The sequence below is a fragment of the Vigna umbellata genome, chromosome 10 (assembly GCF_029865625.1).
Source record: "Vigna umbellata cultivar VRB3 chromosome 10, Vumbellata_1.0, whole genome shotgun sequence".
Classification (NCBI taxonomy): Eukaryota; Viridiplantae; Streptophyta; class Magnoliopsida; order Fabales; family Fabaceae; genus Vigna; species Vigna umbellata.
In genome coordinates this window covers 17,680,123-17,787,620 of record NC_142174.1, presented here as the reverse complement: position 1 = coordinate 17,787,620, position 107,498 = coordinate 17,680,123, and the positions used below count along the sequence as shown (strand labels likewise).

Here is a 107,498-nt window from a genome sequence, read left to right as displayed (position 1 = left end):
CATCTGGGTCACGAGTTGGATAGAATGTAAGGATCCGACCTTATGAAAGACCGCAACCTTAGAGGAATTCTCATCAGCAACAACCCCAACAGAAAATAATCCGATGTTACGTCTGCAGAGGACCTCATCTGAAGAGCGTTTGTCCACAAGTTACTATGCACAACAAATGTTTTCTTTGCGGAGCAGAAGAACATTTTGCTAGAGATTATCCCTCTAACATAAGAAAAACAACTCAACCTCAACAACCGCCTCAATAGGGAAGGACTAACAATAGGCCACAAGCGATTGGAAGAGTCTATGCTTTAACGGGAGCAGAAGCTGCCAAATCAGGTAACCTCATCATTGGATATTGTATTATAGTTGGTAGAGACTTGAATGTGTTGTTTGATTCTGGAGCGACACACTCCTTTTTGTCTGGAACTCTTATTCAAGAGTTGAACATACCCGTGAAAGAGTTGCAGTATGATCTTATAGTATCTACACCGGCCTCTAAATTTATAAAAACATTGAGGATGTGTCCTCAATGTCCAATAGTTGTAGAAGGACGTAGGTCCAAAGTACATCTTATATCTTTACCTCTACAATGTTTAGATGTAATCTTAGGAATAGATTGGTTATCTGTCAATCGTATCCTTATAGACTGTAATAAGAAGGAGTTGATTTTCCCTGATCCTGAAGAATCGGAGTTGTTTTCATTACAACAAGTGTTAAAAGAAGTAAAAGAAGGATCTTCATGTTTCATTATCTTGACTCATCTGGAAGTTGAGAAAAATGAACAAAATCTTAATATTCCCATAGTTAATGAGTTTAGTGATGTGTTCCCAGAAGAAGTACCAGGATTACCACCTCAACGAGAAGTAGAATTCTCCATCGATTTAATACCTGGAGATGGACCAGTATCGATAGCTCCATATCGAATGGCCCCAGCAAAGTTGGCAGAGCTAAAGAAGCAAATTGAAGAGTTGTTAGAAAAACAATTCATCTGACCAAGCGTATCACCATGGGGGGCACCGGTACTGCTGGTGAAGAAGAAAGATGGTGAAGAAGAAAGATGGTAGCTCTAGATTGTGTGTCGACTACAGGCAGTTGAACAAGCTAATCGTCAAGAACAATTACCCTCTGCCTAGAATTGACGATTTGATGGACAGTTGCATGGAGCTCAAGTATTTTCAAAGATAGATATAAGGTCTGGATATCATCAAATTTTGGTTAAAGCTGAAGATGTACAGAAGACTCCTTTTAGATCGAGATACGGGCATTACGAGTATGTAGTTATGCCGTTCGGGGTAACTAATGCTCCAGCTTTGTTCATGGATTACATGAACAGAATCTTTCGACCCTTCTTAGATAAGTTTGTCGTAGTCTTTATAGATGACATACTCATTTATTCCAAAAGTCGAGAAGAGCATGGTGGGCATTTAAGAATTGTGCTTGGGATCTTGAGAGAAAAGAAACTATATGCAAAGTTGTCAAACTGTGAGTTCTGGATACAAAAGGTGCAATTTGGGACATGTTATATCAGCTCAAGGCATAGCAGTGGATCCAACCAAAGTGGAAGCAGTGCTACGGTGGGAGAGACCAAAGACTATAATGGAAATACGGAGCTTTGTGGGCTTAGCTGGATGCTATAGAAGATTTATAGAAGGTTTTTCTAAAACAGTAGCGCCTTTAACACAACTAACTCGCAAAGATCAACCGTTTGTTTGGACGAATAAGTGTGAGAAAAGCTTTCTGGAATTGAAGCAAAGGTTGACAAGTGCACCAATATTGATTATCCCAAATCCAAGTAAGTCTTTTGAGATTTATTGTGATGCTTCACACTAGGGGTTAGGTTATGTGCTCATGCAAGAAAAGAAGGTAGTGGCTTATGCTTAAAGACAATTAAAGGTTCATGAGAAGAATTATCCTACTCATGATCTAGAATTGGCAGCAGTGGTGTTTTCTCTGAAGATTTGGCAACACTATCTTTATGGTGTCCAATTTCACGTATTCACCGATCACAAAAGTTTGAAGTACTTATTTGACCAAAAAGAGCTAAATATGAGGCAAAGGCGGTGGATGAAATTTTTAAAGGATTATGACTTTGAACTTTTGTATCATCCGGAAAAGGCGAATGTAGTAGCTGATGCTTTGAGTAGGAAGACGGTACATGTTTCCCATATGATGATCAAAGAATTAGAGTTGGTGGGGAAATTCAGAGATCTAAAGCTACAGATGGAGTATGAAGTAGATTTCATTAGATGTAGTAGTCTGACTATATCTAGTGACTTTCTAAGTTTAATCAAGGAAAAACAATTGGTGGACCCTAACCTGAAAAAGATAGCAGAATTGGTCGAAACAGAACCAACTAAAGAATTTAGGTTAGGACCTGATGATGTATTAAAATTTAGAAGTAGAGTATGTACCAGACAATGCAAAGATAAAAAGATTAATCCTTGAAGAAGGACACAAGAGTCATTTTAGCATGCATCCCGGCATGACTAAAATGTATCAAGATCTTAAGTAGTCCTTTTGGTGGCCTGGAATGAAGAAGGAAGTAGCGCAGTTTGTAGCGGCTTGTTTGACTTGTCAAAAGGAAAAAGTGGAACACCAAAGGCCTGGAGGAATGCTACAGAGTGGAAATGGGATAGCATTGCTATGGATTTTGTTACCCATTTACCACGAACAATGAAAGGTAATGATGCCATCTAGGTCATCATTGATCGATTGACAAAAAGTGCTCACTTCTTAGCAATAAATATGAGAATGTCAATGACTAAGCTGGCACAATTGTGCATAAAAGAAATAGTGAGATTGCACGGTGTACCTTCTAACATTGTGTCAGATAGAGACCCAAGATTTACGTCTAGATTATGGCAAACCCTACAGGAAGCTATGGGCAGCAAATTACGAATGAGTTCTGTGTATCATCCCCAAACTGATGGACAATCTGAAAGAACTATCCAGTCATTATAAGACCTATTGAGAACTTGTGTATTAGATCATCTTGGTAGTTGGGATGAAATACTTCCTCTTGTGGAATTTACCTATAACAACAGTTTCCAAGCAAGCATAGGTATGGCACCTTATGAGGCTCTGTATGGCAGACGATGTCAAACTCCGTTGTGCTGGTATCAAGATGGTGAATCTGTTTTAATAGGACCTGAGCTACTAAACCAAACCACCAATAAAGTAAAATTGATACGGGAAAGAATGAAGGCTTCTCAGAGTAGACAAAAATCATATGCAGATCAAAGGAGGAGACCGTTAGAGTTTGCGGTTGGGAATCATGTTTTCCTGCGAGTAACTTCAACTACGGGTGTTGGACGAACCCTTCGCTCGAGGAAACTTTCTCCTAAGTTCATTGGTCCATACCAAATTTTGAGACGAATTGGGTCAGTCGCTTACAAGATTGCGTTACCCCCTCAGTTGGCCAATCTCCATTCAGTTTTTCATGTTTCCCAACTAAGAAAGTATGTACCTGATCCTTCTCACATTTTAGAAATAGAGGAGATTCAAATCCGAGAGGATCTCTCAGTGGAAGTACAACCTGTTTGTATAGAAGACACTAAAACAAAGGAACTTAGGGGAAAAACTATCAATTTAGTCAGGGTGGTTTAGGATAAGAGAACAGGTGACTCTACATGAGAACTAGAAGAAGAAATGAAGCAATTATACCCTCAACTATTTTCTTGAAGTATAGAATTTTCGAGGTTGAAAATTTTTTGTTGTTGGGGAGAATGTAAGACCCATGAAAAATATTTACCTTAATAGTAACAATTTTATTACTAGTAGTAAATTTCTTTGTGAATGGAAAATATAATTAATAAGTTTATGTAAAAATAAAATGTGGAAAGCTAAATAAGAAATTTTGGTAGCTTAAATGGTAGAAAATTGTGGTGATTTCAAGAACATGGGTTCAAACTCTTTTCTACCTTTTTGTTTTAAAAAAAATAATTAAAATAGTGATAGTGAATAAGCACTCCACGTTTGAAGTCATTATTGAGGGATCAGATATGTCAAGTGGTAATTAAAATATTAATATAATAAAATAATATTAAAATAATATTCAAAAATTGTTAAATAGTAAAATTTTTGGACTATAAATAGCCATGAGAGCGGAGGTTATTCTGCACAAAGAGAGGAAGAATCAAGTGAGAAATCTTGAGAAATTGAGAAGAAAGAGTTAGGAAGAAATTTTTAGTTGCAAGAAGAGTCGAGGTTCTAGAGGGTTTTCGGGAAAACAAATTTTGAGCAAAAGATCAAGTCTGGAATAGAGGTAGGGGAGCTAAACTTTCTAAGCTCTTATATTATGATTTAGTATTGTTTTATTACTAACCTTGTGGGTGGTATGGAGTATTTTGGAAGTGTATTTGTAATTAAGAAGAAGTAGAAGTCATCACAAGTGCATAACCTCCCGTGGCTGCTCATCAACGTATCATCCGAATGAGTGTCTATTGGGTATTGTGGAATGAGTGTCTATTGAGTATCATGGGATAAGTGTCTATTGGGTATTGTGGGATGAGTGTCTATTGGGTATTGTGGGATGAATGTCTATTAGGGATTGTGGTATGATGGGATGAGTATCTATGATGCGATTGTTGTATGATGGTATGAGGGTGTCTGACATAATTAAAAAATAAATTTAATAATATAAATTAAATTAAAAAATATAATTTTATTTAATGATCCATAAAAAATTATAAGGAATTAAATTAAAAAATTTCAAATTTATCGTGAATTCAAATTTAATTAAACCTATATATTGTGGCATTCCAATTATATAGAAAGCATATATATAATAAGAACGTCATCATGCGAATACAGGAAAATAGTTGAGAGTAAATAGGATTACAGTCATCCTCAAAATAGCTTCAGAATTTAAACTTAAACTCCAAAGAGATCTAAATGTAAGCTGGAAGGAAAACGGTATCCCAAATTTCAGGAATAACTAATAACACCACTGGAGACTAAGCGACAGCATTGTCCTTAACATCCAAAGTCGTCTCCAATGGAACCTCCTCGCCATTTGCTCTCATCCAAATGGATGATCATCGCAAGAAGAAACATACACAAGCGATACAAAGAAGCAAGGGTGAGCTAGATATAAAAATCATGTTATTCAATCACACACGACATGTAAAAGTCACTCAAACATGATACATTGACATCACAAGACTCGTTGTTTTATAGACCGACTCGTCCGGACCAGAATGATTGCCGAGCTATGTCGGGTTATGCACTCGTGGTGGCCTCTACTGCTTTGCAAAGTCGTTGCCAATGGGTTCCACCTTACCACACTCACGAGGTTAATCCGTTTCGCGCCCTGGAGCATACTGGAAGCCTCCAAGACTAGGACCTCCTGCTACTCCCCACCACATGGATCAATCCTCTGTTCTTGAGAATGAAAGACCATTGGAGCTTCAGGAAAACCCCCAAGACTAAGCTACCATACAATCATTCTACAGTAAGGATCTCACCAAGAGATCCTACACAGATGGAACTTGATTTACAACTTGGATCATACTTTCATCACTTTGTAATCATATACTTTCTGCCACAATCAACATATATACAATCTCAACAATATACATTACTCACCACTCACAAATTATAAAAATAACATTTCCACAATTGAATCTAAGTTAATCAATACCAAGAACCAAACAGCTCCAACTAACCCAGCTCATAAAATGCATCAATTTATACATGCCTACAAGTAATATAATTATTGATTAACACTCACGTTTCAATATAAGAACAACTATCTTACTTTATTTTATATATATATATATGGATCCTTCCAAACACACAGTGACTAATTTTCTAAAATTATAATTGACTAGAAATTAACACATGATAACTTTATGCCTCTACAATTAACTTGTTTTATTTTATTTTCATCTTAGTAGAGATCTTTCTTTACTCCAATTGGTCACCAAAGAGGACCAGATGTTTGAACGCATCAAACTCACCTTTGACGCCAGCACATATGACTAGTCACAACTGACTAGACCAGGCCAGGGTTGCTCTATGATTAGGGATGTTCCAACTCAGGTTTTTAAGGTTCCTCTATCCTACCAACAAAGCAAAACCACACCCAATTCGCGCATCTAATTAAATGGCTCGACTCTCTAAGCATCCCCAGTGGAGTCGCCATCTGTCGCAACCGGAATTGCGACGGGACGACGATCCAAAAAAGAAACGGGTTTTAAAAAGAGATTTGGAGTCGCCACCATAGTTTATTATGGAAAACTATGGAAAAACCTCAAAACGATAAAGCACGGTCCACGAAAACCAAAGATTGGGTTCGGGAGTCGGTTACGCGTGGGGAAGGTGTTAGCACCCCACAACGCCTGCCCTAAGGCAGTACCTTTAACTAAATGCACGAATATGATGTGGTTTTTCAAAATGTTTAATTATCCCCTAAAATAAAATTCTAAATAAACAAAACATATTTTTTAGTTTTTTGGGCCCGACAAGGATTGACCTTGCTCCTACGTATTCTCATTCAAAATGAGAAATCAGGGTTACGTAGTTCTAGCTGAAAGACTGTTTGTTTGTTTGAAAAAGCAGATGTTTTTAATTTTTGGAGATTTTTATGTTTTTAATATTTTCGAGAAAAAGAAAGTACTGAGTACTAGGCCGACGCGAACGGTCGCACGAGTACTCATACCTTTAAAATGATATTTAAATATTTTTAATTATTTTTGAAAAGAGAGATAACGATATTAAGCACTAGGCCGATGCGAACGATCACACGAGCACTCATACCGTTATTTACTTATTTAGGAAGACTTGAGAGTATTGAGTGCTAGGCTGATGCGGACGATCGCACGAGCACACATACCATTATTTACTTATTTAGAAAAAACTTGAGAGTATTGAGTGCTAGGCTGATGCGGACGATCGCACGAGCACTCATACCCTCGTTTAATATTACGTAAATAAGAGAGAAAAGTATTGAACACTAGGACGATGCGAACGATCACACGAGTGTTCAACCTTTAAACGTATTTTTGAAATTCTTTTTATTTAAGAAAAGAAAAGGTTTTTAGCACAAGGACGACGCGAGCGGCCACACGTGTGCTTAACCTTCAAAACGTATTTCTTTTGTAAATTTATTTAAGGAAGAAGAAAAAGGTTTTTAGCACAAGGACGACGCGAGCGGTCACACGTGTGCTTAAACCTTTAAAACATATTTTTGTAAATTTATTTAAGAAAAGAAGAAGAGGTTTTTAGCACAAGGACGACGCGAGCGGTCACACGTGTGCTTAAACCTTTAAAACATATTTTTGTAAATTTATTTAAGAAAAGAAGAAGAGGTTTTTAGCACAAGGACGACGCGAGCGGTCACACGTGTGCTTAAACCTTTAAAACATATTTTTGTAAATTTATTTAAGAAAAGAAGAAGAGGTTTTTAGCACAAGGACGACGCGAGCGGTCACACGTGTGCTTAAACCTTTAAAACGTATTTTTGAAATTTTATTTAAGAAAAGAAGAAAAGGTTTTTAGCACAAGGACGACGCGAGCGGTCACACGTGCGCTTTAAACCTTTAAAACTTTTCTTATAAATTCTTTTTATTTAAACTATCAATATTGTATTATTAAATATATATTTTAGGATAAGTGAATGCCTAAAATAAATAAATAGAATAAAATAAGACAATAAAGAAAGATAAATAAACAAAAAAAAGAAATGGGAAAGGCTGGACGAACGTTGGGGACAGTATTCAGAATGACGAGCGTTCGTTGGGGAGAGGACGAACGTTGGGAAATTAAGGCTGAGTAACGAGCGTTCTTTGGTTCGGAAACGAACGCTCGTTCATTTGGAGAGAGGACGAACGTTGGGAAATTAAGGCTGAGTAACGAGCGTTCTTTGGTTCGGAAACGAACGCTCGTTCGTTTGTATAACGAGCGCTCTGAACGGTCAAGAATGCTTAAGGTAACGAGCGTTCGCTAGTTTGGATAACGAGCGCTCGTTGGTGAGAAGTTTGAGCGAACGGTCAAAAAGTCTTAAAGATAACGAGCGTTCGCTCGTTTGGATAACGAGCGCTCGTTGGTGAGAGTGCTGAGCGAACGGTCAAAAAGTCTTAAGGATAACGAGCGTTCGCTCGTTTGGATAACGAGCGTTCGCTCGTTTGGATAACGAGCGCTCTTTCGTTTGGAATGTTGAACGAACGGTCGAAAAGTCTTATGGATAACGAGCGTTCGCTCGTTTGGATAACGAGCGCTCGTTGGTGAGAGTGCCGAGCGAACGGACGTTTTGAACGAAAGCAAAATAACGAACGCTTGGATCGAAAGCAAAATAACGAGCGCTCATTGGTAAAGATAGTGAACGGACGTTCAAAAATGCAAGCTTAAGGACGAACGCTCGTTGTATGAAAAGAGGAACGGACGTTCAAAAATTGAAGCTTAAGAACGAACGTTCGTTCGTTTGTATAACGAACGCTCGTTAGGTAGAAGCTGACCGAACGGTCAGAGAAAAAAACTTAAGTTTTAACGAACGCTCGTTTGTTTGGATAACGAGCGTTCGTTGTGGGGGAATGGTGAACGGACGTTCAAAAATGGATGCTTAAGGACGAACGTTCGTTATTGTCATGACGAACGGACGTTCAAATGTGGAAGCTTAAGGACGAACGGTCGTTCGTTTGTATAACGAACGCTCGTTAGGTAGAAGCTGACCGAACGGTCAGAAAAAAGCTTAAGTTTTAACGAACGCTCGTTTGTTTGGATAACGAGCGTTCGTTGTGGGGGAATGGTGAACGGACGCCAACTAACGAGCGCCCCACAAAAGGCCCAATGCACCAGACGTACGCCCATTTCTGGGCTTGGCCCAGTCCAATGCTTTCTAACCTAGAATTTTCTAGGGGTTCAGGAGGTTCATCCTCATTCCCACTCCCCAGCTCACATCTTCTCTGACCCAAGGTCCCCAGCTCTGCACCACGAACTCACCACCGCCTCTACCATAACCGGCCACCGTCACTTCAAACAGAACGCGCCTTAGCCTCGCCGGCGACACCTCGCGCCACCAGAACCACCACCAGCCACGACGTCACCGTCTCCGCCCTTCTCTTTTCGACAACAGCGATTCTCAGGGAGGGTCCTCCTCCGCGTTCATCTCCACGGCCACCAGATTCCCTTTCAACAGCTCGGGCTGCCGGGACTCAACGCCGTCGCGCCCCTAACCTCACCGGTGCCATCAACGCCACTCTTCTTCTTCCCCATTCGAGGATTTTCTCGAATGCCAAATGCTCCCCGCAACACCACTTTTCCTCTCTGCCTCTCCTAATCTTTATTGTTTATTGATTGATTTTAATGTTGATTGAATCTGGTCCATTTGGTATCGGAAACGATGAGTGCGTAGTGTGCATATGAGCATGAGTGAGATGGATGATTCTGTGACAATGGTATATGGGCTGGCTAGACAGGGGTGCACGGAGTTTATGCAGTAAGCATACATGACCACACAGGGGAGCAAGATGCTTACCTCTCAGAGCTCTAGGGCTGCTGCTTGCTGCAAGAATCCGGTGACTTCCTCTCCTTCCTCCTCTGGCCTTTGTCTTTCTTTTCCGGTGCCAATGATGGATATCCTTCTATGATGATCGCTGCAGATGAACGTCCCTCCTGTGCCCCCTTTCCCCTTTTTTTTTCTCTGACTCCACAAAATCCTGCCCCCAAAGATCTCTGGAAAATCCTCTCCGCTAACCACCTTGTCCCCCCCCCCAAGATCTTGGGAAAAATCCTTTCCTAACCACCTGGTCCCCTCACCCCTAGACACGTATTCCATACCATTTCCCACGTTTTCCTCTTTTCTATTTTTTTACTTTTTATTTTATTTATTATTTATTTTCAGTTTTAATTTCATTTTTTAATTTTTTAATTATTAACTCTATTAAAACAAAATTGAAGATAAGAAAAGTAGAAATTGAATTAAAAAGCAAAAATCTAAATAAATAAAAATAGAATAAAATAAAAAGGTAAAATAAAATAAAAAAAAATCAATAAAAACACTTCTTTTTTCAACCCGGACAAAATTGAGTGTTGACAATTAGGGATGTTCCAACTCAGGTTTTTAAGGTTCCTCTATCCTACCAACAAAGAAAGACTCTCAACAATTAACAATTAATTTATTTAAATTATCTACCCTGTTCTCTTATGCTCTAAATCTGAAATGACTAATTTTAATATTTTCACTTCCTCTCACAGCAACCTCAAACAATACCTGTACATTTATTTAGTACCCATATACATGCTATTACAGAACCCTTACTCCAGACCTTCCAACAAGATTAATTTCAGCCAACAAACTCATTCAAAACAGATTAAATTCATCACATCACAACATGCACAATTTCAGTTATAACACCCAATACAATAAAAGTCATAAAACAATTTCACAAGAACACACCAGTTCAACATTCATATGTATATATTTTTATAAAATAAATTCATACAAAAATAATTAGCTCCCCTTACCTTGAAGTTGAGTAGTACAGCCAACTATAGTGCCCTAATAGTGCCTTCACAGCGAAAATCCAAACTGTGACCTACAACCACCTAATTGGTGATGGAAACAGCTCTTAGAGCTAGAATAGATAGAGAATCAAAAAGGAGCCCCACTAGTTGCATGCCCTAGGTTCAAGAAGAGTGGAGAAATTGACTTACCCGTCCAATCAAAATTTCAATCGGATGAGCGAAAGCACACCACCTATTCGAAATTTCAATGGTGGAAAGTGGTGGAAAGGTAGAGAGAAATCAGAGCAAGAAGAAGAAAATGGAGATGAGTCTAGAGAGAGAAGGGAAAACTGGAAACTGGTTCAGAATTGGGAAAATGAAGGAACCCCTTCTAAGGTCATGGTGCCTTTGGCCCTTAGGGTCTGACTGCCTCCAAAAATAACGCCCAATAACCCATATAGTTTCCAGGACCTTATATATATATATATATATATATATATATATATATATATATATATATATTTATTTATTTATTTATAACAATTTACGTAAACATTTTATAGTTTTATTTTATCTTCAATTATATTTTAAAATAAAAAATACAAATAAATCTATAAGTATTCTGATTTTATCTCTAACTATATTTTAAAATAAAAAATACAAATAAATCTATAAGTATTCTGATTTTATCTCTAACTATATTTTAAAATATAAAAAAAACATATAAACTACTAATATAATAAAAAAATAACCGCAAATATATCTACAGCATACTAATATAAATTTTCTTTTAACCATCACACACTACAAATTATACATTATCTTTTATATAACCACAAATATATAAAGTAAATCGAATTCAAATAAATTTAAAACAGAGATTATAAAATAAATTACTTAAAATAAAAAAAACAAATGTTCAATATATTTGATTTAGGAGAATTTTAATGTTTTAAATAACTTATAATAAAATATCTGTACTGAAAAAAACTTTAAAGTTAAAATTTTGATCAAACGATATAAAATCAAATAGCATTGTAATAAAGAAAGATAAAAGATATATAAATAAACAATCAATCTACATTTATTTTAAATTTTCAATCAACAACAAATAAATCAAATCCTAATAATATATTACATTATCCAAAAAAAGATAAGAGATATTAGAAAAGATATACAATAATTTTCCTTTATCTTTAATCTCAATTCAACAAATAAATAAATCTCTCTGTATAAAGACCATTAGATACTGAGGAAAACAGTAATATCATCCAATGAAGAGCCACATAGTTACATTAATTAAAAAAATAAATTTAATAATATAAATTAAATTAAAAAATATAATTTTATTTAATGATCCATAAAAATTTATAAGAAATTAAATTAAAAATTATCAAATTTATCGTGAATTCAAATTTAATTAAACCTTTTATATATATATATATATATATATATATATATATATATATATATATATATATATATATTTATAACAATTTACGTAAACATTTTATAGTTTTATTTTATCTTCAATTATATTTTAAAATAAAAAATACAAATAAATCTATAAGTATTCTGATTTTATCTCTAACTATATAAAATTTTATTTTAAAGTTAAAATTTTAATCAAACGATATAAAATCAAATAGAATTTATCTCTAACTATATTTGATTTAATAGAATTTTAGTATTTTAAATAACTTATAATAAAATATCTGTACTAAAAAAAACTTTAAACTTAAAATTTTAATCAAACGATATAAAATCAAATAGCATTCGAATAAAAAAAGATAAAAGATATAAAAATAAACAATCAATCTACAATTATTTTAAATTTTCAATCAACAACAAATAAATCAAATCCTAATAATATATTACATTATCCAAAAAAAGATAAGAGATATTAAAAAAGATATACAACAATTTTCCTATATCTTTAATCTCCATTCAACAAATAAATAAATCTCCCTCTATATAAAGACCATTAGAGACTGAGGAGAATACTGAGAAGAATACTGAGAAGTGTAAAAAAATCATATAATTCTGTAGGCAGAAAGTATCAAAGGATTTATCATGAGTGTAATCATGTCAGCACCAGCACAACCACGTAAGTTTTAGAAGTAGCGATTTATGTTAATGTACAGTGATTTTCAGTAATCTCATAACTTAAGATTTCATATTATTTTTATGCTATATTCAGGACCATTTCGTTACAGCACATCCCTCATGGGCAATGGGCTCACTACTCTTACGTCTGCAGCTATTTTCAGACTCAGCATCAGAGTTTTTTTTCAATCTTTTCCACTTCAACTACAAGGTCATCCTTTTATACTTATACCGAGCCAAACCTTTTGCCAAGAGGGTCGAGATTTATTGCAGACACTGTTATCGTCACTGTTATCACTGTCATCGCCACTGTCATCACGTAGACTCTTCGACACTTACCTTATTGACAGACTAGTAAACACGGTTGCTGATGAAATTCGAGGAATCTTTCATATTGATGATCATGCTACTACTTCTTCGGAATCTCAACCCTCAGAAATTCCTCTGTGGATTGTAATCAATGTTACAGATAGCAGCATGCATTTAAGAACGGTTCCAGCAGCCAAAGAACCCATTGACACGTTGTTGAAGAAATCTACGGTAGAGACTAAGTGTTGTTGTTGCATATGCTTGGATGAATTCGATCTCAATGCTGAGTGCTACACACTTCCATGTCAACACTTTTTTCATCAAAAATGTATTACGCGCTGGCTACACACCAGTCAGACCTGTCCCATGTGTCGTCAACCTCTGCAAACTCTAAAAGACTAGCACCAAAAGTTTTATGATTAGGGTTTTTTGTTTTTGTTTAATGTACTATTTCAAGAATTTAAAATACAGAAGATTTTATACGTTGAAGATCACGTTGAGAAATAAATTAGTATAATTTCTAATGAAAACTTTGTAATTTGAAGTGTAACATTCATGTATAGGTGTTTTGACTATCAATAAATACTATGATGGATTTTTCATTTTTTAACACTCCATTTTCCTCACACCTAATATTTTATTGTTAATATATTACATTATTAATACAATCGTTCACAAAAAGAAATATAAAGAACTTTACACAGAAGATACGTATATTTATTTCAGTCCATTTTTTATATTTATAATTTATAAATAATGTAAGTTGACTTTAATATATATATATATATATATATATATATATATATATTTATTTATTTTATAATTATATTTAGAATAACGGTAATGGTATTATATATTTTTTGAACGAATTTTTTTTATATGGGATATATTATGATTATTATAATAATTAAATATTAAAAAAATGAATTTTTTGAACGAATGAGTGTCTATTGGGTATTGTGGAATGAGTGTCTATTGAGTATTGTGGGATGAGTGTCTATTGGGTATTGTGGGATGAGTGTCTATTGGGTATTGTGGGATGAGTGTCTATTAGGGATTGTGGGATGATGGGATGAGTATCTATGATGCGATTGCTGTATGATGGTATGAGGGTGTCTGACTTAATTATTATATGAGGTTTGTTGAGTGTATCAAAGTAATTATGCATGTTTTATAAATGATTTGTTGCATGTTAGCTTACCCTACTTGTTTGTGTTCGTGTATGTGCGATGATCGTATAATTCGTATTTTTATATTTATAATTTATAAATAATGTATGTTGACTTTAATATATATATATATATATATATATATATATATATATATATATATATATATATATATATATATATATATAATTATATTTAGAATAACGGTAATGGTATTATATATTTTTTGAACGAATTTTTTTATATGGGATATATTATGATTATTATAATAATTAAATATTAAAAAAATGAATCTTACATTTTTTTTTACTTTTGTTAAGCTCTTTAATTCTTTAAAAATTTTAATTTACTTGTGTGTTAAGAGAAAATCAGTTTAGAGCTATCTAAGTTAATAACTCAAAAATAATATTTATTTTTGAATTCATTATAAAATAATGTTTTTTTTTAAATATTTTCAACATACAGTGAAGGTTTTTTAAATCGATCTCAATTAAATTACTTTGATATATAGGTTAAAGTTTCTTGACAAGTATTATTTTGTTTATTTTGTATGGCTAATTGGAACTACAGTCATTTTAAATTTAGTTTCATTATATATCTTATATACAATATAATCAAGAATTTGAAGTTTATAAGAAAAGATATATACAATATAATAAGAATTTGAAGTTTATAGGAAAAGAAGATAAATAGTGACATGAATTTTTACATTGTATGGAATTATGAATTTGAGCATGGTATGAGTTGATGAATATGAACATGACATGAGTCTCGTGGAGAGATTCTGTAATGATATGGTATTAGTGTATATGTTGATGTTGAGGGTCCTGTTGTTGGAGGTTATCCTGATACTCTAATAATCATCCAGTCTCAAGTAGAGAATGATTAATTATGTGGTGAAAGGGACAGGAGGTCCTGGTCTATGTGCCGATTTTGGACATAGTGTTGAGGACTAACCTTGTGGATGGTATGGAGTATTTTGAAAGTGTATTTGTAAGAAGAAGTAGAAGTCATCACAAGTGCATTACCTCCCGTGACCGCTCATCAATGTATCATCCGAATGAGTGTCTATTGGGTATTGTGGAATGAGTGTCTATTGAGTATTGTGGGATGAGTGTCTATTGGGTATTGTGGGATGAGTGTCTATTGGAACTAGAGTCATTTTAAATTTAGTTTCACTATATATCTTATATACAATATAATCAAGAATTTGAAGTTTATAGGAAAAGAAGATAAACAGTTACATGAATTTTTACATTGTATTTAGTGAAAGTTGTCTAATACATGCACTATAAAATTGCAATTTTTTCTGGGGTTATTTTTAATGTTATCGACAGTTTTAATCTCCGAAAAGCACATTTCCTAGCGTTGGAAAAACTATTGGGAAAATCTACGTTGCTAAGTGAGTAGTGATGGTTTTTTTCCTAAACCGCCGCAATTTTCTGGGGTTTTTGCAGAACCACTGGTATTAGTGGAGGTTTCCAAAAACCGCCAGTATATATTAGCTGGAGCTTCGAGAAATCGTCGGAATTTTCAAGAGTTTTGTGAAAAACTGCCGGTATTAGTGGGGTTACTCAAAAATCAACGGAAATGGGGTTCTCTCAAAATCGTCCCTATTTTGCATGGTTTAGTTAACCGGGATTTTAAAATCGTAGGAAATGTATACAATTCATTTTTTTTCATTTTTGATTGTAATAAAATTGGATTATGATAAAAATGGCTTTATTGACAAAACAAACAATAAATTAATATGAACTAAAATTGATTAATATTGTATAAAATAAACTACATTGTTCAACCTAATATCATTCATACAACTAATTGTTCATACATAAAAATTAGGTTTAATAGGTTCGGAGGTCCCTATATTTGGGGGTTCGTTTCAATTGGGTCCTTTAATTTTGAAAGTGATCAATTGGGTCCCTAATTTAACAAAATTGAGTCAATAATACCCTTTCCGTTAAATACAATGGACGGCGTTAACTTCTTAAACAGGTGGCATGCTGAACATCTTTTTTATTTCCATGTGGCACAGTTTGAACTAATACGTGTATTTTATATCATTTTAAACTGTAAGTAAGAAGCTGAGAAACCTTCAAAGGTAACTGGTATAAGTGAACCAGCCAAGGAAACAGTTAGACTAAAATCAGAATCTGAGAAACCTTTAGAGGTAACTAGTGTTAGTGAAGCAACCAAGGAAACAGTGAAACTGGAATCAGAAGCTGAGAAACCTTCAGGGGAAACTCTTCCCAATGAACCTGCTAAGGAAACAGTGCAACCAGAACCAAAAGCCGAGAAAGATTCGGAGGAAAAGAATCAAAGCAGCGAGCTAGTGAAGGGAGAACATATAGAGACTAAAGAGACATCTTCAGAGGAACCACGAAGCAATGAACCCATCAAACACAACGAGAAGCTTATCGTCGAACCATCGGAAACAGAAAAGCCAAGTGGGAAATCAAAGAAGAATGCTTCAGAAGCTGAAAAGCCCGAGACCCCTTTAAAAGAGAGCATAAACACGGAAGCAGCTCTTCCTGAGGAGAAAGTAATTGTCGTAGAGCCCTCTTAAGGGAGCGACTATGCCGATTTGGAAGGTAAACCGTTAGTTGATTCGGACGGGGCTTGAGGAGTTATAGGAACATAGATTGATTTGGAAAAGGGGTCATGTCATAAACTATGGAAAGCGAAGCAGCCCCTCAAACCCAACTCGGCGACAAGAAGGCAGACATTGATACGGAAAGTGAGTTTGCAACTCATACTACCGTGTCGCTTGGAGGATCCTCCGGTATCCTCCCTTGCGGTTTCACAAACCCATGTAAAGCACGCAGATGAAGATTGGTGGCTCCATACGGCTAGATTAGGGTATGGAATGAACCGAAGAGATGAATCCCCTCATTGGGTGAATGGAATTTTTCCAGTTTTTGGAAAATTTCCATTCTAGGTTAGTTACTAGGCTTAATTGTCATGCTGACACTGAAAACCCCTGAAACCTGAAATCTGTATTTTATATCTCCCTACTCTCCACTCGCGTCCTCCCCCACCGCCACCTCCACCCCGCCACCTACGTCCTCTACATCGACCTCCTCAACCGCCACGCCTTCTCCCTCTCATTCAGGAATGGATCTATGAAGGATGTACTGAAAGAACAAACCTTGTCCCAGGAAGCTTCAGGATCAAACAATTTGGTGAATTTTGAAGGCGAGAGGTGAAAAAAGAAAATTAGGGTTTAGGATTAGTAAGGAAAAGGGAATCTGAATGCAAATTAAAAATTGCAGAAATTGGTTGTGCCACGTATTAAGTTTAAACTATGCCACCTGGAAATAAAAAAATGTTCTGCATGTCACCTGTTTAAAAATTTAACGTCGTGCATTACATTTAACGGAAAAGATATTATTGACTCAATTTTGTTAAATTAGGGACCCAATTGATCACTTTCAAAATTGGAGGACCCAATTGATCACTTTCAAAATTGGAGGACCCAATTGAAACGAACCCGCAAATATAGGGACCTCCGAACCTATTAAACCTAAAAATTAAAAGGAAAGATGATTATTTCATATGTTCAATATAGATGTTTAATACATATATTCAATACAAATGTTCAATACTAAAAATATGGCTCATAAAGATATTCAATAACAATATCTAATTTTCTTCTTCTTCATTACATCCATTGTTTGGAACACTCCCTTAATTAAATACCTACAATATAACATAATAGTTAGTAGATAATATATTTTAAAAAACAAACATCCAAATAAATTTAACATTTATTACCGATGATCGTTGAAATACTGTAAACTGTGAAGGCAATGAGCCTTGATGATTTTGTAACAAAAGTGTCATCATTGCCTTCATTTCATTAACTTGTGATATCAATGAAGATACCTATAACAGAAAAAAATTATTTAGAAAGTGAGAAATATGATACCTAACATGTTAATCATAAAATGAAGAAACCAAGTAAATATTATTAAATATTCATTAACTTGAGATTGTAATTCAACATTAGAAGAAGTCAATGAAGATACATATAACAGAAAAAATTATTTTAAAAAGTGAGAAATATGATACCATGTTAATCTTAAAAGGAAGAAACCAAGTAAATATTTATTAAATGTTCATTAACTTGAGATTGTAATTCAATATTAGAAGAAGTAGATGAAAATGATCCACTATGAGAACGAGCATGGACTCCAAAGACGGTAGACAGACAAGGACCTAAACCTAAACCACGAACACGTCCACAATGCTCTTGGTTTCCTAAAACATGAGCCAATGAATCCGAACTTGATATTTCTTTTGATTGAGACGATGTTGTCACTAGTACAGTAAAGGGAAACGATATCGGTTATTTTTACCTATTTGCACCAGTTCTGCAACTAAGGCATATACAAGCGAGGTAAAAAGTCTATCACTTTTTGCCTCGGGTCTAAAATGAGGCAAAAAAGTGTATGCTTTTGCCTCAGTTCAAATGCAACCGAGGCAATAGAGGGTTCTTTACCAGGCAGCAAAGGGGGTCTTATGCCCCAGTTTAAAGTTGAATCGAGGCATTTTTTTTAATTTTTTAAAGTTGAACCGAGGTCTCGTCCTTTCACTCCTTTCTTCGCTTATGTTATTGATTCAGATCATTGTCCTTAATTTTCTCGAGGACCTTATCATCAGAATCAGAAGTGTACTATATAAAATATACCGATCGGAGTTAAAGGTCATTCATGGGCAATTATCATGTATTCGTAGGTCAGATTACTTTATGCTCTACAAATATATAGTATTAATTATTGATTATTAAGTTTGATTCCCTAAAATTATATTGCACTGATTACTAATCAATAGACTTGTAGCATAGTTTGGTTCATAATCTAATACCATTAGAAATGCCATAATTTCTTCATGATCAACCATTGCGGCAATTAGCCGACCAAACTGTCTCAGAGGGTTTTAGTTATACAAGTTCTCTTTTCTTATTTATCAGTTAATTCTGAAGATAATAATATATAATATTTTGAAGAAATAGAATTTTTGGAAAAATATGGAAATTTGTTACTTACTTCCATGTAAGCATGTATCATCATTTTACTGACTCGCCATTTGGAAAGTCCCTTCAGTGAATTAATTGCACTGGCCAAGCATTTATGGTTTTTATAGGACCGCCGTATCCAACAAACGTCTCTCGAGGAAGCGTAAGGTAATGAGAAAATTCACCAGGAGTGCGACATTGTAAGCATCAATAGCGACCTCGCCATCGGCCACGTCCGCTACTCTATCGTCGGACAGTCCATACTCAAGCACCTAACCTTTCATCACCGATGGCAGATTTCGCTCCGTTGGGGTTGCGCATAACGGTAACCTTGTCAAACGATCGCACCGTTCGGATACAAACTACAAAACACAACTCTTCTGGGTGAGACTTACCATCACTATGGCAGCCATTGATGCCACCGCTAACACCCCTCTCAACAGCAGGTTGTGAGCCGGTACTCCACGCGTCTCGCGCCTCTTGCCGACGAAGTCGTTCGCCCTGTCGTTGATGCAGCCAACCAGACATGACATATCTCTTAGTCACGAAGGATGCTCTCAAGGGTAGAGAGAAAATCCCCAAGTTCAAGAAACCCTCCGCCATGAATCAACAGGAAACCCCAAATAGGATCAAGAACACAATACCAATTCTTCACCGAGAAATTCCCCAAATCGGAAACCACCTGTTACATCCCCTAGTTACAAAACTGAATCACAAAAATAGGAAAATTCCAGATGCAACAATCATCAAAGTCGTCCTCTTCATGGTTCGACCCATGTGAAACGTGAGAAGCAGGGAAACCCAGGGGTTCATTCTTCATAATATGCGGCAGCCTTCGACGAGACCAGCCCGCCGTCGGCGACGGCTGTCGCGCCGTTCGGTCCAGCCACCAACACTCGCGATAGCAGTTGCACCATTCGGACCAACCTCCGCATCATCCGCAACACTCGTGGCATTCCCCAAGCCAAAGGTCATCGGGCAGCGCCTCACCATTATGCAACTGCTAAAGTCAGTTCAAGTAAGCAGCTAAGACGAGTGACGCCACGACGCCAATAACGGGTCTCCATCATCGCCAACGAGGGTTTCCGCCACCAACGCCCAAGGAAACCAAGTCTGAAAGATCATTGTATACAGAGGATTTGGTGCGAGGGGATCTGTTTCGTCTCATGGCCCTTGTTCATCACAGATCCGATGGTGGCGGTGTCTTCAGCCTCTCTTTCTTGCGTTGAAGAAAACGAGAGAAAAAGCAAGGACGTCAAAAAAAGAGTGAAAAATTAAATAAAAAGCCTCACCTCGGGGAAAGATATATCTTTAACCCACCCGCATCAATATTTGCACTGATTTCCATCATTATTATATGGTTTATCTTTCTTAGGAATTTATTTTTTTCTTGGATACCAGTCATTAAGCAATTCAAGTCAAAGAAGTGTCTTCGGTTTGCACTTTTCTTAATGAAAAATGATACTTGAACAACCATTTTTGACAACATTTAGACACGTGCATACGTGTCTAAATTTGAGTGGTCCAGTTGGAAAAATTAAATGAAAATAGACCACTCAAATTTAGACACGTGTGCGCGTGTCTAAATGTTGTCAAAAATGGTTGTTCAAGTGTCATTTTCCTTTCTTAATAAGGAGAAAAGTAAATGTCCAGCAAAAAATCAAGCTATTTCCCAATTCATCTTTTAACAGCGGCGATCACGGGGATATTAAAGCCAATCACTACTTATCAACGGTGGTTAAATGGATAATTTTATATAAATTATATTTTTATATTGTGAATCTTGCAGACATTAAAGCACTTGCATTCCACTCATGACACATTCTAATATGATTCTCCAAACGTTCAACTGATCTCGCTTGCCCGACCATCCAGCTTCCTATCAACTGTTTTAATATGAATTTCATTGGCTCAATTTTTTCTGATCATTCGAATTCGAAGTGTAATTTTCTCTTCAGTGCAGATGACAGGACCCAGCGCACAAACCGCCATTCGGAGGAAGTTAGAAAAATGGCTTCAGAAATTCCTACTCAACGCAGGAAGTCAAGAAAATGACTCCTGCCTCAAGCCGCTCGGGGGAAGTCAGAAAAATGGCTTTAGAAATCCCCGCTCAACGCAGGAAGTCAAGAAAATGACTTCTGCCTCAAGCCGCTCGGGGAAAGTCAGAAAAATGGCTTCAGAAATCCCCACTCAACGCAGGAAGTCAGAAAAACGACTCATGCCTTAAGCCACTCGGGGGAAAGTCATAAAAATGGCTTCAGAAATACCCGCTCAACGTAGGAAGTTAGAAAAATGGCTTCAGAAATCCCCATTCAACGTAGGAAGTTCGAAAAAGAACTCTTATCAGTCAACTACTCAACAATTTCAGCTTTGTCAGGTTCCAATGCCTTTTCATTATAAAAATAAATATTGAAGCGTTTACTTTATTTAAAAGCATATGTTTTGGAGTGAAAATCTCTTGCAGAGGAAAAAGTGTCAAAGAGAACTCTTAGCATTTTTTGTTCAGTCTAAGGAACAGATCCAAAGAGAACTCCTAGAGTTCGCCGCTCGGTACATAGAGCAATGAAGACTTAAAGCATCAAAGATAGACTTCTTAAAGACCTCTTTTAAACCTCTTTTAATAAAGAGCTTGCTCGGACTTGGGGGGCTTATGTACTACATGAAATATACCGATCGGAGTTAATGGTCATTCATGGGCAATTATCAGGTATTCATAGGTCAGTTTACCTTACGCTCTACAAATATACAGTATTAATTATTGATTATTGGGTTTGATTCCCTAAAATTATATTGCACTGATTACTAATCAATGGACTTGATTGCCACAAACTCTATAAATAATACAATTGATGTCAGGTACAATCTCTATCCTAATAAAATATAGACCTCTTTATGAAACATATCTGACTTGAGCGTCGGAGTGTCTTCTGCAGGTCAACCACCAATCGGGAAGGATTACTTGAAGAGTTGGCCGATCGGAGCACAACAAGGAAGGACGACCGAACCTCGGACAAATGTTACCGAAACAAGAAGGTTTTGAAACCTCGGCTGCATCATCCATACTTGCATCATTATCATCATTTTCGTAATTTTTATTTGACTCCTCAGAGTTTTCATCTTCAGGCTTCTTTCCCCGTGATTCTATCAAAGTCATCATTTTCCTATTAATCTATAATAAAATAACAGAAATGACAAAATGAAACTAAGATCAAACAAAAATAAAAATTTGGATCGGGTGAGTTAACAATTGTAGAATACTCCAACCTAAGAAGCATAATCACACAAATTCAAAAATAAAGTGAACTGAAGTAATCTAGGGCATAAGCATTTCAAAGTAAATCAGAACACAAATAGAAATACAAATAAGGGTGGACCTTATTTGTGACCACCTTCAAATGACCTTTCCCTCATCAAACTTTTTCCGGCAAAGGCACCTTCCAAATAGGCTTTGCAAAAGTTGTGACCACAAGGTGTAGTAATGGGGTATTGCATCACCTTGCGGCATATTCTGACGTGCCTATGCTCACAACAACCTCTGCCACCAAAGTCGGCGCGCCTCCGTGCAACACCTTGAAGGACTTCGCAGAATTAAACCATAAAGTTTCCATCTTTGCTAAAGACAAACAAAAAGCCAGAACAAAGAGCAGCCAAAATTAAACCAGAACAAAGAGAAAGCTTCTGGAATGTCAGGGAAGGAATGCGGATTTGGGTCGCTTGGTGGAGTAGTTACGGCAGGCAGAGCAAAAAGACTAGCACCGGAAACCACCGATCCCGCGGCTATGCTGGCTGTGTGGGTGCCGTGACCGTCATCGTCACGAGGGGATCTAGACTCGAGGATGATTGGGGTCGTTGTCGCCCATCGGAGGTCTCGTCCATGGAGTGAGACTCGAGGATGAGGCCGCACTCGGAGCAGAGGATGTCGCTGGTGGAGTGGTCTCGGACGAGGCCGCACTCGGAGTAGACGATGTCGCCGGTGGAGTGGTCGGGGACGAGGCCGCACTCAGAGCAGAGGATGTCGTCGGTGGAGTGGTCGGGGACGAGGCCGCACTCGGAGCAGATAATGTCGTCAGTGGAGTGGTCGGGGATGAGGCTGGACGATGCGAGAAAGAAGGCACTCAGTCTCACTAGGTTTTCCTTGGTTGAACATTTGGGTGAAAATTTCATCCTTCGCATATAAGAAAGGCTTTTATGCCTCGGTCCTTCTTGCCCCGAGGCAGTAAAGGCTTGTATGCCTCGGTCCTTCCTACCAACCGAGACAGTATCTCTGCTACCACTATCGTACCAGATGAAAGGTTTAATTAATATAATATCTGTGGGGTTTATGCCTCGGTTAACCCTGCTAACCGAGGAAGTATTCTCTTTAGACATCGGTTGTTTGACAACCGAGGCATATAGTGTTCTAAATATTACGAAACTGCCACCGTGTTTCGATACGCTTCGGTTTTGCTGGAACCGAAGCATAATATGCGAGTTAAAAATACGATTTTTTACTAGTGTGTAGATTCATATGTTTGAATCTTTTTTCCTATATACAACGTAATCAATGATGCCAACATTAAAAACATTGCATTTGTATAAAGAGACAAACTATCATAATTTGAAGAAAATACAAAATGAAAAGAAGTTTGATGTGTGCAAGAAGAAAAGAAATGACAGAGAAAAGTCATTGGAGAAGGGAAAGATTGTTGGATGAGCATTGGTTGTTATAACAGCAGAGTATCCTGAGACAAAATTGACTAGTGAGCAACAGTATGTGTCTTTGGGAGAATCCTATATTGAGTTGGTTCATATATTGAGTTGGCAGCATAATACTTATATTTAAACTTAAGGTGTGCAAAAATAGTAGCAATAACTGAAGCTACAACGTATAGTAAAATCCGGCCTAAAGTCCATCTATGCATGCTTTGGAGGGAAGGAAATTTACTTTAAGATCAAGGTATTCTGGAATGTCACATTATTTTACTTTAAGTTATGAAAAATTGGGTCTGAAAAGCCTAGCATAAGATCACTAAAGAGATACACCATGAATTGCCAACTAAGTCTACAGTTAAGCTCACGGTTAACCACCTTAATCACACATACCATGTATGAACCACTTCTATGAACTTATTTTGATTTATCATGTTAATTTAGATCAGTGCTAGGTTAAGTCTTTCTCAAGTTTCAATTAAAAACTAATGTGGATTCCAATTAAACACAAAAGAACTCTGAAAGGAAAAAATCTGTAGTTTCTAATATGGTGTTATATATTGACTAAAGTGAAATTACACTTCACAGTTAAGTTTGGAAATTTTATAAAATAAAAGCAAGCAACAGTAAAAGAAAACAGTGTCACATTTATAGTGAGAAAAATGATTTCAGAATGTGATAGTTTTTAAGGTAAGTTGCGTTTGAGTTTGGGTCCAATTTCAGAAGGAAGAGGTTGGGCTATAAAAACGAACACAGAAGAGTGACACTTTGAAAGCAGTCGTAATGTTTCCTATTTTGAGAATATTTCTGTAACTGCTACACAATATTTCTTCCAAAGCAAAGTAGGGGAACAAGTAATCCTAAATTGTGAGGAGTGGAATATATTCTGGAAAGCAAGGGTCCAAATTTGGCATTCTGAAACGAAAAGCTAAGGTCCAAAATTCTCACTTCCAAACAAAACCTATGATTCATCCTCACCATTAACACACACTCTCATAGGAGAGTGAGATTATCTCGGTAGCAAATACATGGTTACTCATTTTCATGCTATGATTCATGCTCCGTTGACCAAAAATTTAAATGCAACTCAGCTATTAAAAATAAAAAATAAAAACCTCTACAAATTTAGGACCCATTGATCCAGGATTAAAGGCACTTCTATACAAATATTAACTAAAATATCCTAGATGAAACAAACAATTTGTTAGAGAGAAAAACATGCAAAGCTATAACCGCGAAGCCAGCACACATTTTGGAACCAGAGAGATAGGGAGAGAAATCTAAATTGAATAATTCATCAATCTATTCTAAAGCATTTCGCACAGCTACAATTTTGGCTAAAAGAGATCCAATAACATAACTATGAAGGCTATCTTCATAGTACCCCAAGTAGTAATAATTAAACAAAAATCAAAAAGTTCGGAAACAAAAATAAAAAATCAAACAGAAATAGAAAACCAATCCTAGAACTGAGAAATGACTCACAGTTAGTCAAAAATGACCTAGAACCATGTCACAAAAATGCCAGATCTCCAAATTAAAACATCACACAACGCTTTGCTTCCTAACTATTTTTTTAGAAGAAAAGTTATATATGTAACTCAAGCACACTTTTCAATCAGTCAAGACTCCCTCCAACTGAACTAAAACACTACTTTCACCAAATGGAATAACAGAATGCAACATTCTCCCCCATTTTGAGAATAGTAGGGAAAAAAAGGGAAAAAAAGGGAAAAAAAGGGAAACAGAGGGTGGGAGTAGAAATCGATTGGAAAATAAATTAAAAAGAAGATAAACTTTTTTCTATGCATACCTTGTTCAGAGACGAAAGGTTTAACTGGGAAAATCCATGGATCGAGCAGAAAGGTTGAAATTGAAGATGAAGATTTACCTACTTGGACTTGTTTTTCCTATATAACATCACCCAACGTTAACACAGGTGCATAACACACTAACCAGGGTTTGAACCTCGTTCTCTTTGAGTATCAAACAACCATACCAATTGTTTCAGTTAAAAGGGTTCGAGAGTCTATTGTCCTTTTTGGCTTAGCTATGATCTGATCTTTCAATTCTCTCTAATCCACATCAATCGATTGTTATCTCATAAACATTCTGACACTCAAGTCATATGTATTTTTCAAAATAATCTCAATTTAATTAGAATGAAAAAATGTCTTTGCCTAATAACATGTTATAACCTACTTGCGAGGTGATTCACTGTAACCTCGAACAGTGGGATCCGACCGGTACATCCCGTATAGCACATCAACCATCAAAATTCAATTGATTATATTATGTACCACTAACATATAAACATATAAGTACTTTTCTCATGATGAATAATAGTATAATTAAAACAACCAAAACATCTTATACATTAGGTAAGACTTAATCACATGACCACTAGTCCAAAAATAATGTTCTTATCAATCAATTGAGTTACACAACCTTTCTGAAAACAAAGACTTCATGTCATATCATCATCCTATTATTCCATCGAATTTTGTCTTTTAATTCTAAAATTTGATTTATTTCTGTCAAATACATTTTCATTTAATATTGAAAATATATTATTTTTATTTTTATCATATATATATATATATATATATATATATATATATATATATATATATATATATATATATTTGTAACAATTTGCGTAAACATTTTATATTTTTATTTTATATTCAATTATATTTTAAAATAAAAAATACAAATAAATATATAAGTATCTTAATTTATTTTTAAGTATATTTTAAAATATATAAAAAAACATATAAACTACTAATATAATAAAAAAAAATAACCGCAAATATATTTACAGCATACGCTAATATAAGTTTTCTTTTAACCGTTACACCCTACAAATTATACATTATCTTTTATATAACGACAAATATATAAAGTAAATCGAATTCAAATAAATTTAAAAAGATTATAAAATAAATTACTCAAAATCATAAAAAAAAATCTTCAGTATATTTTATTTAAGAGAATTTTAATATTTTAAATAACTTATAATAAAATATATGTACCAAAAAAACTTTAAAGTTAAAATTTTAATCAAACGATATAAAATCAAACTATAAAAATAGCATTTTAATAAAAAAAGATAAAAAAAATATATAAATAAACCATCAATCTTCCTTTATTTTGAATTTCCAAACAACAACAAATAAATCAAATCCTAATGATATATTACATTATCCAATAAAAGATAAAAGATATAAAAAAAAGATAAACAATAACTTTCCTTTATCTTTAATCTCCAATCAACAAACAAATAAATTTCCCTCTATATAAAGACCATTAGATACTGAGGAGAATAGTGAGAAGAATACTTAGAAGAGTAAAGATCATATAATTCTGCAGCCAGAAAGTATAAGGACTTATTATGAGCGTAATCATGTCAGCACCATCACAAACAGGTAAGTTTCAGAAGTAGTGATTCATGTTCATGTATATTGATTTCAATAATCTTATAATTTAAGATTTCATATGTTTTTAATGCTATTATTCAGGACCATTCTACGGCATAAGAATGTTTGGGATGAATCAAAGTTTGTACAGCATAACCATCATGGGCACTGGGCTCACTACTCTCATGCCTGCAGCTACTTTCAGACTCAGCATGAGAGTTTTTTCTCAATTAGTTCCAGTTCAACTACAAGGTCCTCCTTTTACTCTTATACCAAGCCAAACCTTGTTCCAAGAGGCTCCAGATTTCTTGCGGACACTGTTTTCGCCACTGCTATCACTGTCATCACCGTTATCGCCACCCTCATCGCTTAGGCTCTTCGACACTGACATTATTGAAACACTGGTAAACATGGGTGCTGATGAAATTCGAAGAATCATTCACATTGATGATCATGCCGCTACTTCTTCAGAATCTCAACCCCCAGAAATTCCTCTCTGGATTGTAATCAATGTTACTGAAAACAGCATTCATGCAACAACACAATATCTTTTAAGAATGGTTCCAGCAGCCGAAAAACTCGTTGACACGTTGTTGAAGAAATCTATGATGTTACAGAGTGAGTGTTGTTGCATATGCTTGGATGAATTTGATCTCAATGTTGAACGCTACACACTTCCATGTCGACACTTCTTTCATCAAAAATGTATTACGCGCTGGCTACAAACCCATCAGACCTGTCCCATGTGTCGCCAACCTCTGCGAATCCTAAAAGACTAGCAACAAACGTTTCACGATTAGGGTTTTCTTTATTTAGTATACTATTTCAATAATTTAAAGTAGAGAAGATTTTATTTAAATTTTATACGTTTGTGAGAAATAAATTAGTGTAACGAAAACTTTATTTGTTGAAGTGTAACATTCTGGTGGGATTATTTGTTTGGTGGATGTCTTTGTTAACAAACTACTAGTATCACGGGTTTGAGTCCGGTTTAATTGGAAAAAAATGCAAAATTTTTTATGCGAGTCAATTTTGACCCGGTTCACTAAGAACCCGGCTCACACGGGTTGAACCCGTGGTGGGTTGGGTTGGCTCACCAATCCACATTTTTTTTAATTAAATTAATTATTCAAATCCTATTTTTTTATTGAAATCAAATTAATTAAATTAATTATTCAAAATGCACAACCTTTACTTAGCAATAGAGCCTTTCGCGTTATTGTTATAGATTGAATAATATTATAGATGGAGATAAAGAAAAATATGCTTCAAGAGAGCATAATAATGTGAATTTATCCATTCAAGACTCCAATTTAATAGATGGATAATATTATAGATTGCATAATTCAGAAATATATCATTTGTTTGATTTTGTTTTTAGACCTATTTACAAGCATGACAGTTTTATCTTGTGCTATATATTTTTGTTAATGGCTATATGTAGTTTCTTGGTCAAACGGTTGTGTATATCTCATTAAACTAAATTGGCAAAATTTTATGCTTGATAACTTATAATATATATAACAGTATATTTCTTTTGTTTCATTTTCTTTTATATCAATTGGTCCAATTATTGCGGTTTCAATTTGATCGATCAAAGTAACATGTCCAGAATCTGAGAAGAAGAGGGTGAAAAAAAAGTTAATTGAGTCAATGAGCCAATCCGTTGAACCCACCAACCTGTAGTGGGTCGGGTTCAAATTTTTTCGGCTTGCTAATAAATGAGTCGGATTGGATTGACTCACTAAGTCACCAACCCGTGGTGGGTCGGGTCGGATTGGACCAGGTTACCCGTTTTGACAGCTCTACAAACTACAATGTTCTTAGTTGTTTTATTGAATGTGTATATGCAGTAGTGTTACTTACTGGTTATATTTAAGCAGAAAAAAGAAAGATCTAATCAAGATGGTGTTTTTTTAGTCAAGGATCATTTATGGTTATTCATATAAGCCTAATTATAGTTTCAGTGATTTATCTTTTCACTTATGTTTATCGGTTAATAATTCAAACATAATTACTGTTTGAATTAGTTACAAAATAAAGTTTTTTTATAAAATATTTTCATTATATATAGTGATGGCTTTTTAAATGGATCTCAACTAAATTACTTTGATATATAGGTTAAAGTTCCTTACCAATGTGCTGATGTTAGTATTGTTTTGTTTACCTTTTATGGCTAACTTAAACTAGAGTCATGTTAAATTTAGTTTCATTATGTACCTTATATGATATCAAGAATTTTAAGTGATATAACGTATAAACTTAAATATTGTAAGATTCAATCAATGACTTATATATAGAATTCACCATCATATACGTGATGGACAAAATCAGTCACCAGTGTACTCTTATATGCTTTTGCATAAAGATCTCATTTAGCTCTTAATACGTCTTCTGTTTATTTTTCATTCTTTTTGAACAGTGCTCTTCAAGCTTTTGTTTTATGAATAAAAATAAATTGGAGGAGGAAAAAGGGGTTGGGGAATTTCAAAACCAAGGAATCTGAATCCTGAACATGAATGATATGTTCTCTAAGTTCTCACGACTGAACTATACAAATAAACCTTATATTTGATTGAGCATTTTCGTTATCATTGTCATGTAGCATCCATCTTGTGTGAGAGTTTGACTGCTTACTTACGGAAAAACTTAGCATGAACACAGAAAGATACTTCTCATTCCTTTGGCATTGCAAATTGAAAAATCATACAAAGACATCATACAGTTATCTAATGATACTTTTTATAACATTCAACGGTAAAAAAAGAACTACATGGTTGCCCCTTGAGCCAAATAATAGGCAGAACATACAAGAGTTCTCCCTCCCTGTTGTGATATCCGTTGTATACTACCCTTAATGATTCTTTACAGCTTGTCAGCCTCCAAACGCCTGAATGGAACAGTTGCTGCTGTAACCATGTTCCCCCCTCTTCTTTAATTTACAGATACAAAAACTGCTTGGTCAGTAAGAATGAGTAAATAAACATTTTCCTTGAACTGGATGGCAGACGCAGACATTCTAACGGCAGCAAAAACAATTCTCCAGCACTCCATTTACACCTTAAGAAAATGTGAATCTTGAGAAAAGTGATAGGCCAGATCCTGAAGTATCACTTGCAGGAGTAGGTGGAACTTCCGTTGAGGTGTGATATGCCTGTTGACACTTCTGCATCTGCACTCAGGATGCAGAAAATTGTTTCATTTTCAGCCACCAAAAAGACAGAACTTTTGATTTTAAAAAAAAAAAGTTACTTATATTCTGTTGGCCATTAAAAGAAATTGCTGTAACATAAAAAAATTAATAAAAATAACTTTTGACTTCTCTAAGAGAGTTATATCAGAAAATTTATAAGGTTAATTTATGGATCAGCCTTTGTTTCAGTGGAACATATTCAGTCTTGTCGTAAAAGAACTTGGAAGTTATTTCAGAGCGATTTCCAATGAAAAAACCCTTAATTTTAATTTTTTATATGTGATAACATTGTACAGAGTGCACCCATTTACTTGGCGCAAGTTCATTCCTAGTAACCATGAAGTCTTATCCTAAGATGCAAAGTAGAAGATGACAAAATTACCTCTTCTGGACTAAACTGAAGCAGCATTCCAATAACCGGAAGCAATACCTCAACTTCACCTGGTAAAATAGAATAGTCACGTTAATAGCTTCTCAATCTAGTTAATGAGTATAAAGGAGATAAAAGAAGGATTACTTTATTTTTTTTTTTTAAAATAATACCAGTCTCAAGCAGCTTTAATATAACATTCTTCAAATATGTCATATCTACACCTTCCCTTTTCTTAGATCTTTCCATGTTGCGAAGCTCAGTCTTTAACATTGCCTCCTACAGTTAGAATATTTGGAAATTCATAAGCCTAGATTCTCATAAACAAAAACAACAAAAGTGTTATCCTACTTGGGGGGTCGATTGCATGGATCATTCAACACCATTCGACTAGGTTTCTATAAAGGTGTAATTAAAATAAAATAGTTCTAACGAATGCTCCTTTATCTGTTTATTTTTCAAGTCACAAATTTAAAAAATGTAGCAACAGAAAATTGCCCTACCAAAAAATTGCAAGCAATACATACAAGTACTATCTGGGAGACTTTTCCCTCAAAAAAGAAGCTACTAAAATTATGGGATATCAGAGACAGAGTGAGGAAAAGAAAAACAGAGACTAAATGCTCTGAATTTGATATTAACTTGATATATTACAATGCATATAATGTGATACCAAAATAAAAGTAATAATTTTTGTTTATTCTAATATTAGAACATAATCCTTAAGAAATCTGAAAACTAATCCTATGAGTTGGTCTAAGATACTCTAAATTATTCTTATGACATAAGCAAGATACTAAATTATATTTTTTTTCATATATCTTAACACTCCCCCCACCAAGCTATAGCCTACTAAGACTTAAGGTTGCTACAAATAAGGCCTTTAAACACAACCTCAGCTCCGCCAAACATGCTGTTGGTTTAGACCAAGACTATCTGATGACAATCATTCCAGTGACTTCTTTTCACCAGTGATTCATACAACGATGAATTTGTTGTGCTGCATATTGGACTCGATAGGAATGGTACTAATGATGAATGCTCCTATCACATTGATATAGTAACGATTCATGAGGTGATGAATTTCTGCCTTTGTCATGTAACATTCCAACCAGCTCTCTAGGATGATATCAGATCCACCAAAACAATGAGAATAGGTGGGTTTTTGGGACTGAAGACTGGATGGGCAATAGTGTCTAGGACCAGAGAACACGGCTGAAGCCATGTCTACGGCAAACACTGGTCAGGTTGCATTTAGGACAAGAATCAATGAGATTAGATTGTGTTAGAGATTAGTTATCAAAAAAATTGGTAAATATCTAGTTCCAATAACATGGTTATCAAAAAACAATATTGTACGTGAGATCAAGACCAAGGACAATAAAGATAAGGCCAGAATGCAACTGGATATGACAACAGAGAGAAGATGACACCAAACAGCACTGAAAATGTAAAGAGGATATATTGGGGACAACAATGGCACTATTGCAGGTTGACTCAATTATCCCATGACAGAGATCAAGTGGACTAAGTTACCCTCTTTTGTAGAAAGACATACCTTCTTACTTTAACTACAGTTTTTTGCTTAGTGATAAGCATTTGATCCAACAATTAGTATAAAAGCTAAGGTCACGAATTAAATTTCAAGTGGGGAAATTATTAAGGGGGAGATTATTATAGGTTGCATCAATTGTCCTGGGATGAAGACAAAGTGGACCAAGCCACAATTAAACAGTTAGCTTCCTAACAAAACAATTGTTGAGGGAAAGATTTTTTACAGGGTACATCAATTGTCCTGCAACAGAGACTAAGTAAGCTAGGTCACAATTGAATCGTAGTATTTGGATTGTTACACTCTTCAATATAAAAGTTGCACCTTGACTATTAGATATAATTTTTAGCCTAGTAGTATGCGCCCAATTTAACAGAGACAAGGTCAGCACTGCAAAAAGTAAGGAAAACAGTGACTGGATGCACTGTTACATGGAAAATAGTGACAATGCAGATGGAAATTGTGTTGGAGTAATTGCATGAGCATATGGTATCCAAGTTCAGATGAGATGAAACCAGGGGGGTTTGGCCAGAGTTTGGGGAGTGAATCTGATCTTGTGGTCAGCAACCTGAACTGGTGATGGCCAGTGGAAGAGCTGGAAAAGCAGCAAAAGGTGACCAGAAATGTGACAGAATAAAAAAAGTCAGCATGATATAAGCAAAAAGGGGCCATAAATGATGGCAGTCTTGGCGATACAATACTGGCAATGACCAAATGGGAGGTTCCGAAATGAGGCATGATAGGAAAGATGACTAATTTGAAGAAAGAATCATGAAATAGAGGCCTCAGAATTTTAGGAAACTCAACAGTGTAGTTGTTAGGATATAGGGTATTTGGGATATAAGGGTATAATGGGAAATGGGATTAGGATAGAAGGTAGAGGAATTGTATAAATAGATTATTTGGATAGTTAGAAGGCAGTTTTTGGGTAGTTGATTTGTTAACAGGCTTAGTCCTGTGAAAGGGGTTATGCCCTTGTTTCTGTAAGTGTCCAGAGTATTCTTTTGTGAATAATACATAGTTTTGTTCCCATTCTTGTTATCTTTCTGTTCTGAGAGGTGGTTTAGAGGGTTCTTGACTAGGTTTCTTAATCGGAAACCTATCAATTGGTCCGACCTGCCGGATCCCAATTGGAGGAGTGAAGCACGCGCGTGATGGAGAGCAGAGTGTTGGCGGTAGAAGGTCAGCTGGAGGCGGTAGAGATTACGCTGGCCGAAACAAAGGCGGATATGGTCTTCTTGCGGCAGAACCAGGAGGCAATGTGCCGAGACATCCAAGCGATTCTAAAATTGTTGGGAGATCGCAAACAAGACCCACACGGGCCGCGTCGTGAGGGTAGTGAATCCTCCGTAAATGATAACGACGGCGAACCGGAAGGGGAAAGAGGAAGACGAGGAGTAGAGCGACAAGACGGACAAATTAATTGGAGAAAACAGTTGGAAAACGGGTGGAGTTACCCGTGTTCGAAGGTGGAAAACAGTGGAACTGGATCAGTAGGGCGGAAAAGTTCTTTGAGGTGCAGAGAGTGGACGAAGACGAGAAATTACAACTGGCTTTCATTAGTATTGGGGTATGCGGGGAGTTGGTTTCGATTTTGGAGAGAGAAAACCAAGAACCATTCTTGGGAAGGGTTGAAGAGAGCTTTGGGGATTAGGTTCGGGGGAGGAACGAGGGGAACTGTTTACGAGAAATTGTCGACCATCAAGCAGGTCGGAACGGTGGAGGATTATGTCAGGGAGTTCGAGACGCTGGTGGGACAGACATCCAAGATTCCAGAGGAGCAAATTCTAGGTTACTTCATGGCGGGACTCCAGGAAGAGGTGGGAGACCATGTCAGGCCGCACGACCCACCAGACCTGATGACGGCGATGCAGGTGGCGCGAGATGTGGAGAGATTTACAGTCTCGAGAAAGGAAGGAGGATCGGCGCCCAAGAATCAAGGTCCGTGGGGACGATCGGCTATTTTTAAGTTTCACGGGTTATAAACAAATTATGTTGACACAGTATTCGATCTGACCTTGCTGAGAATTAGCTCAGAGACTCCATCGATAATGAGAAAACAGAGGAAGAGGAAGAAGGTGAGAAAACATATCCCGGATGTTCTGTTTTTTTAGTTTTTAAAACACCTGTTTTGAAAACTTAATAGACTTAATGTGAAAAATGTGTTGAGACAAGTACAATTGTTCTAGAAATAATATAAAACTACAAAGTGATAGGAGAATAGAAAAGACTATACATATTCTGAGATTGGTCTTAACTTGATAAGATGCTGTAACGTATTACGATATGGTACAAAAACAAAATGTACCAACCCTTACATATATCATAATCCTAACTAAGCAAGGAAATAAATCATGAGATAACAAGGAAATACAAAAACCAAGCTTAGGCAATAATAAGTAAATATGGAAACTAATACAGACATAACCAAAGATGCTCTAAATCATCCCTAACAAATAATCAAAATATTATTAGAATTTTTCTTATGTCATATCAAACAATTGCAAACAGCAAAACTTTCTATGAAAGGCTACAAGTTTTTCAGCTAAAGTGCCTAGGATTGTTGGATCAGTTGGGAAAACTGAATTCAGTCAATGAACAATTCAGTCTTTTCCACTTATCAACCTTATGTTTTTAATTATAAAACAGTGACCCTTTAACTTGCTTAACGTATCTATATTCAATACCAGCAATAGTGAATACTTCAATACATATATGTGAAGTATCAAGTGTCCATGCCTTTAAAAGAAGTTACGTAAAGCAAAAACAACTACATAGGAGATATATAAGCATGTATAATATAGAAGTATATCTCTCGATGAACCAAAAAGGGTAATTGTTTTTGAGAATGATTACAAGACAGGAATGAGATTGATATCATTCCCATTTTAAGACATAAAAAACTTATATATGATGACAGTGATTTATAAATGCAATTTTTATTTTAGTAATGTCCAAGTATATTCTTAATTTGAATTTGTAGAACTGCAATTATATATTTATCTCTTTACGGATTCACACACCTGCATATGTGTAGACGTGTACGGTACATGTATTGTATCATACATAATTTTAGAATAATTGTATAGGCATATGCGATACGCATAACACACTCATGCATAGTAAAGCATGCCATTAGCAGCATCACTTGTCTGCCCTTCAGCACTCTAAAAGGTAAAGTTTTCGTTTTTCAAGTCTTAAGGGAATCTATGATGTAAAATCAAAATAGAACTTCAGTTTTAAATAAACATAGAAAACTACTAGTCCAGCAATAAAAGAAACCTTTTAAGAGACATTTATGAAATATTTTCATATGGAAATACAATTACAAAACTTTGGCACATATAAATACCTGTTGGTTGTGGAGACGATTCTCATGTTCAAGCTCTTCAATTTCTTCCTAAAACACCAACAGTATATCATATAGTATTGCAAATGAAAGAGAGAAGACCAGATGGGTGATGAAATAGATGTTCCAAAAATGTCAACACATACTTGAAGAGCTAAAATATGACGCTGTGACTGTGCTAACTCCTCCTCTCTTTGCGCTTGTTGTCTAGCCAAAAGCTGAAATTATGACAGAATGTTTATTGAAAAAAAGATGAAATGATAGAATCTAAAAAAAAATACGGAATACATGCAATAGAATCTGAAAGAAATAGTTTTGTATATTTTGAATTAAAAACCTCTCCTCAAGTTCCAGAACATTCCCCCCTCAAAAAACTAACAGAGAGATGGTGAGATCACTAAAACAGTTGTTTTTTTCTCTCAAATCTGACCAAAGTGCTACGCACTACTTCCAAAATAGAGGAAAAAAACAACATAACATTACAGATAAATGATTTAAACTGAAAAGTGAGAATGAAAAGAGCTATACCAGAATTTGCTGTTCTGCAGCAGAGGGGCTTAAATTTGTTGAATCCAATTTATGTGAGGCTGTAAATAACAGTTGAAGAAAGAAATGTCACTACGACCCCTAAATGTTTGATTTGTGAAAGAATTTAACAACAGTATGATAAAATATCCGTAACATTGAAGAGATGCTTAAAATAAACTTTGCAAATGGAACAACTTCTGTCGTAATAAAAATAATTTAATACCTGTTGTGTAAGAATCATTTTGATCGACCTGACATCATTTGACAGCATTGTGAAAGCAGCAAAATGAAAATACCAGACCATGAAATGAATACAGGATCAATCTCTTAAATCTCATGATATTGAAAAGGCTGATAAAGAAACATACTAGTGGTCTTGATTGAAGAGACTGGCGAAGGTTTTTATTTTCATCTAAAAGTCTGGATATTTCATAATCTTTCTCCTCAATCGTCCTATCAGCAAGATCATGAAATGAAGTGTGCTCTTCCTAAAAGTTAAAGATTCAATTAGCTCAACAGACAGGAATGGGGAGGCCATGCACAGGTTTAATGATATGCAGATTACCTTCAGTTTTTTAAATCGTTGTTTGAGCTCTTCCAATTCCTTTTGCTTATCTTTTGTGGCAGTTGCTTCATTTTCAGCCTTAATTGCCTCACATTTGACTGCAAAGTTTGATCTCAGTTAACATCCTATACAAAACTCAGACAGGAAAATCAAAGAAGGTATAGGTAACTATTTAACAATGTAGCAGAGTGCACTACTTCTCCATGTTTCTTCTACATTTTGAAGACTTAGTCCCCATTCCTCTTTCTCTTTTAGGTGCTGAGCATTAACTGAGTCAAGCTTTATTTCCAAGCTCCTTATCTGTTGCTTGACATTTTCAAGGGTTGTGTCTCTGAAAATCATAAAATGAGAGGTTGTGATTGCTCCACACTCAACAGTAAGAAGGGAATTACTATAGTGTATCCAACTTTTTACCCAAACCATAAGCACAAATCAATGACATGCAATTTTTTCACAAAATCAGTTACTTCCGAGTCATCTTTTCCTTCCAACTATATGCTCGTAATTATCTAGTATTTAAAATCAGGTGAACAAACCATAAAGATTTGTCAATATATATGACACCTTTCTGCAAGTTCCTTCTCATGATTAGCCATAGCGGATTGAAGATCTTGAAGAACTTTATCCCTTTCTTCTGTTATTGATAAGACTTCATTTTCAACCTCCTGGAGAAAATTAAGAATGTAATTGGTGATTAATTTACATACGCTACTTGAACAATGTCTTCTACAAAAGACTGATAAAATGTACTTTCAGAGTTTCCTCTAGAGCTCTGAGTTGTTCAGAATCTTTAGCAGCCACCAGTTCAGCATCTTTCTTTTGAAGAAGTGCATGTGCACGAACTTTGTATGAAGAAAATTCCTTTTCTAGAGAGCGGATCTGCAGAGACACAATAACCCACGTCAAACATCAGACATGTAGTTTTGTAAATGATTTGTCTTGTCTTTGTATGTCTGCTGACAAGGGACTAATCAGCAACCATTCAAGGGATAGCACTATCTTGTCAATTATAGGCTGCATTGTTAAGAAATATAAAGAGATGAAAATATCAGATTCTTTAAAGTAATAACTATCTTGCCATCCTAGTAGTGTCAATTCTATGACAAATCATTCCAACAAAAAACTCAAATTGCACCAATTTACTATTACTCAACAATACCAGATACAACTTAGAAACAGGATTGTCTCCTAGAACAAGGATTCTATATGACAACTGTTAGTAGTGGACTTTAAGCCTAACTCAACCCCACAAAACCAGCTTGTAAGGTGAGGTTTGCATCTCACTTATATATTATAATTTGGCCTTATCTCTAGTCGATGTGGGACTTCCAACACGCCTCCTTCACGCCGAGGTATAGACATCTCGTGCGTGATAGTAGAAATTGGGTGGTCCGATAACGGCCCGATAGCGAGTGGAATAGAAGAATAAAATGCCCACTTAGAACTCGCTAGGATAGACTCCAACTATGGCTCTGATACCATGTTAGTAGTGGACTTTAAGCCTAACTCAACCCCACAAAACCGGCTTGTAAGGTGAGGTTTGCACCTCACTTATATATTATAATTTGACCTTATCTCTAGTCGATGTGGGACTTCCAACAACAACAAATTATTACATAACATACTTTCTAATTTACATAAGAAAATATGCTGAAGCTCAATAAAACTCTTTAAGCTACAAGAACAAGCTATAGATCAACATTGATTTAGTTTGTTTAATTTACTCCAAGTTTATTACTAATGGAAGTATAAGTAGAACCTCTTCTTTAGCAGCCAACAATTCCACATCTCTCATATTGAGGATCCTTGTTTGGGCAGATACCTCTGATTCTAGCTGACCTGACAATTGTCAAAAGCATAAATAAGCATATTAAAATGAATGAGAAATCTTATAGAAATAGAAGGATCAAAATGTACTTCTTATTTTGGCTACTTCAACTTCTGCATGTATGCAGTTGCTCTCTGCAATGTCGAGTTTTGCTTTGAGTGCTTGTGAAGCAGTCTCCCAGCTTTCCCTTTCTTTTTCCTGAACACACCACAAATAAAGATTAAAGCACCCAAATTACAAAAACAGTTAAGTATTAAATTTAGAAACAAAAAGACCTCCAAATTTCCAAACATTCCCATTTCTCTTCAAACACTCCTCCTTTATGCCTATGCAAAAGTGAGTTCCAGTAAAAGGCACCCCATAGGATTAAAACCACAAGTTTCTTCCACTTGCGAAGGGATAGAACATTTGTGACAAGTAAATTAACATATGTAAAAATTAAAGACCATTCTCTGAAAGATAAACCATAGAGGAATTTAATTAAGTGATTAAACATCTAAAATAAGTGTTTCAGTTAACTAACTTCTGAGAAGTCAATGCCCCATGGACAACTTCATTCCTGATCGTACAAGCATAATTTTAGGGGAAAGCACAACCCAAATTATTAGTTAAGGAAATCATTTATCCGTTTCAACAAATGCACCTAGAAATAAATGCATCGTTTAAATTTGCATAAAAATTAAGTGATCAATAAATTACAATTCTAGATGCTTCCATGTCTACGAGACACCAAAATTGATGAATAGAATAAGTGACAAAATGTCCCTATATAGTTATTCAGTCAGTTACTGAGTGGATTCAAGTTCAAGTTATATATAGTGACATACACAATAGTTAATGAGACATTACACACAATGATGTAATTTTGCATGCTTTATTTTCTATTAATTTTAAAATTGAATTTATGCATTATTGAACTGATTTTGTACGTTGCTTAAATGTAAAGGTAAAAAAAAATGCCAGATATATGCAAATATCATAACAAACACTCTTGTTTAAGGAAAAGGGAGAAAAGGAAGAGAAATCAACACAAAGTGGAACACTAATTTACTCATTCAGAAGTCAGGAGGACCATACATGCTCCTCTTTTAGGTGAGAAAGCTCCCCTTTCACACTTTCCACCACCGCTCTGAGTCGTGCTGCTTCCCCGGTTGATGCTGCTTCCATCTCTGCAATTCTGGATTCTTTTTCTGCAACTAGAACCTGGAGGCATTAGTGAATGGAGCAAGGTTAGGTCATCAGCTAGAAACTTCTGGCATGTTCAGGAGCACATTTACTTATAGATGAAATGAGTGGCACCACTTAATCAATGCAGAAAATAAATTTTATTGTCTATTACGACTCTTAATTATCTATAAAACTAGCCCATAACTTAATATTCCTGAGAGAATTTAACTTGTTAAATATGTAAGACACTATCTGCTACAAATACACACAATTTTATATGAATTGTTGAATTTAAATTCAAGTTAAATATTCAAGAAAGAATACATGCTAGACAATAACAAATTTGTATGAAATGCCCAAGAATAAGAAACACATCAGCTGCTGCAGCTCATCCTCAAATGTGTCCAATTCAGATTAATTCAAGGCCTAGTAACAGCTCAAAGGAAAAAGCTTGAACCTTAACAAAATTAGATTGGTTGGTGGTTTCTGATCCCAAACTCACCTACAACCTTGAGCCCTAGCAGGCATTTATTCAAAAGAAGCTGCTCACTAAAATAGCCAACCATAAACAGCTCTATATGAATAAATCATAAAAATTTGCAAATCAGCACTCCTTCAACCAGCTCATGGAACAAAATTTTCAACTCAGAAAAGCATCCTTTTTTCCCCATCTTGAAACACAACAAGTATGGAAAGAGCTCATGACCAACGAACTAACCTGCAGTGAAGAAATAGACTCAGCTGCCTTACTTCTGTCAGACAATGCATCATTAAGTTGAGCCTCCAAACTCTCTATATTCTGCACAAATAAATATCAAGTTGAAGTCAAAGCACAACTAGATTCTAAATACAAAGAACAGATTATATAATTTAACCTTTTATTCAGAAAAAGAAGAAATTTGGCGTGGGCTAAAAGAATGTATAAGGATATGGTGTCCTCTTAAAAGATAAAGTATGAAAACAGTCAGCCAAAAATGCTAGAGCACATGTACCTTTTGGTGCTTAGCAGAGAGCTCAACTAGTGCAGCTTGCCTTTTTTCTTCAGCAGCCTGAAGCAACCCTCTCATATCCTCCAACATCTGAGTTACCAATTTTATTCAAGGAACATAGTTATATATAACTACTTTTAAATTATGTGGTACCAAATGAACATACCCAAAAGTTTCATGACAGTTATTGCTGCAGACAAAAGTGGAAAAAATAGGACTCAGTCCAGAACACCGCTCAAAGTAACGGGGTAGACACATGATCCAATGAAAAGGCAAATATGAATATATTTTGGCCTACACGTAATTTTGTACTTGAGAAACAATTTGGGTATACAATTCAGTTTGCTTTTGAACAAGTCAAACGCAAATCGTTTTGTTTATTTAGTTTACAACCATAAATAGATAATGCAGTTAAGTTACATACACAAACATCCACATGAGACAGTTGCCATAATCAGACATCATCAAGAAAGAGCACGAATAAATGTACAGGAGATCTTATATAGAATTGTGTTTATATATACATATCGAGACCTAAAAGAAATAAACCACTTCAATAATGAAAATGAAAAAAGTGTGTACCTGTTCCTTTTCTGCAAGTGATTGTTGCAATGCTTCAAGAGCACTCTCTTTAGGTTGCAATGAACGCTTTAAATCTTCAATGGTATCTCGAAGACTATGCAACATACATTTTTACATCAATAATTACAAATGGGTGTTAGAGTGAGTATATACATAGGGTCTGATTGGAAAAGTTTCTCTATAAGGATTTCTGAGAGAAAAATACAAAGAAAAAAATGAAATTGTTTTCTCTGTAAGTTAAAATCAGTTATGCACAAACTAATTTGTAGAAGCTCTTATATAACTTCTCCATATTTTTATTTAAACTTGTGCATAAACTAATTTTAACTAATGGAAAAGTCAATTTCATTTTTTCTTTATATTTTTCTCTCTAAGAAAGTCAATTTGTAGAAACCCAACCAAAAAGGTCCATAGTCTATAGTGGAGTCTAGTCACATACATTAGTTATGACATATTATAGCATATTTATAACAAACATTCTTAGGAAATCACTAATCAATATGGAACAATGATCCCAATAAATATGACAAAAAACACTACCTCCCATGCATGTGTGCCTTTCTTTGCAAGTCATAATTAAAATTTAAAATGAAAAGAAGTAAAACCAGCAATGCATGAATAAAAATCGGTTGAAATGAAAGCTGGTAGAAGTTGTTGCAATTAGACCATTGCAGCACAAATAACCTTTAAATGAGGTGTGGATGAACTATTACTTGCACCATTTATTATTTCTCATATCAGTCTTACAGAGAAAGATAATTGAGAAAATAACTTCACATGAAACAAAACTAAAGAGGCACAAGTTTCCAACTAATGGGTGTATTCATTAATCATCATGGTGAAAAGTAAATTGGTGTCCTTACTTGTTGTTTGCACTTCTTAGTTGTTGTCTATCACCATCCATGGCTTTCAATGCCTCATTTGCTTGCTTCCTGGTACGCTCTAATTCTTGTTGCATTGCTAACTGTTGGGATGATGCTCGCTCTGCAATTTCATTCACCTCAGAGAAACGGGCCTCGATATCATCTTTTTCCTGTGAATGAAATTTCCCAAGTAAGACTAAACACATAAATTAATTCAATGAAGTTCCGTTAGAGTGTAAGTTGTTTCAATGGATTTTGCTGAAGTACTAAACAAGAACTTCCTGACTTATTGTGCTTTTACATAAGAATTCCAGGGTCCAGAGTTCATCATTAAAAGACAGCCAATGTACTCTCTTTACAAAATTTCTATCATAAGACAGTAATACGATTTACAAAGACCATTAATTAGGCTGCATTGCACAAATTTTAGAGGGAGGAATGGAAGAGCTTAAGTATGGCAACTAGATCAGCAGTTTGTGAAAAAAGATTGTTATAAGTAGTACCGCTTCTAGAAAATATACACAATATCAGCACATAAAAATTAAAAGGAAATAATGTAGAATCACCTTTTGAATTTCTTGAATACGCTGTTTTTATCAGCACATAAAAATTAAAAGGAAATAATGTAGAATCACCTTTTGAATTTCTTGAATACGCTGTTTTGCTCGCTTGTGAAGCCTATTAAACTTGGAGTCAAGTTCAGAATACTTCTCATCACGCTCTTTTATTTCTTGGTCCAACTTCGTTTGAGCTACACAAGAAAAGACAATGCAATGCATTCATTCCTTCTACGAAAGATAAAGCCGTTTGGAGCAATGTTAATTTTCTTTAGCATGTATGATATCAGGAGCCACTACACATTTTGTTTATATTTATACATTCTTAAACTGCAAGAAGAAAAATAATTCAATCTGTAGGTGAAGGAATCGGTCTTAGAGGCAAAACTGGCTTCCGAGCAACTAATAATACAGATAGTAATATTTAATGTAAGTCAAGTTGGTTTATTTATAATTGATGAATCACTCTCACTGTTTAACACAATCATAACCATACCTTCTGCAAGCTTTTCAGAGAGCTCCTGGCCCTTTGCTTCTGCCTCTGAGTATGCCACTTGAAGATGCTTCAAAGCCTCCTCTGATGCAATTCTTGTTTGCTTTTCTTCCAGAAATTCTTTATTCAACAATAGTATTTTTTCCTTTAGTTCTTTCACAATGTCAGAATCCCCATCTTCTAAGCCACCAACTCCTTTCTGTATACTAGAATCACTATGTACACTGTTTACAATTTTCAATCCCTCAAACTGGGACTTTAAGTAGTCATTCTGAAACCTGAGGTCCATAACCATTTCTAGAAGCTGATCGTCAGTATCAGCAGGACCTTGATTACCATCAGACAATCCATTTTCCAATACAATATTTCCATTGCTTCCATCTTCGTAATGATGATCCTCATCAGGAAAATGCTCCTCAGGTCTAACAGAATCTTCCGCGTGAGTGTCCATCATTCCACCAGTATCCCCTTCACCCGATGCAATCGACCTCTTGCAGCACAGGTCTTACCAGCATAAGCTGCAATTGGACAGTCATTAACCATGATGAACACACTGTGTTACGAAATACAGACACAAACTTACAACCGCGCATTGATTCATAATCACTTAAAGATTTGCAAATTAAAGAGCATAACATCCACACGCACGTATTATTTAAAAATTCAATCACAAATCCCAAAGGCAAATGGAGCATTAAAATATTTCAATTACTTCCACTTGACCATTGAAATGCTCCACGCATGAAAACCCATACAGTCGAATCAATCACGATTTTTCACCATAAGAAATAACCAGGTTACCAAATCAGCTAGAGAGAACGTAAAACAGAGCTAATTCTGGTGGCATTTGATTCTCCTCCTAAAATACTTTGTGATGCGTGCAACAGAATTGGAATTCAATGCGAAACAAGTAACGTCGTTGAATTAGAATAGATATCCAAGAATGAAGGTTCCACAATTGAATGTACCTGAGTGTAGCGAACCTGTGTTACAGAATGAATGATAGGCAGAATTTGGCAAATAAAAGACGCAGAATCGATTTGAGGGCGAGAAGCGCCGGTGGAGGTGAGATCGCCGGTGGCAGAACGGATCTCACGCCGGCGTGCAAGCGAAGGAGAGCAGAAAACGTTGCCGTTTCAGAATGTCCCTGACACTGACTAATACAAACTTGGGAAGAGGATTTGGATCCAGAATAAGGATGTAATATTTTCATTCGACAAGGGTATTTGAGTAATCTGCTCGTACTGATTTTCGGCTTTTAGAAATTTAAAATTTAGATTAAAATGTACTTATCACGCTTCCATATTTGTAAGAAATAAATATTTAATAAAAATTTATTACACTTAACTACTCAAAGTACATTTACAAGGAAAAACTAGGCCAAAATAAAAGGTTAATAATGGGAGGAGTATAATTCAAATACTATGAGTTTATTTTGAAAAATGTATTGACTTAAACAAAATATAAAGACAAACACACAAAAATAAAATAATTATAATACTTTATTTAAATTTCTAAATAAGTTCATGTCAAAAATATTTATATTACGGGTAGATTTTATTTAAAAACTACAAAATAAAAATATAAGAACCGTAGTATATTAGGTTTTCTTGTAGTATTTGTAATATTTTATTTAAAAAGAACTGTATTTTATCTTTGTATTACATTGAATAAATATTCTTAATGACTATAAATTATAATAAAATATGTAAATTACATTATAATTAAAACATATAAGACATAGAAAATATCGTTTTAATTATAATAAATAATTTATATTGTTATTTTTAATAAGTGATGTTTTCTTAAAAAATATTAAAACTGATAAAATAGAAAAAAAAAATTACATTAAACTATTCAGATAACGTTAAACAAAGCATATGCATGTTAATAAGAAAACAAATCATATGCATATTCAGGGTATAGTTACATCTAGTTATATCACTTATTAAATTATTTATTTGGTGTTAAGAAACAAGAGGACATATTATACGTGAAATTCTCCTCTCCATTAAGCATAATATTTTGTTGGAGTTGAATGTGTTAGAGTGAAGAAATGCCAGATGTGAGAAATAAACAGTGTTATAACTTTCATACAGGTTTAACAGTTTTTTTTTTTCTGTTTCATCTTTGTTTTTCTTTTCTCACTAATTTTAATTTTTTAGGTTTAGTGTTATAAGAGGTTAAATATGTTTTAATTTTAAACTAAAATTAAAATTTATTTTTATATCAAATTTGAATAGTATTGAATAATTTTCTTATAAGCTTATTTAAATAGTATTTTCTTAAAATTAATTTTAGTTAAAATTAAATAAATAACGCATAATCATTGCCAAATTATATAATACATGAAAAATGATTTTTTTTCTTAGGTGAGGGAAGAAAATACAAATAAAACGTCCTCTACATTAACAAGGAGTTTTGATTTTTAACTGCATGGGGAAAATCTAATTAACTAAATATATTTGAAGAGCTAAATAGGAGATGGAACAGGACAAAAAAAGTAAAGTTAAAAGGCAGAAACTTGATTAAATAGCATCTGCTTTGTCTATAGATATTTGTTATACTGGTGCAACAACTACGGCACTCAGCATCACAATCTGACATTATGAAAAGTATAAAGTACTATTGATACACAGATTCCACGTTATCATTTTCAACTGATCCTGATTCTAATATTATTTATAATATAATATCATCCCTCCTTTGAAGGTAATCAATGTCAAATGAGATCTACGCTGCCGAACCTCTCAATTGTTCACTTCATTTCTATCTGGATTTTGAGCTCCTGGAACATTTTATGATATTCAGCTTTTAGATAGACAAGAAGGGGGAACTGAAAAAGCTTCGTAAACAACATAAACGACGTAACAAGTACACCAACAAGTGGAATTTGAATCAGTGAAATTTTTTAGTCTAGTGGAAATTTGTTCTCATATTCAAACAGTATTATAAGACAAGAAAGCTAACCATTGGGCTTTTCATCTCTGAAGTTAGTAGCTACTTGTGTGAAAAAATCTTTAGTAGCATCTGCAGAATCACAAATTATGCCAAATAAGGATCACTTGACATGCACACTGAAATATTGTGATGGCAATAACAGTTTTTATACAAAAATTGGCTAGCTCATAAGAAACAAGTTAAAATGGCTGTAGAAACCAAAGCAGGATATTCAACAAGTACTAAACATGAAACCAAACATGCACTAAATAAGGATAAGGGGGTTCTTTATTGGTAAATTTCTTATCAAACAAATGAATTTTTTTTTTCAAATATATTTTCAATTTTTCATAGTAACAAAGGCACGTTACACTATAATCATAATATAACAGCAACTTTAGGCCAACTAATTATAATAGAAATGGTCCTAGCAGAGTGATAGATTGAATCACAGGACAAAAGAGATGGGACACTTTGAGCCGAAGACCTTTATCTTTAACAAGAGAGAGAGAGAGAGAAGTAATTCTCAAGGATAAGTCATGCTCCAAGTGTTGCTTACCATGCTTCATGGTTAAAGATGGATCATGGTCCTCTAGACCACTAATAACTTTGGCTGGTATTCCTGCCGCAATGCTACAAAATAAAGCAAACGAAACTGTTAGATATTCCCCATTCAGTTTATCATATTTCTGTTATTAAAGCTATTAGATGTAACTGACTTAGTAGCATCTCATGGTATTTTCCTATTTATAAATACATAACTCCATGTGCGCCATACACATTAAGGGTTCAACCTATGCCTCTTTCTTTTCTATTTCAACAAAAACAATAAAAGAGACATCTTTCATTACATAAAAGAATCCAGGTAGAAGATGCAAGTACTAAACATTGTGTGAAAGATATATTCACTGGTACCTGTGGGGAGGAACATCTTTTAACACGAGGGAACCTGCGGCTATCATCGCACCTTCACCAATCTTTATATTCCCAAGTATGGTTGCACTAGCTCCAATTAGTGCCCCTTCACCTACTTTGGGATGGCGATCACCAATTTCCTTTCCTGTGCCTCCTAAGGTTACACCCTGTCAAAATGAGATATATCATGCAAAGAGCATAATGAATAGACGGGTAAAAAAACCATTGTTTAAAAAAAAGGATTAATTCAAAATAATAATAAATATTATAAATCAAATTTTTAAAATTTTCTCTTCTTAGAGGTTAAGAAAACAGAAGAGTCGAAAAGTAGAATAAGATTAGCTTTTCAGAAACTGTCCTGAGGATAGTTGTATTGGATCAGTGGAGGGTTGAACAGGGAACATAAAAAAAGCTGTTAACTATTTTTACTGCCAGTCTCTTTTTGTAGAAAATATGAAGCTGTTAAGAACATGTATATTAAAATAACTCATAACCTTTTCCTCTTATGCAAGAATCAATATGTTAAAATGACATCATTTAGGAAATAATAGAAAAACAAATTAATTTGGGATTATTAAAATTTGTATAAGAGCTACCAAAACATAATCATAAAAGAAATTAATGAAGAATCACAACTCACGTGCATCAATGAAACTCTGTTTCCAATAATAGCAGTTTCACCAATAACCACACCTGTCCCATGATCTAATAAAATTCCCTCCCCAATTTTCGCAGCTATGTAGAAAAACCATAGAAACACAAAGTTCAATAATAATATTCAAAACCAAAGGGCTTCCAATATCTTCAATAGAGAGGCAAACATCCTTCAAGACAAGAATCAGATTATTATCTTGTAAAAAATGAAAAGTAAAGAAATCAACTATGTAAGTGCCACAAGATTTAAAGATTGAACCCTCATGGATACATTCTGCTTTCATAATCTCTTTTTCCTTATTCAGAAAATAAGTTGGCCAGCATAACACTAATCTGTCTGCTACATTACATTGTTTTCTTCTAATTGAAATTTATAACTGTTAGTTAATTGCTTTCCTGACATTTCCTAAAGCAAAATTATCGCATACAAACATAAAGAAAGCAAACTTCTTTGGTAATTTGTCATACATTATTTACATGGAAAAACTAAACCAATATACCTGGATGAATGTCCACTCCAAAAACCTGGGGTAAAAGACAAGGGCATGGATGATCAGAACTTCCTTGTATTTATGAGATTCATTAATGTTAAACAACTAGAAATTACCTCACTAACACGGCTTTGCAAAGCCAGGGCCAAGACTTTGCGTCCCTGGTGCCACAATGCATGGGCTACTCGATGTACTTGCAGAGCATGATAACCCTGTGGGCATAGCACAGCATTAAACGTCAAAAGGAGTTCTATAAATTTCAAAGTAGTATTTTTGAAATTAAAAAGCGATTATGAAGTTAGTCAAACTTTACTATCACGCTTAATTATATAAACAGTGCATTAGGACAGCTGCAATGTATCAGGACTGGAAACTGGAAGAGAACAGAGACTTGCCTTCATGTATAAAAGTGCGGAGCAATAGGACAAACATGCAGGGTCCCGATCTTTAAATGCCTGTTCAGAAAACGGCCAACAGAAAATTGAAATAACTCCAGCACGCACTATCCAAAACACTTTAAACAACAAGCGTTACATCAAAGACTTAATTTCATTTTTATTTCGGATTTAATTAACCAATGTCTAAAAGAAATTTAAAAAATATAAATTATGGGAGAACTAACCTAGTAAAAACTCATTACGAAGTTGGTTTTTATGCTTCCCAATTAAAAAAAAAAAATCACTTTTAATTTCTTGATCAGTATCTGGCATAGAGTGGCGTTTATCTTTAATTTTTAGTCTGTCTGATATTAATGATGTGTGATTTTGGTTTCTCATTTTAATAGTTGTAATTTGAATCTTTGAAGTTGGTCAAGTCCCTCCATCTAAATTCTGTCCATTATTTAATTGAGCATACCATGACGGTGAGGAGGTACGAAAGTACAGTGCACTAGATGAGAAACATAGAACATTTGATAAGGAAAACTAAAAATGTAAGTAATAAGGTGTGTGTGTGTGTGTGTGTGAGAGAGAGAGAGAGAGACCTGAACATCAAGGCGAATGGATCGTTGGATAGGTTTGTCATACAGAATGACATTGCAGAAAATATCCATGAGCTGAGTGGCCAAGAGAGTAGCGTTTTGGAGACGGTTGGCGACGACAAAGGCCAATGATTGTTCGAAGCAATCGTGCGCCAAAATACTAGCGTACAGGAAGCTACTCAAAATCGGCTCCTTCTCGGCCTGCACGTCCATCCACGGTGCTTACACAATTTCACAAACACAATAAATGCAGTTGAAACAAAAATGAAAGAGTGAGTTTATTGAATTCACCTCGAGCTTTGCCTCCTCTCTGACAGCGTTCCAAATAGGGTCCGGTCCGTCCAATTCGGGTTCGGGTGTGGGGTCGAGGGCGCCCATGGCGTAGACGGGGAAGAGACGGTAGGCAGAGGAGAGAGAGGGGACGTTAATGGGGTTTGAGTCGGCGTCATCGTGGAGACGACGGTGGTGAGCGGAGAGAGGGCAGCGTTGGAGCATGTCTTGGGTAGTGAGCCAGGCGCGGTGGTGGTGGCGGCTGAGACAAGCCATGGCTAGGGTTGAAATAGGAGAAAAAAAAAGGGAGAGAAAGATAAACCGTCGTGAGATTGAGGTGATCCTCTCCTCGTGCTCTGCTTTAGATTGTGCAGATTGTGCCGTTTGCACCTCCCCTAACTGTTCTTACATAGTGATGCTACAGAAATTAAATTTAATTCTTGTGATGGTTAACTATTTAGTAACATACTAAGATTTTCATGGTCCTCAAAATAATAATAATAAAATAATCAAAAAAAAAGATGATATTGAAAGGATTACTATGTGATGATGATAAAGGAGAGGTGGTGATGAAAAAAAAAATGAAAGCAACTAGCTTAAAAAAATGTGGCATTCTGAATGGCTGAGGATGTTCAACATGCCCAGACAAACAACTTTCAAAATCATAAATGAAAAAAAAAGTAAGGTTGCCTCATGCGCATGTCCTGTCCCTACATGTTAACTCTCATTTTTTTTTGCATATAGAATATACAGTGTTATTCTTTTTATGAATAGTTTTAAACTATATTGTAATATTGTTTTACTGTTAATCTTGTTTACTTAATTAAACATAGAATCATCATTAGCAAAATACTAATCTCTAAATCATTTGACAAATACATTGAATTAGTTAAAATAATTTACTTTAGAAAGTCATACATCACTTGGTAATAGTAATTATATAATAAAACTAAATTCCACAATATTTAAACATTTTAATAAAAATACTTTAGGCTGTTATTTAATTTTTTTATATATATTTTTATAATAGAATATTATGAGATTTGATTTAAATTATTGAAAATGGCGTCAATCGTTTTATAAGTTGATATTTTATAAATCGGATTCATGTTTCATCAGTTTTTAAGTGAATATCTAAATATTATTAAAATTATTTGGTTTTAATAACTAATTTAACCGATTGTCAGATAATATTAAATATAAATAAGAAAGATTGAGTAAAAAAATCCGTAAATTATTTATTTTAAGATTTTTTCATTAAAGATAGTATAATTCTCTTATATGTTATGATGTATCTTTAATGAATTCTTAAAAAAATCTACTAATTGATATTCTAGTTTTGATACTCATAAATATATAAATAATGTGAATTCTTTATATTTGAATTATATTCATTTCTCATTAACATTATACTTTTAATTTTTTTAATGTGAGGAGACTTATCACTTATTACCTCTAATTTTAGCTGAGATGATTGAAAAATACAAGAAATGAAAATTTACGTGGCATTAATAAAATTGATAGCGAAAGTGAGTGTGAATAGTACGGAAAGAAAGTAAAATATACAGCACATGATTGAGTTGATAGTGGAGAAACCCATGGTGCAAAAACACGACAAAGAGAACCGACGTGAGTGGAAGTTGAGTTTGGCAAAAGCAGAGAATGATTGAGCACAATAAAATATTATATGACAAAGTAATTATTAAGAAATGAAGTTGTCTTGTCCTCTAGCTGGGTCAAGTAGTGGAAGAGGCACCGTCAATTTTCCACAACTCACTTTTCTTTCATAATTTGTTGTGTTCGATGCAAATCTTCACGAAGTGCTTCCTTTTTATTCTTTATGTCTCTCTATGTTATGATATACACAGTAAAAGCTGAACATCATTTGCTTCTGTTGTATGTGGTCTTATAAACGTCCAAAGACACTACCAAACTCATTGTCATTTTTATAGATAAGTAGTTAGTGTAAACATTATTCTTTTATGTACATATTTATTTTTAGAATGAATATTAATAACCCTCAAATTGTTGAATTATATTATAAGAAATAAAAGCATTTTTTTGTGCTATATAGCCTTTGGGTCATTGTTATAATTGTTAAAACGAATTTGACTCAATTAACTTGTTTAAAAATTTGTACAGTAGATATAAGGTTAAGTGAAAATAATTATGATGTAAATGTATAAGTTTATGGATAAACTTCTTTTAGAAAGTAATAATTATATTTAAAATAGTAAAAAAAATACTGTTTTACTAAAAACATACACATGAATTATACTTTATAAATAAAATAATAGTAATTTAATTTTAGTAAAATGATATTCATTTAAAAAATATATACTTTTAAAAATAGAAAAAAATAACAATTGATTCAATATACGATTCAACTAAATAAAAAAATTAATATATTAAGGTTTAATATATTTTTTTCGTACATTCAAATTATCAAACACTTAAAGTCATTTGTTTCTATTTAACGGAAGGGGTTAATTTAACTCAAAATATTAAAAATGATGATCAATTTCAAACACTTTTAAAACAAGGGACTAAATTAAGATTTGTGAACGAAACTGGAAAAAAATTGACTATTAAACCTTAAAAAAATCTACAAGTTCATAAAATAAGAAAAAAATTATAAAACTAAAATGCCAACAAAAACTATATAGATTAAGGTAAGTACATAGATCATTTTTAAAGTAGAAAAGTTAATTAAAAATAAAATATATTTACTTAAAAAATTCTTTATACACATGAAATATATATTTACTTAGTTAAAAACTAAAACACTAGTGCAAAAATAACATTACGGGTTTAACGTCTAATGAAAAGAATGTAAAAAATGACCGGTGACAATTTTATAAAAAAACGTTATTATAGAAGTCGGTTACATGGGTTTCCGACGTCAAATAAGATATAAACGTCAGCTCCCCCAGGTCAGACGTCAAATGGTATGCATACAAAACTAAAATATCAATATTTGATTGCCATTAGACGTCCGTTACAGGCCCCCGAATGTCTAATTCGAATTAGACGTCGGCTCCCCTCTCCACGGACGTCACAAATGTCCGAGAACATCTTAATTTAAACGTCAATATTAATTTTTTTACCATTTAAACGTAAGCTCCCTCTCCACAAACCTAAAAGAGGTGCGAAATTACCTTATTTGGGCACCAATATTAATTTTTTTATGACTTAGACGTCAACTCTCTCCCCACAGATGTCAAAAAGGTGTGAAATTACCTCATTTGGGCACCAATATTAATTTTTTTGTCACTTAGATGTCGGGCCCCTCCCACTGAAGTAAAAAAAACGTACAAAAGTACCTCATTTTGGGCGTCAATATTAATTTTTTTTACCACTTAGGCGTCCGCTTGGAAGGGGAACCGGAGTCTTAGACCACTTAAACGTCATTTGGGAACGGGGGTTGACGTCAAATACCCTACATTTTCACCCACTCTAGAACGCCAGCACCAATTACATGTTTTCTCGTTGCGTTCAACTTCTTCCTCTGCTTTCTCTTGTTCGTCATTAACATACAAATAAGTTTTCTTTCACTTTGCACCGTTTAAAATCATTTTGCACCGATTATATTACGTTTTGAATCATTATCTTTCATTTACACCGATTAAAATTCGTTTTCATTGGCTTTTGGTGTAGTTATTGGGTGCGTTCTAGGTCAATATGGTGGCGATTTTCAGACCGTTATTGTGTGTTTTTCTCCTCACCCTCACAGCGGCACCTGTCTACTCATTCACCTTCACGGTTAGTTTCATTTATGGTTTTTTATATTAGTTGTTGCATTTTCATTGGCTGTTACACATTTTATTGGTTATTACTACTTCTAAAATTCTAGAAATTTTTGTGGTGTATTGTTGTGTTGTATATTGATTTTTCAAGGTTTCAGTGGAAGAAAATATTGACGAATTTTTTTAAAAGAAAAATCCCATAAATTGACGTATGTTGTTCATACAACAGACGTCAATTAACGTTTGTTATATGACAACATACGTCAATTAATGTCTACTCAAGGACAATATATGTCAATTTAACGTCTTCCGCTATGACGTCAAGCATTTAATAGACGTCAAAAACCTAAAATAACAAACGTTAAAAGCTATTTTTGTGTTAGTGATATAATCAACATCGAATTGAACATAGGGTAACTTGGGACAAGCTAATATCATTTTAAGTTTATCAACACAGGCCTATGTTAAGTCAGAACTAATCAAATTCAAGTCAAACTAATATAAGTCTAATTCAAGTCAGGTTCAACACAAGTTAGGACAAATTAAGTTAGACTAAGTCTTGGTTAAAGAAAGTATAGATTTGAACAAGTTAAATAAAGCTAAGATGACTCATATCGGTTGGACCCATGTTGGCTGAGTTAAATCATACTTAAGTCAAGTTGATTAAGTTAGAGAACATGTCTATTTAAGTCAGTCTCAAGTGAAGATAAATAGGGTTAAGTTAGGCTCAAAATAAGTCATTCGAATTAAGCTTATGCAAGGTTGAGTTTAAGTCATGTCAATGTTGTTAGGGTTCTCATCATGTTGATTTGAATTAAGTCCACATAGTCGAGTTGGGCCCATTCAAACCAAGTTAAACCTTGCCCATGATGGCCTAGTTAAATCTTGTCCACAAAGGGTTGAGTTAAGTCAAACCCACACAGGGTTGAGTCGCGTTAGACACAGTTAAAGACAAGTTGAGCAAGACCCATGTGGTCCATGACAAACCAATTAGAGTCGGATCCACATTTAATCCATTTAAGTTCGGCCCACATTAGGCCCACGAAAAACCTAGTTAAGACAAATTCCCTTGGATAAACTCATTTTGTCTAACCTCATATTGAGTTGAGTTAGATGTACTTTAAGTTGAGCTAATATAGGTGTCCTCCTTAGTCTCAATTGAATTGGACCCCCTCAATCAACTCATTTTAGGCCCACCTTTGGTTGAGTTGAGTTAGGTTTACCTCAAACTAAGTTGATTTGGGATCACCTTAGACTTAATTGAATCAGATTACCTCAAGACGAGTCGATTTAGGCCCATATCAAGCTATGGTAAGTATGGTTTGTGTCAAGCTCAGATAAAATTGACTCAAACCCACTTCGGGCCGAGCTTATACAAATTCACATCAGGTTAAGTCTGGTTGGGCCACCTTGAGTTTAGAGTCCATACCATTTTAGGTAGATTTAAGTCTGTTTCACCTCATATTGAATCGATTCAAACCCATTTAAGTCGAGTTAAGTTGAGCTCACATTAGATTGATTAAAGTTATGTACATGTTAGGTCGAGTAAAGTTGGGTCATGTTGAATTGAGTAAAGTTAGACTGATGTTGGATTGAGTCCATTTAGGCTAAATTAAGCCTTGTAAAAATCGGTCCACCGTAGACCAAGAGTAGTTTTTGTCTAATTGAGTCAAGTCGAAACTACTTTTGGTAGAGTTGAGTTGAACCCATCTTTTGATGAGTGGAGTTGGACCTAATCAAGTCCAATTGGGTCTTAAATGAGTTGAGTTAAGTCATATCAATGTCAGATCGAATCTTGTGAACCTACATCGAGTTGATGTTGGGTCAAGTTCAAATCATGCCATTTTAATTCAAGTTAAGACAAAATTGACTAAAGTTAGACTCATTTTGAACAATATTTGGTCGAATAAAACCCAACTTAGGTTGGGTTGGTATAGTCGGACAAGTTGAGTTGGATAAAAATTAATTTATAATTAGTGTAGAATATTTGAGATAAATTGCAATATAACATTTTAAAAACTTGTGCAATTATGAAAAATATATAAAATTAATTAAAGTTTTTGTAGTAGAATCTTCTCATCCTAATCCACTTTATGTGGAGTTCTTTAGGCTCAAACTTGTTCAAATAAGTTATTTGGTTGGACAATGAAATAAGACTTATTCGGCTTTTACTTCATGCACAATCGCAATTTTTTCGTGCAGCCCTTCAAAAATTCAAAATGATGATTTTACCTTATGTGACCATGACTTTCAAAATACATATTATGAAAACTTTTTGAGAGAAGCTTTATGAAAATTTTGAAATAACATTTTCAAAACAAAATTTTCAAAATAGAATTTTCAAAATTTATTAAATGCATTTTGGAATATGCTTTTCATAATAGAATTTCCAAAATGTATATAATTTATTTCACAACAAGTTTTTCGTAACACTCTTCATGAAACGCACATGGAATATATGCTAAACCAGTTTTTTTTTCACATTTTTCTGTTTTTATTTTTTTTCTAGTTTTCTTCCTTTTTTTTTTCTTTTTCTATATCAATGGACAATAATAATAACGTTGATGATAAAAGTGATAGTAACAATAACAACGGATACAAAAGTGGAGGGTGTTTGAGTCTATTCCATAATTGTGGGATTGCAAGAAGCAATAACCAACTTATGTTAGAAATAGTTTAAGATTGAGCCCTGGACCATGTCATTCTCAAAGGCCCAAGTAAAAAATTTATGAGATAACAGTTTCTAAATGTCAATAAATTGAAATTATTACGCATTTATTATTATATTAATGTTTTGTGGTATGTTGACTTGACTGTGGATTCACGCAACCCTCTTGCTTAACTCTGGACCGATTACTTTAGACCAATTGCTTTAAATATAATAAAAGACTATCAAACTCCTGGAAACTATAGAATTATAAGAAGAAGGATACAACTTGATTTTAGAGAAATTATCCAAACTTTGCAAAGTATATTAATATCTCTAACATCAAATGAATAGAAAAAGATAAATTAAAACTCATCTTAATTAATTTTATAATTTTTATGACTTTTTCATTATAATATTTAGTGGTAACAATTTCTTTTCTTCTAATTTTACAAAATACAAATCACCTTTTAAGAGTTGCATGCTTTCCCCAGTAACATACAAAGAAAGTGAAAAAAAAAATTAGTGAGACAATAAGCTTTGCAGTGATTAAGGAAATAAAGTGGTGATCGAACACAGTTTCCGTGCAACTAAATTTTTTAAAAATTAATTATATTTTTAGTCCTGAATTTTAATTAAAACTAAAGTTTATTTTTATATAAAATTTTGATATATTTTAATTTTTAAATTTAAAAATTAAATATATTAAAATTTCAATCACGAACTAATTCTAATATTTTACTAAAAAAACTAAAAGTATATTTAATCTACATTTTAACTAAAAATACTATGATTCGGCTTTTTTATATTGTAAAATTACAAATGTTTTATACCTTCTTATTTTTTTTCTTATGTAGTTTTTACAAATTATTAGAAGATTCTTCAATTACTTTCTTCTATGTATTTATTTTTTAAAATGTCTTTTTTTAGTTAGTAGTAATAAAAGTAAAGTGAAATAATATATCATCCATGTTTTATAGATTTATTTATGTTTAAAATCATAAAATTTAGTTATAAATATATTATTTTAATTCATTTTCATTAAAGAAATGAAACAAATAAATTAAACCTAAAAAAAAATCGAGTAAAATTTCCCTCCTTTATTCCTTCGTTTTCGCGCAGTGCTTTTTTACCTTTCCATGGCTTTTCGAATCACATAGTCTAGTCATACCACCCAAAAACACACCAAATACTCAACAACCCTAGCACGCCACCGTATATGGCGACGACACGATCCGCGCCACTCCTCAAACACCTCCTGGCCCGCCTGAATCCGGCCCGATCCGTCACATACATGCCTCGGCCCGGCGACGGCACCCCGCGGGCGGTGACGCTGATCCCGGGCGACGGGATCGGTCCGCTGGTGACCGGCGCAGTGGAGCAGGTTATGGATGCGATGCATGCGCCAGTGTACTTCGAGAAGTATGAGGTGTACGGCGACATGAAGGCGGCGCCGGCGGAGGTGCTGGATTCGATTAGAAAGAATAAGGTGTGTTTGAAGGGAGGGCTGGCAACGCCTATGGGCGGCGGTGTGAGCTCTCTGAACGTGCAGCTGAGGAAGGAGCTTGATCTCTACGCTTCGCTTGTTAACTGCTTCAACCTCCCTGGCCTTCCCACGCGCCACGAGAACGTTGACATCGTTGTCATCAGAGAAAACACAGAGGGCGAGTACTCCGGCCTCGAACACGAGGTTGTTCCCGGCGTCGTCGAAAGCCTCAAGGTACTCTAGTTTGAGCACCTTCGTTTCGTTTTGTTTCTCTGTGCTCTAAGAAAACAGTAGGCTGAATAATTAGCTTTTATCTCAATTCATTGAATTTGAGATAATGGAAAAAATGGAAGTGAGCTTTTGCCTATCGATTAATTAAATTATAAGCTGTTGTCTGTTGTTTGCCGCGTTGAATTGCGATAATTAGCAGAGTTTCAATTCGTGAATGGCTTAACCAAGCCGCGAGTGATTTGTTATTCGTGAATGTTGATAAGTGAAAACGTTAGTGCATTGCTTGCCATTGTAATTGGAGATTTATTTTGGCATACTCTATACTTTTTTTTGGTTGAATGGTTTCTATTTGGTTCATAATGTAGAGAAGGTGGAATGAAATTGAAAGAACTGATAAAGGAGATCGCAGTTTGTTACAGATTCTTGATGCTTTGGTTGTGGTTTGTGGATGGCAGGGTACTCAATATTCGCGTAGACGCGAGGAATTTATATAACTTGATCTGGGACTTGTTTTGACTTGCTGTAGACCTGGGGTTTGAAATTTTTGTATCAAGAAATTAATTAGGAATTCCTGGGGTTGTTTGAAAAGATTTCAGGTGCCAAGTTTAGTTCTAATCACCTCAGAAACAGCAAAGAGAATGCTGCTTGGGAATTAACATAGTATAGTTAACTTATTTGTTTTAAGAGATACGTCACCTTAGCTAAGCACCTTAAATAATAAATCTGTACTGCATCCAAGGGCATACATACATACATACACACACACACACACACACACACACACACACATATATATATATATATATATATATATATATATATATATATATATATCTTGGATTAATATCCACGGCAATTGTTAGTCATTTGTTGATGCCTCGAAAAGTCCTAACAAAGAGGAGATCATTAGTGCTGTAGTTGAGTTAGTGGAGAATGGTACTAATTTTATGTCTTTGTTTCATTTCAGTCCTTTGTATGAGTTGTGTACATGTTGTCCCACTGTTAACATTTTCTTCACGTTCTTAGCCTGAAGATTTTTATAATTTGTGAATGTGATCCAGATATTTCTTGATTTCTTATGGGATTATTGTTGTTATAGACAAGTCATTTCTCTTCTATTCTCTCAGGATTTTTTTTTTCATGTTAATATTTCAGTGTATATTTCATGAAGTTAGCACATTGGCATCATGAACTATGAGTTTTATGTTTGAGCCTCATACTATTATTTTGCTAGGTAATAACAAAGTTCTGTTCAGAGCGCATTGCCAAATATGCTTTCGAGTATGCTTACCTAAATAATAGAAAGAAGGTGACTGCTGTGCACAAAGCAAACATTATGAAACTTGCAGATGGTTTATTCTTGGAATCTTGTCGAGAGGTTGCCACAAGGTATCCCGGTATCAAGTATAATGAAATCATTGTAGACAACTGCTGCATGCAGCTTGTTTCAAAGCCTGAGCAGTTTGATGTCATGGTAAGCAAATTTACTATTTAATCCCGATTCTCAATTATTTATCAGCTTTTGATTAATTCATGGTGTAATTACGAGGGATCAACGCTTGTTTTTTTCTAATAATGCACTCATAATACTGAAGAAGGGTTTTGAAGTTCACGAGTTCTGTTTTTCCACATGCTAGGTAACCCCCAATCTTTATGGGAATCTTGTCGCAAATACAGCGGCAGGTATTGCTGGAGGTACCGGAGTCATGCCGGGAGGTATGGTTCTTAGTTACTAGTATATTATTTGTTGTAGCTCTAGAGTTCTAATTTTATGATGCTATTTTTCTATTTTTCTTATTAAATAACTCATTGTCATTGTTGTTGTGAGATGTGCCTATGACTAATGTTTAGAGTTGTCGAGTCTAGGTTCAGAGTTCACGAACTGTGTCACTGGAAAGAAAAAAATTAGAGGTCAAAGTTCAAACTGGCAGTTTATTTGCTTATCACAACATTCGGTTGCAGCACTAGGGGCAACTGCTGCCATTGTGATTTGAGTAATGGAGTTGTCAAATGGTAGTCACAACTAATAGTAGAGAGTCACTGAATGGAGATGATCAGGGATGTGATAGATAGGGCTAGTGCGGCTGTTAGGAAGGGGACTTAAATTAGAGATCTGTGCTCAATGAAAAGAAAATTAACCCGAACCAAATTAAGAAATGGCTGTGGATGGCCACACGAGACAACTTGGAGTAATGTAGTTACCAAATGATAGTAACACCGAAAGTAACAGTAGTGAAGTCAGTAGATGGAGACTGTCATTTGTGAGGGCAGTGGTGGTGGCAATGATGCTGAAAGATGGGGAAGTTTTAACGAAAATAGCAGATAGAGTTCCCTCTCCCTCGCCCTCCCTATTGAGTAAAATTCATACTCAACCTACTTATATTAAGATCGAAATCGAATATTTCAAGAAATGAATGGCACGGCTTTTGCAGGTAATGTGGGGGCTGATCACGCTGTGTTTGAACAAGGTGCTTCAGCAGGAAATGTTGGTAATGAGAAAGTAGTAGAACAACAGAAAGCCAACCCAGTGGCACTCCTTCTTTCGTCGGCCATGATGCTTCGACATCTTCAGTTTCCTGCATTTGCTGACCGATTGGAAACTGCCGTTAAAAAGGTGATTTTGGAGGGGAAATATCGGACGAAGGACCTTGGAGGCACAAGCACCACACAAGAGGTAGTTGATGCAGTGATAAATGCTTTAGATTGATTCATTTATTCGCTCATCTTCCAAATCAAGCCAGCCTCGTATATTTTTGGCTAACTAATTTTAGCAGCATTTATTTGGCACCCTTTAAACTCGAAGTTGCCAAATTTTTGGTCTTGAATAATGATAATTACTCAACACAGAAAACGATACGATAAGAATTTAATTATAGAATGTGATAACTGATGTCTTTTCACATTCCATTTTAAACATTAATTTTATGTATGCTCTTATTTGAAAGATGTCTAAAATGAGTCATTACTCAAGTTGAAAGATATTTTTGTTACTTTTTGTTGATAAAAAAATTCTTTATTTGTTCTTAAAAAGCTATTTATTATTTACAGTGAATTACTTGCAAACCTATATTTTAGGTCCCCGGTAGTTTGCCAATGTTTTAAAATTTAACACAGTTATAATATTTTACATGTGCGATACACTAAAAATACTGTTATTTTTTATCCTACAATATGCAGTTTTCTGATAGCAATATGAACTCCAGATTATTGTTATTATTATTAGGCTTAAATGCTTATTTCGTTCTCATGTGAAATTTTATTTAGTACCTAGTTTTAAAAATGAAGACATTGGGTTCCTATATTATGAAAAGTGTATGAATAAGGTTATGTCCGTTAAGTTGACAATAACGGCTTTAAGTTCATGCTGATGTAGTTGTATTTTTTTTCTTCTCTCTTTTGTTGTTCAACTTTTTTTTTCTCTTGTTTAACTTTTTCTTTGATGATTTGTTGAACTTGTTCTTTCTTTGTGGATCTTATTCATATATTTTTCATAACATAGAAATTTAATATTTTCATTTTTAAAACTAGATACTAAATAGAGATTTATCTCTTAACATAGGGATGAAGTAAGCATTTAAGCCTTATTATTATTAGGCTTAATTACCTACTTAGTCCCCATGTTCAGAGGTAATTTGCTGTTTAGTACCCGGTTTTAAAAATGTAGGCATTTGATACCTATGTTTTGAAATTTGTATCAATTGAATCCTACCCACTTAACGCCGTTATAAATCTAACGTTTTTCTGACTGTGTATGTGATTTGTGGACGAGCGATTATGGACGAGTGTTCGCTTCGTTGGACGAGCGTCCTTTTCTGCCTGACTGGACGTTCGCTTCGCTGGACGAGCGTCCTCTTCTGCCTGACTGGGCGTTCGCTTCGCTGGACGAGCGTCCACTGAACGTATTTGCGTCCACAGGGCGAGCGTTTGTTATCAAACGCTCGTCCACAAATCACATACACAGTCAGAAAAACGTTAGATTTATAACGGCGTTAAGTGGGTAGGATTCAATTGATACAAATTTCAAAACATAGGTATCAAATGCCTACATTTTTAAAACCGGGTACTAAACAGCAAATTACCTCCGAACATGGAGACTAAGTAGGTAATTAAGCCTTATTATTATTATTAATGTTATTATGTGGTTTAGTAAGTAAATTCTCATAACTTTTAGGAACATAAATATTAAAGAATGAATTTATACAGTACTTCTAAAAGTTCGTTTAAAGTATTACAAATAAAAATGATCGTAAATGTTTAGAAGGTTAAATTGATTTTAAGTACATTTTTTAAAATATTTGAATTAATTTACGTGAGATTAACTCTACCTGCATATCTTTAGGTCATGATAACTTTATTAACCATATATGCGTAGCTAATTTTGAATTATTTCTAATGCAATTATTATTTTAATTAACTTTTACTACTTAATTTCATGAGTATTAGTTTTTTTTTTCATTTTAGGATTTATAATTTAAATTAACGAGTATTAATTTAAATTTTAGTTGATTTATTAATATTAATATTCCTTCATTGAATTTCCACTCAATGAAATAATTGAAAAAAACAAACAAAATTTTATGGGTTCAATACTTATTTTGGTTCATAGGTTTGATATGTTTGTTTAAAGTGGTCATATCTTCTTTTATTGTCTTATATTTTGTAAAAGCGTGACATAAATATGTGGCAACCAATTGACATAACAGTGTTAAAAATCTTTGGCCTTAATTAAACTTTCTCTATTACAATTAAATTTATTTTTACTTAATTAAACTCGAATTCATTATCATGAAACTCTAATTGAAAACTTTTTTCCCTCTTTGTTTTCACATGTTCTCCCTCTCTATTTTCATGTTCTTGAACACACCTAACATTGGGGTGTCCTTGCGGGTTTTGTAGGATTTTCTTCTTTTCTTTTGTCTTGGTTAGGAGTTGTCTTCTCCTTTTCTAGTTAGAGAGTAATTGGCTGGGTTGAATTTGGGTTATGTTATTTGGGATTTCTTTTCTATAGGTTTTGATTTTACGATTTGGGACTATGATTTTTTATTTGGCTTATGTTATTTGAGGTTTTTGTTCTTGATTCTTGTTTACAAGTTTTGATCTTGCGACTTGAGGCTAGGATTTTGATTTGGGTTTAGTTATTTGAGGTTTATGTTCTTGATTCTTGTTTACATGTTTGATCTCGCGATTTGAAGCTAGTGATTTGATTTTGCTTATATTATTTGAAATTTTTGTTCTTGATTCTTCTTTTCATGTTTTGGACTCCTAATTTGAAACTAGGGCTTTTATTTGAAATTTTGTAATTTTTTTCGTTTGGAGGGTGATAGTTGTAGTTTGGGGTTTCTAGTGGTGGTTGGGTCTTCTGGGTTTAGCAAGAAGAAAAAGATGGGAATCTATTAAGAATAACTTTTACACGAGATTAACTTTTATTTTTTAAATTTACACCTCAATTGACATCAATCACACAATCAATAATGCTCATTCAATTTTGGTTAGGGACAATTATATCGTTAGTGTTTTTAACACCATAAACAAAAAAGACTAACGTGAATCGTTTTTACAAAATATAAAACAATTGTGAATATCTAGAAAAAAGATAGGACCACACTTTCAACAAATCTACCAAACTAGGAACCAAAATAAGTATTAAACCAGATTTTATATTTTCTCATTAGGAATGATATATTTTTAAAATATTATGTATTTATAAAAAAAAATGTATGTTTCATAGTAAAACTGAAATATATTAACAAGAACAAACACTGAATAAATAAATCAAACGAAATGAATATTTAAATTTTTTCTTAAAACTTATGAGTTCGAAATTACTTTATGCCAATATCTTACTTATATAAAAAAGTAAATAGCTTTAAATATATATACAAGAATTGAATTAAATATAAAATATTCTAAATATTCTTTTTATCCAGATTTGTAAGCATAATTTTTTTATTAACAAACGACTTATTAAATGACTATTTGGTGAATGTATATTTGTACTTTTTTCATATAAGATCTGTAAATAATAAAATTTTCGATTCTACTATTCTACTCTAACTATTATTTGTTTGATTTATTGTTTTCAAAAATAGCCAAACAATTTTTTTGAAGCATAATATATAACAATTTTAGATGTGGTATGCTATTTGTAGATTGGTATAGGGTATTTCCCTGAGTTTGGATTGGATTCGAGAGAAAATAAAATATCACCGAATTAATTTTCATTCAATTTATTTTTGGGTGGTGCTTCCTTCACCGTCACCCCTTCTCCTCCATCTTCTCTTTACTGTTTTGCCATTCACTAAAATTTTATTTTAGGGTTATTATTTTTAAATTTTTACCCACTTTCAATCCATTCCACTAATGATCTATTACCAATCCCAATAAAAAGCTTTTCTTTCATTTTAACGTTATTGAGAAGTTGCAAAGGTTGGTGGTGGTGGAAAGAACGTGTCGGGTCTCAGTGGTGGAGTGGTGCATTCAGTGGTGGTGCTTCCTCCAGGTGCGTAATCGAATAAACCCTAAAATAATGAACATCCTTCAGCGGATGTCAACATCCGTTTATGGTGAAGATATCCACCGACGGAAGTCGGATATTCGTTGAAGGCCAAACGGATATTCCACCATCCGTTTTGGCCTTCGCGGGGACTGTTCAGGCGGCACACAATCGAACCAGCGGTGACAACAAACCATTAACAATGACAAAACAACACATATTCAAACCACACAAACAATAATAAACCATAAGCTAAACTACCTAACATAAAAAATGAGGTTTAATGTCTCAATAGTCCCTATTTTTGTTCAGAATTTGAAATAGGTCCCTTTATTTTTTGGCGTCTCAATTAGGTCCTTATTTTTGTTAATTTGATGCAAATAAATCCTTTCCGTCAATTTCATCAAACGGCGTTAATGAATGTGTGACGTGGCCTTACACGTGTCAATACTGTCCTCAGGCTACGTCACACATTCATTAACGCCGTTTGATGAAATTGACGGAAAGGATTTATTTGCATCAAATTAACAAAAATAAGGACCCAATTGAGACGCCAAAAAATAAAGGGACCTATTGCAAATTCTGAACAAAAATAGGGACCTATTGAGACATTAAACCTAAAAAATGAAGAGAATGGTGAAGAAAACCAACCTGAAAAAACGAAAACAAGCTGCAAAGAACTCGATCCAGGCTCCTCCTTCACGCTCGTGGACACTCTGGACGCTCCTCCACACCACGGCGGCGACGCTCCTCCACACCACGACGACAATGGAAGCTTTCAAACCAAAAGAAAAACTGGGAAGAAACAAAGAAAGGAATGAAAGCGGGGAGGTGGGGAGGTGAAACAGAAATGGGGAAAGGGGAAAAGAGTTTCGTGGGTGGGTGCTGGGAAAGTAAATTAGGGTTTCAAATGATTTAAAATAGGATAAAAGTAAAAAGACTTTTAACTTAAGGATATAATTGGAATTAAAATAATGTGGGGAGGTGGAGGAAGTATACGGTGGTGGTGGAGGGAGCAACAACCTTTATTTTTTCAAGATTAGAATCAACCCAACTCAATGATAAAATTGTGGGTGTTACTCCCTCCACCACCACCACACAATGCTCCCTACACCTCTTCATCTCTCTTTTGCCCTTCAGTAATATTTAAACGGATGTAAACATGCGTTGGATTCTTAAACGAATGTCAACATTTGTAGACGGATATCGACCTCCGTTGAAGGACAAACGAATGTCGATATTCGTCCAGGGATGTGATGAGAGGGTCGCACCTCCCACAAAAGTTGTGCATAAAAGAATGCAGTATAGTACTAGGAGGTGACTCCTAGGTCGTCTCTCAAGGACCAATTTGGGTTCAGTCTCAGGTCAACACGTAGTGGGGGGGTTGGTGATTTTTGGTTGCGGTAAAATTTAAACACGACTGAATTAAAATTCAAAACAGTAAAACAAAATTAAAAACGGTAAAAACGAAATTGGTACAATTAAAACGAAAATACAGCAACGTGAAACAGCAAAAACAGATCTGGAACAGTAAAAACGAAAATACAGAAATACAGAAAATACAGAAAACAAAAATACAGTAAACAGTAAAAACAGAAAACAGTAAATTTCAAATATGAAAACATAATCAACATTACAACAGCAAAATACAGAGAACAAAATTACAGTGAATGATTTAAAGTGAAATAATCAACAACACAGTGAAAACAATAGTAGAAATTATATTGCACACAAACGACAACAGAAATTAAATTACAGCAGAAATTAAATTACAGCAACAAAATAAAAACAGTAAGCAGTTCTGGAATTTCAATAACAGAAAATTAAACCAAACTTGGAATTTAAATTGTTCATGAATTTAGTACAGCAATTAAGAAAATAAAATTGAAACATGCACACCACTTTGCCTCAACCGTAGCCTTCCATCCTCTGAACTTCACGTTCCAGTCCTCTGTCCACAGCCTCTACTCATACTCTCTCTACAGTACACTACTATGCTGGAGCTACACAACTAGAGATAACTACTCTGCTCCTACTGGGAAAAAGACTAAAACTGCTGGCCTTTGGAGCTGCTGGAAGAGAGACTCCTAGGCCGTAACTCCCTACTCCTATTCTACACTACTGCTACTACATTCTCTGGTCTACACTACTACTGGAACCTCCTCAAACTCCACGGCTCTCTCCCCTTTTATCTCCTCTTGGTTGCAGCCCATACTTAATTTTTTTCTTTTTTTTTTTTAAAGTATTTCTTCCATACTGGACCGTGCCAATAATGAATGAGGGGGTTCTCCACTTTTATCCAATTAAGGGAAGGTTGCAGTCCACTTTCTATGTGCTTCATTTTAAAAAGGAAGAAGACAAAAAAAATCATTCCCATTGCCAAATAAACAATTAATTTTCTTCTTTGAGTGTGCGGGCTTCCTCTCTCCTGTTTGCTTCTGGACCACTGCACCTTCATTCTCCTCTCCACCGTACTGCATGAAGCTGCTGGAACGTACTCCAATGAATCACCGTGCACCACTTCCAGCCAAATCAAAAATGTGTGCTGCTTCAACTCTTTGCTGGACCGTGAAGCTGTTGGACGTTGCTGCTGGAATGTGCTGGACGTGCGTTGCTTTCCACTCTGCTGGACGAGCGCTTTGCTCCTGGACGTTTGTTGGATGGACGCTCGTTGCTGGATGTGTGCGGACGAGCGCTGTGGAGTGTGCTGGACGTGCGCTGTCTCCCAAGCTGCTGGACGTGCGCTGAGTGCTGGACGTGCGCTGAAGTGTTGGACGCTCGCTGAAGTGTTGGACGCTCGTGCTATCAGGGAGAAGCCAAATCAGGACGTGCGTGCCATCTGCTGGACGCTCGTCCTGAAGTGTGTGCGGAAGCTGCTGGACGCTCGTCCTGAAGTGTTGGACGCTCGTCCTGGAAGTGTGCGGACGCGCTGGACGTGCGCTGAAGTGTTGGACGCTCGCTGAAGTGTTGGACGCTCGTCCTGGGCGTGTGCTGAAGCTGCTGGACGCTCGTCCTGGAGTGTTGGACGCTCGTGCTTCTGTTGGGTGCAGGCCGTGAGCCTCTTTTTCTTCCAGCACCATTTCTTAGCTTCTCCAACCAAGCCCATCTCCATGTGCACTCCCATTCTTCATCTCATTTTACCTCCAAGTGTCCCAAATTATTATCCAATAATTTCCCTATAATTAATAATGCAAATAATTAGCTCAAATAATTCAAATTAATTAAAATTTGAATTTCCAATCAAATTAAGCACAATTGGTGAAAACGGGAAAATATCGGACATTTAAGCACAATTCCCTGATTAATTCTAGCACAATAAACCAAGTGAAGTTAATAAAATATCGACTCATCAAAATAGACCACACTTAGTCTTTTGCACTCCTGGGCAAAACCAAGACGAAAACCAGGGAACTACTCAAACATCAGGAAGCTGACACAGCTCGACAGATAGACAACAAAGGCTCCAAAACAAAAACACAGTTGCACAATTCTCACAAAATCTGGACGGTAAAAGGTATAGGCAGAATCCCACACAGAGTCAATGAAAGCAGATACTCAAAGAATCATCCAAACAGTTCAGTACAAGGAAAACAGTCAATCAGTTCAAGAGATGAATCAAAAGCAACAGAGCCTCACAGATGCACACAATCAGTGTTTCTCTCAAGTGTTTAAGGTAAATCAATGTCACTCAATGCACTCAAGAAAGCAAACAACAACAGACTTGGCAAGCCTCTAATATCTACACTCGAGCACATACGCATGTTCAAATCAAAAGGTCTTTTCATGGTTGTAATAGGGCCAAGGACAAGGGAGGATATATCTGGATAAGAAGCTACAAACCATAAGGAAAAGAGGAGCAATGGGGAACAAGTGTAAACACATTCAAACACACCCACAACCTCTAATTCCATCCTCTTCTTGACTCCATTATTCACAATTATTCACATTTTTTTTTTATATTTTTCTGCTCTTCTTTTTTTTCATCCTGTCTCTTCTTTTTTTCTCTTTTCAAAACAAAACTGTAAAAGACAAGATACACATATATTTACCAAAACAAAACAAGAAGAGGAACCAACTAGCCAACTCATCAGAAACCCCCAATAGACCACACTTGTTCCCAAAACACTTCCAAAGCTCCAAAATTCCCTAAGGTTAAGGTAATCATGGTTTTTCACTTAGGGTTAGTGTATGAGCATTCGAAATAAAGAAATGGGGGAAAGTATAGGCTCAAAAAGGGTTTTCAAAGGATTAGAACAAGGTGAGCTTATTTGGCTAGAGAGGCTCAAGAACAAAACTGCCTTTATCACTTCCAAACATGCATATCAACCAAGAACTATCAACAAGAGTCAAGCCAAGGCATATGTGCAAGCAATCAAGAGACATATCACACACAAGAAAGAACATAAAGTGGCTCAAATTCTCACACAGGGCATTTGTGTCACAATCAATTCAACTCTCAAACATCATGATCATCTTCCAAGCAAAGAAAAGCAAGGAATCCAACATCTCAGAGTATCAATGAAGTGAAGTGAAAGACTAGTCTACAACTTCAACACAGTCCAGAATTGAAGAGAAAAATGCAAAACTGTACACAAGACACGACAAAAATAACCTAGAAAAGAAAGAAAAAAAAAAATTTAACCAAGAAAACAAAAACTAACAAAGAAAAAAAAAAAAAAATCTCCCCCAATAGACCACACTTAAACTACACAGTGTCCTCAATGTGTCATAAGCATAAGATCAGAAATCATAACAGTCAACAGATCATGGACAAGTGCACTAAAAGTAGGGAAAGGGGGAGAAGAGAAAAAGGAAAACTCCCCTGGTCATGGTGGCAGTTGCCAATTTTGGACTATCAGGGAGATGTTTTCCGCCATAGTATCCAGCAAGGATGTTTTGAGGACGAACTGCTTCATCCTCCAAATCTGATCTAGCAGTGAAATGTTTTCCACAACTGGATCTATGCAGTGATTGTTGATGATCAGGTTCAGCAGGTGCCTACTGATGTTGAAGCTTTTGTGAGTGTTAGCACCTTTGTTTTCCACTGTGGGTGCATGTTGGTCAAATTCTTGTGTACCTCCTGCAATAGGGTTAGTGCAATGTGGCTCTACAGAAATTACATGCAGGGGTATAACACCCAATCCAAGTGTAACAGACTGAACCTCAGATACATCCTCAGAACATGAATCAATTTCAAAATCACAAGCAATATCAACGACAGACTCAGATTCATGTCCAATGCATGGAGAATAAACATTCGGATGCGACATCAAAAATTGGTTCTCATCATGCATAGAGGGAAAATTAAAATCAGACTCAACAACAATACAATCATCAGCATACCTCTCAACAACATAATCATCAACATAATCAAATTGAGGTATGCTTACCTCCTCTCCCTTGAAGATTGCTAAAGTGTGGGAAGATGAAGGTGGTCTACCTGGTTCAGAATTACTGCTTATTTCTGCCTGCTCCTCAAAATAATCATCAGTCTCCTCAGGTGCAAGGGTAGGACCATCTGAAGGTGGGAAAGTATGTGGCGCAGTAGTAAGCTCATGGCCCTTCTCCCCATCTTCTATGTTGATGCCACTATCATCATCATCTGGAATCTGAACAGTCTGAAATGGTAACTCTGAATCTTGAGACTGTTCCTCAGTGAGTTGAGTGGCCATCTGCCCTATCTGATCAGTCATACTCTGAATGGCAGCTCCTATTTCTTGCTGGAACTGCATGTTCTCTTGTCGAAACTGAAGGTTCTGCATGGTCATCTGCTCCAACAACTCCTTCAATGTAGGCTCAGAAGTAGAAGGCTGAGGAGCTATTTGAGCAGGAGCATCATAAAATTGCATCTGCTGTTGTTGTTGCTGCTTTTGTTGCCTGTTGTTGTAGATGTTCGTAGCATAAGCCTGAGGTGCATCAAAGGCAGCAGGGTGCTGCAAAGAAGGACATGCATCTGTGTAGTGGTCATTGGAAGGACAAATATCACATAGTCGTGCAACAGATGCAGATGGAGATGCAGATCTCTGGTTGGTAGTGAACTGTGTCACCAACTTCGCAAGAGAGTCAATCTTGCCTTCCAACTTGCTTTCAAAATCTGATAAAGATTGGGCAACATCATCATGTACACCCCTCACCAGAGGATGCGCAATATTGTTCTCTTTATAGAAATCAGCAGAATAGTTAGAGTACCATGCAGAAGGAGAATCATAAGTATCGGCAGAATAAGCACTATTCACATAACCAGAATAGGTAGACATGGGAAAAGAAAAATACTAAAAATTACGAAACAAATAAAACACAATACATTTATACATGCAACACGCACACACAAAACAGAACATCACATCACAACACAAAACAAAACACAACACACACTAACACAACAAAAAGACCTAAGACTGAACCGTTTGGTCCCCGGCAGCGGCGCCATTTTGATGAGAGGGTCGCACCTCCCACAAAAGTTGTGCATAAAAGAATGCAGTATAGTACTAGGAGGTGACTCCTAGGTCGTCTCTCAAGGACCAATTTGGGTTCAGTCTCAGGTCAACACGTAGTGGGGGGGTTGGTGATTTTTGGTTGCGGTAAAATTTAAACACGACTGAATTAAAATTCAAAACAGTAAAACAAAATTAAAAACGGTAAAAACGAAATTGGTACAATTAAAACGAAAATACAGCAACGTGAAACAGCAAAAACAGATCTGGAACAGTAAAAACGAAAATACAGAAATACAGAAAATACAGAAAACAAAAATACAGTAAACAGTAAAAACAGAAAACAGTAAATTTCAAATATGAAAACATAATCAACATTACAACAGCAAAATACAGAGAACAAAATTACAGTGAATGATTTAAAGTGAAATAATCAACAACACAGTGAAAACAATAGTAGAAATTATATTGCACACAAACGACAACAGAAATTAAATTACAGCAGAAATTAAATTACAGCAACAAAATAAAAACAGTAAGCAGTTCTGGAATTTCAATAACAGAAAATTAAACCAAACTTGGAATTTAAATTGTTCATGAATTTAGTACAGCAATTAAGAAAATAAAATTGAAACATGCACACCACTTTGCCTCAACCGTAGCCTTCCATCCTCTGAACTTCACGTTCCAGTCCTCTGTCCACAGCCTCTACTCATACTCTCTCTACAGTACACTACTATGCTGGAGCTACACAACTAGAGATAACTACTCTGCTCCTACTGGGAAAAAGACTAAAACTGCTGGCCTTTGGAGCTGCTGGAAGAGAGACTCCTAGGCCGTAACTCCCTACTCCTATTCTACACTACTGCTACTACATTCTCTGGTCTACACTACTACTGGAACCTCCTCAAACTCCACGGCTCTCTCCCCTTTTATCTCCTCTTGGTTGCAGCCCATACTTAATTTTTTTCTTTTTTTTTTTTTAAAGTATTTCTTCCATACTGGACCGTGCCAATAATGAATGAGGGGGTTCTCCACTTTTATCCAATTAAGGGAAGGTTGCAGTCCACTTTCTATGTGCTTCATTTTAAAAAGGAAGAAGACAAAAAAAATCATTCCCATTGCCAAATAAACAATTAATTTTCTTCTTTGAGTGTGCGGGCTTCCTCTCTCCTGTTTGCTTCTGGACCACTGCACCTTCATTCTCCTCTCCACCGTACTGCATGAAGCTGCTGGAACGTACTCCAATGAATCACCGTGCACCACTTCCAGCCAAATCAAAAATGTGTGCTGCTTCAACTCTTTGCTGGACCGTGAAGCTGTTGGACGTTGCTGCTGGAATGTGCTGGACGTGCGTTGCTTTCCACTCTGCTGGACGAGCGCTTTGCTCCTGGACGTTTGTTGGATGGACGCTCGTTGCTGGATGTGTGCGGACGAGCGCTGTGGAGTGTGCTGGACGTGCGCTGTCTCCCAAGCTGCTGGACGTGCGCTGAGTGCTGGACGTGCGCTGAAGTGTTGGACGCTCGCTGAAGTGTTGGACGCTCGTGCTATCAGGGAGAAGCCAAATCAGGACGTGCGTGCCATCTGCTGGACGCTCGTCCTGAAGTGTGTGCGGAAGCTGCTGGACGCTCGTCCTGAAGTGTTGGACGCTCGTCCTGGAAGTGTGCGGACGCGCTGGACGTGCGCTGAAGTGTTGGACGCTCGCTGAAGTGTTGGACGCTCGTCCTGGGCGTGTGCTGAAGCTGCTGGACGCTCGTCCTGGAGTGTTGGACGCTCGTGCTTCTGTTGGGTGCAGGCCGTGAGCCTCTTTTTCTTCCAGCACCATTTCTTAGCTTCTCCAACCAAGCCCATCTCCATGTGCACTCCCATTCTTCATCTCATTTTACCTCCAAGTGTCCCAAATTATTATCCAATAATTTCCCTATAATTAATAATGCAAATAATTAGCTCAAATAATTCAAATTAATTAAAATTTGAATTTCCAATCAAATTAAGCACAATTGGTGAAAACGGGAAAATATCGGACATTTAAGCACAATTCCCTGATTAATTCTAGCACAATAAACCAAGTGAAGTTAATAAAATATCGACTCATCAGGATGCTAACATCCATTTAAGAATTGAGGGTCCACGGATCTTGACATCCGTCCAACCATATTCAAGAAATATGCAAACAAGAAGGAGTGTTAAGAGTAATAGTAGCAGTAAAAGTAGCAGTTTTTTTTACATTCTACATGAGCATGGGTTCTGCACCAACTTGAGTGCTACACATGAATCCATCAAACAAGGACTGACCCTAAACATGAGAATGCAGAACTCCATTTGACTAAGAGCACCATCTCCGTCCAAATCACCCTCCATTAGCATGCCCACGACCTTATCGTCTCTGATGTCCAAACCTAGCAAGTAATTGTTGATCTGCAAGCTCTCGAAGGTGACGAGACCCTTGTTCACGTCCATGAGCAAGCGAAAGTCGTTGCAGAGTTCTCCAATGAACCCTTCTACCCCCATGTGCGCAATCACAGAGGGGAAGCAGTCGTCGAAGTCCATAAGGTAGTCCAGTTCCATCTCCCGAGGAATCTCCACCAACCCATATATCATCAATCATTTTACCACAATTTAACATATTTTACTTATTTTATTCCTTGGCTTGGCTGGAAAGAGGATCACGAGCATCCAAACTGAAGAACCACGAGCTACACAGACTCATTTTGGGAACTTGATTAAAATAAAAAACTAAGAGAACAAATGGGAAGGGGAATCAGAAACCGGAGGAGAAAAGGAAAAAGGAAGCATTGGCACAATGAGGGCAACAATAAGAAAAGGGAAGAGAAGAAGCTATAGAAAAATTAAACCAAAAGAAAGAGCAAAGCAGAGAAAGAATTTGGAATGAGGGAGGAGGAAAACACGAGTCTGGAAGAAAGAAACCTTCCTGAAACGGAGAATTTGGAATGCATGATGTCTACGCTTTTTTTAATCTGTCATTTCAATTAAATCCTACACTAATTCTCACAAACTTTACTTCCAAATTCACTCTCAGTTACCTTCAAATTCACTCAAATAAACAACAAAAAAGTTTACTTTCAAATCCTCTCAAATCCCCTCAATCACTCTCTCCCAAATCCATTCAAGTGAATAAGGCCTTAAAGACGCAGGAGGTGCAAAGACACATCCGTATCTATGACCCTTTTTCAATTCACTTTTCTTGGAATGATTTAGGGTGGAGGTGTAGGGGTGCAGGAAAATTTAGGATTTTAAAAAGGGTAAATAAAATTAAATAATAAAAGTTAAATTAATTTAGAATATTTTTGGAATAAAAAATAATAATGAGAAAGTGTAAAGAGTAATGGGGTGGTGGAGGGAGCAATTCCCTAAAAATGTTAGTTCGTTTTATATCAATTGGATTTAGTTATATATAAATATAAAAAATTATATTTTAAAAAAAATTATCCAAAAATCCGCACATAAATAATTCTATCAACAAAAATGCTTTCTTAGCGTAATTGATTAATATACATCAAATAAAAAAAATTCTATAAAAAATCTCCATAGTTTTAAATATTCATATACAATAATAAATAATAAGGGAAATATGTTATTATTATTATGGTTGGTGTGATTCTTCAAATTTTAGATTAAATTTGATTGATTTAGATCTAATTACATTAAAGATGTCACTCAATTTATTTAATTTAATTTAGATTATCGAATTGTTTTTAAGGAATAAACATATATACAGTCTTCTTATCTTAATTTCTTTAAATTTTTTTGTGCATTTTATTAAAACATTCCACTATTTCATGAATAATTGAGTTCAACTGATCAGATTAATATTGGCATTTGAGGTTGGGTATCGTTGCTCAAATTGTAATATTATACGAAGAAATTTATTGTTATATAACTACTATTTTTGTTTGAACTCTTTATATGTTTTTTTATTTAATTAACTTTTAATTTAATGAATTTTTTGTTTTCACTTTTTTTGTATTTAATATTTAAAAACTTTATATTTTTAATTGAATTTTTACTGTTTAACTTTACATTAATTATGGTGGCATGATTCTTACTTTATATAATCCTGTGTTTATAAATAAAGACATAAAAAATGATTTTACGAATGATATTCGAATATTTAATATTGTGTATAAATAATTTTTTATTAAAACGAGTTTTATTTTATAAAAACTTTTAATTTTTTAAAATTGTTCTTTTTAAACTTTTTCTGATATTTTTTTAAGATTTTGATTCTATCATTCACCGTTTTAAAGATCCAAGTACACTTTAGCAATTTTTGGTGTAAAAGGCAACTCAATCAATCAATTATGTGAAGTTCATTTTTTGCTCTTTTAATTAAGTTTTTTTTTTTTGCATGTAATGTTTAAGGGGTTTGTGTGTCGCCTTAAGTACTTCTATGTGAATCTATATTCTTTTATGGTAATGAGAGTATGTTTAGATAATTAATATGATTTTTTTTTTTGTTTAGCTAAAGCTACCTATATGAGTTGAGGTGTGTGTGGAGCCACCGTGGAACTGTAATTTGCTTTTGAGGCAAGGGAAACTAATAAGTTTTAATTGTTAAATTTGTATTTGTTGTTTACAATGAGATATAACTGCTGAACTATTAATTAGATATGCTAAAATTTGAAATATTTATTTAAAGATAGATTTGTTATAGTTTTTAAAAAAATTGGAATATTATAGTTTTTGAGTCACATTATACTTATTATAATGTTCGAGAAAAGTAAAAATAGCTCACATGTACCATTAGACAAATTTGATATGCATTATTAAACTCTGAAATCTAATATGGTGATGGGCGAGATCTCAAAACCACCTTGTCCTAAGAGAAAAATTGAATTTTAGATATTTCCATTTTTTTTAAGTGCAAGTTGATTTCTGCGTGTGTGGTTGGACTGACTTGGTTGAGGTGGTGTTAATGATGAATTTCTCTTGAGTATCAATAAGTTGTTAGTGACAATGACGTATAAGTTATTGTCAATGAGTCTAATGTACAAAGTGACAATGGTTGATGATGAAGAAAGATTGTTATTGTCATATGTTTGTTTTAGAGTATGTGACACTTTTGGTGAAGGGAGGACATGTTGATTTTCAAGTGAGTATTCATCAAAGTCCCACGTCGAGTAATATGAAAAAGATAACAATAAGAATAACTAAAGATTAGAAGAAATTTTTTATTAAAACAAGAACAAAGATTTTGCTAACAATAAGAATAACTAAAGACTACAAATAACTCAAATTAAATTAAATGTATTTGTGTTAAATAAAAAAACAAATAAAGATAAAAGTAAAATAAAAATAAGAATCAAAATATTCAAAATACTAACCGTATTCCCTGGCAGTGGTGCCAAATTTGATACGCTGTCATTGAAGCTATCAAATTAATACTACTTTTCAAATCAACTTCAGTATTGTCAAGTTAGTAGTCAAGAAAGTAGATAGAGTTTAAAATAACTCTGAGTCGTCTCCCAACGAATACAGAATTGTTTTTCAATATTTAACTCTTATGAATGCTATGCAATGTTCAAGAATAAAAGTGAGAAACTATGCTAATGAAATTAATGTTTAAAGAATGTTGATTATCAAATACGAAACTTAGAAACAATTATGATAAAATAGGTTAATTCCACTGCTTTCCAAGATAAATTCATTATTGGTTATCCACAAATCATTGTTCAATTGATTATTGTTTGAGTTTCAAATTAATTAAGGTACATTCTTAATTAACTTGAGGGCGATTATACAATCAACCAAAGTAGATTCTCAATCAAATGCAAGATCTTTCTAGATTATTCACAATGAATTAAATCAAAGTACATTCTCAATTAAATCCTATTGTGTTTAATCATATCTATTCTTAAATCATGTTTTATTTTTGCAACTTTGGACCAATAAAGCTTTAATGTCAGCTGCACAAATAAACATTAGAACATCCAAAAATAATTTATGCACTAAAACTCACGTTTTACCTCTCTTTAATTTCGAAACTCAACAATTCCAATCGTCACAGATTCACTTTAAATCATCTATTTAAGCACATGAATCTTACTAAAATTTTGAATTTCGAAGCATAAATTTGGGAATAAATATGTACTATAGTCAAATTTCTATCATATCTTTAAGTTTCACGTGAGGATGAATCAACAACAAAGAAATGTCTTGCTTTTGTGAACTTGAAAGAGTTAATAGAAATCCAAAGATAAAAAGTTAACAAAATGATTGTTGGTTATGAAAGTTATGTAGGGAAGCAAAACTTTGGTGAATGGAGGTATAGGGGTTTCAAAGGATTCAAAATTCTTTTGAAAGTGAAATTATGAAGAATATAAGGAGCTTTTCGTATTCATTTATTTTAGTATGAACGTCTTTTGTTTCCTAAGCAGACATTACATGTTTACTCAAGATACATTTTAACGACGCTTATGTGTGGTCAAATGTCTTTTAATTATTAACATTGCATAAAGGTGTAATAGACATCTAAATTATTGCATTTATTTACAACAATGTCACCGATCATTTTTTATGTTGACTATTCAGTGGTTGGACGTTTAACATTACAAAATTTTTAATAATGCGTCTAAGAAATTCATAAACACAGTATTATCATCTTTCCTTTCACACAATTTGAAACAACCTAATAATAGACTTGCACGCAGAGAATAAAGTTTGCATATTTATAGAGAGATATAGTGACAAATTCCAATCATTTCCATTTTTTCAAACATTCAAACTAAACAATGTTCTATGTAGTCCAAAGTGAACTAGACTCTGGTACAAGAACTACTCCAGAAAATTTGAAGTTTGAAGTTGGTAAGAGCAAGCTCTTAGTCACTTGAGATGAACGTGTGTATGATGTTAATCACCTCCTAAGGACATGTCTGTGCGACTTTTTCTTCTACGTTCATTATGCTCAGCCAATGTTTTCCTGCAACTTCTTTTCGTCTCATCAAATTCTGCAAGTTCATGGAACCTGCGTGCCATTCGATCCAAAACAATAACATATTATCAAAGGAGATCTCATTTTCATTAAATAAAAAGCCAATTATAACATGAATCAATCTTCGCTTCAAATGTTTAAACTCATTTTCTAATATAATATTAAAACCCATTCCAACAAGATTCCATACTAATCTATCCCGAATAAACTGGTGTACACCAAAGATAGACCGATGCACACCAGAAATAAACCGATTGACTTAGCTCAAAGTCTAACTACAAACTTTTTAATCACAACAACTTAAGTTATTGGAGTTAAAATTACTGGATGAGACTTACCTCTAATGAGTAATAGTTAAGAGATTTAGATTGATTTATTAAATTTATCATACCATTTATTATAGGAACATTGTGAAATCCCTTAAGAATATGTAATCTCGTACATAAGATTTTTATGCCTCAACATTGAAATATTTTTATCATTTAAATAGAAGACAAATTAGTTTATTTATATTATTTAAGAGAAATGTGTTATAATACTTATCTTATAAACTGAATTTACAAGAATGAATTAGGATTATCTGGTAATTATTTCATCCCTCCTTAACCTAATGTCTCCAAAACCCTCCCCAAATCTCACATTATACCCTTAAGGACACATAATATTGAAAGCATACATTAACATGGAAAAAAGGAAAAATCTGTGCTGAGAAGTGAGAAAAGTAAAGACATGAAAATAAAGAGTAGACAATGTTGATGTTATATGAGATGATACATACTTGCTACATTGTTGGCAGAACCTCTGACGAATGCTAGAAAGTAAAACAACAGGAGCCTTAGAATGTCTGTCACAAACCTTGTGACGGCGGTTGTAACTCTTGGCCATGTTCAAGTTCATACCACATTCATCTGCCTGACAAAAAATAGAAGATGATGATGACCCTCTTCTTGAACCCTCCCCATTACCACACACTAACTTTATTGTTATCTTCTTCACCATTTCACCCTCTTTCACTGCTTCCCCTTCATCCTTCTCATTTCCATTTTCCATGCTTCTCTTCTGATCTTCTTTTCTCCCACTACACTGGACTTTTCAGTTTTATCCTGTCTACCCTACTGAAAAAAAAACTGTTTTATATTGTAATGAGATCTCAAAACATTATAACAATTTTCTTGCCTTCTTAATTTTCATCCTCATAATTATAGCAATCACTACTTTTTATAATTGTGACCATACACCATCATTAAATACTTACTACTGTATATTTATCTTTCAAATTTTGCCACTTTTTTTTTCACTCGTTACAAATTCGGTGGACATATAAGAAAGGATAACAAAATTATCTTATTTCTCTTTTTAAAATATTTCACGACACACCGTTATACATGTAATGAATGGTTAAACTACAGACAAATTAAAAAAATATTTTGATAAATTTATGAAAAAACTTGAATAATAAAGTTATTACATAATTATAATTGCATAGTAAAACACACGTTAAATATATTATATAATCCGTTTAATCTATATTAATTATAAAACATGTACAACAAGGTTACTTGTATGAATACAAATAACCGAGTTACTCTTAATGATATTCGGATTGTACTTCTATTAATCATCGTTAAAATGTAGTAGATGATATAAAGATATTAAAATCCGAAAATATAATGCATCACAATCAATAAAACAAATAAAAATAACCATCTATGTATTTTAGTAGATACTTTATATATATTAATTAAGAATAAACAGAATTTTTTACTTTCTCTTGTATTTTATGTTAACTCACTTTCCCTTTTTTTCTAAGGTTTTATGACATCATTTATTATATCTATTTATTCTTTCATGTTTTGTGGTACATTGAAAAAGTAGGCTAATATGAAATTTTGCACGTGAAACATGAAATAAGTTAGGAGAATAGGATTGTTATTTTCTTAGAAAAATATGTTTTTATACCACTGTTTATTAAAACAATTTACTTTACATCTACTTTTCAATAAAATATTATATTACAATAAAATATTATATTACAATAAAATAATAATGTATATCAAGAGGATCTAGAAGGGTCTATCCAATCAAAGACAGAAACAGAAAAGTAGTACTTGTACGGATCATAATTGGGGGCACATGTAATGAAATTTTGGGTGCCGTACCATCTGTTTCCCTATTGAATCTTCACCCTTCATTCTTCTATGCGTTGTGTAATTCCTTACCATTCGATCTCCACTGCTCCCCAATGTACTCGCAGTCGCTGTTATTCGATCAGAGCTTACGTAGTTAAGATTCAATATGTGAAAAATTCATACCAAACACTGACGGTCGGATACGGTTTGCTGTCTGCTACTGAAATGTGATCTACCGTTGGATGTAGTCTTCTGGGCAAAGAATAGTCATCAATAGGCAACCCCGTCCTCGCCAACATCTGCATTCCATGCATGTTATTGCACCCAATAAATTTCACGGGTGTAGAAAAAATACTCTCATCTCATTTATTAAAAATCTATTTTTTTCTTAATTATATAAAAATAACTTTGTATTTTTTACTTTATTTGATGATATTTTCTTAACCAATTTTACACAATGATCTAATTTTATAATTATTTTTGTTTTAATATGTAAATAAGAGACTCGTTTTTCTTTTAAATGAAGCTTACATTTAAAGCTTTTCTTACATGATTCTCCGTATCACATGGACAGATGACAACTTGATTTTTAAAGTTGGTATATCTTTTTTTGTCTTCATAAATCTATCTTTTGAATGCGAGATAGATTTAAACAAATACTTAAATAAAGTAAAGTTTCCGTAAAAGAGGAAAAACTCAAGTAAAGATATTTTAAATAATGTAATACACTTGCAAAAAATATATCATGTGAATTACCGTTCTATGTATATCGTTTTGCTTTCGTTACAGATGCTAATACACCAAATAAATAAATAAATAAAAGAATTAAAATGTAAAGCTTTGTACGTTTATTTGATGATAAATAATGAAGTATACTTATCCTATTGTATAGTTAAAATGAATAGAGATATTAAATTTTGAATTTAATATTAATAACACATTAATTATTTATAGAAAATACTAAATATTTAGGTGTTGCTCCCTTCACCACCACCTATTGCTCCCTCCACCTTCCCAATTTATTTTATTTTCAAAACTATGCTTATGTTTTAACTTTTTTACTTTTATCTTTTGAGATTTTTAACATATTTCAAAATCCTAGTTTTACCACTCACTTCTTCACTCGCGCGGTTGCACCCCACCACCACATCTTTCACGGATTCTCTCGCACTTGCCATTTTCGTTTAAGCTTTTCTTCTTTCTTCTCTTTCTTTTTCTTTCGACCTTCTCTTCCCCACTTTCCTTTCCCTTTTCTGTTTGCTTCCTTCCATTGTTTGTGTTGATTCCTGGTGCGGAGGAGCGTAGATTTAGCGGGATCTGGTTTTCAATCTCCATCCCAGGTTAGTTTAAATCTGTAAATCAGTTTGGTTTTAACATATGCTGTTGCTGTTTGTTCGTCGCCCGCCGCGAAGGCCAAAACAGATGTGAGACATCCGTTTTACCTTCAACGGATGTGGGACATTCAACGAATGTGGGACATCCGTTTTACCTTCAACGGATGTTGATATCCGTTGACGTATGCTCACATCCGTTTAAGGTTAAAATGTTTATTTTATGGTTTATCACGCACCTGGGAGGGGAGGAACACCTCACCTTCACCTTCAAGCACGACCACCACCAACACCGAACTCTCGCAACGCTGGATTCTCATACCACCAAATGAAAGTCTGCCAAACTCTCACAGCACACACGGTAAAACAATGAAAGAGAGGAAGAAGTCAACATTAAAGAGATGAAGAAGAGCTTGTCTGCGAATAAGAGCTTTTGATATTGTCGTGCTGCATGCATTCATCCGGGGACCAGAAATAGGTTATTGTTGGAGTGGGTAGAAGGTAACAAATATTAACCCTAAAAATAAAATTTTACTGAAAAATTAGGAACGGAGAGGTGCTGGGAGCAAGGGGTGGTGGTGTAGGGAGCGACACCCTAAATATTTTAGTGTTGGTGATTGGACTTGACAGTCCATTAATATTGGGCAATGAGTGGATTCAGACTTGGTTTGTGTCTGTTTTTTTTTCTATAGCAGCAATCATAGTGTAACTTTTAATTTTTTTTATGCATTCTTTTGTTTGAAAATTTTCTAAACATGTAATTAACTGATTAACTTGTTGCATAACATACTCTAAATCGGTTTTGATATAATAGAACATTGCTTCTGTGTAGGATATTCTATAGTTGATAAGTTTGATACAATTATTGTTCAAAAGAGAAAGAATGGAAGTTCATAAATAACAAACAATTATTCATCAATCCTACAAATAGACAAAAAAAACGACGAGACAGTAAACAAGGACGAAGATAGAAAATGATTTTGAAAGCATCGTCACACAAGTTTGCTTCTTTGTTAATCTTTTTGAAAGTTTGAAATTGATGAATTTTTTTTAGGAATGATCAATGAAAAAATATAATACAAATGAAACATGAATATATAGTAAAACAAATTTTATTTTTATTTAATATGAAAATTAGACTCGCATTTGAATTTCCAATAATCTCTTTTTCGAGTATGAATCCTTTCATATTAACATTTCCTTATCGAGCTAATCACGAGTATCCACCTTTATATTGATGTTCATCTCAATGAGACATGTTTGTATGACCTCCTATCAAGAAGACTTTCAATATAAGGACTCGTTTGAACTGGCCAACAAGATTAATCATCGGCTCTTATATCATTGATGGTTTTTTGAGGGAGGATCACTAAAGAGATACAACACAAATGAGACATGAATCTAACCCACACATCAGAGATTGACACACTATTTCCAACCCAATATGGGTGTTCATCTCTCCTTAAGTGTGAGCCCCTTTTCATTGTCAGTTCCCCTCGAAGTAACCATGAGTCGACTACTAAGACTAATTATCGACTCTGATACTACTAATTGTTGGGAGGATCACTAGAGATATATAACACAATTGAGGCATGAGTCTAACCCACACATAAAGAATAGAGAGCTAAACCTAATGTTGATATTAGATGTATAAATTGAATCTTGTGTATTTTGTGATGTTAATACATATGTTTTTCCATTTCTATGTTAGTATTTGATTTTTATGTTTAATGCTTGTTGTGTTTGGTCATCCATGGCTTGATTTCTGGTTCTTGAGGTTTTGGGATATGACTTTTGAACCTATAATTGCAATTGACATAATAGAACTTGTATCTAGATATATAACTTGGTTCATTAGTATTTAAGACGGTTGACCTTAATGCATGGTTGTTCGTTGATGATCTAAGGGATTGGACTTTAATTAGTTATCATAAACTCAAAGTCACTAAGAATAGGATTTGAGTAAATTTGTTTGTTGATTTTTACTTAAATATAAAATTGAGATGATTTTGAATGCATGAGAATCAAATTAATAAAATATAGTCTTAATAATGGTAAATACTCTATATTAATTTCCTATTGTACACCAACTGTTTGATAAAAATACAAAAAAAATTTCTTTCTATTTTGCATATTTGTTGTATAATTTGTTGTGAATTATGAGAATTATCATGTGTTGCATAAATAATTGTGGAGAGAACAATATTTGTTACGAGAATTATCGGATCCTTATCCACCACTTATTAATATTTAGTTTTATATTTGAAATGTATATGTCTTGATAAAAAAAATGTATGTTAGTGATCTCTGTTCAATTAAAATTAAGATAAGTTTACACTTTGGCTTAAAGAATATTAGAAATTATTCATCAACTAAAAAATAAGAGAATTTAAACTATATAAATAAGTGGACCTTCTCTGTTTGAATTAAACTTAAATTTCACATATAAAGAAAAATAAATAAAACCTTCATAACATGTGTCCCTTTTTGTTATGTAAGAATTGAACATAAAACTTACAACAGTTCACAGGCTACTCAACCTTCTTAGTAATAATGTACCTGGAATAAAGCAAGAAATGTGATCAAATTAATAGATTTATAACATTTGTCAATCTTCACTCAACTCTTTATTTATAATCATACAAAGTGCATCCTCTTTCATTGAGTAACACCACTCTCAGTTTTGATCTTCTCTCTGATGCGAAATTTCTGAACCTTCCCAGTTGAATTAACAGGTAAATCTCCAAATACCACACTCCTAGGAACCATATGACTCGCCAAATGATCTTCACAGAACTTGATGATTTCTTCAACAGTGGCTCTGCATCCTTCTCTCAATTCAACAATTGCAAATGGTGATTCCACCAAATATTCATCACATCTCCCCACAACAGCAGCTTTCAAAACCTTTGGATGATTCAACAGCACTGCTTCCACCTCTAGTGAGCTCACAGCTCCTCCCTCACAATACATCATATCCTTTGCTCTATCCTTCATTGTTATAGAACCATTTGGTTGTCTGACACCAAGGTCCCCAGTCATATACCATCCACCCCTAATAGCCTCTTCAGTTGCTTGTGGATTTTTAAGGTACCCCATCATCAAAGCTTCCCCTTTGAACACAATTTCACCTATGGTTTTACCATCAGGAGGAGTACTTTCATTAGTCTTTGGATCCTTCACATCAACATTCTGCATAACCTCTGACATACCATAATTCAGCTTTGTATGTTCACCATCTGAAGTGGGGTTCCATGGTCTTATAGTGAAAGGACCATAAGTCTCTGTCATACCATATCCTATGTTCACATCAAATCCAAGCTGTGATACCTTGTTGAGAACATGGGTAGGTGGTAGCACACCAGCAACTGTGACATTCACCCTATGAGGCAGAGGCCTCTGGTCAGTTGGTGATGCATTTGCAATCATGTCCAAAAGGGTAGGTGCACCACAAAAATGAGTTACCTTGTAACGGTGAATTGCATCAAATATACCTTTTGCTGAGACATTCCTTAGGCAAATATTGGTGCCACCAATAAGAGGCATGACCCATGGAAAGCACCATCCGTTGCAACGAAACATGTCAACTGTCCATAGAAACACTGCCATTTGTTTCATCTCAAAACGAGCAATTACTGCAAGTGAATTAAGACAAGTACCTTTATGACTATAAACAACCCCTTTTGGAAGAATCCCTGTGGTGCCTGAGGTGTAGTTCACTGATATGGGATTGCATTCATTGCTTGGTTTTAAAGGCTCAAAATCATTTTGTCCAGTTGCAAGAAGCTCATTGTAGTTTAAGGTACCTGGGGGGATTTCCTTAACTGAGAAAGATGGTTCTTGGTCATAACATGGCATTAGAACAATATGGGGTGGCTTGCATTTTCTCTGGGAGAGAATTTCAAACGCCTTGAGGGCAGAATCAATTAACTGGTAGTCCACAAACATGATTTTGCATGGCTCTAATTGTTCCAATATCAGAGCCAATACTGTCACATCCAATTGAGTATTCAGTGCAGAAAGAACACCCCCTGCCATGGGAACACCAAAATGAAGCTCGTACAGTGCTGGAATATTTGGTGCCAAAGCTGCAACCTGCTTATATTTATGGAAGAAAATCAAGGTCTAAAGAGCATAACATCTTTTGCTATAAATATAAGAGAAAATATTTATATATAAAAAAATGTTGATCTATGTAAAATATGAAGTTTGCACAGAATAAAAAGGAGTTTCATGAACAGTGTGAAAATATTAAACTAACACAACTGCAAGTTGACATAGAAAATGAAACTATAATCATATGCATTTAATAAGATCACTGAGTTAGAGCAAAGAGCGATTATAATTGAGTGAATGCAATCTGCTAGAAAAGGTGTACATTATTTTATGTTTTTTCTTAATCAATAATATGTTTCAGTTATTATTTTTTAAAGGTGTGGAAACCATGATAGCACTTTCTATGGATTGAAAATGTAAAAATTTACATAAAGGTTTAATTTTAACATATCAGCGTAAATTTACACTAAACTTTTAGGATATAATAAGCTCTGCAACAGTAAACAGAACATAGTTAGCTTGATATGATAGTTTATCTGTCTTATATTTATTAGTATATAAAATTGTAGTGTATGATTTTCCGGTTAACTCTAGACTAAACAGTCCAAACTATTATTTATGTAACGAGCATGATCGCAAATTACTTTTGAGATCATAGACCATGACTAACCGACCGAATAATTAATTTACGAAAAAAATTATCTTTAATTTTGATCCATTTAAGATAAAGTAGGATTATTATAATTAGACTGTAATTAGATTATTACTAATCAAAAATTTATTTCAAATTTTATAAATATAAATTTAAGTTAAAAAATAATGATATTTAATACGCATTAATTACTTTAACTATTAATTTTTTATTAATTTTACCATGAAAGTATTTTTTTGCAGCTAACTTCCAAATTCCAAATTTAATGAATGAACGTTAGAATCATGAGGACAAATATTCATACCAATAATAACTCAGAACATACTAGACAGTTGATATCAACCCCACATCCAAAACACAAATGTTTTACTAATAAAATCTCATTTTTTATTACTTTAAGCATACTTCTCACAATACTAACAATCCATTAAAAATGATCTCAAATACAAGTTTCAGAACAAATATTTTTAATTATATAATAATTTGTTAATAAATGAAAGTGTGTTTTTTAATAATATTTTAGTATATTTCAATTAAATAGCAACTATAATTAACAATAATTTATCATTTATATGATTGTGTGGAAACATAATTTTATTTTCAACATACAATTTTAAAGCTATATAAGAACGTGATTAAATTAAGGTTTAATAGGTTCGGAAGTCCCTATATTTGTGGGTCAACTGGATCCTCCAATTTTGGAAGTGATTAATTGAGTCCCTGTTTTGGTAAAATTGAATCAATAATGTCCTTGCCGTTAATCTTAGTAAACGGTGTTAACTTTCTAGCGAGGTGGCATGCTGAGGTGGCTTTTAATTAGCACGTGGCACGTTGTGTGGAAACCTTCTCCCCTTCCCCTTCCCCTTCCCCTTCCTCTCCAACTCCAACCTCACCTTCTCCCATCTTTGGGAAACTTTCTTCTCGCCCTCCCACACCCACCTCTTCAACATCTACATTCACGCCCATCCCCCAATCCAACTGTCAAGCGCACCTCCCTTGCCTCCACATCTCTCATCGTCGCTCGCCGTCTCATTACTGCCGCACTCCTCCACAACCCCCTCAACCTCTACTTCGCCCTCCACCGTTGTTTCGGAGTTGCGGTGGCGCACCAATGTCTACGGTTCAGGTTCGTGACAGACATTTGCAGCAATATTCCTGACCAGTCCAAACATTTGCAGCAACTCCTTTCTTTTTTCAATTTCTTTTTATGTTGGAATCGCATATATGCAATGTTGGTGTTATTTGTTGTAATGTCTGACAGTGATTTGAGAAAAATAAAAATAATATGGAGGTGTTGCCAAGTGCCATATTCAGGAGGAATCTGGCCGGAGAAAAAGTTGTCGCCAAGGTAGAGGTGGCGGAGGAGGGGCGTGGCGGGGACAGGGAGATGGCGTGGGTGTGGGAGGGCGAGAAGAAAGTTTCCCAAAGATGGGAGAAGGTGAAGTTGGAGGGGAAGGGGAAGGGGAAGGGGAAGGGGAAGGGGAAGGGGAAGGGGAAGGGGAAGGGGAGAAGGTTTCAAGAAGGGGAAGGGGAGAAGGTTCCGGGAAGGGGAAGGGGAGAAGGTTTCGGGAAGGGGAAGGGGAGAAGGTTTTGGGAAACGGGAAGAGGAAGGGGAGAAGGTTTCCACACAACATGTCACGTGCTAACTAAAAGCCACCTCAGCATGCCACCTCGTTAGAAATTTAACACCGTTTACTAAGATTAACGGCAAGGACATTATTGATTTAATTTTACTAAAACAGGACTCAATTGATCACTTCCAAAATTGAAGGATCCAATTGAAACTAACCCGCAAATATAGGGACTTCCGAACCTATTAAACCTTAAATTAAAAATGTTTGAGTTGGAGATTGGGTAATTTTTAAAAGAATAAAATTATTGGAAAGTAAACTATAAATAAAAATAAAGTGAAAACAACAATAACAATGTGAAGATATAACAATTAATTATTGTTGTTACAATTTGAAATACTAACATAAAGACAACGATAAGTAAAATTTGAGCGAACAAAATCTAAATTGTTAACTTCCTATTTATATAAATTATCTGCTAGATGTGAAATGAATAATAATCAGCAATTAGTGATAATATAACTCCAAAAACATAACTATATCAATAGTATTTTTGTATCATTTGTAAAAATGTTAAATAAATATTTTCTGGTCTTTTAAATTTGGATTTAGTTATGTTGTTTTGTCAAATTTAAAGATTATTATTTTGGCCTTTTTAATTTAAAATCAATCAAATTTAATTTTTAAGAGTTTTTGTTTGGAATTGTATTTTTTGTGTAAGATGTTTATAAAAATAGTTTTGTGTTATATGTGATATGGATTTGGTTGTCCTTTTACTTTGAATGAGAATTTAAGATTTTAGTTGAGAACAAATGTAGACAGAATAAATGTTTAAACATTTGAATTAGAAATTTATTTTCAACCTTGTAGATGAATGAGAAACCAAGAGTTTTAAAATATACTTTTCATTTATTTTCTGTACTTTTAAAATATAATGTTTATTTTGGAGAAAAAAAGAGTTTGGATGACTTTAAGCTCCAATTTATGATTTGAATTTTTTTCATACAGTTAAAGTTTCAACATTCTTAATTGAATCATTACTTCTTGACACTCTCATATATAGAATCAATTTTTGGAATTAGAATAATATACATTTTTTTTTATTTTTATATTCATTTTTCTTTGTATATATAAGTTAAAATAGCAATCAGTATTTCATAACTTTCTCGTATTCGTTGAAGACATTTGCAAGAAAAGTATGATAATTTTATTTTTAAATAAAATTAATTTTTAATATAAATAATCATTTTTCATTTTCACTAATTAAAATATTTTTTTAACTTACTAAATTCATCATATCACTCACCAAATTTCCTAAATTTTTATCTATATTTTCTTTATTTCTTATCATATTTCTCTTAATAAAAAAAACTCACTTTGAACTCTTTTTCCCTTTTACATCTATTCAAATTCACTTCTCACATCTATCTTAAAAAAACAAACACACAGTATTTCAAGTGAAAAACATAAGATAACCTGACAAACAGAAGCATGGTCTCCTAGTTAATTATAGAGATAATATAAAATACAAAATAGTAAATGTGTTAATAATGTCAACACTTACACTACATATTTTTTAAGAATATAGGTTAGACATTCAAAATAAACTTCCACTATTTAACTATAAATTATTATGTATGATATCAAAAGCAATAGTATGTATAATATTTAAAAACTATACTAATGATTTTTTTTCTTATTCATTACTAGAGTAAAATTTTTATATTAACAACAGATAAAAAATAAACTCTAATATATTTTTTATAATAATTCTGATAAATTTAAAGAATAGTATGAAGATAAATTAAAGAAATACGAGATACAATAAATATCGTAGTAAAAGTAAAATATAAAACAAATTGTGTATCTAATAGTAAAGTTTGAAGTTAGAAACATGTACTAATTATTTTAAACTTATTATTATTTGGTCAGCCTTTATATATATATATATATATGGTAGTTATATTTCACAAAGGTCTTGATAAACATCTATTCACAAGATAAAGAATTATATAAATTAATTAATTTGATAAAATATGAAGAAAGACAGAATAATTGAAAAAGTGAAAGATAAGATAATTTAATCCTCTCTCCTTTTAATTATTTCTTCTTTTTTTATCTTTCCACTAGACACATGTTTTTTCTCTCAATATCTCCTTCTCTCTTTCTAATTTAAAGTTGGAATAGTATGAAAATGATATTAATGATTAATTTAACAGAAGAATATCTGAAATGTGGAAGCTGATTTAGTGAATTAAAAGAAAAAATGATTGTGACTTTTTCTCAAGAAAAAAGGTATACCTGAGAGGAGACTTTATATAGACAGAATTTTCATATGTATTCTTTTTTGTCGTATTTACTCTAACAACCATCGAATGTAATAAACGTGGTCAAGTCAACATACTAACTAAGGTCACTCTTTTCATATTATATTAAAAGACAAATTATACTTTAACTTATACAAATTTTCTATATTCATTTAATATTATTTTTTATTTTTTTTATAATTATTTTGCTTTTATAATGTATATTAAGTAAATGTGGATATATGTCACCTTACCGTTATTTTATATTAAATAATCTAACAATATTTTTCTAATGTAATATTCTAAATATATCAAGATATGATGAGTTTATCGTCAAATAATTAAGCAGAGTAGATATAGGCATACTTAAATAAAATATTTAACGTGAAGGTTTTTAAAGTGTAATACAATTCTCTAACAACTAGCTTATTTTTGTTTGTTGGATTAATTAATTGCACACTTAATTATATAGGAAATATTTCATATATTTATTTTCTAACTAGAAACACTTAAAAAATTTATACAAAAATAGAATATTTGGAGCAGTATATAAGACTAGACCATTGACTCTCGACATTGATGATGATTGGCGTAATATTCGGGGTATGGAAAAATAATGTCAATGGAAATGTGAAGACATGAATAGCATATATAGCGTGTTTATATGGTCAATTTTTCCATCAACACGCGTTTAATAAATAAAGTGACATCAAAATTATATAAGAACGAATCCTTCTTCAAAATCTTTTCCTTTTTTGAGAATGTCCTCATACCATTTGCTAAAAAAACACTGCAAATGTTTCATTCGAAAATATTTTAATAAACATTAGAATTCTAAGTTTAATTTGTAAATTTTAAAAAAAGTAAGTTTCATAATCTTATTATTCTAAATGATTAGTATTTCAAAAACTGTTTCATTGAAATCCTTTCTCCAAAAGATTTGTTTAAAAATAATATAAGTATAACCCAAGCTTTCAAAACTTCTTTTTAAAAATAGGTTTAAATCCTATATATATATATTATACAAACTAATTTTATTGATGTGAAATTTTTAACACACTTCATTTATACTAAAATTTATATATATCTTAAATGTGAAACTAGACATTCTTAAAATGATGAAGCAATAAATTTAATAAATAGTAAATGTTAAGATAAACTTTAATAAATAGTAAATGTTGTTAAGATAAATATTAATAAATAGTTATGATATTATATTAAGAAAATTAAACTTTTAAGATTAACTTAATCTTACAAAATGAATTTTTAAAATGAGATTCTTACTTTATATATATATATATATATATATATATATATAAAACTAGCTTTATTTTCCATTACTTCCAATACCTTACATCTAAATTTTTTATTTAATTTGTATTCATATGAACGGATCATCAAAACAATCAAAACAATAAACGTGATAGCATTCATGAATTTTTTTCCTTATATGCTATTGAATTTTTTTCATTTTAAACACTTATAAATTTCCAATATTATAATAAAGATAAATATGAAAACTTTAAGAATTTATTAAAATATTCTCAAATTATAAAATTAAAAATAAAAATTCCTCATGTATATCTTTTACTTCCATTCGATCTAGAGATACATGCATCTACAATTACTACAAGAGGCTATTCTAGAAAACTAAGAAAATAGATATAATTATAAAGATGATATCATTGTTTATATATATATATATATATATATATATATATATATATATATATATATATATATATATATATATATATATGTTTTACCGTGGTTCCTGAATTAAAATTGCAGAAAACATTTAGTCAAGATGGAGCTTGATTCTATATTAGTGATCACTATGTATTTCCAAAGCCCTAATACTGTATACACTACATGTGTGTATGTGTGTGTGTGTATATATATATATATAAAAGGCTAGCAAGGGATCATATTTTGAAATCAATATTCCATACATGCAATTTGTTATGTATATATGTGATATAGAGATATAAGAAATATTGATTAAAGCATGAGGGAGAATTGAATCTGAAGAAATGCAGAGAAAAAGAAGAAGCAAAGAATGGAAATGAAATGAACTTACATTATCGTTGTGAGAAAGTCCTAAGTTAACCAAAGCAGAAGCAAGTTTGAGGCATCTGTGATGGGTTTGTCTCCAAGAAAAGCTGACACTACGATCGAAGATGATGGAGAGCTTGTCTCCATAGACAGTGGAAGCTTGTTCCAAAAAAGTGATAGGTGACAATGGCATCGTCTTTCTCAAAGAGCACTCAACCAAGTCTTCTTCACTCAACGTGTAAAATGGATCTAAAACTATTTTAATTTCTTAGTGCATCATATTTTTATACTATCTATCAGTATGTATATATATATATATATATGAATTTTGGCTTCCTAGTCAGACTCGGCACAATTTTATTTATTATTTGTTATTTATTATTATTATTACCACTTTAAATATGGTTGTTAAAAAAAGAATTTTTAAAAAATGAAATTAATTGGATGAGCGTGTGAAAGGGCTTGAGAGAGCTCCAGATAAAGACGGATGTTTGATAATGGAGATTCATGCATCAGCAGTGATGATCACACTAATATTCTTCCTTCTCTGCAAATTCATCTGCACCAGTATCTGACTTCAATTCCTTTCGTGTTCTCAATTTTAATTTTTACCTAATTGCTATCTGACGTATGGGCACGGATATATTTATATATAAGGGAATAATCACAGTTCAGCAAAAAAGTTGTTTGAATTAAATATACACCAAATATCTGACAGTTTCCTTAGTTTTAAATGTCCTATAAATTTAAAGTCAACAGAATTTGATCTGATTCTTATTTGGTCTACTTGATTCTTGAATTTCTTCCATATCTTTACATTGGACTCTTAAACTCTACTTTTACTATTTAGATTAATTATTTAGATTCATGAATGAATTGCTTAAATTTCTTAAATATCTTAGACTTTTAAAATAATTTTTAATTTAATGATTGATAAATTAAACCTTGCATTTAAATTCTAATATAAAATTATGTGTACTGCCAGTTAATTAGTGTAGTTTTACATTTTAAAATTGTTTGATTTTGAAAAGAATAAAATAATGCGGTGACCATTAGTACAGTAAACAGAAATGGCACTGGTTATTTTTGCTTATAGGCAGCGGTTATAAAACCGAGACATATACAAGCGAGGTAAAAATAAATAAGTTTTTTGACTCGATTATGGACCGAAACAAAAGTGGGTAGGATTATGTCTCGATTTTTAGGTAACCGAGACAGTAACGTGTGTTTTTTTTTTCATATTTTAGGTTTCGGTTCGCATTCGTCCTGTTGAATTTTGGAAGCTCGATTGCGGTGTTACCATGCTGTAATCAATTTGTGAATGGGGCTTCATTGATTGTTGAAGCTTGGAATTGATATTTTTATCTTCAAAACTTTTTCCTGAAGACTCTTCTAGCCTGCATTCTTCTTCCAACTTTCCAAGCTCATCTATTATATCTTCATCCTCTTCGGTGAAATCATCAGGCTCATATCCAACATCAAAATTCTCATATTTTTTCTCATCCCCTAAGTCCATATCCTCTTACTGCATTTTCCTCTGCATTGTTGTCCAGTGTCTCAAACTCCAAAGTGTTTCCAAAATCTGTGTCCGACAAAAACCCCAACCCAAAATCAAAACAATAGCATAAAATCCCAACCCAAGATCAAAACAGACACCCAAGATTTCCCAATTTCAGAAACCTAATTTCATGGAACCCAGAATGCTTTCCCTTACCGCTCCGCAATCGGACCACCATAAAAGAACCCAGAACGACGCCGCTGCGATTCGCCAGTTCGTCTTCCTCGCAAGCTCAACCATGAGCTTCAATCGCGAACTCCTTAAGCTGCCATCCATGGTCGCACCTCCATCCTCTCCACAACAGCACAGGAGTAAGAAGGCACAATGTTTTTCCCCTTTCCCCCATCTGTAGAACCCTAATTTTAGGACCAGGACGCCGTTGCGACGGAGATGGAACACTTGTGGAGGCAGCGCCGCTACAACCCTCACGGTTCGCGTCCTCCCAGTTTGTCTGCAAGAAAGGAAGAAGAAAAAAGTAATTTTATGCCTCAGGTCATCTCTCACGCGAGAAAGAAAGAAGAGAGCACTGAGAAATGGGGAAGAAGACAAGTGCCCCGGGTCACAGTGAGAAAGCAGTGAGAAAGGGGGAAGAAGTGAGAAAGCAGTGAGAAAGAAAGATCCCTCTCGCGCGAGACAGCAGCGGCGGCGGGGCACCAGAGGTTGAGCCAGCAGGGACGACGACAGTAGTGGGGCACCTATCAGTGGGAACTGAAATGACGGCGACGGTGGGAACTAAGACGACGACGACGGTGATGCAGTGGCGTGGCGGCGAGGCAAAGAGCAGTGGTGAACGGCGAGGCACAGAGCAGTGGTGAACGGCGAGGCACAGAGGTTTCGCGCAGCTTGGGAAGAAGAATAATGATTACTTGCAGGGATTTCAATTTTAATCCTAGAAAACACTATAGGCATCGGGTAAAATAAAACCGAAACATAAACACACTACTATACACATCGGGTAAAATAAAACTGAAGCATAAACATGATACGTCAGTGTTACCAGTGCCCACAGGGGGATTTGTCAGGGGTATATGCCTCGGTTCCCCTGGCAACTGAGGCACTAACTCAGTTTCCAAAAAGGTGTGATCTGAAAGGTCATAATTAAGTCAAATCTAGAGGACTATACGTCTCGAGTGATTATTTAACCGAGGTAATAGAGTTGTTATGTCTCGGTTTCCCATGAACCGAGACCTATAAGTTCGCTAAAATTACAAAAGTGCCACCGCGTTTTCATGTTTCGGCTTTTTACAAACTGAGATATATTAGTCGTGTTAGTATTCCAATTCTGTACTAGTAGATAATTTATGGTGTTATTCATTATCGAAGCTAAAAACTTATTACTTTTTATTTTATGGAAATAAATTGAAACTTAATATCTTATTTTTATTTTTCTTCGCTGCACTATTGAGTGTATCTATACCTGAATATTTTGTTTGCGTATATAATTTTTATTCTCATTTTATATCATTATTTTTAGAAGTAACAGTTATTTCAAAATATTTTGTATAAATCTGTCACAAGTTTTTTTTTTCTTTTTTTTTATATTTGTAATTTATATTATTAATATGTACTTCTTTCTACTTTTATTATTTTTCACTAATATATTAACTTAATTAATTTATATATATTATTAATTTATAATATAATATAAATATTTAAAAAAATATAGACAGATAGGCACTACTGGTGCACATGTGTTTATGCTAATAGATATACAAAAATAATAACTTTTAGTAGATTAAAGAAAGTATGAACTTTTTTTTATAAATCAGGCAATAATAGCTAATTATAATTCATACAATTTTCTTTCTTTTGCATAAATTGGTAGGAAAAAAAATCTTAAAATCCCTAATGAGAGAAAAAGACTTTTTGTTAATAAAATATGTGATTAACAATACGTTCTTGAGTCTAACTTCATTCAATATAGAATTTCGAATTTATGCATATTAGAGACCTGATTTTAATATAAATTATCAATAAAAGCATTTTTTATAAAAAAAAACATTATAAACAGATTAAAAATAATCTATTTTTTATTTCAAGTAACTTTTTCTTAAATAGTTAAACCTTTTCTATGATATTATTGTGTGACTATCAAAACAAACAATTATAATAATCTTGATTAAGTAAGTTGTGATCCCACCACAATTTATTTTATCCTTTTCTTCTTTTCTTTGAGATTGAGAAATTGTACTTGTGTGTTTTAAGTAATTGATAATCGAGAGTGTAATACTAATATAATTTATGGGAGTTGGACTTTTCGAAGTCTTAAAAGCTTATTTGGCAGGTTTTACTGTAAATGTTGTGGATTAAAGTTTAAATTATTTTTACTTTGAATTGGACAGAGTTATAGTTTATTAGAATATATCTATGTTGAATTGGTTGGGAGTTTTGGAAGTCAAAGTCCTGGTCATGTTTGGATTTATGTTAATTGCATTTTGATGGTTTAACCATGTCCTACAAAAAAAATTATTAAATAAAAAACAACTTTAAAGATAAAAAATAATTATTTATTATAATAATTAATGTAAATACTAATTTATAAACTAAAAATTTTTGTTATTTAAAATAATAGTATAAATTAAATTAGAGTTTAACCTAATCTCTATCATTGACAATAAAGGTTTAAGTCATCAAATAGTGTCTAAATTAATTTCTATAGTGATTACTTATTTACAATTAAAGACTAATTTAGACATTAATTTTTTTTATGGCTAAAATATTTATAGCTAAAATATTAATAGCTAATGTTATAGACTAATTTAAACTCTAATTCACAGATAAATTTTAATTTTGTATGTATAATAAAAAATGTTCATACCAATTATTTTTTGTTTATAAATTGATATATAAATTAATCATTATAATAATTAATTATTTGTTGTCTCTAAAATTTGTTGCTATTTTTTACCAGTTATGTAACAAAAATGTAATATTTGAATGAAAGATAATTAATATTAATTATATCTTTTTGTTCATGAAAGTTTATATAACTAAAGTAACTTTAATTTTTTAAGAGATATAATTGGTTAGTAAAGTGTTGGTTTCATAAATTAAACCATTAGTATTTTCTTCATTATTGAAGTCAAGCCGGTTAAGCGAAATCATCTTACTGAAATTCCTACTTATTAAAATACATTGTATTTAAAATTATGATTTTTATAATTTATGTATATATAAATGTGTAGATGGTATGCATATGAAATTTATGTATGTCGCTGTATAAAATATGATGAAATAGTGATATTTTGTAGGTGCTATAGTATTGTAACGGTACTAGTACTAAGTAAAAAAAGTTATTAAGAAAATAAGATATTTTAAAAGGACAAATCTAAACGATAAAGTTAAAATATTAGATGATAAAAAAAATTAAGAAGATTCTTACATTAAGTTTTATAGAATAAATGCAATAATTTTACAAATGAGAAGTGAAACTGGATTATCAATATTATTTAGAGTGAAATATATATACTTCATATAAAAGAGATGTTGAGTGTTAGAAATATTGTTACCCTATTTTTTTTTTTTCCTTCAATTAAGCATTTTATTTAATCTTTTGTGTATTTTTTTATCATACTTAATTGTTCTATATTTTTTATCTAAGTATTTTTAATTTTTCATATAATTTTTTTAGATTCATATTTATTGATTATTATAAGTTTTAGATAAGTTAAAAAATTTATATTAAATAAAATGAATAGTACATAATTAAAAGTTTTCTTATAGAAACTTTTCCGTAATGTTTACTCAATATTGTTATTTTAAATTATTAATAATTATTCAATGTTAATTAAGTTTTTAATTTAGGTATATATACGTACGTGTACGTGTGACCAGACAAGACTGTGTATGCATGTTTTATATATACGTGTGTGTCGGAATGGACACAAACATAAGTGATGTATGTACGTGTGTCTATGTGATAGTTGAATTTATCTTTTCTAAACTGTATCAATTTGCTATTAATTAGATTAATTTTATTTAACTCAACTAAAAATTGAAAAAAATTAAATAAAGTATAGTTAATAAAAAATTGTCATCTTATAAATTCGATCTAAACTCACCGTTGAATTCAGACATTCCAAAACATAAAGAGCTGAATGTATTTTGCTTCTTATTACGTGACGTGAAAAATCACGCTTCGGCCAATATACCAAATAGAGTCTAGACTCTTTTGTTGTATTTTTATCTATTTAATGTATTAATTTTTTTAATATATTTTAAAATATTAAAATTATTATATATTGATTTATTTTAAGTGTGTAGCAGATAATGAATAAAAAAATCGAAAATAAAATCCAAATTAATTCCCAAAAACACATTTTAAGGATACCAAACACCAATTAAGGGGTAGATGAGAATTCAAAACGTTAATTAGTTCTTAGTTTTGGTCCATGATAATGTGAACACTTGGAAGTGGCGTGATTAGCGTGTTGTGTAGGATAAGTTAATAAAAATGCTTCCAGGTTCAACCTTTCAGACACAGAGGTCAATGCATAACTACAATCACAAAAATAATGTTAAGAAAAACTGTTGAGAAAATATTTTATAGAATTTAATTTTCGTATATTCATTAGTATATTTTTTACTATTAATTAAATAAACCACTAAGAAAATAATCATTATAAAAAAATAATTTGAATCTTAATTATGTATTCCTATATTATTATCCTAGTAAAAAAACACATCATTTTAGCCTTAAAAATAAATAATTCAATTAACTTTAGTAATACAAAAAATAAATAGTTAATTTTAATTTATATATTAATTAAAATAAATATTGAAAATAAATAAAGTTAATAATTAGAGATTACAAAATTTATATTAAAATAAAATTATAAATCTCAAATATAAAAATTGATATCGTTTTTTATTATTTTATTTCTCTTATAAAAATAAAAAATAAAATATTTATTTTATAATTTAATTGTTGATTAAATAAATATAATCATAATATAAGATAAAAAAATTATATTTTATAACAATATTTATTAAAATAAGACAAATATTCTTAACACTAGTAAAAGTATATATTCAATCAAAAGATAACGTTAGTGTTTTTTTTCATCTTTTTATAATAATATCAAATTAACTTTATTATATCTGTTTTTTCTTTTAACAAGTTTGTCTTAAAAATTGAAAAATAAAATAAAAATCTAAATGCTTAATAATAAGTTTAGAGTTTTATCTTAAATTTTGATGTATAGTTTATAATACAAATTCATTACAAATTAATAAATAAATTATAGTAAATATTACATTATATATTATATATTTTATTTAATAATATAATGATATAAAAATATTAAAAATTATAATATATTAAATTATGTATTAAAATATATAATTTTATATATGTATATAGATGATGTTGTTTTTAAAAATTAATTAAATTTTAATAGTAGAGTTAAACTCACTTTAATTTTGATCTTAACTTTTGAGAAGGAGTTTTGAGAATTAAGATTTTTTTTTACCCTCACTTAATTAGGTTTTTTAAAAAGGAACTTTTTCAATAATATGTTAAGTTGACCTCTAATTTTAATTAATTATTTTATTATATTTAGAGTTTAATTAATATTATTTAATTTTAAAAATTTATATTTTTTTTATCGATTTCAAGTATCACCAATAGATATTTGTAATTTGTACCGTGTTACAACAGTAGGGAAACAGGTGTGCACAAGTCAAATTACACCGATTTAGCATTTCTTGCCTCAACACTTTCTCCTTTTTTTTTTTTTTTTTTTTGATTTCTCTGACCTCCTCAAATTGGATATTTGGAATCCCTTTTGGATGTTTTATGAAAAGAGTGTTTCATCCTACACCTCCAACATCTCATCCTGCACCTCCAAAAATTCCATTTTTAACCTTCTGACATACGCACCTCTAACTTTTCAAAAATTTTATTTTTTAATAAATATATTTTTATTTTCTTCTCTCTTATTAAAGACATTTTAATAAATACATTTTTATTTTTTTCTCTTTCTTATTAAAGTTCCTCTGCATCATTTTAATAATAATCTAATTTAATTTAAAATTTAAATATTATTTAATATAATTTTATATTTTAATAATTATTAAAATATGATTTATATCATAATAATAGTTATATTAAATATATAAAAATCAAATAACTAAAATAAAAGTAATAATGATAAAAATAAAAAATAAAATAATAATAACAATAATATAAAATTTGCTTTAATATATTCAAATATATTAAATTATATTAAAATATTACAATAAATTAAACAGTTATTAAATTTTGAATAAAAACAAAATTTTTAAAAACTTATTTATTGGATACCGTAAAATATGTTAATAGTTTTTTTTTAAAATTTACTAAATATTTAATTTAATTAAAAATAATAATATTATTTATTATATTTTTCTAATTTAATATTATTAAAATATTATTTATATTTTATAATAATTTTATTAAAAAAGTAAAATAAAATAACTAAAATAAAGTTAATAATAATGAAAATAAAAATAGTATTGAAAATCACATAAAAGATATTTAAATATATTATATTATATTAAAATGTTAATTTAATTAAATAATTATTAAAGTTTAAATAGAAAATGGATTTAAAATTTGTTAATCGGATATAGAAATTCGATAACATATGAATCGGATATGGGTATCCGATTAAGAAGTTTTCAAAATTTTGATTTTATTTAATTTTAATAATTATTTAATTTAATTTAATAATTTAATATAATTTAACATATTTAAATATATTAAATGTGATTTTAAATATTATTATTATTATTATTTTTATTATTATTATTTTTAGTAATTTTAATAAAACTATTATAAAAATATATATTATATTTTAAATAAAAAACTATCCAATAAATAAGTTTTTAAAAATTTAGTTTTTATTTAAAATTTAATAACTCTTTAATTTATTGTAATATTTTAATATAATTTAATATATTTGAATATATTAAAGCAAATATTATATTATTGTTATTATTATTTTATTTTTTATTTTTATCATTATTACTTTTATTTTAGTTATTTGATTTTTATATATTTAATATAACTATTATTATGATATAAATCATATTTTAATAATTATTAAAATATAAAATTATATTAAATAATATTTAAATTTTAAATTAAATTAGATTATTATTAAAATGGTGCAGAGGAACTTTAATAAGAAAGAGAAAAAAATAAAAATGTATTTATTAAAGTATCTTTAATAAGAGAGAGAAGAAAATAAAAATATATTTATTAAAAAATAAAATTTTTGAAAAGTTGGAGGTGCATATGTCAGAAAGTTAAAAATGGAATTTTTGGAGGTGCAGGATGAGATGTTGGAGGTGTAGGATGAAACACTCTTATGAAAAAAGCTTCCTCTATCCTATCAAATTTCTCCCTCCACCATAAAAATTTCCTATATTTTTTTTTCATGATGATAGTGGTCTAATTGTCTTTTGAAAAAAAATCTCTAAATTTATTTTAAGTGTTCTGAAATATAAAATCCGAAATGATAGGATTATGAGAAAAATATCTCTAATTTTTTTTTAAGTGTTATAAAAATAAAATCTGAAATGATAGGATTATGAGAAAAAAATGATAAGGTGCAAAAACTAATAATAATTCGTTTTTATTCAGATAATCTTTTATAAGTGATGAGATTATAATGGTGGTTTAATTATTTTTTTTACAACAAACTATCTCACATTCAAGTGATAAGAGAATTTGAATTTTTTAAAATAGGGTGAGAATAATAATTTATGAAGTGATTATTTATTGAAAAATACAAGTTACGTCTATGTTTTTATTATAATAATATTTACTTTGAGTGTATAATAACAATATAATAAATAATAACATAATAATTAATAATAAGTAAATATGACTTAAATAAATTAAGTTGTTTTATAATAAAGATGTTTTTATTTGATCACGCTCTTTATTATGTTTTTTGAGTAGTAGTCCAAAATTATACAATTTGAGAAAATATTGATAAAGTGTAGAAATGAATAATCCTTCTTTTATTTTAAGTTTGTGGACCAATCTTTTTATGAAGGGAGCAAGATAAACAACTTTGGGCTATTTTTTTGAGAAAAAATTATTAATATAATAGATGAAATGTTTTTATTTTGTGACTCTTTATTTCTCCTTCTTTTTCTCCTTGAAAATGTAAGAAATTTACATATTTTTTAGTATTTTCTCTTTCCTTTTAGCGTATGTAGAAGAGTTTCAGAACGTGAAATAGACCTCTTTTGTCCTAAAATTTCACAAACACAACTGAATCCTACAAACTTATCAAAATACAATCAAACTCTAGTTTCCCCCATACCTCTTCGCCCCTCTCCTTTCCATTCTTTAACATGTTTTTTTTTTTTTATTTAATGGATGAAATAAGGGTTGAAAGGAAAAAAATACCCGCATACTTTCACAACCATTATTTTCTTTTCACCCAAATCACAACATTCACTACTATAACTTTAGTGATTTTTATAACATTTAATTGCAAACATGCCTTTTATTATTTATTATTATTATTATTAAAATATTTAAATAAAGAGATATAGACAACTTTTCCACGTCAAAATACCATTTCTGAAAAAAAAAACAAATAGCACCGAAGAAGTCCCTTTCACCCAAAGTTCCACACGCACCACTAAACCTCACAAACTAACGAAAACACAACCAGCTCAATTTTACTCCATATGTCTCTGTATTTCACTCATTCTTTTCTTGAAAATGCAAGTGGGTTGAGTATTTTTTAATCCTTTTTTCATGCACAAAAAGAGACGAAAAACAGTGTATACTGATAAAATCCATCGCTACTTTTCCAAAGAGATCATCATATTAAGGGAAAACCTGAAATTTTATACTATATATACCCTTCAGCCTCATCAACTCAAACACACACTTCATTCATAGCATAAAACAAAGGAAAATATGAAGTTACACACTTTTTCCTTTGCATTTGCCTACATCCTAGTAATAAGCTCATCGTATTTTCGTAGTGCTGTTGGTGATGATGTTGGAAGTGTAATCAGTGCTTCCCTATTCGAGCAACTACTGAAACACCGAAATGATCAAGCTTGTGAGGGCAAGGGTTTCTACAGTTACAACGCTTTCATCACCGCTGCTAGATCCTTCGGTGGTTTTGGAACCACTGGTGATTCCAACACTCGCAAGAGAGAGGTTGCAGCTTTCCTAGCTCAAACCTCTCATGAAACCACAGGTTTATTTTTACCATTCATTTTTCACTTCCTTAGTTATAACTATTGTCTCATGTTACAACAACATTATACATTAAACATGTTTGATGCATGTGATGTAGGAGGAGCACCAACTTCCCCAGATGGACCATATGCGTGGGGTTACTGCTTTGTAACAGAAAGAGATAAATCCAACAGATATTGTGATGGGAGTGCACCATGTCCCGCAGGAAAATCGTACCATGGTCGAGGGCCGATTCAACTGACCCAGTAAGTACATTGAAACATGATATAACAGTTTTCATTTGAAGCAATAGAATTAATTAATGTGGTACTCATGATTTTTGATGTTTTTGAGGAACAGCAACTACAACTATAATCAAGCTGGAAGAGCCCTGGGAGTGGACTTGATAAACAACCCAGACTTGGTGGCAAGAGATGCAGTGGTATCATTCAAGACAGCTCTATGGTTCTGGATGACTCCACAGGGGAACAAACCCTCATGCCATGATGTGATCACTAACAGGTGGACCCCATCTGCTGCTGACAGGGCAGCTAATAGAGTCCCAGGTTTTGGTGCGATCACGAACATCATCAATGGTGGACTTGAATGTGGGAAAGGTCCTACTCCAGCTTCAGGTGATAGGATAGGGTTTTACAAGAGATACTGTGACGTTTTTGGGCTCTCATATGGTCCTAACTTGAATTGCAGAGACCAAAGACCTTTTGGTTAATCACTTCCGTCTTTTCTTTCTTTCCTTCGGTTGTAACAACTGATAATAATAAATAAGAATATCAATGAAAATGGTGTCTCTGTCTCATTTTCAATAATTTCTCAAGTTTTCTTGAGCATATATCACATCATTTTCTGCACAATTTAATGTGATTGGATCTAACTTAAAGAGATGAGAATAACTTGAATTGCAGAGACCAAAAACCTTTTGATTAAGTAAAATGGTCTTTTTAATAACTTTTTTTCACTATCTTTTTATAAGGTAATGTGATTGATCCATTTTAAATATATCGATAAAATAATGACACATGATCTCTTATTAAAAAATAAAAAGTTGTAAATATCGTGATATGTTGGTTAATCATTTTCATCTTTTCTTTCTTTATTGGTTGTAACAACTAATAATAATAATAAGAATAATGATGAAAATGATGATAATAATAAGAATAATGATGAAAATGATGTCTCTGCCTCATTCTTTATAATTTTCGCATGTTTTCTTGAGCATATATTGAAAAAATCACATCTTTTTCATTGGATCTAACTTAAAGGGATCAGAATAAATTAATGAAAAAATATTATTTTACACGCCTAAATTTTTTACATATTTGATATTATCTTTACTTATTTTTTATTATTTTTTTAAAAAATATAAAATTTTACATTTTATGATCTTTTTATCATTATTTTTTATTTTACCATTATCTTTTATATCAAATAAATGTAAAAAATATGTTATGATATCATTACTCTAAATTAAAACTTCTAGATATAACCTCCAGATGCAACATTAATTATTGAATAAAAAAAATATTATTTGCTATTTGAGAGTTATTATGTTATTTAATATTCAAGTCATAAATACTGTATTTCATTATTAAATTTAGTGGTGAAGAAATGAGTTAATATATGGAGTAAGAGCAATAATATCATGACAATTTTTACATTTATTTCACTAAGGATAAAATAGTCTGTAAATTTTTATATTTTTTTTTTAAAAAAAAGAAAAAAGTAAGTAAAAGTAAAATAAATGTAAGAAATATAAGTGTGTTAAAAAATAATTTTTCTATATTTTTTGTTATAAATAGATGTTCTAAACTTGAATTTTATTTTAATTTTTAAAAATTTTATTGACACATTAAAAATTAATGTATGCCAATTAATCTTTACTTTTTTAAGAAGGTATCTATAATTTTAATTAATACTAAAAAAATCATCAATTTTAAATATTTTTTTCTATCGTGTTTAAGTTGAATTATTTACATTATTATCAATAATTCATTGATTGTTCTTCTTTTTTGTTACAATTAATTTTGTATCCATCGAAACATACTAAAATAAATATTTTAAAAATAAATCAATACAGTACATTTATATATGTTAACTAATAAATAGTATTTATTTATTTATATATAAAATCTTATTTTTAGAAATTAATTCACTTCAATTATACGTAAAACTTGTTCTGACTTATTTGAAATCCGACTCAACTATATTGATTTACGAGTTGGAGGTTTGGATATTTATTAGTTCATAAATAAATAAATAAATCACTAAGCCTCTCTTGATTTATACAAACGTTTTATGTACGACCACTAATCAAAATTGAAAAAATACACCACACCGTCGACATAAATTTGGCAGCGTAAAAATACATGAACATCCCTTACATACACAACCCACTTTGCTTGTTTCTAACGTTCAATTTTGCGTTTGTTTGGTCCATTAAAACCATAAAGATAATAAAATAAAATCAGTTGTCAAGTGAGATTATAATTTTTGAAGGGTGTGAAAGAATAATCCCCTGAAAATAGCGACTTTTTCATGAATCCCTCCATGGGAAATAGGGCAGAGCAGTTTGGATTGTACAACTTTTTAAACACTTTCATAGATTTTTTTTACTTTGAGTAAATTTTTAAGTTATCTTATATCTTGTATTTATGTATCATCCCGTATTCTTACACTTCATAATTATTGATATATTGTAGCATTGTGGTAACATCCCTTAACCTCACACTTGATAATTCATAGTTTAATATATATATATATATATATATATATATATATATATATATATTAAACTTAGATTTCAACTACAAACTCATAAATATAACTCGAATTCTTCTAATTTATTCTTCTATCTCTTTTTTCATTGGCACTGAATCAGACGACATTCCTCCATCTGCTCCCGTATAACGAATTATACGATCATCGCACATACACAAACACAAACAAGTAGGGTGAGCTAACATGCAACCAATCATTTATAAAACATGCATAATTACTTTGATACACTCAACAAACCTCATATAATAATTATGTCAGACACCCTCATACCATCATACAACAATCGCATCATAGATACTCATACCATCATACAACAATTGCATCATAGATACTCATCCCACAATACCACAATTACTAATAGACACTCATCCCACAATACTTAATAGACACTCGTTCCACAATACTCAATAGACACTCATTCCACAATACCCAATAGACACTCATTCCACAATACCCAATAGACACTCATTCCAATGATATGTTGATGAACGGTCACGGGAGGTTATGCACTTGTGATGCCATCTACTTCCTCTTACAAATACACTTCCAAAATACTCCATACCATCCACAAGGTTAGTCCTCAACACTATGTCCAAAACCGGCACATAGACCAGGACCTCCTGCCCCTCTCACCACATAATTCATCCTTCTCTACTTGAGACTGGATGATTATTAGAGTATCGGGATAACCTCCAACTACAGGACCCTCAACACCAACATATACACAAATACCATATCATTACTGAATCTCTCCACGAGATTCATACCATACTCATATTCCTCAACTCACATTATACCCTTACAAAATCTCCCCATAATACTCATATCATGTTCAGATGCATAAATTCAAATCCAATATAATAAAATACAATCATCACAGAAATCATACAAAATGAATATATCACAAAATAAATTAACAATATTAAAATATCACCATAAATGGTCACTGGAGAAGAATCAAATATTTGACGAATCAAACTCACCATAAACGCCAGTACATATGACTAGTCACAACTTACTAGATTTGACCAGGGCTGCTCTATGATCAGGGATGTACCAACTCCGGTTTTTAAGATTCCTCTATCCTACCATCACAATTATAATTTATAATTCCATATCTACCACAATAACATGAATTCATCAGAAATTTTCATTCCAACAAGATATATTGCACAATAATTTAACAGTACGTAATCTGTTCAACAAGATTTAAGTTAAAAACTTGTCGAGTAGACTTCCAGGAAAGAGAGGTGTGTCACAATGGACAACTTAAGTACCAAGTCTTTCCTTAGCCAAAGTGTTCCTCAACTAGTTTTAACAAATTTCTTATTTACATATTCAAAACAACAACATATAATATTAACACAAAAATTTAATATAGATAGATATATAACAAGAACCTATATTTTTCATTAACAGTATTCACACAGAATTTCAAGACATGAATAGTAATAAAACAATACTAAATCATAATATAAAAGCTTAGAAAGGTTAGCTCCCCTACCTCTATTCCAGACTTAATCTCTTGCTCGAAATTTGTTTCTCCAAAACCCTCCAGAACCTCTACTCTTCTTGCAACTAAAAATTTCTTGTTAACTCTTTCTCAAGATTTCTCACTTGATTCTTCCTCTCTTTGTGCAGAATAGTCTCCCCTCTCATGGCTATTTATAGTCTAAAAATTTTACTATTCATCAATTTTTTAATATTATTTATTATTTTAATATTATTTTATTATATTAATATTTTAATCACCACTTGACATATTGGATCCCTCAATAATGCCTTCAAACCTGGAGTGCTTTATCAACTATCAATATTTTAATTTTTTTTAAAATAAAAAGGTAGAAAAGAGTTTGAACCCATGTTCTTGAAATCACCACAATTTTCTACCAATTAAGCTACCAAAATTTCTTATTTAACTTTCCACATTTTATTTTTACATAAACTTATTATATTTTTCATTCACAAAGAAATTTATTACTACTAGTAATAAAATTGTTACTATTAAGGTAAATATTTTTCATGGGTCTTACAATTTAGATAAGATATTTTAATAGGAATAATTTATCTTTTAAATTCTTTAAAATGTTTTATGATAAATTATATTATTCATATTAGGAATTTTTCAATTAAATCACTTAAAATTCTTTATTTAGTATTCGAATGACTCAACTTAATTAAGGATAAATTTAACTTAGTTTGACATTGTCTTGATTTGATGTCTAGGCTCAACACGAACCGAACTCGACTTTGTCAAATGTGACTTAATTTGACTCGGCTTGATTACAAGCTAACTTGACTTGACTTGGTTCATCAAGACAAGTCAACTTGACTAAAACCGAGTAACATTGACTTAACCTAGGTTTGCACAAATTCAACTTGACTTGGACTTGATCAAGATAGGCCCAAACTGGTCTTGATCAAACTA

At 33.0% G+C, this 107,498-nt stretch overlaps 9 protein-coding genes and 1 pseudogene across 10 annotated transcripts; 4 read left to right on the top strand and 6 right to left on the bottom strand.

Annotated features, from left to right (window-relative positions):
- The first annotated feature begins 10,671 nt into the window (after positions 1-10,671).
- Positions 10,672-13,254, top strand: LOC148192073 (uncharacterized). Its single transcript, XM_088099998.1, has 3 exons — positions 10,672-10,857; positions 12,487-12,544; positions 12,638-13,254. The coding sequence occupies exons 1-3, from the start codon at positions 10,672-10,674 to the stop codon at positions 13,252-13,254; spliced, it is 861 nt and encodes a 286-aa protein (XP_087956124.1).
- Positions 13,255-27,268: 14,014 nt separating this feature from the next.
- Positions 27,269-27,925, top strand: LOC148192072 (uncharacterized). The gene has a single exon (XM_088100301.1). The coding sequence runs from the start codon at positions 27,269-27,271 to the stop codon at positions 27,923-27,925; it is 657 nt and encodes a 218-aa protein (XP_087956427.1).
- A 1,878-nt stretch (positions 27,926-29,803) lies between these two features.
- Positions 29,804-44,356, bottom strand: ATGRIP (Golgi-localized GRIP domain-containing protein). The gene is made up of 22 exons (XM_047310209.2): positions 44,151-44,356; positions 43,186-43,700; positions 42,768-42,883; positions 42,133-42,302; positions 41,270-41,363; positions 40,691-40,777; positions 40,417-40,497; positions 39,609-39,734; positions 38,621-38,729; positions 38,463-38,542; positions 37,454-37,582; positions 37,268-37,368; positions 36,901-37,034; positions 36,704-36,801; positions 36,507-36,626; positions 36,362-36,389; positions 36,139-36,197; positions 35,757-35,828; positions 35,614-35,661; positions 30,883-30,988; positions 30,722-30,780; positions 29,804-30,318 (listed from the first exon to the last, which is right to left on the bottom strand). Exons 2-22 carry the CDS (start codon positions 43,634-43,636, stop codon positions 30,208-30,210), a joined length of 2,379 nt encoding a protein of 792 aa, XP_047166165.1. The 5' UTR covers positions 43,637-43,700; positions 44,151-44,356; the 3' UTR covers positions 29,804-30,207.
- A 1,330-nt stretch (positions 44,357-45,686) lies between these two features.
- On the bottom strand, positions 45,687-49,911 carry LOC124835310 (serine acetyltransferase 2-like). Its single transcript, XM_088100896.1, has 10 exons — positions 49,453-49,911; positions 49,165-49,362; positions 48,578-48,637; positions 48,299-48,394; positions 48,192-48,216; positions 47,678-47,772; positions 47,038-47,204; positions 46,682-46,755; positions 46,153-46,212; positions 45,687-45,970 (listed from the first exon to the last, which is right to left on the bottom strand). Exons 1-10 carry the CDS (start codon positions 49,705-49,707, stop codon positions 45,933-45,935), a joined length of 1,068 nt encoding a protein of 355 aa, XP_087957022.1. The 5' UTR covers positions 49,708-49,911; the 3' UTR covers positions 45,687-45,932.
- Positions 49,912-56,941: 7,030 nt separating this feature from the next.
- On the top strand, positions 56,942-60,441 carry LOC124835307 (isocitrate dehydrogenase [NAD] regulatory subunit 1, mitochondrial). Of its 2 annotated transcripts, none has more exons than XM_047310213.2 (4): positions 56,942-57,544; positions 58,788-59,015; positions 59,179-59,257; positions 59,974-60,441. In XM_047310213.2, the coding sequence occupies exons 1-4, from the start codon at positions 57,044-57,046 to the stop codon at positions 60,246-60,248; spliced, it is 1,083 nt and encodes a 360-aa protein (XP_047166169.1). In that variant the 5' UTR covers positions 56,942-57,043; the 3' UTR covers positions 60,249-60,441. The 2 variants fall into 2 exon arrangements, with proteins under 2 accessions (XP_047166169.1, XP_047166168.1); XM_047310212.2 differs by having other exon boundaries at positions 56,944-57,544; positions 58,776-59,015.
- A 5,294-nt stretch (positions 60,442-65,735) lies between these two features.
- LOC148192071 (uncharacterized) lies at positions 65,736-72,556 on the bottom strand. Its single transcript, XM_088100153.1, has one exon. It carries the CDS (start codon positions 70,289-70,291, stop codon positions 68,861-68,863), a length of 1,431 nt encoding a protein of 476 aa, XP_087956279.1. The 5' UTR covers positions 70,292-72,556; the 3' UTR covers positions 65,736-68,860.
- Positions 72,557-72,698: 142 nt separating this feature from the next.
- LOC124835314 (calcium-binding protein KRP1 pseudogene) lies at positions 72,699-73,036 on the bottom strand (annotated as a pseudogene).
- Positions 73,037-77,115: 4,079 nt separating this feature from the next.
- On the bottom strand, positions 77,116-78,545 carry LOC124835315 (squamosa promoter-binding protein 1-like). The gene is made up of 2 exons (XM_047310219.2): positions 78,199-78,545; positions 77,116-77,453 (listed from the first exon to the last, which is right to left on the bottom strand). Exons 1-2 carry the CDS (start codon positions 78,468-78,470, stop codon positions 77,339-77,341), a joined length of 387 nt encoding a protein of 128 aa, XP_047166175.1. The 5' UTR covers positions 78,471-78,545; the 3' UTR covers positions 77,116-77,338.
- A 4,755-nt stretch (positions 78,546-83,300) lies between these two features.
- On the bottom strand, positions 83,301-91,808 carry LOC124835306 (butanoate--CoA ligase AAE1-like). The gene is made up of 2 exons (XM_047310211.2): positions 91,546-91,808; positions 83,301-84,975 (listed from the first exon to the last, which is right to left on the bottom strand). The coding sequence occupies exons 1-2, from the start codon at positions 91,711-91,713 to the stop codon at positions 83,539-83,541; spliced, it is 1,605 nt and encodes a 534-aa protein (XP_047166167.2). The 5' UTR covers positions 91,714-91,808; the 3' UTR covers positions 83,301-83,538.
- Positions 91,809-101,803: 9,995 nt separating this feature from the next.
- On the top strand, positions 101,804-103,075 carry LOC124835308 (endochitinase-like). Its single transcript, XM_047310214.2, has 3 exons — positions 101,804-102,293; positions 102,393-102,540; positions 102,635-103,075. Exons 1-3 carry the CDS (start codon positions 102,005-102,007, stop codon positions 103,002-103,004), a joined length of 807 nt encoding a protein of 268 aa, XP_047166170.2. The 5' UTR covers positions 101,804-102,004; the 3' UTR covers positions 103,005-103,075.
- The last annotated feature ends 4,423 nt before the right edge of the window (positions 103,076-107,498 follow it).

Coding starts and splice junctions, on each gene's coding strand:
- LOC148192073 (XM_088099998.1), top strand. CDS start 10,672: ATGAGCGAAAGCACACCACCTATTCGAAATTTCAATGGTGGAAAGTGG. Junction 10,858..12,486: donor TGGTGCCTTTGGCCCTTAGG/GTCTGACTGCCT, acceptor ATAATTCTGTAG/GCAGAAAGTATCAAAGGATT. Junction 12,545..12,637: donor GTCAGCACCAGCACAACCAC/GTAAGTTTTAGA, acceptor TGCTATATTCAG/GACCATTTCGTTACAGCACA.
- LOC148192072 (XM_088100301.1), top strand. CDS start 27,269: ATGTTTGGGATGAATCAAAGTTTGTACAGCATAACCATCATGGGCACT.
- ATGRIP (XM_047310209.2), bottom strand. CDS start 43,636: ATGATGGACACTCACGCGGAAGATTCTGTTAGACCTGAGGAGCATTTT. Junction 40,778..41,269: donor CACTTGCAGAAAAGGAACAG/GTACACACTTTT, acceptor TTGGTAACTCAG/ATGTTGGAGGATATGAGAGG. Junction 30,781..30,882: donor ATTAAAGCTGCTTGAGACTG/GTATTATTTTAA, acceptor CTATTTTACCAG/GTGAAGTTGAGGTATTGCTT.
- LOC124835310 (XM_088100896.1), bottom strand. CDS start 49,707: ATGGCTTGTCTCAGCCGCCACCACCACCGCGCCTGGCTCACTACCCAA. Junction 48,395..48,577: donor CCGCACTTTTATACATGAAG/GCAAGTCTCTGT, acceptor CTATGCCCACAG/GGTTATCATGCTCTGCAAGT. Junction 46,213..46,681: donor ATCTTTAACCATGAAGCATG/GTAAGCAACACT, acceptor GTGATTCTGCAG/ATGCTACTAAAGATTTTTTC.
- LOC124835307 (XM_047310212.2), top strand. CDS start 57,044: ATGGCGACGACACGATCCGCGCCACTCCTCAAACACCTCCTGGCCCGC. Junction 59,016..59,178: donor CTGAGCAGTTTGATGTCATG/GTAAGCAAATTT, acceptor TCCACATGCTAG/GTAACCCCCAATCTTTATGG. Junction 59,258..59,973: donor TACCGGAGTCATGCCGGGAG/GTATGGTTCTTA, acceptor CGGCTTTTGCAG/GTAATGTGGGGGCTGATCAC.
- LOC148192071 (XM_088100153.1), bottom strand. CDS start 70,291: ATGTCTACCTATTCTGGTTATGTGAATAGTGCTTATTCTGCCGATACT.
- LOC124835315 (XM_047310219.2), bottom strand. CDS start 78,470: ATGGAAAATGGAAATGAGAAGGATGAAGGGGAAGCAGTGAAAGAGGGT. Junction 77,454..78,198: donor TTCTGCCAACAATGTAGCAA/GTATGTATCATC, acceptor AATGGCACGCAG/GTTCCATGAACTTGCAGAAT.
- LOC124835306 (XM_047310211.2), bottom strand. CDS start 91,713: ATGCCATTGTCACCTATCACTTTTTTGGAACAAGCTTCCACTGTCTAT. Junction 84,976..91,545: donor GACTTTCTCACAACGATAAT/GTAAGTTCATTT, acceptor AAATATAAGCAG/GTTGCAGCTTTGGCACCAAA.
- LOC124835308 (XM_047310214.2), top strand. CDS start 102,005: ATGAAGTTACACACTTTTTCCTTTGCATTTGCCTACATCCTAGTAATA. Junction 102,294..102,392: donor AACCTCTCATGAAACCACAG/GTTTATTTTTAC, acceptor CATGTGATGTAG/GAGGAGCACCAACTTCCCCA. Junction 102,541..102,634: donor GGGCCGATTCAACTGACCCA/GTAAGTACATTG, acceptor TTTGAGGAACAG/CAACTACAACTATAATCAAG.